Here is a 112905-nt window from a genome sequence, read left to right as displayed (position 1 = left end):
GTATTAGATTAATTTTTCCATATGAATTTTATTGGAGATCTTTAGTCCACTTTTGTAAGCTATGGGCTATATTAGATTTTTATAAAAATATGGGTTTTCACTTTTTAATCCTTTTTTTTAAAAAAATCTGAATTTTAGTCGTTATTTTAAAAAGTTATTAACTTTTACTAATTATCCTTTCAAATCTTCCTTATAATGATATATTGCATACATTTTTTGGTAGAGGGGGGTGGGAGGTGTGTAGGGGAGAAAAAAAATTTGCGATGGGTAAAATTCCGCTCACCTCTCCATTGGTTACGCGCATGAACTATTCTATTGTTATTTAACTTTTAGATATCGATATCATTATATTATTTCCCTTTTTTATATAAATTTCTTCAATCTATTGTTTGAGAGCCTTTCGTCAATTTTATTAATATCTATAAATGATTTCTGGCGTTCAAGGAATTTTAATTCGATTTTGTCGTCTTTCTGTGTCATTAATATAATTTAATTTGTAATCACGATCAATCTAGCTTATTTTACCTTTCCCTCTTGTTTCTGGAGTATGTTCTTCTTTTTAAAACATAAGCTAGTTCACATTTTTCCCCATTCAGAGTTTAATATTTTTAAGTAGCCATTTTTATAAGAACTAATTTCTTTAATTCCACTTTAGGAGTAGTGAGATGACCTCTGGTTTTAATTTTAAGTGATACTGGCAAACACAATGAGTTTCTTTGGAGAATACTTTTTTTGTGATCATTTATCGGTCGTGTTTTTTGGAATCGTAATTTTATCCTACTTTTATTTTTAAGAATTGCATACGTATTCAGCTCCATGCAAATTAATTTTTTTGCCAATTTTTGGATAGTTCAAAAATTTTAATCAAAATATATATTATAATTCTTTTATAGAGTTAAATATAATGAAAACGAATTGTTTTGTTTTAATCAGTGGCTACTCTACATAAGACGAGAGTGCGGGGGGGGGGAATAGGGGCCATTTGTAATTAAATTCGAAATCCTTCATTCACATATAATATTTTAGTAAGATTTGAATTTATACACGCCTGTGTCATTTTTAGATAATGACTAGTAACAAAAAGTTGAATCACCAAGCTATTATTTATGTGCTATTTTTAGCCTAAATTATGATACCTGAAATAGTTTTAATTAGGATGTTTTTGGGATTTTATAAACAGTGGCTTATTTAAATATTTTTAGTATATTGGTTGGACGAATATCTCGGCCGAAGTAGAAACTTTATTTTATGGGTTAGGGGTAGATAAAGGGGGGGGGGTTTGCCTCCAACGAATTTTTGGTCATGTAGACTTCTACTAATTCCATCAAAATTTTATTTTTAATAAAAGAAGATAAACATGAATTATTTTTTTAATCTCGGCCCGATTTTAGTAACACCTACTCAATTCTTTAATCATAAAACCCGCGGCCCGATCCTGATCTCATTACAAATTGCAAAGACTAGTGTAAACTCTTGATCTAGGAAGTAAACTAACTATTAATCATTTATATTTCGTGACCATAGCTATAAGTAGAAGAAAGAAATATTGAAATTTGTACAGTTCTAAAACGCTTTATTCGTTTTTTTAAAAATAATATTTTTTTGAAGAAATCGTAGGTCACACTGCAAAACCTCTTAGGTGATAAATTTTTTAAAATATGTTTTTTTGCAGAAATGTGCTTATTCATAGTTCTTCTATCGCCTTTCAAAAAATTGAACATTATTAGAAACCCAAAAATGTCTATATTTTAACAAATTTTATTTCATGAAAAAAGATTATGAGGCATTTACATAAAATGTATGAAGTTATATAATAATTATTAGAAACATGTTTTTTTATAAAATTATTAATGAATAAATAGAAATTTAAAAAAAATACTGTTTAATCATTGTTTATACTATTATAGAATTATCAAAATACTTAAATATTATTAATAAAGATATGTTGGGTCAGTCCTCCTTTTTTTTGTCTAACAACCTACAATATCTTCTTCCACGGACCGATGGCAAGCTTAATTTTTTTTGTGAAATTAAGGGCCACAATTTTCCAATTTTCTTTTCAAGTTCCTCTAAAGATCCAAAATGTAGCCTTTTTATAAACGAAAATCTTAAATTTGAAGTTGAAGTTGATAATCCAGTAATTTAGATCAGGGATGCTAGGGGGTGCCATTAAGTAGATTTTATAAATTGTGAGCAATTCGATGACAAAAATTCCTGTGTATAAAGCGCTATGCGAAGGAGCGTTATCTTGCATTAATTTTATATTTAATCGGCTAATAAGGCCTGACACTGTGGGAAAAGTTTTTTCGGGTGTTTGATATAAACATCAGAATTAGTCTTTATTCTTTAAGGATTAAAAAAACATAATTTTATGAGTATAAGAACTTCTTTTGATAATATTTTCAACTTACAGAATTATCATTTTTGTTAGGTGTTAATAAAAACTTGTTTGATAACCTAAATATTATAATTTATAATTATAAAAAAATTTGTTAAAAATCAACACATAAGAACCTATCTAGCCCGTTTTTGAAAAAAAATTGAAGGTCGAGTTATTTTATTACCAAAAGCATTTTATTTATCTCACTTTTCTATAAACTCGATATATTTTTTATAAGATTTGCTAATACATAGTTCCATATATTCTTTAATAAAATACGAATATTAAAAAACAGTGACACTTAGTGGTAGATATCAAACTCTATTTTTTTTTGATAAACATAGTATAAAAGATTGTTCAAAATTTCTCATTCAGATTTAAAATTAATATTCGTGTTATTTGTGACAGCATAACTATAGTTATAAAGAAATTAAGAAAAGTTGACCAATGATTTCAATTTTAGAAATCGATAAAGGGAAGAAATTTAAGCTGTTAAATTATTGTCAATTAATCAAATAAAATATTAAAATATATGACAAATGAAAGAAAACGATGCTCCTGAGATGACACTATCGAAAAAACTTTTCACGTCCCTAAGATGGAAGAGCTAGCTATATATTTCCTCTTTATATCAGTTTAAAATCGGTTATACTATTAAAATTATAATTATCATGTCCAATATAATTATTTATTTGTTAAAAACTTTAATTTGCAAGTACATCTACATATTAAATATAATTACAATACATTAATATTAACTTAGTAGTATACACATATTTATAATCTTTACATAGAAAAGGTAATTTGGAAGACAGTTTGAAACTACTATTATACCTATATTATAACCAATTTAAAAAAATCTTCTTACATCTATTAAAAAAATAATTTCTACTCTTCTCCATAATAATATGCGTATTGTTGTTGATCTTCTCCGGGTGGCATAGATGGTGGAATGGCCATTTTATGGGTATCTTTTTGATGCATATTAGTACTTGTGAGAGCTAGAAACTTCTCAATCGCTTCCGATTTTTTAGAATGAGTTGTAACGGGAACGATAGGTATAGGCGAGGCATTAATATTTTCGAGTTTATTTGGATATTTATTTAATAGCGGATCGTGGACAGAATTATGCTCTTCTTGCTTATTTTATTTACAAAAAAAAATGTTTTAGAATAATCGACGGATATTTATTTATATATTGGTTTTATATATATATGCTTTTAATTTTTAGGCATTTATACACGATTTGCATATAGAAACAAATACTTAATCAATTGAACAAAAGCGTGCTTAGCAATTTATTTTAACTGAGTGCATCCAAAACAATTTTTAATTTAGAAACACACTTATTTGACCCCTTTTCACGTACTTAAATTATAAGAACTTAATTTCACTCACTTGTTAATCATCAAATTCAAAATTTTATATATCAAGGATTCAAATTTGAATATTCCCAACATACTTTTTCCATTTCTATCTTCCAAAATATAAGTCTTAAATCTCCAAAAGATATTAGTTTTTAAAAAATCTCTTAGCCTTATATTTAAAAATTTTAAAAGATTGTGTCACTAACTTCTATCATTTAGGTTTGTTAAGAAGTTAATTCTTAATTTGTTTAGGGCTGCTCAAAAATAAACGTTTCTTTCTATATAAAATATTTTAGGTTTGTGATTCTATTTAAATTTAAACCTGCTGAATCTGATTTTATCCTTACTTAGCGAAACCATTCTACCAAATAAATTATATTGTAATCTAGGTATATCACAAAAACTGTGCATGGTTACGAAGAATCAACGGAATTATTTACGATTTTCACATATATATATTATATAAATGTACAGTAGATAAAAAAAAGATCAATAGATTAGATAGTAGAATGTAATGAAAATATTAACCTAAATAGTATATATATATATAGGCCGGGATGCATCCATTTCTAGTATTATACATATTTGTATTGGGATATAGAATCCATGGCCAATAAAACAGATTTCTAAACTTTAAATATCTAACTTAACCTGAAATGTATTTCAGTATGTATGGAGTACCAACATTGCGAATTTCAAATTATTTTGCCGTGAAATTTAAAAAAACTCTTTTAGAATTTTAAATATAAATTAAAAAATATACAAACCTTTATGGCGAAAATTATCTGAGATTGTATGTACTCTACACATTTGGCAAAATCAGAATTTTTAAATTTTTAAATAGTAAATGATTCGAAATTAAGAGTTTCCAAATCTCAATGGACTCTATATCGTATATATTATGTAATAACGGTTATGATCTACTGGAATTGGATATAAAATATATCTATAGGTGCGGATCCAGGAATAGAAAGTGGTTTAAAAAATAAAATCCATTTTAACAAAAACGTATACTCAATTTTTATGTTTATTTTAAAAAAAAATGATATAAAAAGGTTTCAAAACTATAAATATTTTAAAGTGAAATATGCAAAAGTGGTATGTAATATGAACATGCCAAAGATTAAAATAATATAGAAAATAATTATGGGGGATTCTCTTGGCATGTATTAATGTCGACGAATACTTATTAAGGAAAAGCTTTCCACCTTTGCAGTATCATTGTGCTTCTTAAACAGCTCTTCAATCTTATTAGTTTGAAAATATTTTTCAGCCTCAACCCTTTCTCTATACATCTGATTTTTTAACTTTGTGTCTTCTGAAAATCTCCCACTAACCTGCGAAAGAACATCATCAAGTGCAATTGAAATTAAAAATATTCTTCTGCGTTATCAGCAAGATAACTATGCAACAGTTTTTCTAATTAAAAAAGGCTAAGTATAACATTTATTGGAAAGATTTTTAAAAATATTATATTGAAGCAACAATCTGTAATTCTAGGTCTCGTTTCTTTAGCCCCAACCATTTCTGCAATAAGTTTTACCTTTTGATTAGGATCTTTTTTAAAATTATCAATTTCCTCATACAATTATTTAAGTATATAAATAGAATAATATAATTTTATTTAATACTAACGCGATAATATTTTCAAATCGTTGAAGCGTATACAGAATGCCATTCGCCTTTGTTCCCGATTCTGAATATCAATTACAATCCTTTCCAAGGAGATAATAGTGAGATTCTTCATCATATAAATATGGATATGATATCGAATCACAATTTTATCAATTAATTGTATCGAGTTCTCAAATTTTCAAAGCGTTCTATACAACTTATCTTACATAGATCTTTGATTTTTTGTCATTTGTAGGATTTAATTAGTATTCTGCTTTTTAAAAATTATTTAAATTTCCAATTGCCCTTTTCTAATATTTTGTTTCTAAGCGGTTATCTTTTCCAGTTCATCTAATAAATTTAATTATTACCTAAAATTATTTAAATTTTTTTACAAATCTTTATTAATTTTTGTTCTAAGATATTGTGTTTATTTTGATATCCTGGAATAAAATGGAAAACATTTAAAATGTAAATAAGTATTTTAGATAAATTAAAAAAATTATAAAAAGTATAGTTGGTCAAACAAAAGGATAGATAGATATTAAATAATAATTCCAAATATCGCAGTTTTAAAAACTGCTTTCTCAAGGAGTAAGTTACAACCCCTGAGTCCCTCCCCTGGATCCGCGCATTTCTATTCTCTAAAATTTATGTTTTGCTAGACTATAACGATGTACTACTGGTATATATTCTTTCATTTTAATCCTTATACTCAATGGATGATAATAATTTTTAAAACACAATATATTAATATTTTATACCATGGATGCGAACCCGGCAAAATTTTTACCCGGGTTCGGGTTCGGTTTAAAGTTAAAAAAAATAGGTTGGTTCTGTTCGGGTTCGGTTCAGGGAAATATTTTTGAACCCGGGTTTGGTTCCGGGTTCAGCTCGGGTTTAAGAAATTTTTAAATTAATAAAAAAAAATATTCTATATTTAAATCATAATTAAAAAACTAGACATAAATTTGGTATAAAAAATAATTTTTTATTTTATTTATAGGCAAATATAGTTAAAAATACAAAGCAAAGTCATGTATAGATTCAAAAAATTTTATTTAGACATATTTCTTTAAATTAAAATATCCAATATAATAATTTTTACATTGACTTGTTCATTTTCATTTCTAATTAATAATCTTTGAGAATAAGTTAAAAATTAAAAATAAATGGCGTAAATGAATTTAATTGTTTAAAATTTATTTACAATCCAATAGGAATCTTTGAGAATAAATTTTAAAAATTTAAATATGGAGTAAATGAATTAAGTTGTTTAAAATTTATTAACACTTCTTAAATGGAAATTTGAAAATATTATAAAATGTCAAGGAAATTATTAATATTTGTATTTACAATTATACAAATATCTTATATTAATTTATTTAAACAATACATTGAACCCGGGTTCAAATAAAATTCTCGGGTTCGGGGGGTTACCCGAGTTTTCTTCTTCGGGTTCGGTTTGAACCCCTGTTTTATACCTTTTTTGGTGGAAATATATGTGTATCACAATTTATTTATTATTAAGTGAGCTGATGTTGTTAGTATATATTAGATACCATCGAAGGTGGGGGGGGGAGGGGGGGTAGCATAAAAATCATAGGCGATTGAGGTTAAAAATAATTATCAAATATTTTTACTTAATTAATTAATTTTCTTTTACATTATATAATATTGAATAACTCCAAAATAAGGCATTGGGTATAAAATAGAAATAGGATTTAGAAAATAGAAATAAATTTACTAAAATTATATTTAAAAAATTGATCAGGTCAAGTGAATGTCTTAATGCTCTAACCTCGGTTCCCTTTCTAAATTGCTAAAACAAAAATTGTTAAAATTAGGAAACTCGTTTATACCTCCTAGAAAATTTTAAAAGTTGTATTAAAAATAATTATATTAAGTGCCAGGGAAAAATATCATTAAGATTCCCCAATTTGAAATGTTGAACACATTTCCACATTTATAGCGATTTTTTAAGAACTCCAAATATAATTGTTTAATCCCCTATCATCTTATTATTCTCAATATTGCTTTAAAAAAATCTATAAGAGATATAAGCGAGATACCCAATTCTTAGAGGTTTTTGTTGGATTTAGTACTTATTCCCTAGGTTATAGTTTATTATATATTTTGGAAAAATAATAATTTTGCACACGAAAACTATAAAACCAGGGATCAAACCAAACCTGAACCGAACCGCTAAAATGCCTCTGAACCGGTTCGAGCCTCATGATTTTATGTGTAAGTTATTACTTGCAAAAATTTTAAATATATTAGAATTGTTTCAAAGATTATCATCAATCACATTTGATTGATAAGTGTCAGTCATAATTTTTATAAACTAGTATATTGCCATTTTACTGCATTTTTTAAATATTTTAAGCTTATAAATTATAATGCCTAGAGAAAATTAAATCCAATACATAAATTATTTACATATACTATTATAAATGACACATCAAATAATATTACTAATTGTCAAATAAATATGAAAGGCCATCATAAATCTTGAGCGTCACCTAAAAAGAAACTATCATCTAGAATTCTATAAAATTAACAAAATGTCACAACAAAAGCCTAATAAAATAAAAAGTTTATCTCACTAAGCCAACAGACGATAGAAGAAGCATTAAAAGATCAAACAGTATCAGTAAAACTAAATAAAATAAATAATAATCGATGCTAGTACTGAGTTGCCCACTTTTAATGGCAGACCATTCAAATTAATCGATGATAACGGTTTTAAAAAAATTCTTGATCCTATATTAGAAGACGGTAATACTAAAATTAATTCTCAAATATTTAATCAAATATTGTAGAATAAGTCTTAAGTATTTGGCAAAATATAATCAAAGAAATTAATGGTAAGTTATTATCTCTAAAAATTGAATGTCGTCTAGACAGGTCCATTATTGGGATTAATCTTCAGTATATTCAAAAAGCAAAAATTGTTTTAAGAACACTAGCAATTAAAGAAACTTTTGAACGACCCACTACAGAAAATTTACAAATACTTTTAATTAAATGATTATGAAATCAAAACATCTCAAATATGCACAATAACAACTGACAATGGGGCAAATCTTATTAAGATAATAAAATTATTCTTTGAGGATAGTGATGAAGACAATCAAATGCCTGAAAATGATGAAGAAGAACAAATACAAAATATAGATTTGAACACAAATGTACCTGATGTTAACAATCAATCTTAATGATTCTCAATATAATATTATAAATATAAGATGTGCTTCTCATACCTTACAACTTGTAATCATGCATTAAAAAATTGCTCAGTTTCTAATATAATTATTAATGCTCGTGCTGCGTGCAAGAAGCTAAGGACAAAATAGATATCAATCATAAAAAATTTAACTTAGAAAGATCTATATTGGCTTATCATAGATTGTTATCAACCTATGACATGCAAGAGAGATTGAATGAATTAAAAGATATGTGTGAGGAATTATCAGTATCATACATGAACTTTATTTTACAGCTTTGGAATGGGAAGCAATTATAAGGTTGATAAATAAAGCCAATTATAGTAGCTACCAAGAACTTACAACTTGGGCAGATAACCTTAGGGGATTTTTATGGCATATGTCTAAAAGTTAAATTAGACATTTATATTTTACTTAACCCTTTGCTGGTTCAATAATAACTATGAATTTTAGAGAGAAACAACTTTTAAACAACAATGCCTTTTGTCATGCCTATATTTATATTTAAGCTATGTTTTAAAAATATATTATATCTTATATAAATTTAATTGATAATTTTATTTACCTTAATTTATAATTTTATTTTACTTTATATATTTTTATATCTATTCATAAAATAATAAGATTTTTTTAATGATATTATATAGATATCAACCAACTGCTTCTGACTAAGAAAAACCAAGTCTAGAGAGCATATTATTAAAATATGGCATAACATTGAATTAAACTATTTTATAAGAGTGGAGCATTCTAGTGAAGGTGAATCAATGCCGGTTAATGTATCTTCATCTAAAAAAGGATTTAGTAGAAAATCTTCTTTAAAAAAAGATGGTAACAAACAAAATCTGTTAAAAAAATCGGAGAATATTAGAAATATTTTAGTTAATTTTTCTAAAGAACCTAGGTTAAATAAAACTATGAATATTTTAAACTATTGGAGAAATCAGAGTAATCGATGCCCAGAATTATGTAAATTGTTTCATACTGGCAGTGCCAGCTACTCAAATTAGTGTGGAAAGATGTTTTTCAACAATTAAATTTATACCATCTCTTTATAGATGCAATTTGAGTGAGACGAATCTTGAAAATATATTAATTGTGAGGCCTAATAAAAAAATTTTAAGTAAATAAAGTTAAATATTGTTCATATTAAAATTAATCATTGATATTTATTTGAATTATTTATAATTTAAATATTATTTTATAATATGCAATTAATAAAAATGAAGGTTTTATGTATGTGTTTTTTATTTTATGATGAAATAAAAAAAAATATACCTCCCTATACATAATTCGAATGTAGATTTGAATATAAAAATGTTTAAGCCGGTTTTTAGAGGTTCGAGCCGAACCGATATTTTAATTTTTTACAAACCGAACCTGAATCTTGAACCGTTATTTTTATCCGAACCTGAACTGAACCGATATTTGTTTCGGTTTGGATCCCTGTAAAAAACTATCCTATTATATTTGATAAATAAAATTAAAATACATAAAGCTACTACTATTATTGTTAATTAGGACATAATAAGATTATCTATATATAAAAATTAAAGTTCTTCCAATATGGTAAAAAGAAAAAATAGCTTAAAGCATATATCATGATATAAGAAGATATTTCATGGGATTTTTTTTTAACCATTTTACATAGTTTTTAAGAACTTTTTAATATTAAAATATTTTGATATTTTTCTTGCGTTTAAAATGGATTCATTAAATTAACATTAATATTCTTTTACTGTTTATGATAATAATAAAAATTTACTAAAGTAATAATTTAATAATGAATTAGATTATTTTATGGAGGAAAATGATGGACTATGGTACCAATTAAATCAAAGTTACACAAATAATTTTAATTGATGAATTACAGACCTCATGGTTTAAAATCTTTTAATTTATATAATCCATATATTAATATCTCGTTCTTTATAAATAATGCTCATTTTTGCTCTTATACCTAATAAAAAATTTTTTCATTACAAAATATTTCATAATCAGCTTATATTAAAAATAAGGGTGTTATCTAGAAGCAATTAAATTATGAGAAACATTTTTAAACTACCGCATTAAAAACGCATTGTTAGGAAGATGCCTTAAAATTTTGATTGTATCTCTAACATTGACCCCAATTAGGAGAGACTAGGATAAAACGATCGATATTTTGCATTTTTACCATATTAAAACAAAAGTAAAACAGAATAAATTATAGTTTATTATATAGCCCAATTCTTTAACTACAAAAGTAAAAAAAATGAAGCTCTCTAGCTATAATACTTTAGGAGTTATAAAAAATTCTGTGAAATCAGCGATTTATGCAATTGAACCCCGTGTCCAGTGTAAAATGACTAAGCACTTGGTAGTGGTTAAAATAAAATTGAACATAACTTTATTGTTTTATTGAATAAAATATTAGAAATTTTGACATATATTTATTACTTTTTTGTAAACTAATATATAATAAATTACAATAAGGGAATATAAAAAAATTATCAAAAATATCATTCAGCCCGATTAAGATTTTAGCCAAAATAATATTATGTAAGTCTATATTTTTCTCATAGATGGCAGAAAGGTTTGGACCACTATTTGCCAAATCTCGAGGCCTACATAATATTATTTTGGCTAAAATTTTAATCGGGTCGTTTTAAAGAATCGTCCCAAATCGGGCGCTCTAACAACACTAGTGTCCATTTTAGGAACTTCGTATTTTTTAAATATTCTTTATTTTAGCGATTATTTTTTAAATTTTAATTTCATATATTACGCAGACTATTATAATGTTGCATTTTTCAAAAATATTTTTATATTGTTTAAAGAGTAAATATTTGAAAATTTGTTTTTTTGCAGCTTTAATCAGATGGAACATTTTCACCGTTTTACCCATAGCTGTTTTACCCAATATTTATCAAATAACTCATTATTGCATGACTTCTAACTAAGCTAAAAACTTTCAAAAATTAGAATTTAAGCAACCTATGTACAACATTATAAATCATTAGAATTATAATTTGTTAAAAGAAAAAAAAATACTAATTAGGTGATTTTAAAAATTTATGTATTAAAAAGAGGTTTTTGGAAATATATATCAAACCAAAGCAAACATTTGTCAAAAAAAATAGGTAAGAAATTATATATAAAAATACATCTTTATTTACAACAAATTTAATGTCTTTATACTCAAGGGCTAAAATTATTCACATCCTATCAATCGCTTTACTCTGGTCTCCCTTATTTGGAATAAATAGTATTAGAATGAAATTGATTGATTTCAATGTTAAAATATAAAATATATCCAAACTTAAAAATAAACCTGTCTCTCTACTGTACAGATAATGTTAGAATGTATATAGCTTCTTTTTTTAAATTTAGACTCACCCTGCATTTTAAAAAAATAATTATACTATAGCGTAAATATAATATTGATAAAATAACTGGAATATGAATATTTATTAATGATTGGTATCTTGAGTATAATAGAGGACTTCTAAATAATTTCTTTTGGAGAAAGATTAAAAATTAATGAGATATTTTATTGAATTCATGCACACACAAATTATACACCATAAATGTCTGTATGATATAATCATGCTTATTTTACTTATAGCCCACTTATTATTTATTCTACTTAGTTTTTAAAGCACTAATAGATTTTAAATTAATTCCTATATGTAACTGTTAAATCAGTGTTTTAGTATTTTTGTGAAACATGCAACATTTGTTGCTTATAAAAAATTAACCAATATAATTTTAGCACATTCTGAAAAATAAATGATTAGAAAATATTGATGAAAACTAATTAATTTAGTCATTTTTAAACTCAGGTAATCATTTTGAAAATATTTTTATTCAAAAACGAGCCATAAAGATTAACAACGTTCTCTTATTAAATTTATACTTTCTTCAAATTCCGCACAAAATTATATATATAATAATATTTTTTCCGGTCATGGGTTATACTTTATTTGAATATTTACTGATATTGTATAAAGATCTGCTCATATTAATTTTTTAGGTTTCAAATATATGTTCGATATATTTATTTAAAAAAATAATGTAAAAATATTCCATAATAGAATTTTACTTTGGTTAACGAGTCCCTGGGGTCTAATTTGTTGGTTCATAGGACTGTTTTGTTGTTGATCTAGGATTGCATAATCGTAACCCTTTCTCATCCAACTATTTTCATATGCATCAGGGGCAATTTTTAGATCTTCTGGCATATCATCAATTATATCCATTATCAGTTCTTCTCTACTCTTAACTTTAGCCTGCATCGATGCTTCGGTGCTTATTTAATAAATGGGAAAAATATGATATGTAATATAAATATATAAAGAAAATATGCTGAAAAAGAACGATAAAAGATTAAGCTACTTTTAAAATTATATTCATTATAATTGTATTATAAAAATTAATAACTAATTTGAAAAGATATAAAAAGAAAAAGGATAGCTAGAAATTAGTCTAGTCATGATTTTTAGTCTATATTATGTTATATATGATGTGAGTGTGACCTTTTATATATTGAAGAATAAAATGAAATTGAATATCAAAAAATTTTTATCATTAAAAAACATATATCATCTAAAGTTATGTATGTTATGTAATAGTTTTAGATTTTTTTTTTTTGGGGGGGGGGGAGGGGATATAAAGAATCATATGTTTAGGTATTATTGACCAAGGAGGTGTGAGGCAAAATAATAGCATTGTAAATTTAATACATCGGTAATTAGCGATATATTAATATAAAGTTTAGATAGAATGATTACTAGTTTCGACATCGACATAGTGTTTATCCCCTCTCCCCCCATACATAAACGAATTTTAAGAATATAAATTTGGCATTTTCTATAAAGTAGAACTTAAATTATAATTTACTGTATATTAATATTAAATTATATAAATATGTGTCTAATTTTTAAAAATTGATACAAGATATATTTATTTATATCTCTTTTTATCATGAAACCTATCATATTTTCTCGAAATCCCAAGGCTGGAAACTTTTTTCTCCCAGACCCTAATTGGCAGATATTGGCCCGCTTCTTCTAGCAGCCTAAGGCATCATTGGTGGCTTATAACTATAGTTATCATGATAACATTATATTTATTTAAATGAAATTCAATAACTTTTTATCATTTTATAATACATAAGTATTGCATAAAATAATTTTTTTCACTCTTATAATATCCAATGTTTTAATAAGTATTTATTTATATATTTATTGTTAAATATAATTTTGTGGGTAAATCTAAAATTAACTGTAATCGATATCTGCAGGTAAGCATGCAGGATATTATGAAGGATTATTTAACATGCATACAAACTATATAGAGGATCTTTATAAAAATATTAATTTTTTAATATAACTCAAGCAGAAAAACACTAATATGACAACTAATGTCTATGGTAGAAAAATATTTTAAAATTAATTTTAAGATAAATTCTTATGAATTATACATTAAAGTGCCTTAAGAAGAATTATTTTAAAAATATTATATATTTCTAGAATAATGTAACTTCTACATAATAAAGATCTTTATAATATTCATGTTGCTCAAATGATAGTTTATCGATTTTTTAAATATTATATTAGAACTTCTCTAGTAAAAACTCCCAAATAAAGTTTTTTTTATAAAATAATATTTATATAATGTCATTATTTCTGGTTTTAGAATAATAAATCATATATAATGTAATGTTACTCAGATTTAATACCATATTAAAAATTAATAATATTTATAATGGACCAAGATTTTTAAATTTTCTTTTGATTTTTATAATTCATATAACTTTTTGGTTTACAAATAAATGAGTGGTTGGAAGAAAAACTCTTTCTCTCCTCACCATGGAATACATGATTAGGTAAAATTGTGTTTTATAATATTTTTGTATTGATATCAAAGCGAAAGTATACTTTTTTAATTTGTAAAACCCTTTCTTAGATTTTATAATTCTAAACAATACAATAGCCACATTTCTTATAATAAAATTTTCACATAAAAATATCTGTAATAAATTATAAATTTGGGACTTAATTGTCCTGCTGGCCAAAAAGACACCGGACAAAAAGGAGTCAAACAAAAATACCCTCCGACAAAAATAACCCAATTTTAATAAATTTTTAAAATTCGAGAGGGGATTATTTTTAAAAAATTTAACAATTTATTCTACACAGCTCTAAGTAACTGTTGGATTTTATCGAATTTAGTAGGTTTGGTGTCTAATAAAATTAAGTATTTATCACAATCTCCTTTTATGCTTAGATTACCATAGCCCATCAGGCCTTGCCATCAATGCATAGCAATACATTTAGCCAACATCTAAGCATTTCCTCAGTACTCCTATGTGCATGGTTTTTTAGAAAAATGTATGCAAAAATGCACAGCGCACTTTATCATTAGTTTATTTTTATTGAAAAATAAACATATGTGCAAAGAAATTGATAATTTTTTTAATTTAAAAAAGGAACTCTTACCACAGAAGCTATAATTTGTATGAGATATACGTTTGAACTTTACCATTTTTGAATGTAAAGGTGCACGTGATATTTTTATTACGTTACTTAACAATCGCTCAACCTTAGTTTAACGTAAAAATCATCTATTGTAATCTTTTCCCATTTCACCGTAACTAATCCATCTTATTTTGGTATCGCATTTTCCAAAGATGTCACAACTCTATTTGACTTCTTTTTTATGCAATTGCTACTAAACATTTAAAGTAAAGGGGCAGGCATAGACATTGAGTCTCTTATTTCAAAATACCACAAAAAGTTGATTTTTTTACCATGTATGATGTTTTTTATATATTTCGTTTATTTCTTTTTGTTATTATATATAATCATTTTAATGCTTCTATATTTTTCGTTCATCTTATCTTGATACCAATTTTAGAATTACTTTTATTTTGCAAATAACTTTTATTCATACTGTTTACCAAACAGATTGAAGTATTAATGTATTATATTTAAGCATTAAATATTGGCATAAGCTATAGGGCTTTAAAAAGTTTGATAAGTTTAGGCTTAGGACTGCGTCTTAATATGAGATAGATTCATATTAAATTTTTGAAAATATAATTCGATTTAAAATATTTCGATCTATTGAATAAACTAAAAGAACAAATTATATCGATTATAGAACCATAAGATTCAAAAATATAATCATGGAAAAAGAATCCTTAATATATTTCGACGTAATTATTCTTTGAATCGCAATTTCGGTATTTAGATTCAGCCTAAGGCGTGCCGTTATTTTTATTTCGCTCCTAACTGGTTTTTATCTATTGATTTTAAAAACTAATTGATAAATTAGTATGTACTAATCAGGCATTACATATTGGATATTTGGTTTGACTTACCTTATTGATTGATTAATTAAGTCTAATTAGGCATTACATATTGACACACTTAGATATAAAGTGATTATATCATTTCGTCTTAGGAGGACAGGCAATTTATTCTATTTTGTCAATTTATTCTATTTTATCAATTTATTCTATTTTGTCAATAATGTGTTTATCTTTAAACTATCTAACAAAAGGGTTGAAGCACTAAAATGTACAAGATACGTACTGATGATTTCTATAAATTTCAATGTTAATGTTTACAGAAGTTTGCCGGACATCATGCTCTTATAATTTGACTTTATTTTGTCTTAAATTGATTGAAAAACTAATATGGAAGGTACTAAATATTAACTCGAACTATATATTTGTTCTCCATTCTGCCATAATGCGTAATTTCCTTTATGCTCTGGCATAATTTCCTTTTAAAAATTAAAAATACGTATTTTTAATGTTTAGAGGAATGTATATATCTCTAATTTTTAGAGTAAAAAATTTTAATCTTGGATCGAAATATTAAAACTTGTTTTTTCACCCCGTGGGGGGGGGGCCCTATTCTATTTCAACATCTTTTTCAGTTAGTTGGGGCAACAGGGCTAAAATTTTTGGCAATTTATTTCATATCTAACCAATATTTTTTTTCCCCTTTAAACCACCTACAAAACAGATTAAAGCTATAAAATGAAATCTAATTATGCATATAAACTACAGAATTATTATTATTGCAATAATTATTTGCTTTATATTGGATATATACTAGTTAAGGCATACATTTACACTAATAAAGCACATAATATGGTATATATAAAATTATTGCCTCATATTGTTCAGCCAACGTTAACGGAGATGATACAAAGATATTATGTTTTAAAAAAACAAAATTAAAAATATAGTATTCAGCCTAAGACCAGGGAAATAGGATTTTGCCAAAAATATATATAATCGTCCCCTCTCCCCGATAAATCCTGGCTACACCACTGCAAAAAGATAAGATAGGTATAAAAAAAAATTAAATAGGTTATATTTAAACCTTAGTATATTATTTGGGTTAACGTTTTTGCCAGATTTCTGGACGTTGGGACTCAAATTTTTAGATCCACTAGGAAATAATTTCGCGGCTAAATTTTGCATTTCCCTTTTCCTTTTGAGTATGCAAAAGATGGTTATGATACTGGATATAATGAGGCCCAAGAAAAATAGACCTAATGAGAGATTGAGTATGACTTGATTGACATCTTGATTAGCTTGGATAAGAGCCGCTGTTTTGTTAAAATTATCATTGAATTCATTTCCGTTTAAATAAAAATTGATAGTTGTATGAGTTGACTCATTTAAAGCTTTATGGGGAAATGCCATATATCAAACCGGGGTTGGTCAAATGGGTTTGAGACATTAATAATACTATTTAAGGTTCTAAGCGAATTCATTCATAAGAGAGATGTGGATTATGTTAAAATCAAATAATAGTCGATATGAGTTCAAAATATAGCTTCTCTATACTATAAACTGTCTCGAATATTTTAATACAAGTTAAGTGGAATGGATAGAGAAATAACATTCATATGAGGACAATTTATTTTGACATAAGTTATTAGAGGAAAAAACGAATGAAAATAATAAAAATTAATTAAAACATTAATTTATATAAAAAAAATATAACGAAATAAATTTAATATCAATTTAAATTAAAAATAGAAAGTAAAATGAGTTCTATTATATATATATATATATATATATAATTTTATAAATCATTTATTTTATCGAAGTCATAAAATAATCTAGAAAAATCAAATAAAATATAATCAACTTATATCTTCTCCCTTTATGATGTTTATTCACCTCTAGTGTTTTAATTTCTAATTCTAGAAATCTTATGAATTAAATAAACATTTATCTTGGTTGTAAAATTTTCCTGCTTAGAGTTATATTTAATATTTTATAAGAATTGGATTGTTGAGTAATAAATGATAATATATTTTGATTTTATGTGGATTTTGTATTCACTAGTCATGACAGGGAATACTTCTCAATTTTTTAACATTTTTTAATATTAATTCATATTCCTCGTTATTTTTATTAATTTCCTCTTATTCATCCATTACTCTTAAGAATAATACACCCCCCCCCCTCCCATTTACCCAAAGCAGTCTGTTGAAAATAATAATTAACTGATAACCCAGTTATGCCGTTTTTAATATGAACACCAGATTGAATTAATCCATTTTTAATTATATGTTTTGCATTGGCAAAGGTTATATCCACTTTTTTTAAAAAAATTCTATTCAATTCAAAATATCCAATTTTCCTTCAATACACAATTCCTTCAGCATAGATATTTATGCTATTAAAAAATTAAGATAACATAAATAAATGCACATTGTTATACCAGTTCCACTCACATTACTTAGTGTAAAAGGAGGCTCTCTTTTTCCTCTCATAAAGTAATTAAATCTCCTCCAAGGTCTATGAATATTTTAAAATAAATATAAACTAATATATATTATATGTTACAACTTACAAGAGGTTATACATTCCCTTTATTATATATATTAAAAATGATTTAAATATTCATGGCAAAATGGTAAATCTATAGGATAGTTATTCTTCACATAGGGAAGAAATAAAATGCCTGGGTTTTTTTTCAATATCAAATCATTTACTGTGAGAATTTTTTTAAAATTTGAAAATGTGATACAAGAACAGAATAGTATTCCAGTGTGTAGATCTATTCTATAAATTTGAGACAATTTATAAAAGATATACAATAATTGCCTGATTTCCAGTATTACGGGTCTATACTACAAATATAAATAAATTTTTAACTTAGTTAAAAAAATTTATTTTCATATTGAGTTATAAATTATGATATAACATTATTTGTAGTCATTTAATACAAATCAGTCTATATTTATACTATGATTGGAATGTAATAAATTAGTTTAAAAATTTGTGGTGAGTGATCAGAACGCAAATTTAATTAGGCATGTCAAATATATTTTCTATTTGAGAATCTAAATAAAACAATTGCTTTTTTATAACCTTAAAATGCCACTACAAATTTTATTTTAAAGCCGATTAAATATTGAAGATTATACGTTTTGCTCTACATATAGAGATTATAATAAATAGAGATTTTTGATTTTCAAAATTAATATTTTTAAAATTGATAATAAAAAACTATCTTCCTTGTGTTCAAATTCCCTAATCCGTTTCTTTCATGAACCTGAATCCGATTCGAGTTAAAATAAACAAATTCAATTTAAACCATAAGAGCCGGTAGGAATATTCGAAAGAAGGGCAAAAAATATCTTAATCTGGTAAAATACAGGACACCAATTTATTAGATTTTTATTACTTTCGTTTTCTTGAATGCTTTTTTTGGACATTTTTTATGTGCTGTTTTGCATATTTTCTCATTTTGCTTGATTTTATTTTTTCCTCATGCGTGATTTTTGAATATCTTGCGTAATCTAGCATACTTTGCATAATTTTTGCATGATATTTGCATATTTTTCCTAATGTATGCATATTGTCATTTTTGCCTGTTTTTTTTGTATAGATTCCATCTAATTTTGTGTTTTCTGTAGTAATGCAACATTTTACATGTTTTTATGTCATTTTTTGCGTTATTTTGCATGTTCTTTGCATATTTTACGGGTTTTCTATAATTTTATTTTCACTTTTGCACCCTTTTGTGTAATTTTGCATTGCGTGCTTTATGCATATTGTCATTTTTTCGTGTTTTTTCTATAATTTTTTAAATTTTATTTTATTTTCTTTGCCTTCCACTTCGTCTATGAACTAAACTCTGTGTTGAATCTGAATGTAACAAACTTAAAAAAGAGTTAAACCATATACACAAAAAGTATACTTGTCAGATAAATGGGTTCTATGCCATTTTTGAAAATGAATAAATTATAATTTTAAGAATTGTAAAATAAAAATATTGATCGTGATGAATTGTTGAGATAATTGTAGTAGGAAGGCTTACTTTTATGCATGATTGATATTAAAGGGTAATCTTAAAGGGGTCTAAGCATCATAGCTTTAGTGGGTTTATTAGAACCTTCCTTTGCAAAATTAAATAAGTTAGATATCTTAATTTTATATAGGGTTTTGGAATATTAATGTACAACTGAGGCCACTAAATATTGGCATATCCAAAATTTTCACCTCACAGTTTTAGATTTTGGCAATATGCAAAAATCGTTCATATTTTACTTATAACCACCGGTTAACAGCTTACATTTTGTTTGAAGGAAGCACAAATTAGGCACTAAATATTTTAGATAATTACCGCATTAATTTTTAAATTTTGCAGACTCTGTGCAGACTTTTTTTCTTTTTAAAACTCTAAATAGCTGTACTGAAACGTTCCCCACATTTGACTATAATACGAATCTTTCCTCTCAAGTCTATGGACTAATCTATTTAGATCACTATTTGTGCACCCTTGGATTAACTCTTGAACCGGTAACCACGTCACCTTTCCCATCACATCCTCCACCCTAATGTGTCTCTCAATTGTCAAAGTCTGCCCTTTATTCTTACCTGTGACTTCTCCTTATCCTCTTCCCCAGATTAAACTATTCATCCATATTAATAGTATCACCAATGCCTCAAAAATGTTCTACTGTACCTCCCTGTACTTTACAAATTCTAAGCTTTTCATTTCCACATTATAAAAAATTGACTAACAGTTTTAATATAAAAATTTTAACTATTTGTAATGTTAAAAGATAGGATATAATTAGTATTGTGATGTGAATAACCCTACGAAACATATAGACATTCATCCCTGTCAAATTATGTTCTGCAATTCAAATCTAATTTACTCTCCTAAATTCTATTAAGCTCATACTCGTTTTTCACCATGGTTACCAGCTTTTTTTAACCTTCACCTGTACGCAATAGTTTTCTACTCTGGTATTCCTCCTTCTTTTAATAAATTACACTCGTACGAAACAGTTTTCCACTCTGGTTTTCCTCCTTTTTAATAACTTTCACAGGTCACCCTTATGCAACGATTTACTAGCCATTTTTTTAATATAAAATTATCTAGGTGTGAATAATGCCAAATTAAATTGAAAATCTATTGTTAAAACTCAAATTGTAAATTTAACCAAACATTTTTTATAGTTTAATATTTTATATACAAAAATATAGTTGAATAATTATAAACTATTTATGCAAGCTTTTATTAATAAAACAGTATCAAGTTTTTATCACCAAGGCATGCGTTTAATTACAATCTAATACTAAAAAGTAGTTATCTGCATCGGGCCTAATTTTTCAAGCCCGGCCCGGCCCGAAATTTTTTTTAAAAAAGTTTTGCCGGCCCGGCCCGAACCTGAAATTTTTTTAAAAAGTTTTGCCGGCCCGGCTTGAATTTTATTTTAAAAAAATTTACCGGCCAGGCCCGAATTTATTTAAATATTGAAATTAATTTTTATAATTACTTAAAATAAAAGACATATGTTATATAGCGTTTAATTTCAATAAATTAAATCAAAAATTTTTATATTACATAAAAAATTCAATATAAAATTGATAAATTTAGATATATTTAATAAAATTTTCAAAATCCGACCCGACCCGGCCCGAAATTTTTTAAAAAATATTAGGCCCGGCCGGAACCCGATTATTTTAAATAAAATGGCCCAACTAACTTTGCAGATCTCTACTAAAAAGTCTTTCAACTGATGTAATGGACAGGAAGGTAATGTAGAGTTATATTTTTATGAATAACAAATTTTTTTAGAATAATTATTCAAAGTTTGATAAGGTTAAAATTTATATCCTATCCTTTCTCGGATCTTGAAAAAATATAATTTGAACTATTTCAATTTTTTCCACGATCACTATCTTATTGCAACCATGAGATTTCATAGACTTATTACTGTTTCAATTCTTGTTTTTTCCTTTAATTTTCTGGCAGTTGAAATCCAATCTAGTTTGAAAAGTTTGCTGATGTGTTGATTGTTTCATCTTTGTCAGAATCATTTATGTTAATAATCTAAAAATTTATAATATATTAAACTATTTACCAGAGGCGTATCCAAATTTTTTCTCCGTAAATTTGATTGGAGATCTTTAGGTCTACTTATTATAGGCCTTGGCTATATTCGATTTTTATAAAATAATTTTGGGTTTACACTTTTTTTTTATTAAAATGCTACTATTCTAAAAATTTTGAATTTATCGTCGTTATTTTAAAAAGTTATTAACTTTCACTAATTTTTCTTTCAAATTTTTCCTTATAATGATATATTGTATAAATTTGGGGGAAAGGGTATTGTGTAGGGGTAAAATATTTATTAGCTTAAAATTATATTTACGAAAACAGGTAAACTTGCGATGGGAGGGGGGGGGGATTGGTGACCTGCTATTTACCATGTTTTCTCCATTCATTGTGTAAAATAAAACTTATCTTGAAGAGAAATAAACTGTGACAAATAATTAATAAATTTAATGCAAGAAAATTAAATTATAATAAATTCAATATTTAATATAATAAAAAATGTATAAAATTCTTTCCATTGTATTAATTAAATATATCTAGATGCCGTTAAAAAATATATCTAGATACAGGCACTTATACATAATTCTATACATATATAGAATACTATCTATATATTTTAATAACTCTGATATGGAGACCCAAATTAGGCACAAAATATTTATGCAGACTAGATAGTTAGCGCATTAGTTTTTTAAAATTGGCAAAATACCAAAACCTTTTTATTTTGCATAAAATTTACTTATGGTTAATTCCGCCAGTATTCAGTGAACAAAATACGAAAGCCCATATTAAGTCTAAAATCTTCGCAGAGGTTTCAGAATTTGTGTCTCAAGTTATTCCACCAATTTTTCATATTTATATAACTCACTAATGGTAAATTTCTCCGGTATCCGGGTTGAGTAAGTCATATAGGCACAAGTTTTCGAATATATTATTTTTATTTTATATATGGCCAGATGTCAAAACTTTCTATATTTACAACTCATAAACGGTTCTTTCCGTTAATATTCCGTAGGCACAATTAGGAATTAAATATTGGTATTAATTAATTAGCGCCTCAAGTCATTTCGCCAATTCACGAACCTATTGGTAAAACATAAATCTAAGTAAATTTTATTTTTAATACAAAATGAATCATTCTTAATTATTTAATTGTTTATTAGACTTAATGGAAATATTTGAAATTTTATAATTTATATTATTATTACACAAAATAATTTTATAACCATTTTTTTAAAGGCATTCGATTCATTAATCTAAACTAAATAACTATTTTTCGTGCATATAAAATTATAACTGGTTTGAAATCGAAACTATTAAAAAATATAATATACTTTTATGTTTTAAAATAAATGTTTATTAGAACTTGTGCTTTACGTTTAAATAAATTACAAAAATATGAAGATGTTTCTAACAGCTGCATAATTATAATCATTTTAACAATAGATCTGGTAAGGATAAAAAAATTTAAAGTTATGAATAACCCCAAATTTGACTATTATTAGATAATTTAGTAAAAAAAATGCTGCAGTAGCGAATATATCTACGATTTCATTTCAATAGGGTTGGGAGTCCAAAAAACACATGATATACCTTTAATATATTTATCTCAAATTTAAATACCTATTAAGTTGGGGAGGGGCAATTTTAAAGTTAGAAATAGTCAATTTAAATTCAGAAATTTTTTTAGATATTTAAATACCCCACTTTACTTCTAAATACCTTTATGCAATAAGGATTGGAATCCACTTGAAGTGAATTTCGGATGGAATTTATTTCCATTTTGTACACATTGTTTTAAAATTAATTTAACTTTTTGTATTATTTTCTTTAAAAATTAATTTAACTTTTTGCATTATTTGCTTTTAAAAAATTATTCTAAATAATTTTTAACAGAAATTTTTATATTTTATTATAACAAAATATTTTTATATATTAAAAATATATGATCATAGTTAAAAATTATTTTCATTACATCATTACCAATATTTTATTTTTATATTATTATTTTTATTTAAAAAATCCTACCTAACATTGAAAAATATAATTTCAATTTTTTAATAAAAAAAATCAAACAGTAAATTCTATACAACTTTATCATGATATTTTTAATTATAATACATAGCATAAAATATGTGATCATCTATTTTTGTATTCAAGCAAATTATTCCTAAATGAAATTATGGTAAGGTTTTTATTTAGCAAAATTTTTTTTTAAAAAAATCTTTTTTCCAAAAGTGTAATTTTATTTATACAAAATGGCAAAATCGATAAGTAAGTTGGGACAATAAAAAAAATAAAAGTGATTTTACATATAATTTTAATGTTATTTTTTATTGATTTTGTTTATTATTGCCTTAAAATTGTAAAATAATTACATCGCGTTAATAGGATTTAATGGCATGCATCATACTTTAAAAGGAACTTAGCCTGACCCATAGTAAGATTTTATTTTAAAATACTCTTTTATTTCTATATTTCTTAATTTCTTGAAATTACAAAAATATATTCTTTTAATTAACTTTCCAAAAATATCTTACGACTCCCTCCCCTCCCCCACACATACTCTTCGCACTATGCCTCTAATCCAGGAAGATAATTGCATTATCTTTAATATTATCCCTTAAAAGTTGTGACAAAATATATCTATTTGGAAAATGAAAATTATATAGTTTATTATCAATATAAGGTATAATAATTTAAATTTTCATTATAATAAATTTTAATATATTTAAAAATGTTTGAAAAATATATAATAATACTATTAAAAAAAAGAACGGAGATGGTGTGACGCAGGGAAACAAAAATGAAAAAGGGATGTAAGCGTTGTCTATGATAGCTCTTTGGCTAGAAGGCTACCATTGAAACTGATATAATTAGCTTTGTGAATCGCTATGGATAATTGTTGACGAAGAAAAAAACCCTCTCGTGGTTCTTCTGAGAGTTTGCTGATTTGTGATCCTAAGTTTTTGAAAAATGCTAAGGCGAGTTTGCCGAAGGTGCCAAGAGTGGTTGATATGATTGGGATGAAGCAATGATCGTTTATTATTTCTGTGTATTTAGAAATTTTAAGTTGTTCCTTCTGGTCAAGGATGTTGATGGCGTGGTTGGATGGGGCCAAGGGGTCTATACAGGAATAGTCCCATACCAAAAGTTGGCCTCTCCTCCATGGGATTTGAGAGATCCCATCAGGACGTTTACCGTCAGATCTAAAAAGACCCTGTGGTTCTAACGTGGAAGGAATTTGGGCGGATTTCAGAGCATGTTGGATGATTGTATTACATTGCTTGTGTCTGATGAATCGCCCATTGCAGGAGCGACAATGTAAACTATGTCTACCCTTCGAGTCAACTGGCGAGTTGCACCCTGAGCAGATGTGGGGGTGAGTGATGGAACAATTTAGACGAATGTCGATGGCATGGGTAAATTCATTGTTGGATAGTTGAAGCTGAAGATTGGTAGATGAGATGGCCTCAAGAAACTCATGTCCCGTACCATTGAGCAAGGAAGAGAATAGGGTGCGGTCGGTAGATTGCATGCTAGATAAGAGAGTTTCAACGCAGCGAGCAACCACTGGTGCATCCCAGTCTTTCTGTTTATGGGTTTTGGGGGGATGAGAATCAGCATTGTTCCTTGTTTTCCAAATATCCATAGCAACGATTAAGGAAAGGTCTTCTTTAGAATTATGGGCGGTGGTTATTGGCTTTGTCAAGAGACTACTCGATATGAAAGTAGTTGTTACAAAGTCAAGTGGAGATCTGATGCCGAGACCACCAAATTTGGTTGGAAGAGTTGCTTGGGCCCAAGCGGTTTCGTTGAATCTGATATTTACTATTTTTTCGGTTAAGTCCTTTATTCCTTTTTCGTAAGTTTGGAGAGGAATAGGATATTTAAAAATTGGTGTTGACCGAAGTGCGTAAAGAATCCTTGGTATAAAAAAAAATTTTTTTAGCAAAAAAAAGGACTTGTGTGATGGAAGAAGTGTAAAGATGTCCTCCAGTTTAAGGAGTATGTCAAGTGTGGAATGAAGAAAGGTGCTTATTGCCCCGTGTCCTCCAACAGGCGATCCTAGATGTGTTAATTCAACGCTTGATGTGAATTTGAAATCGTGAGTGTTGGGAGCATTAGAATTTAAAAGTGAGAATTCAGATTTGCTCTGGTTAAGCGAAAGTCCAATGGCTGTGCCCATTTCTTTAATTATGGTGACTGCTTTGACAATTTCACTACTGGGACCACTCAAGATTCCATCATCAATATACCAAGCGTGGAGCGATAGAGTACATGAAGAGTTTATTGATTTTATCATGTCATTGATTCTAAGACTAAAGAGAAGGGATCCGAGAGGGTCACCTTGTTGGATACCCTCGACAGAAAGTATCTTTTCTTTGTTGAATTGTAAGATTGTTGGTGATTGGTAGCAAGAGAAAAGAAATTTGGTATAAGCGGGGAAATGGAAGCAAGTTGAATGTAGGAACGTGTTGCGCGAAAGAGTGTTGTAGGCGTTAGAGAAGTCAATTTTTACTAGGGATTCGTTTTTTGGGTTATTTTCAAGGTGAATTCTTGTTAAGTGCACAGCAGCTTCACACCCACCAGGTATCCCTACACCAAAATAATTATAAAAATAAACTCAATATAAATAACCAAATTAAGTGTATAATATAAATAATACAAGAAAAAGGTAATTAAAACTTTTTTAAAAAATCATACTTAATTAAATCGAAAATATTAATTTATACTTTATATGATTTTTTTCAATTTATTTATTTTTTTTAACATAAATTTCTATAATTTTTTTAAAAATCGGAGACCGGGGTTATATCGCAGGTGTGGTAATAAGGCAAACGTCTATGACTTATTTATCTTTAGGGGAAATTGTATCGAATTTAATAAAAAGATTATTTTTATACATACTATCTTCTTTATGTTCATTTAGTAATGGAAACTTTGCATTCAAAAGGTATTGACGACACCAATTCTTTTATTTGTTATTTTTTGTTTTGAGGCAAAAGTATATTTTTGAATTTGTAATTTATAGGATATATTTCCCAATATCTAAGCTACCGATTAAACTTGGTAGGGGGTTTGTAGTTTATCTAGAATAATTGCTATAACATTTTAAGTCAACTCACTAGGGCTATAAAGTAGAGGGTGAAATGGCAATCATTTCTAAGAGTAACTATTTTACAAATTATTTGAAGTTGGTTTTCTGCCCGTGAATCTATTCACTAAAATATTTTTACGGATTATATTTATAATGATCGTTCTAAAGAGTAAATAATTTTAAATGACTTATCCAAAACAATTTTGTAAAGCTCAACAGCTATTAACTCTATAGCCGACTCATTATCTATTCATTATAGAACGCACTTCTACCACTGAAGGGGGGTGGGTATGAGTATGGCGCAATATATAGATTGAAATATAATAAGAGTGGAAGTGAGAGAAGGAAATAAGGGTGGATTGAGTAGGAGGTAAGGTTTAAACTGATGTTGATAGTTTCGATTTCCTATTTTCCCTAAAAGTTAAAGGAGGTAGGCAAAAACCAAAAGTGGGGAGGGCGAGTGTGAGGGGGGGGGGGGGGTGGTGGTTGATTTTTAGGAATGTATGTCATTTAGAAAGTACTGAGATTCGATATAATACACGAATTGTGCTGAATATAACAATAAAAATAGAAAATTTTCCATTTGTATGTTAAATTTTATATTTGCAATCAAACCCTTGCTAATAATAAAAAGCATGATTTAAATTAATCCTAGATACCACCCCCAGTATCAAGGGTAGAAACGGATTTTTAAAAATTTTTTATAACCTTATTGGAGGATATCCAACAAAACACTGCTATATAACACCTGTCTCGCCTATTATTAATAACAGTAAATCAATAATTTAAAGCCTCTAGTAAGTAACATCAAAAAAAATTATTTTATATATAGACCTTTATTTTTTTGTGGATCTATCTTCCATTGTTGGAGCAAGATGCCCAGAGTACGGGATCGGTTCTAAAAAATATTTCAATCAAATTTTCTTTAAAGTGTATCCTTTCTATAAAATATATATTGACTATTTCACATAGCCTATAATTTGAGGATTCAGAATATGTTTTATTTATCTAGATTAGTTTAATATTATTAATTTGATTGAGGTTTGAACAAAAAGTAAATCAACCTTTCCCGGTCTTCCTTACATCTTAGTGCTTCAGCCCGTTTGGTACATTACTGGCAAAATAAAAAAATTGTTAAGATAAGCATAATGCTAGAACGAAAATTATAGATCCACTGAATATCTGGGTGCACCAATTTGTAATACTTGATTATTACTTACGAATTCATCCATCAGATTCGTCAAAAACCAGTTATAAAGTGATATAAAAACTATATCGGCACATCTTAGGCTGATTAATAAATATTAGATTTACATTATAATTTTAAAACTAATTACGTCTAATAAAAGTCGAACCAAACCAAACCAAACCTATATTTGATATTTATTAATGAATCTGAACCGAACCGAATTTTTTACCGAACCTTTTTAAAACACTATAAACTTTTATAAATCGGTTGCTATTATAGGTTTTTATTTCATGAATATTGAAAAAAATCATTTTAAAAATTACATAATTTTTTTAATTCATGCCATCCTATCTATCTCTTTAATATTTTTAATCTTAGGCATAATTCTTTTTAACTATTATGTGTTATAATATATTATGTAATTTGTTTTTTTTAAAACTCTTTTCAGATTATGTTAGGCAAATGTTATCTAATTAAATATTTATTTGTTTTGAAAATTTTTACTACTTATTTATTTTAAATGATCGTGTATATGGATACTTCGATTTCTCTTTGCAGACTCCAAGTGTGAAATTTATAGGGCAAAAAAGCATTTTTTTTTATTATTTTTTTAAGCAAAATTTTAAAAAAAAATATTTAAATGTTTAAAATATGCCTGATTTTATTTGCACAATAAGTTTTATTCTCGATGAAAAATAACGTTCATGCTTTCGATTTTTGTGCAATATGTAATATTTTATATGCACTATTAATATGATTTTATATATGAAATATTTATTATTTTATTGCGCTATTGCGATAAATATGTTTTTAAATGTTCAATGAGTAAGATTATATGCAGCATATTTGAGATAAAATGTATGATTATTATGTCATAATAGTATTTTTTTCTTTTTCTTATAAAAATGTAATAGCTACATTTAGTGTTTACTGTTTAGCCCATCTTAGACAAGTATCCAAAAATATAAGAAATTAAAAACCATATAAAATGAAAAAAAGCTATTAAAGGTGAGCCTCAAAATAAGGGGCATGGGGGCTATGCTACCATAAATGAGGCCACTAAGGCATGAGGCCACAGAATAGTCAGCTACCTCCTGTCCACTATATATTATGTTATATTACTGTTAATTTATAATGATTATAGTAATTGTTTTTTTAAAAAATACGCATAAAAGGAAATGAGGAATCTTATTATTATATTTTGCAAATTTTCTAATTCGTAGAATGTCTAAATCTTGTTCCTCTATATCAAATATTATTGTCATAAGAAAATACAGGATTAGAAAATATTTTACACAAACTTGGTCTATAATTGAAGCACTTTTGATGGTATAATGATATATAATTCGCATCCTTCCATTAGTTCAGTCAAAATAGTTTCGACCCCGATGATACTTTTGAATCCATATTGTAAATGGAAGAAAATAACAAAAGTCAATTTATGTCACAACAAAAAGAGCTATTAATAGGTGCCATTATAAATTCTTTTAACTGCATCAAACGGAATAAAAACACCGATATTTCTGCATATTGGGTAGGAAGAAGGTTAAAGCGACCAGAAATCTATATCAATAATCTATGTCTGTCTCATCTATATAGGTTTCGGTCGAAAGGATTGAAATATATTCTGTCCTCACATAGAACAAGATTGGATAAGGATATGATATTAATTATCCGATACACTGAATTTTATTTTTCCTTCATTTAAAACATTTTTCAATTTTATAATTCCACCTTCTTTATTGATATTTAAATTGTTAAAATCTCATTATATTTTGAATCGAGTTTTATTTTGAAAAATTTGATATGAATCTGAATCTCACTTTAAGCCGTCCTAAGCAAGAAGTTTACCTTACTTTTGAAATCACTAATTCAAAAGCTCAGGTCCATATGTAATACCTAACTAGTAAATACACTTTAGTTCAATCAACCCATTTGGTAAACAGTATAAATGAAAAAAAGTTATTGGCAAAATAAGGATATTTATAGGGCGAAAATATAGCATTAACAATTTTTAAAAAAGATATTAAAAAAAATTAGTTATCATTATAAAAAATCAACGTTTTTATCTAATTTTTTAAAATATGAAACTCAGTGTACTTTTAAAATTTACTAGCGATCGCATAAAATGTAATCAAATAGACATGTAGCATCATTGGAAAATGTGATACCATGGATTTTTTACGGTGTAATAGAAAACGATTAGATATTTTTTTACCCTCACATGCGCTAAGGTTGATCAACTGTTTATTAAAATAATACTATAAGTTTTACACTTGGAAATATAAAAGGTCAATCCGATTCCATCGAATTACAGTTTATTTAAAACGTCTTATTTAAACATTTTTTATACCAAATTTTATTTATGTAAAAATCTAATTAGAAAATTGATAAAATTATTATAAAAACACGAAACTTTACTTAATCATATTTTCCTTGAGGAAAGGGGGAGCTTCAATTCCAACCCTTCTGCCCCCCCCTCTTAATATAGTCAGCTTAACCAATCAAGCAAGATTCAAGGTATAAGCTTCATTCGAATTTATATTTTCAATTATTTTTATTTTTGATTAGCATAATATATTTTTATAAAAATAATATTTAATTAGTTTTTATTTTACTATACATTTTTGCTTTTATAAAATGTAACAAAATTATATATAAAATCTGGTTTATAAAAAAATTAGCCATTATCTTCAAGGCTATCAATATAATATTCTATAATAAATGAATCTTTATATTTTACCTATTTCATAATAATATCAAATATAATTTTAGAAATTTCGTCTAAAATTATTATGTTAGTTAATTTATCTTTTTTAATAAAAGTTGCTTATTTTTTAAATTTGCTATTTCGATGATTCCATGTCAGCCCAGTAAAAATTTTATCGCGAAAACCTTATCACAAATGTTTATTATAGCGAATTGAAATACCCTTAGAACCAATTTGGATAAATTATTATTGAATGTGTAGTTTTTCTCTTAATAAATGCAATAGCAATATAATCATTGTTTCACAGTAATGTTCTCACGTTATTATTGCAAATACATCCGCGGTAAAAAATTCTGCATAAAAGATTCGCGATAAGAGTTCCACTATAATGGGTTCGCGATAAAAATTTCTCTAAAATGTATTTGCTCCAAAATGTTTGCGGAAATAGATTCACGCAAATGGGTTTGTGATATCGTTATCACTGTAACAGTTTATATGATGGGGCAGACAAGTTAACATAAATGCATACCACAATTAAAAAAATTTTATTTGATTTATTTTATATATCATTATTTTTAAAATGTCATGTTATAATATTGTGGGAAAAATATTATTATGAATTAATATTATATAATTTTTGAAAAAAAATCTTAATTGAATTTCTATCTACTGGAAAGAAATAAATCTCTAAGGTATTCAATATACAAGTTATTCATTAGATATGTATAATGTTTTAAATAAAATATATATCATTAAAATATAATAAGAAAAGTAGTAAAAAATTATGAAATTTAATAATTTATTCAAAAACGTGTCCAAAATTGAAATGAATATAATATCATTTATATTCTTATGTAATTTTATATATAACATTTCTTGTATAGAACGTATAATTGACTTAAGCATTTCCATCCTCCGTCGGTTATAATTTTATTATAGATATATTATATTGATTTCTTTTTACAATATTATAATATAATGTTGGAAAGGGGGGGGGGGGTATGAACGAATAAAGAGAATGTATATTAAAATGCGATATTTAATACTTAAATTAAAATATAATATATATAATTTTTGTATAATTAAAATTCGGATCTCATTGTAAAAATGATAAAATTTCTTACATATTTTTTCCTATTTGTTAAATACTTTTTGATAAACAACAAATAAAAAAATACACAATACAAGTTATTTATAATACGGCCTTGCTTAATATATTATCAAGGAATTCTCAAATGGTCCCCGTATGAACTAAATGTTTGTTTGGTTGAACTGCATCCTATTTTTCCTTTCAAATACGTTAAAACCATCAAAAGCATTCCAAAGTAAGTTTTACAAATTTATTTTATAATTGAAGGGATTATTTTAATGAATATCCGTTGAATCCTAAGGTTGATGTTGATGGAATTCTCAAATATCTAAGATATATAATAAATAATAAGGTCATGATAGAGGGGTTTTTATTAAATATATTAAAAAAAGGATTCGAATATTCAAATAATAATTTATATATCAATAAAATTGCACATTTAGACATGAATTTTTTTAATGAAAATAGAAAGGATTTATTCATTTTCATAATATTTAATAACGTAAATTGACATTTTTTTAAGTATTCAATTTAACTGAGACTGATGCGAAGCGGAACAGGGGCTCACCAGAACACTTTATTTAATTTGAAAAATCAAAGTTTATAGAATAAAATTCATATGAATGTGTGACAAAAATATTTGTCTCTATATCAGACACTAAATATTTTATGTAATAATATGTGTTTTTACCCTAAATTTCAGCGAAAATTTCTAGATTTATCAAAATTAACCGAAGATGCTTAAATTTATTATCAAATGGAAGCTTAAACTATCCTCCATTAGATGATATATTAAATGTATAAATATAAATTGTATACACATAAAAATATTATATTTTCAACATTAATGACAAAAATTGGAAAGTTAGGTGTGAGGACACGTTGGAACAGGGCATCTTACGACACTTACACGGCAATCATTTATATTTTTCTGTTATTTGTTTTTCAAATTCTTTGTTCAAAGTTTACTTGGTATATAAAATTATATTAGAAAAGTCGACCAAAGTTGCTGATGACAATTTGAATAATTAGATCTTTACAAATAAAATGTACCAGAGGGAAACTAAATTCACTGGTCTTTTAAAAATCCTAAATTTACCTAAGCTTTAAAAATCATAAAATAACAAACTGGGTTCGTCATTTTTAAGATGAGATTCATAAATAAGTAGCTTAGAATTATAATAGGTATAGGTAATATTTATACAAAATACTATAGTAAAATATCTAAATTAAGTTATTTATGTAATATTTATACCTTTTTAAAATTATTTCAATTTTAAACCTAAGAAACAAAATTTGGCAGCACCTAGAATAGTCTCATTTTTGGCATCTGCCCGCCCGTTCCCCACTGGCCTATAATAGATAAATATAAATTTTATACAAATCTATTCTATTAATAATTTTCAAAATATTTTGTTCAATTATCTAGATAAAAATGAATGATTTTGCAATCAATTTTTATATACGTAGAAAATTCCTTATAAAAGATTTTTATATAAAAATAATTGGAATTTTGGGCAAAATTTGATCAAAAATTCTATTTTGAGTTAAAACGGTTTTTGGGTATTTATCTCAAACAAAAAATCCAAATTTTAAATGAAAATTATTTCTATTTTTTAAGTGGAATTCTTCAGTCCTCACTGAAGCCAAAAAGATTTTAGGGTCTGACCTTACAACTTGTGTAAAATACTTTTACAGGCTGGGGCTGTAAAATGTAGAATGCATTTTTTTAAACTTAGAATTAAGAAAATTTGTGTCTTTTCCCTTCATAAAAAATTAATGGGGCACGACCTGAAATATTTAAATCTATAGGCCGGGTTGGGCCTAGTCAGCTTCTAGTTCTCCCAACTACAAACCTTGCGGCCTTTTTTAATAGACGCTTGTATATTTTTGGCGATTTTTAAATTTGAAAAATCTGATTTCACCAGAAATGCATTCCAGCATGTCTAGACTACCTACCATATAAATTCCAAACAATTTTCGCCATAAACATTTGTGCCTTATTCAATTTATATTTTAAAATGGGTATAAATTAAAATATTATAACAGTACTAGACAAAATTGTCTAGAATTTACAGTGTGAGTAATCTATGCACTTTGGAATGCATTTCCGGTCAAATCATATTTTTCAGATTTAAAAATTACTGCTTAAATGATTTTGAATTAAGAGAATCCAAATCCTAATGAATTCCATAACCTAATGCGACATATATAATTATTTTTTTCAATTTTCAAAATATAATATAAACACAAAATTGATTTATAATTATATTTTTAAAAAATGAATTCAATTTTTTTTTTCATTTATATTAGATTGCGACAAACATTTCTTAAGCTCTGATGCCAAAAGAGGTAATTTTTCTACTCCAGGATATCCAAATAACTATCCGAATAATATCCAGTGCCTTTATTGGTTCGTGGCTGGGAAAAGTGAAAAAGTTAGGATTTCCTTCAAAGATTTTTCATATGGAGGCAACATGCCTGAGTTATATTTTACATATATATATATACTATTATTTACATATAATTCTAATAAAAATAAATATATATATTAGTGTTGTTAAACGGCTCGTTTTGAGCCAATTTTTAAAAACGGCTAACTCAATATTTTATCCAGAAAAATTTTACGCAAGCCTGAAGATTTTGTTCATAGAAGGAACAAAAGTCTAGACCTATATTATCGAAATCTCGAGGCTTAGGCAATATTTTTCTGGCTAAAATAGTGAGTTAGCCGTTTTTAAATCGGCTCAAATGAGTGGTTTAACAACACTAATATATATATTTTCTAACTCAATATTTAATTTAAAATGTATAATTACATGCAATATTCAATTTTTTATTTTATCAATCTAACTTTATACATATACGTAATTAATATTTTCTAATTAAAATTTTTTGATCAGGACAGGCTCGGGCCTGAAAATAAATAAATTCAGTCTAAACTCAGGCTGAAAAAAATGAATTTTCAGAGCTCTGAACCATATGATGTATTTATGATCGTGTTTCTGTAAAATTGAGGAATTTAAATTTGAGTTAGAACCGTATAAAGTGAAGTTAAAAATTTATATCGACTATATAATCCTGATTTATTTTTATTTTTCATTTATATTTAATTAATCTTTGTAATTTATTTGTAAATTATCTTATATTTTATTTTCCTAGTATTCTAGATTTTTGCTAAACTTCATTGCAATAATACATCAGAATTAGATATAATAAGAATAATAGCTAAGTCGAAGCCAAAATTTGTCAATTCTAATTTTATATCCAATTATGTATTAATTATGGAAAAGTTTTACTCAATGTTATTTTAAGATCATCAAAAATATGAATATATCATTAGATGTCTCCACGGATATATAGATGTCTATTTACAACTTGAAAACACGGATGCAGAGCTAATAGATCAATATTTAGATAGGAGATTATGTGGAATGGAACTTCCTTCAGATAAAATATCCCTACATAACATCATTGTTTTAGGCCTTTACTCAGATACTCATGCAACCGAAAAAGGATTTCTAGCGCATTACGAATTTATCGATGCAAGTATACTAAATTATTTGAGAGTACAAGTGTCTTTCTACTATAATAAGATAACATTTTTGGGTTCTATTAAACGTATTAACTCTGTTAAGAATGAAACTATAAATTAGGCATATTGTCCCCATGCTAGTTATATGATTTGTACTCCATTTTTCAATATAGTTTGGTCTAGGAATTTTTTATATAGTTTGGTCTAGGATTTTTTTTAAAAAAGGTTTAGTATATGATTATATATATTTTTAATATGTTTAAACTATAACATTATTTTATTTTTTTTAAAAATTTTCGTTAATTTTATATAAAACAAAATTAGCTAAATATCATATAGGTAAGATAGGTGAAGATAATTTTTGTGGTTATACTATAAATGGATCAATGTTGCCTAGTGGAACCATATTTTCCCCGACTTATCCTTCAGTGTTAACCCCCAACCTAAATTGTTATTGGAAATTTTTGGGTTTGCCTGGACAAAGGATAAAACTCAATTTTTCTGTTATCAATATTGAACATGGCGGCGATCAGTAAGAGCAAATTATTTTTAATGTTCATAATAAAAGACATTGAACATTATATTATTTACATAGTAATGTAGATAAAATATGGCATAAGGCAATTAAATTATTTAGGGTTTTTAAATTTTTTATAAATTTTTATGTGTCCTAGCTCGTTTTAATTTTTGTTCATAATTTTGAATTAAGAATTTAATTCAGAAAAACAGCTGCTTATACTACTTTTTATTTTTTTTAAATATAAATTAATAAGATTATGATACCTTTAAAATACGCTTATAGTGTGTACAAATTGAGCGTTTCAAAAGCTGCGTTGAACGCAAATGATGCATTTCAAGTATCGTGAAAATCAGTCAAATTACCTTTGGGCATTAGAAACCATTTTAAAATACGCAAACTAGTTTGCTTTTTTAAATACTTTATTATTCGTTCATTTTGCACGTGGTTCTTTAAAACCTTGGTTTTTTCGCAAAATATCGGTCAACATCTATTATCCAGGTAATAATAAGGGAGGGGGGGGGGTACATCCATTCCTAGTTGTTTGATTATATATAAATTAAATTTAATATTATATAAAATGTATTTAAAAATATTTTTCAAAATAGAATATTTAGAAATTAATAAAAAGGCAGACGATCTATAGTATAATTACAAAAACTAATTCTTTTTCATGACTTAGTAAAAATTTTGAATTGGCGATACTAATAAAAAAAAGGCAACCTCAATTTAAACAAGGGATATGCAATGCACGATTTTTTTAAAATAAAGTACGACAAAACGCAAACGCTCAATTTTTGCGCACTATATTAAAGGTGTATCAATTCTTATTTTTTAAATCTGAAAGTCACATTCTATACATAAATTATTTAGAATTCTAAAAAAAAAAAAGATAGAGAAGATAAGACGTTCCCTTATGGTTTTTTTATATTTAACTGTAATAAATTATCATTTTAATTTCTATTATACTTCTTCTTTTTCTATAAAACTCTAATTTTCATTTCTGAACTAATTTAAAATATCGAATAAAAAAATTTTTTAATGCAATAATGACACTTTTTTTAGTTGTCCGTATGATTCGTTAGAGATTTATGATGGGCACACAATCAATGCTTTATTGATTGCGACTTTGTGCGGAGAAATGAAAGATAAAGTCGTATTTTCGTCCTCTAAAAATGTATTGATAAAATTTGTGACCAAAGAATCTCAACGCTTCAATAAAACCGGATTTACCGCACATTTCCATTTTGACGACACTATCGTGAATTTAGGTGCGTTAAATAATAGGAAGTTTTATATTTTTCATATAAAGTATAAATTATTGCAACATTTTCCCACCTTTCTCTATACTATTACCAATCTATATTGGTTTTAATATAAATTCACAAAAAGTTAATAATCTTTTTGTACATTTATATAAAATTTTTAAATAATGCTTCTATTTCTAGTTTCCCAGCTGCAGGTAACTTTATCTATTTTTATTCTTCCTATATTTTTGAGCATGTACACTGTTTTTAACTCATTCATTTCTAATCCACACAATTTGAATCTTATTACAACTGCTTTACCCTACATTTTTTGTATCTTCGCGCTGTAACTGTGAATGCAGGGTTATTCCTATTTTAATCGTGCTTTTATATCAAAAATAAGTTATTCATTATTCGATATTCCATACTATTCGTTTCGTATTTTTTGAATAAAATTATTCATCGATTAATAAACAGCTTTTTCATTGTTCAATCGATTAATTCAAAATTATTCTAAAAATATTCGTATTATTCGTTTCAAAATTATCAGAAAGTATTCGTATTATTCGAAATTATTCGTAAGTGAGTTTTCAACATGTTCCTGGTGACACTTTTTATTTTGATACTTTATTTCATTCAGAAATCATTTTTTTTAAAATTTATTTTTCACTTTTGATTAAAAAATTTTAATTTTCGAATCGTATAGTGTTTTATTTTCATACGAATACGAATAATCGTATTTTTTTGAGGTCTACTGCTCTTTATCACAGTATTTTGACAAACTATTCCGTCTCACGCATTGAGTATCGCAACTGAGGAGAGGGAACACAACCCATACTCTCCCCTCCCCCTTTGCAAAATTTTTTCAATTTTCTTATTACATACAAAATATAAGTAAAGCGATAATTTGATGGTGTTTTTTTTAAATATTTTTAATCATTAATTGAGCGCGTTTTTTAAATTAAAAAATCTGTGCCGCAAATGCATTTCAATATGTGCAACCTACCCCCCCCCCTCGCCATAAAGTATCATTAGCAAATGATATAGCCCACTTTTAAAAGTTATTTCGTTCTATTATCCTGCAACCCCCCGGAAAATATACTCAATACCTTATTTCTTTCACTCTGCTTTTAACAAAAATATGTATGTTAGAATATAAATAAATCATAAAATATAAAATTTTATATGCAAATAAGGATTTTTCAATATAAGAAATCATAAGTAAATTAGATATTTTAAATATATGGAAATAAAATGGTTTTAAAATCATAAAAAGATGTTTACAATAAACTAAAAAATATTTCTCCTTAGGATATAGAACAAATCAAGTGGCACATCGCTGAGAAAGGGCAAGAGCATGCTCAGGCACCTAAGCAGGAAAATGTTTTTTTGAGCAAACCTAAGGCCTTATTTATAGTAAACGCGTTATGTGCAGGCGTTGCGTTATTTAAATCTATTGAAAACACTCTTATTCTTCGTAGCGTTAATAATTTTTGAAACATACGATGCAATATATGTTTTTCAAATTTTATCATAGCGTTATCATCATTAACGCTCCATAAAAAAATTATACTAATTTATTACTTGATTTTGCAAATAACGCACCGCTTGAACATAACGCGTTTACTACAAATGAGACCTAAAAAAAAATATAAACTTTTTAATATAGGCCTAAATATAATTAACCCAGCGACGTCAGATTTAAAGGAATTTTTAAAATCAGATATTTTGAAGCCATCGCAGATTATAACAATTTAATTTAAATATATTTTATGTTATACTTCATTTTTTGCTATAATTTTATTTTATTTTTTTATTTCTTTTGTAGATTTTATATCTAACCCCGGTTATCACATCATAGGAACAGGTTATAATTTTATTTATGGATAGTATAATCAAGCAAAATCGATTATAATATTTTTAAAAAATTATTTTTAATAAATAATTCATCATCCAGAATGCGATCAACGAATTTTAAGTTTGGGCGAAACCAATGGAACTATGTTCTCACCAATGTTCCCACAATCTTACAAAAGAAACCTCGATTGCTTCTATTACCTAAAAGTATCCGTGTATTATTTAATTTTACCTATATCGTATCTTAGGTATATATAGGGTTTTATAAATTTGATTTTGGTCCAAATTGGATTAGGGCCCACAAAATACCACCAAAAATTTATTGAAAATTTATTTTTGGATGTAATAAAATATATTTCCATTCTAATGTTAAACAGATGGTATGGTTTTTTTTAATAGCTCTCCTATAAAATTGATCAAAGTGAAATTAGAAACCTACAAATCATTAGTTAAAATTAAAAGTTACATATTTTAAATAAACGAATATGAATTTTTTTAATCAAAGTATTATATAACTTATAAAAAATAATAACTCATCCTAGCTCAACTGTATTAGTCACGATGGTATTTTAGTTTAATTTTTTAACGTCCTATTAAAATACCAATTATCATGAATATTTATTTCAAAAAAGTAATATTTTAAAAAAAGTACTATTTTTTTAATTTGGGAGGAAAAATGTATAATTCACAAATTTATTTAATAGAAATTATTTACTTATCTAGAAATGTATAAATTTGATGACATTAATTCGCGAAAAATTTTGTAGATAATTTGGTTAAGCTAGGACGGGGTATAAAACAAATTAAAAGTTTATATGATTTATGACAAAATAAATTATTAGGGCCTCAAAGACAGAAGGAATTTGGAAAAAGTTCTCCTCTTTTTCCAAATATTTGACATACCCAATAATTCAACCAGGTAACTATATCATAACTATCTTATATCTTAATTGTATATAATATGTACCCACATACATCTATTTATGATTTTATATATTTGATATAAACTAAGATGTTCAGATGCCTATTTAGGAGTTTATTACAAACATAGGGATGGAGAATTAATTGACTCAAACCCCGATGCCAAATATTGTAATCTACAGCCGCCTAATATAATATCCTCCAGTGGCCATTTACTCTTATTAAAATTTCACAGTGGAAATTCGATTGGCAATGGGTTCAAAATTTGGTATGACTTTGACACAGGTGTCATTAATATATTTTTCACATTATGCTTTTTTAAAAAAAAAAATAATTGAATTTTATGTTTTGTCAAAACTTGTAAAAGATGGGCAAAAATTATATATATTTTATTATTTGAAATCAGGGATCCGGAGTGAACCAAGAAACTGGGAAGAACCATCATAATTACTAGAATCGGAAAATAATCTTTATACCTAATTACGACTGTCCCAAAACATTAAAAAATTTACTTAGAAAACTTTCAAAACTTTATCGAAAAATACTCAAATAAACCTTATTTTAAGAGAAAAATAAAAATATGGCCAGAACATATATTTGCAAAATTTTCAAAACTTTATCATTATGTAGCACTCTTTGTATTTCCAAACAGTGGATGCAACCTAAAATGAGCTAGCCTAACCTTTATAATTTAAAATCGATGAAAAAGATATTTACTTTTTTCTCAGGAATAACTTTAGTTATAAATTTTTCCAATATCATAATCAATTAGTAACCTTTAGAATTCCCTGAATCATATCACAAGCCTAACCATAAACTTCATATTTTTTTTTACATTTAAAACCTATACTTACTATAGTATTGCTAGTGTTTTTAAACGGTTCGATTTTTGATGCGCAAGCCTGGAAATTTCACTCATAGATGGGAGAGTTGGTTGGGAATCTATTAACGGAATCTCGAGGCTTGCATAATATTATTTTTGCTAAAATCTTAATTCAAAATCTATTAAATCGGGTCGTTCAACAACACTACTGTTATTCTTAAACATATATTCACATTTATAAAAAAACCTTATAATATTTATAAATATAAACCCAGCTTTGAACCAATAATATTAAAAAATAATAATTGTACACGATAAATTACATTTTACATCAAACCAAAATAATGATTCATTTTTATTTTAATTATTAGATTTTGGAATCCCGGGAACACCTCATCCAGAAAAATCCAAATGCGATTTCACTTTCATGAGTTCTAGTCAAAAAAGTGGATCATTTAACTCCCCTAGACATCCTGCTAACTACCCACTTAAATCATCGTGCTTATACATATTTAAAGGTTTGCCCGGAGAAAATATTAAACTTACTTTCGAACATTTCAAATTACCTCAAAAGAATTCCAATAATTCCGACAATATGGGAGATGAAGAAAGGTGCTTTTTGTGATCTTTTCAATGACATGCTTACATCCAGCCTAAAATATTCTATATTTTGGTTTTCATTGAGCACGATTTAAATAAAAATAGAAGGGGTAAAAGTAACACTCCAGATGATCTGCTGGGATCGATAACGCAAAATACATTAAATAAGGGATTTTTACTATTTTTAGATATAACAGAAAAAAGGATGAGATTAAGTTAGATTAAGAAAAAGATCACTTTTTAAATTTATAAAATACTTTAAATTTATAAATAGATGTGCCTTGGATTATGTCAAAATATACAATGTATGGTCAGATGAGAGAGAAGATTTATTGGGAATTTTTTGCGGGGAAAAATCTCCGTTTCCCATCGAATCTGAAAATGATGTCTCAATAATCAAAGTCGAATTCCATTCTGGATCAAATGTTTTGTGCCAAAAAATATTTTGTTGTAAAATAAAAAATAATATGCTCAAAAATAGATTTATAAATTAAGAAGCATCTTTAGGCCACTCTGCAAAACCTAGTAAGAACATTTTTGAAATTGTTTAGTGAGACAAGAAAAATTATTTTAATAATTATTATTATGAGAGTTTGGAATCGGAGCCAAAGGCTAAAGCCCTCCTTTAAAATTTATTTTGGAACCAATTTTTAATCCTTTATTAAAAAATATATATATATTTAGGAAACGGCAGAAGGGTTTTTATGCCAATATTCTTTCGTTTCTCTTCTCGACAATAAAAAACAAGATTGTAATCACAATTTTACTGCACCAGCAATTAGTGGTATAGTCAAAACCCCTAATTACCCTTACAAATATCAAGTTAGTCTTACGTGCGATTGGTTCATATGGGTAAAACCTCAGAATCGAGTCTTATTAACCCTTATTAATTTTATTTTGGAGGGTAAATTAGAAACTGGTTGTTCTGATGCGGCCTTATTGATATGGACCAATTTCTCTGCCCCACCTAAATATCTATGTGGGCCGAAACCATTTCCTAATCAAAGCGATTATCTTTCGATTAATAACACTATTCGATTAAGGTATAATAAAGATAGATGTTATAATGAAAATAAATTTAAATAATAATTTCGTTTCATAATGGTTTAAAACACATATTCAATTTAATTATTTCACTGTAAATTTTTAGTCTATTTGAATTTTTGAATAATAATAGTGAATAATATTCATAGGCGTATCAGGATTTTGCTATGGGGGGGGGGGGGGGGAGGTTATTAGGTAAGGTTTTTGCTCATAAGTTTTATTGGAGATCTTTAGGTTCACTTATTCTCAGCGTTTGTTTAAATGAGATTTTTATAAAAATAATTTTTATTAAAATGTTTTTTTTTCTAAAAATTTTGAATTATAGTCATTATTAACTTTTACTAATATTTCTTTCAAATTTTTTCTTATAGTGATATATTGTATATATTTTCTGGGGAAAGGGAGGGGAATGTATAGGGAAGAAATTTTTATTAGCTTAAAATAATATTTACGAGAACAGGCAAATTTGTGATGGGATGGATTTCCCCCCTCCCCTTTGGTTACGAACCTGACAATGTTATATTAGTAGATAAAATAATATAATGTACTTATTGATACTCTTTTTAATTTATTTTAGTAAACTTTATTAAACAAAAATAATTCCAATTATGCATTATATTTATGTAGTGTTGCTTGGTAGAGGCAAATTAGCTCTCACAATCAAAAATATATTTAAATTCAATAAGATAACTTTAAGCTATTTTTTGTGGCTTTTTGTGATTGTTATAGGAGAGAAATGCTCATAAATATTTACCGCTTAAGCTCTTTTTTAATGATTATTTTTTAAAAAAAGATTTATATCTTCAAAGAGAGCGACAGGTTCCAAAGGTTTTCGAGTTTCTTGGACGGAAGTTATGTCAAGTAAACTAACAATTTAATTAATTGCAAATGAAATTTTTATTGATTTATATATAAATATCAGAGTTTTAAAAAAGCTTTTTAAGCAAAAATCTTTGAAGATTTATTTTTGGATTTCATCTTGATAGATTTTTTGTGCATGAAAATTACGAAAGATTTACTTATAAAAGTTTCTTTCTTTCTTTTCTAAAAAAATATTTAGGCATTATTAGCTAAAATATGATCAAATATCTATCCTCTTCAAAAACAATTTTCAAAATATTTGCTCAAAAATTTTTCAAGATTTTCAAACACTGTTAAATACGAATAAAGACATTACATTGGTAAATTTTATATTAGTGGTTGGTCTCTAGAGGAATAGTAAGTGACAAAAACTGGTTCAGCTCAAGTACCTCATAGTTTAGAATACACCTAAATATTTCTATTTGAGTATAGTGTTTTTTTAATTTTAAATACTTTATCACTTAAAAGGATAAAAAAATATACTGTTGCCAATAAATGAAATTCTATCCGTCTAAATAATTTTGTAGCATATCATTTGTAAAGGGAAAGAAAGATAAATTGTTCATAAATGTATATTTATATAATAGATCCGATCTGCCAAAAGGGGTATCTTTGTCAAAAGTCAAATTTTTGTATCGACTCGAGTTTACGTTGCAATCATATATCTAATTGTGGCTCCGAAGACGATAGTGATGAAAAATATTGTAATATAAGGATTAATTTATACTTCCATTTGCTACAAGTCTTTATTTTTTTTATTTAAGCTAATTTTTGTTGGATATGTCGTACTCTTTAGGTTTTAGAGAATTCAAGACATTTAATCAATTTTTATAAAATTTAAATCATTTATAACGCACATTTTTCAAATTTTGGAGACTTGATTATACTGGGATTGTACTCCAGCATTTGTATAGAACCTAAATTACAGAAAACTATACAATAAAATTTTGGGGTTAATATATAAAATACATTGGAAATGTCGTTTTAAATTTCAATTAATTCAAAATTTTACTGCGAAATTGTCTGAAATTAATAGAATATGTATTATACAAATTCTAGAATGGATTACAACTCAGGCAACATTAGTTTTTCCATAATTTAATACTTCATTTATATGTTAATTCATTTTCTCTAAATGCTACTTCAAAAATAGTAACCCGTGCCTATTACTTGGTATATTTCAAATATTTGTTACTTTATAATGCCTTTTTACTTTCTTCTACCTTCCTTTACAGCACTATTAAATATTAATTCATTCTGTCAAATTCAAATAAATGTCAATATTCTTAACAATTTTAAGCATAGTTATTTTTATCGAATTTTTCGATATGTGTAATTTGATGTAGAATTATGTCATTTATTATAGTCATTACTTCATTTTTTCATAACAATTTGCTATATAATAATTAAAGGTTCCGCTAAGAAAGGCCAAGCTACAAAATCGCATGTTGGAAAGAATTTATTGTTATTGTGTTTTTTATCGTCGTTAATCGCTGTATATTCATTTAATAAATAATTTAAATTAAATAATGTCGCTATTTTCCTAAATGTTGCATGCACTGTAGTATAATTAAATAATGATAGGAAATTAAGATTTAATTTGTAATCATATTATTAGAAGTAATAGCCATCACCCAGATATTTATTTGCGAAAAAGGGGTGGGATTATAACTAGGGTTTCTAAATTTTAAAACCAAATTGGCATCTCTTGTGTTTAGGTATGTTTAAAATTTCAATTTTTTTAAAACTTATAAATCCTAAACACAAAATGATAAATGCAACATATTATGGAATCATATTTTATCATTATCGAGAGTTTATATTGAAATCATTAAAAATTTAATTTGTCAATAAATAATAAATTAAAGATAATACAGAGGGTTTTCTTTTCAAAACCCTATTCAATAAATGTAAAATTTTACATGAAGACTGAAATTTAAATTTCATAAAATCCTATAAAAATATTTAAATTAAATATTTATACAACTCAATTATTGCATCTAAGTTTTAATTAAGGCATTCTCTAAAAGATTATCATTTATATAATTTAATGTCGAAATAGATATCAATATTAACTTGGGGATAAAATTATCTTGAAATTTGATACATTTATTACATTTGTATTAATTTTGATTTTAAGAAAAAATATTTAATCTTAAAATCACAAAATATTAAATGAATACTAAGTTAATAATATGAATAATATTTTGTTATTTGACGCGAACTGGAATTAAACAAAGAAAAACGAAAATTTCTTATTAATAAACTCTTATAAATATTAAAAATTGAGCATAAAAAAATTTCACATTTTTCAGAACATTCTCGTAATCACTGTTCCTATTCTGTTAGCGTTCCATTATTTTTCCCAAGTTCCGTTCAATGTCCAGGGTTATGCTTAAAACAAATTTATAATAGGAAAAAATGACTGTTTTATTCTTCCAAATTTTAATCGTATTATAGTTAAATAAACTTTTATTATTACTTATGCTTAGATTTAGTGATGGATAAGCTTTTTAATCCTAAATTTATTTATAGATATACTGTTTGTTATATAAGCATAATTATCTAATTTATTAAAATTTATGTTTACATTATTTGAATAAAATCGATTCATTAGTTAACGAATACAAATATTAAATTAATATTTGAAATGTTATTATATGATTTTGAATCTAATTTCTTATTATTTTGTTTTATTTGTCCAATAAAATCTAAATAAAAATAACATAAACATAACAGGGAAATAAAACTTTCAATATTCTATGCTTTAACAATATTTTTACCTCCCCCCCCCCAAGAGAATTCTGGAATTACCGGATGCTTTCTAATCTCGAACATAATACAAGCGATTTTCACTTATCCAGGCCATAACTATTAATTTTTCTTAGGGGACATTGGTGGGGATGGTAGGGCCTAAAATATTTACATATTTTGATCAGAAATTGCATATTTCGATTGGATTCAACCAGAAATATTTCGATAACTTTCCTTTTATTTTTTGATTAATAAGCAGATTAGATAACAAAATATAAATAATTAGTAAATGAAAATCGGGAAAATGAATCATAATTTATGTAATTAAACATAATTTGTATTATTAATGATAATTTATGTAATATTAAGGTAAATTTATGTAAAATATATTTTTTTATTTATGAAAATAATAAAAAACACAAAATTTTCAATATTTCGCTGGGGGCCACAAATTTGTATGACATTTCCTCAAAGCCTCCCCCCCCCCCCGTAGTTAAGGCCCGGATTATTACAAATTTGAGTGACATGATATTTAGCATTATGGAATACAACAATATGGTTTCGTAATAATTATATAATATATAACTAACACTATACTAATTTTATGACTTACATACATTGTTTCCAGGTATATTCAAACGTAAGGCCAATACTATTTTTATCCTGGTGTCCGGTCCTCTTCTTTTAATTATAATTATATGTATCATCGTTTCCATGACTTTAAAGAGGAATAAATCTCGTCAAAATATTATGGAATAAAAAAAATCAAATTCTTTTTTAAAATAAAGAGGTTATAATTATAAACGGATTCGATTCCATTGATATATTGCGAAAAATAAATAATTATAGAGATAATAAATAAATATATACTAAATAAATAATATTATATAATTACAATAAAATTACAAATCTACCATGTCTATATTATATCGTCGCTTGATTATTATAAGGTTTCAATAAGATTTTTATCAATTTTACAGGAGAACTATTTCAAAAAATACTATGTCATTTAACACTAAAACAACAATATTTTATTAACAATTTTTTTAAATTGGTGGATTTTTTTAATATAAAGAAGTGGAGTGGACCGCAAATGCTAAGGTTTTGATTCTAACTTTGAGCCCAACAATAATCGAAAAATGATATATTATATTATAAAATTTTAACTATTCAATTCACTCATAATTTTATATAGAAATCTCCAGAAATATTAAATACACTTGATTATTTTTAAATTATCTATATCAAGATTTTGATATCTAAAAGTCATATCTTCGTTGTTATTTCAATTCACAACCTGCTACTGACCAGATCCATTTCCGAAAAATTATCAGCTTCATGTAGACCAATTTAAAGCTTTATTTATTTCTACTAGCTACCCCACCGATTAGTTTTTATCAGCCTGGATTGGGCCTTTGATCTTTACTTATCATTAGTTATGTTTTGTCGTTTTTTTAAAGTAAGACGAGGTAATCAACGATTTCTGAATTGTTTGAATAGCCTGTAAAATGAAGTTTAAAATTGAAAATATTTTAATTTAAATATCGGTTTAACTCTTTTTTTTAAAAAAAATTAAAATGTGTCCTTTACCATTGGATACTTTCAGTTCGATCTTGATGAATTTAAATTGCTTTTACATTAAATAAAATAACGCTTATGAAAAGGTACTTTAGAAAAACGTATTTTTATGTAGTAATAGTTTTATTTAGTTTTAGATTGACTATGTGAAACAACTCAGTTTTTATTTTTATTTTTTTTAGAATTGGAGCTTATTAGAAACTGAAAAATCTTTTTTTGCAAAAATAATAAAATTAACCCTTAATTTTAAATAATACAAAAATGAGTATTTTATAGGAGATATACGATAAAATTATAAGATTTACCAAATGATTCGGAAATTTTATAATCACGTTGGCATTTCAGAAATCGTTGCAAAATTTTGTATTAAGAACAGTATCAAAAAAAAAATATTATCCATAATAAATTTTGGGATTTATTTAGCTCCTACCTTTGAGAGATTTGGATTTATAATAATTGGATCTATCAAAGGAAATGTATTTAATGGCGGCAATAGTTCTCATTCAGTCCTAAAAAACCAATTTGCTTACCTTGATTTTAGTTATCTCAAGAAATTCTTTACATAATAGAAAATATTTTAGGGGGATAGGGAGTTTTCAAATTTAATTTTAGGCTATAAATTAACATATCGTCACCTCTCACCTAACATTCTCAAAAGAATAATGTGTACTAATAATATATATGATTTCCAAAATATATTAATTATTTATATAATAATATTTTTAACTCTAAAAATTTTCAAAAGGAAATTAGATCAAAAGATCAGTACAATAATGTCGCATTAAAGAATGCTTTAAACTAAATGTTAGAATATTACTAGCAATCGATAGGTAAAATTTTCCTATCGTTTATATATAATAGTATATCTAAAAATATACATTTAAAAATCATTCATTTTATGTTAATACAATATATAATCTAATTTTTTATTACATATTTCAATCAGTGAGATTTAAAATTAGGTTGCTTCTAAAACCTGTTTGAAAAACACCAAAAGTTTTAAACTTTAATAAACTTTTAAAATTTTAATGAAATCATATGTCAAATTTATGAAAAAAATTTTTAAATATGTTTTGTACATATTTTTATATTTTTAAAAAAGTTTATATTAAAGGTTTCAAAATTTGTAAATAAAAAAATCGTGCTTTGGATGCAACTTTAAAAATAAAATTCGAAGTAGAGTAATATTATATACATCGCTTAACATAAAAACGTAAAAATAACTATCTTGCCTTATAATTCTTGTATCAATTATTCACTTTCATATTTATTCCATTATCTCTCCGTTATTCAACCAAAATGCAAAGGGATGGGAACAACACAATGTAATAATAATATTTTTTTAAAATGGGAACTCATAAGTATAATTGGGTATTCGGCCTAGCATGGCCGATTTTTTTGGCTAAGTTTAATTCTAAGCTAATTTTTTTTGGCTAAAGCTAAGTCTAAGCGGATTTTTTTCTGTGAGCCGATTTTTTTTTGACTAAGACTAAGTCTGAGCCATTTTTTTGGCTAAGCCTGTGCCATTTTTTTGGCTAAGCCGGTGCCGATTTATTCTGGCTAAGGTTGAGCTTAAGCTGATTTAAAATGCCCTGCTTTACTGTAAATTTCAAAATAATTTAATTCAGAAGGGTGACAATTGTCATATTCATCATTTTAAAACTTTTCCAATGTTTTTAATGAAATTGGTAAAAATTAATATTTTAAATCTGTTTTAGTGGAAATCCAATAATAATGTAATTCAGAAGGGTGGCAATTGTCATATTCGAGATTTTAAAATTTTATTAGCCAAAATTAATCGGCTCAAAATTAGCCTTAGCCAAAAAAAATCGGTTATTACCCAACTATACTCATAAGTATGGTATTTTATATTCAATTTTCATATATCGCTTAATATATTTATATCATAACGTTTTATTTTTTATAATACGTATTAATGAATTTAATGATATATGGTGGATAGCAGTTGTACTTTTGTTTTTTTTATATGAAGGGTAAGAAATATTTCTCTTTTCGTCATTTGGCGATTCTTCCAGTATTTTCTAATATTTCGGATATGTGTCTTGTGGAATCTGTTTTTCCAGTATATATTTTTGGAAGTTCTCTATTAAATATAGGTAAAGATATATAACAAATTATAAATATATTTTGATAAAAATTATATTAAAGGTATCTTTTAAAGCTGTTGGAATGAAATCAAACAGTTTCTAAAATTAAACCATCTCAAACTAAGAGATTTATCATCCAAGTATAAGACATTGTAATTATAAATGATAAAAAGTACTCAATACAATATATTTATATCCTTCAACCGTAGATACTAAAAACCATTTCGACTTTAAAATATTTAGAGAAATCTTAATATTGGAATAATTATTTCCCAAAATAACTATTTAATTTTAATCCATTATATTTAATAATAAGCTCCATTTTTAAAATTTATAGCAAGGCGATTTAATTAGGCAAACACAGTTAATCTAGCCCGTAACGTATGATTAGACAAATCGAGAAACTTCGACCTCTAAACTTCTAATCTAGTATGCAAGGGCGTCATTAGCTTTTACAATCTCAGGTGGTTCAAAATAATTTTTAAAAATTATTATTAAATTATCTTCTATTTTTTTAGCTATGATATCATTCAAAATTACCTTTATTTTTTTCCCTTTCTTTAGTGGTATAAAAAAATTCAAAATTTTGAGGGGGTTCTTCAAATTTTTAGGGGGCTCGAGCCCATGCGACTTCCTCCCAGTGACGCTACTAATAGTATTGATAAAAAACGCAATTTGAATGGCCTTTTAAAAACAAAATAGTATTATGTAAGCTTGGAGATTTTGCTCATAGATGGCAGAAAAGTTTGTGTGGTATTGATTATATAATTAAATGATTTTACATATATATTTTAATATTGATATAATCAAAATATATATGTATGTTCATAATGTAATATATTATTAAATATATATATGTTCATAATGTAATATATTATTAAATACTATATTCGTTAATTAATATATAATCATTATCCAATTTTTATTGTATATCCGTTATTTGTTTGTTATGAATAAATGATTATATGTAATATGAATATTTTTATTTAATATAGTTTGGTATAGTGTTGTTAAAAAGCTCGATTTGGGTCGATTTTTAAAAATGATCTATTAGGATTTTAGAAAAAATAATGTTAAGCAAGCCTCGAGAATTGGCAAATAGATCTAAACCATTCTGCTATCTATTAGCAAAATACTCAGGGTTGCATAAATTTTAGCTAAAATTTTAATTCTGGCCATTTTTAAAAATCGGCCCAAATTGGGATTTAAACAACATTAGTTTAGGCTTCTATTTGCCAAATCTGAGACAAGTCGGTTTTTAACAATACTGCGCCAAACTACTAAATTAATTTCATTAAAATTTTTAGAAAGGCACTTTTTAACCCTAATTTTTAATAAACGCCTACAATTGATACTTTGTTCTAACTTTATTTGATCATCAAGAATTAAGATCTTAAGATTTCTTATTTTGAACAGTTATTGAACCCCTTTTAAAACATAGATAGATTATTTATTATTATATTTTAACAATGAATAAACAAATGACTGAATTGTAATTTATCTTAAAGTATATAATAGTTGTGAACTCTAAAGCATTAGCCTAGGTTTTTATTTAGGAAAAAATTACAAAAACATATGTTAACTTTATAATAAATGCACACATGCATTTTATTTTATAAATGACTCAAAGAAATTTTAAAATTATACATCAAAGCTTGACAATTAATATTGATTTTAGGAATAATGTAATATACGGGACAACAGAACTTGAAATAATTCCTCTTTCTAAAGGCTCTTTTAAATATTTTTATTTGAATTGTAGACAATGTGAAATATTAGAAATATACTTAAATAAAGAAGAATTATTAGATTTTGATTATTGTGACCCTCTTTTAGACGCTTTAAATGCATCAAAGAATATTGACGATAAAGAAAGTAGTAAACAAGTTGTGAGTGATGAAGATATTAGAAATTTAAATAAATTTTGTGATATATATGGATCAAAAATTTTACCATCAACAGACTCCCAATATAATAGAGGTGAACTTTTTATTAAATTGCCTGAAAATTTTATATCTCTAACAAACCATTTGTATCTCAAAACTGAAAATGCATCTGATATGAATAAAACTAATAATAATAAAATGATAGATGACAATATTTGTGAACAAAAACAACAAAATATAAACATTTTAATTAAGTTTTCAATAAAGAATCCTAAAGGTGGGATTGCCTTTCATAAATTAAACTTTCCCTGTGACCATTTTGATTCAATTTACAATTCTAATACTGAATTATTAAATTTTTTAAATTGCAACTATAATTATATATATACTATTGGGGGATATGATTTATATAATCAATCATCTCGATTGTGGATACCTTGTATTGATTCTTTTTCAGAAGTATGTACATGGGATATAAAAGTTGTAATAGAAGAACATGAAATAGTTGATTTGCATAATAATTCTATGTCATGTTGTCCAAAACATAATCTACCAATGACAATCATAGCCTGTGGAGATTTGATAAATGTTAAAAAGGAATTAAAAGATAATGAAAAGATATTAAATAAGAATCAAGAATATTTTGTTCACAGTACATTTTCAAAAACATTTCACTATGTTTTGAATGTTCCCACAGCTGCACCCTTTATAGGATTTATTGGTGGTCATTTTGAAATGGATGTTGATCCTCATATGCATGAATTAACTAATTTTTGTCTTCCTACTTTAAAATCACCCTCTATGGTATATACTAATAGTCAGGTAATTTTTTTTAGAAATGTAATGTCTTTTTGTATTATTTATACACTTTAAGTATTGCTTAAATTAAAAATATTTAATTATAAGATTATTAAAATCAAAATTTAGAGATACTCTTTTTTTCTATAAACCTTAAGATTAAGTAGAGATTAACTCAAACTGGTCCATCAAGAATTTTTTTTAAGGGGTTGGTACTAATTTTTAGGCCCAATTCGGCCCAATAAACATTTTTCACAGGTTGTGGTCTATTTTATTTTAGCCAAGCCTAGCCAGTAATGAATTCTTATAGAAAAATCATATATTGGCATTATTCAAGGTTTAAAAAATTCAGGATCAGCCTCAAGATATTTTTTCCTTATTTTCCAGCCCAAAGAATATTTTGCTAGTTGCTGAGTTTAAAATATTTTTGGTCCATTCCCATCTTGAAGATCTATGATATGAGGGCCAGGCAAGATTGACTTGGACAGAATTTTTTTTGAAAAATAAACTAAGGTTGGTAAGATATAGATCGAATTTTTTTAAAAGTTAGGTGGATGAACCTGAGTCTAGTTAAGAATTTTTTGTTTATAACCTAAAATTCAAACTTTTTTTAATGTTAAAATGAGTACTCTTACATATTTTATGTACTAAGAATTTTTTTATATGCCTTTAATCAATGATTTTTTTAAATCAAGATATCCAGCAAACCTTATTATTCTAATTATATACTACATTTAAAAAAGATTCTTCTTACTATTTTAAAGTTGAGAGGTTCAGGTCAGGTGCACCAAAAATTTGTTTGATATAAAACTACTGTAAAATAATATATTGTTTTAATATTGAAATTATAGGTTCACACTATATTTGAATTTTATGAAGAACTCTTGAGCTCTCGTTTCCCTTTCTCCTGTTACAAGCAAATTTTTGTGGACGAATTTACTGGGTTTAACAATTCTGATGGATTCGCTTCGTTTGCTACTTTCTCCATTATTGACGCGAGATTGTTATACAACCCTCTAGTTCTTTTTTTAAATTAATTATATGGTAGCCTATTATGGTATTATGTGAGAAAGTTAACATTTTTTTTGGTGAATTTTATTTAGATCACCATTAATTTGTAAAAAAAAATTAGATACAATTTGTTTTAAAATAAAAGTGAATGTTTATTCTTGTCTTTCGCCTATCTTTATTATTATTTAAGTGAGCAAATTAGTGAATAAGGTTTCCAAAATCTAATTTATATATCATATTATATAATTTTTTAAAAGATTATTGATCAGGTTTGGATAACTAGACGTTGTTTAGCTCTAGCAATAGCTCTGCAATTTTTTGGTCGATTTTTAACGAGCTGGTTAGTGACAGAATATTGGCTTTTGCTAGGAATATCTGGTTATATAACCGATTTGTACATTCAAAAAGTGTTCGGTATGGAAACAGAAAAAATATATATCTGCATTTTTTTTTAACTTTTAAAGACAAAGCGGACCAAAGGTTAGAATCATTATAATTACTAGTACAAACTTAGTTTTGTATAATAACTAGTAATGATTTAATAATATAACAAACGATTATTTAATAAAAAAGATTGTATTTATGGGTTTTAAAAGGTTAAGGTTATATAAATATTTTTACGGTTTTTGTCAATTTTTTACAATATTTCTTTTTTTAGATCTAAATTTGATTTAATTATATTTATCACAATGATTTTATCCTTTTATTATGATTATTTAGTAAATTATAAGGTCTCTTGAAATAAAATTATAATAATATTTATAAATATTAATGCACTGTGTCTATCACAAATAAGGCTACAACGAATACCGCTATTTCGTTCACAAATCCATGGAGACTTTATACAAATACGAAACCTCAAAGTCACCCGTTCTATTAGATGCCTCAAAAATTATCGAAAAGATTCGCGGGTTCGATGATTCGACAAACACTAAAAGAAAACATAAGCATCATAATAAGGAAAGTAAAAACTACAACAACCAAAAAGAAGCTTTTTGGTTCGAACAGAACAAAAAATTTACCCAACAACCTTTTCCTCCATACTTCAATCTTTACCCATCTTTCTCGTCGTCTCGTTACATTAAGATGTTAGAAATAAAGGCTAGGCTCTTTGTTCGCATGATACAATATCGAATTGGAAAAAATATGCTTATTCAAGTGAATATTAAATACTCTTGTTTTACAAATATATAAATAATGTGATTACTTTATATTAGTGACTTGTTAAACAAACATTCATTTACGCCATTTATTTTTTTAATTTATTTAGAATCACGAAGACTATTAAATAAATATTGATAATGATAAAAAATTATGATTTATTTGTTAAAGTCTCTTCAGAATTAAATGGGCTAACCTTGTAAAATGCTTTTCGCATATAAAATTCATTCTTTCTCCCCCAAGATATAAGATGACTGAACAACTTTTAGAAGATAATTTGCTTATATATGATGAATATTTAATAAATTACTTAAATTTTATTAATTAGGTGTTTAACAAGCTTCTTACATTGGCTACTAACGCTTCTACCACAAAACCAAATAAAGATCATTTAGACGCTTGGAATAATATGCTCTTATCTGTATCCAGTTTTTTGAAATTCATTTATACTGTTACGGGTACATATATATTTTTTAAAAAATTGTTAAAGTGCCAAATATAATTTTTAAAATTAAATGAAAGCCTATAAATTTTCAATAACTTTTTATTCTTGATTTGTTAACAATCATATTAAATATTTTATTAGGCAAAGACCTGCAATCTTTTTTCGATCTCTGGGTCTATCAAGCTGGTCTTGTTAACATATATGGATCATACAGTTTCAGCCGCAAAAAGAGCATTTTAGAGTTGGACCTACGTCAAGAAATAAATAAAAAAGGTTAATCCATTTTTTTAAAAATGCCCATTTGAGTTTTTTTATAAGTTCTAGTTAATTAAAGTGGAATGATAAATTACCAATATTATGGGTTTAATTTAAATAATCATTGTTATTATTCAAATTATGTATGGCTGGATATGAATATTTTTAAAAGCAATTGACCTTGTTACTACTAGGTGCGTGGTTAGTCGGTATGATTTTTTTTTGGCCGGGAATATGTTTTCTGCTAAAAATTTATAATCTTGTATATTCCTACATTCATTGACTTTCGGAAGAGAGTAAACCCCGTCATTGACGACGGAGATGAAGAATTATTTTGAGAATATATAATAATTACAGTAATAAAACAATTATTTATGATGATAAGGATGGAAATAAATTAATAATAATTATAGAAATAGGGATAATAATGACCGAAATAATTATAGTTACCGGGGTAATTACAAATTATGATATGGAAAAATGCGCACTCCAAAATCATTTCCAGCTTCTAATACTATATGCTTAAGATTCGGTATAAAAAAATGCAAAGCTCGTGGAAGCGAAACAATGTTATACACATTGGAGGTGTATAAGTGAAATTTTAGATGAATTAGTAAGTATCGGGAGAAAGCCCTAAGACCTCCAAATGTAAAATTTTATTACCCCCCCCCCTTCCGATTGTTTGTGATTTAAAATATTTTTTTATGTAATATATAAATACATAAGCCCATTTTTGTTACGTGGGGCCATTGCAAGTCAGGGTACAAGAGATGGATGGCAATTTCTTACACACTGTCAACATTGAAAATGGTAACCGCAAATACGATATTCCCTGTCAATCTAAAACAAAAACGTAATAACATTTCATTATTGCATTTTTCTAATATATTCTTCCTTATAATATTTTGCGTTGATTCTTTTTTGTAAAGGCAAATTATTTTATACATATTTTTAAACCAATAAAAATGCACCTTAGAATTTTAGATTACAAGTTAAATTAATTTCATGTTTATATTCTTTAAAGTAATAATAAAAATTAATTAATATGTGGGAAATTTTCATAACTTATGTTAATTAAGCCCCATATCAGAAAACCATTCTCAATAATTGGCCACATGTGCATTTTTTTATTTTTTATATTAAAAAATTGAAAATAAGATTTTAACAATAGAGCGAGAAGCTAACTTTTTTTTCGATGAGAACCATAAACCATATTGGAATAAAAATGATACATTTCTTGCTTAAGGCTTATTTATAATCACTAACCATTTAATTGGAGATCTATTGTCAGGTTGGCGGGATATCTTTAATTTTTAATTGTGGTATTTTAAGAAGATTTATTTTAATAAAGAAAGAAAAATGATCTTATTTAAAAAATTATTATATTGATCGGCAATTAATTTACTAGCAATTTTGGCGCACCCATATCTAAGCCTAGTCACCATTTTGATATGATTAAATTTTGTACCCTTTATGCGCAATATAAAAAAAACTAAGCTATCGCAACAAAAAGAAGAAAGTACCTCTGTGCAACGGTGATGAGGCGGATATTGATTTAACTATGGCCTTTGAAACGGAATGCCCTGTTTTGTGGGTAACCCTGGATCCGGATTTATTAATTTTGGGTTTGTTTTTTCCTTCCTATTTTAGAAAACTAATTAAATTTTAAAAAATGAACATCAACTTTACTTGTACACAGTAATATATAATTTGGGTATGTATAATTCGTGATAATTAGAGAAGCATGATACCATCTTTTTACCGATAATACCGATAACATTTTTTTAAAATGAAATATAATCCAAAAAAAATCGAGTTTATCTGTGGGGAAAAACATATTATTTTTCCCAGTCTCCATTTGCCACAAAAATATTTTGATTTTTAATTTAATCTATAAAAAAATGCCTTTCAATTTTAAATGAAGCTTTTGTAGTTGTAATTTTTTTTCCTTTCTTGTATGTTTATTCTTTAGTAATAAAGTTAATTCCGTAACATATAAAAGTAAAATAGAAATAGGTAAAGAGTCAACAAAGCTTCTTTATTATTAATATTGGTTTTGTGATGGTTACTATTTCAAAGTAACGTTGTTAAAAACGGCTAACCCATTATTTTAGCCAAAAAGTATTACTCAAGCTCGGTTGCTCATAGATAGTAGAAAGGAACAGCTAAACGAAATCTTGAGGCTTGCATAATATTATTTTGACGAAAATCTTATTTATGATCAATTTTTAATTTTTTTTATAAGAGTTAATTATTATTTTGGGTATCGGTTATAAATGAAAGTATCAGGCAACGGTGCAACCCTAATGATAATTAATAGATTTAGATAATAATTAATAATAGAAAAAGAAAGAATACAAACACCAAATTTAAAATTATAGTAAAGACTTTTTTTTATTTTTTAGAAAGTAGTGTAAGAGTGACTTCTTAAATCTAACATTATCTATATCATATTGCTTTTATAAGGTTCGACCCAGGATAAAGGAATAAATCAACCTGATTATCAATACCAAATGATGCTCAAGTACGAACGGGACGTGGTCTCACAATGCAGGGCTATTAAAGCCCTTTCTGGTTATAGTGCCCCTATAGAGTCTATATACGGATCGTATAGAGGACAATTTTATAATTGTATGGAAAGAAATATATCATTGATGTTTTAATAATAGTCTATTCATTATTTATAGATAAGCAAGTCCTAAAGGATCAATTTTTGATTTAAAAATCAAAAAATAAACAAACATGATCCATGTCTATAAATGGGTACCTCTGCAAATTTTCTCATATTGCTTATTATTTTATGATAGGTGAAAAGGCAGTGCTGTATACCTTTTTTAGAAAAAATGTAACCTCTCCCGCTACCACTTTTGCAAATTAATCATTAATTAACAACTTTTTAAAAAAAACGTATTGTAATAAATAATTACAATTTTAATATATTGTATTGATAACTATATTTTTCAATCATAATATTGTATTTTTGTAGCCTTTTATACATTATATTTGAAAAAAAAACAATTAACATTTCCTATTGTATTTCTTTGTGAAAGTAACGAATGACCTTTCTTTTTTCGGTTAGTAACATAAAGCAACGACTTTACATTTAGAAGTAACGTTTGCAGCACTGAAAAAAAGCAAATTAGATATCAACAATAGTTTTGATGCAATTTCTTTATTCCAAAAAATATTTTTTTTTATTAGTATACAAACCATAACTTATTATCATATTATATCATTACACTTAAACCCAATATTCCATTTTTTTTTAATATATTAAAAAAAAACAGATTTATTGAACGAAGCATTCCTTACTTCACACCCAGGAGAACGACTATCTGCTACTATTCAAACCCGCAATCTATTGAACGAGATTATAGAGGATACTACTGTTTTCATCTTAAATAATCCTTCCAACATAGCAAACACTCAAACATCTACCCATCATCATTCCATCCTGATGCATCACCATAATTCACAACTTTCTCAAAGCAATCCTAATAGCAGTAATATATCTAACCTGTTGAATTCTCTAGGCTCCACCATCCATCACAAAGAAGCCAAATATAACAAACACTTTTACAGGGTCAGAGTAGACGCTGCCTTTGGTTTAGCTAAAGTTAGAACATTTTTTCGAAATTGATTTCTTGGATTTATGTATTATGACAAAAAAAGAGTGTCAAAACAGATCGAATAATTGTATTAACTTAATTATATAAAATTAGATCGAATTTGTTCATTAATATCTAACTGATAGTTTCGATTTTACTTGGGTAGATTTCACTCTTAATATAAGTAGAAATTGGATCAGTATGTAAATTAAGAATAAGTACATCTCAAGGTAACAAAATACAGTCATTAAAAATAATGAGTTACCTTGCAGAAAAAATAATAATAATACATACATATTGCACGTTTAATCATCCTCTTAAAATTAGATCGCCAATAATATGACAGATACCTGGGCCGGTCCTTCATCTATATTGAACATATTTTACAAACTCTTTTGCAACCTCAAAAATCCCACATTGATGCTCAAAAAGAACGATTTCTCAGATTTTCAATCTTATTTTTTACTTTGCGCTATGCCATTGGCTATAAGCTTGCTGAAGATGGGTGGTTTGAGGCAAACTACACCCCCCGAAATATTGGATTTTATCCTTCATTTGCTCAAATTTAATGATAATTTGAAAAACCAGGTGTAATATTTAGTATTTACATATTTTTCTTAATCTAGCTTTTATACCCATCATTAAAATTCTCTCCAATATCTAATTAAATATTTTTTGTGATTAGTTTTCGGATAGTATATTTCGAGCAAATCTTATAGTTGCATTGGCAAATACTATATCTCCCTCAGCCACTATGTTCGAACCTTCGATTCCATCTAAATTTGCAAGTTCCTATTTATTTAATATACGCATATAATTTTTTTTTAGCTTCTCTATCACAATGTTCTAACACCACTCAGTCAAAATTAAGTTATGATCAAAATTCTATCCATAGGACTCTTTTTCACCAATTTACTTCTTTTTTATATATAGCCCTCCAAAAAGTAATTTTAACTGTAAGCAAATATAGTTAACATTAATCAAATTATATGGTGTTTATAAAAAATCAGTCGAATGGCAGTTAGAACCCTATAATTGTATAAATATCTTTTCAGGTGTCTTACCCTCACAGCAACTCCCGGTTGAGACCTCTTTACCACCTAAATCCGTAGTAACATCTCCCGACATCCTCAAAATCTTGACGGAAATAGTCTGCCAAATCAACCTCGAAAAGCTTCCTCACAATGCCTCTTACCGTTATTCGGTGACTCAAGCGTGTCTCTTAGCCCTGAGGCACATACAAAAAATGGGTCATATACCCATTTACACACTTAAAACTTTGTTTAAAAACTATACCACCCCTGGAAATTTTTTAGATGTCAGATTAGCAGCCTTTCAATGCCTTTTGGAAGTTGTTAAAGGTTTTTTATATTTATTTTATATAAAAAAAATGGCTCGTATATCTTTCATTCTTCCCATTATTTTTGGATACTGAACTTGGAAAAACAAAAAGTGTCGTTTTGATTTTGAATGAATATTTGGTTTTGAGTAATTCAAAAATATTCTCCATTTAATAACGATTTCCAGGTTTGCCCGGATTAAACAGTTTTCTTTCCGATTTGACTTCTTCGTTTTTTCGGTCCTCGGCATTACAATTTGTGGGATTCATTTTTCTCATATCCTCAATTATCATCTTATTCGATTGGGCCTTCCTCGAGGCCTTGATCCTCTTATTTCCAACCATGCATATTTCTTTACCCAGTCATTTCGTTTTTCGCTCCAAATGCCCTAACCATCTTTGTCTATTTCATTTCATTACCACTCCAGCCTCTTCCATTCCCATCCTTGTGAGCCACTTTCATTGCCCGTGTTTTACCGCCATAAAATTTACAACTTCTCACCTAGCGAACGTACTTTTCCCTTCAACTTCAGAGTCGTTGTTATTTGCTAGAATAAACGGCATCTCTCTGAACTTCTTCCACGCATATTTAACCCTTACAACAAAAACAGTATCAACACCTCCATCTGCATTTAGGATGTCACCCAGATAAAACATCTTCCCCCCTTTACTAGGGTTGATCCAATTGCCAATATTAAAATCACCATTTTCTACTTTTTCATTATTATGCACCCATTTCACGCATATTCTATCAATAAAAGTTATGCTTACTCTCAACAGGCTTGAACTCTTCCTTTTTTTGCGATAATTCCACCGGTGTATGCTTAAACAATTTCCACAGCCCATCATTAGATATTACTCTGAGACATATTCGAACACCTACTGACAAAACCTGGAGTTTTTTGTGAAAGTATTGGAATAATTGTTGTTGAATTAAAAAAAATTTAACTTAGTTTTTACCGATATTTCTATTAAATATAAATTTAAAATATTTATAGAAAACGATTTTCCCATGTTTTAGTCTCATCCACCTCATTTTATCATTTTTTTGAAAAATTATTTGACTTTGGACGCACCCTGAAAGTTTTTAAATTGTTCAATATTCGTCCAAATTAATAATTGTATGAGCTAATCAAATAATAAAGGATATTCAAATATGAGTAATTCAAATTGATAGTTGTGATTATTCGAATAAATAAAATATTGATTCGTAAAATTGGAGCACTAATATTGCATGTTATATGAGAAAAATATTTTATAATCATCTATAGGAATATTATATAAAATAATACCACCAGGTGAAACTATTGCTGCCTAACAGATTTGATAATATATAACCTATCAACGAGAAAACTAGCTTATATAAGAACAATATTTTTTTTATGGAATATTTATTCATTCTTGCAAATTTTATCTAATCAAATCCATTAAAATAAGATGTTTCTTAATGATACTTGATTTTCAATAACCTAGTTTCTACTTTCTACATATAATTATTTTATTCATTTGTATACAATCAGATAACGCTTTGAAAGAAGAAATCGATTGGATTTTTTCCCCTGAATTTATGGAAAGTCAGAAGGAGAGTACCTATCTAAAACACAAAATATTTAAAATGTTGATTGATTCCCCTCAAATTCTTAGTTTTAGGGCTCAAGATCTTGACTTTATAAATAAACTTTGGGCATTAATTTCTGGACAAACGTTATTTTCCTTTGATTATAGACTGAGATGCGATGCTATAGAATTGTATTTTTCATTGTTTGGAAAAGATGTACCTCTACCATTGAGACCATTGGTAGTTATATTTGATCACTTCCGATATATTATTTATAATATTAAAATTATTAATTGCTTAAGGTTTATTGGAAATAAGATATTCAAATCATATAAAATAGCAGCTCGCGTGCAGGTGCAGTTCATTATTTTTAATTTTACAAAAAAATAATCAAAAAAGGATGATCTTAAGTCTGCAACTTTATCTTTCAAAAAATTTCAAACTGGTGAGAATGTTCAAATAATACCTACAGAAACTCTAAATCTCATAAACAATCCTAAACCATTATCCTCTCTATTGGAACCAAATGATGATTTTTTAAATCCTTCCACCGTTATAAATGATTTTACCGGAAACAATTTAAGCAATCCAAAAAATATCAAACTCGATATTCCTTCCGATATGGAACTTGATGAGGAAAATCCTGTACCGAAAATTGATTTGACTCAACCTATTAATTTTCAAGATCAATTCAAGCGCCATTTGATTACTGAAGATGTAATATGATTATTTTATAGATGTTTTTAATTTTCTTTTTTAAATTAGTGCCTATCTACTCAAAGTTCCAAAGAACTAAATGAAACAAGTAATATATTGATATAATATAAAATTAGTAAATATTATTGCACTCTCTATTAACCCGAGAACTCGTAATTAGTTATTTCTACGATTTTAAAATTGGGAAATTAAAACAGAGATTCATGATATACTTTTAAATTTATGGCCGAAATCAAGGAAATTTAAAAGTGGAATATTTAAACAAGAGATATTGTTATTATACATAATTTTGAACCTCCCAAATTAATTTTCCCCTAATTTAAAAGAATCAGATAAATCAGCGATTGATGAAATGTCCAGCTCACACAAAAAAGACAAAAAGAAAAAACATAAACATCACCATAAAAAGCATCGCAAGCATCATAAGGAGCATTCCAAGAAACCCCATAGAGATAGATCGCTATCATAAAATTATATGAATTAGTTTATAAAAAAATATGTATTCCATTAAATGTTATTTATTTTTTTTGAAATAAATAAATTTAATATTGCTCATTTCGTATTTAAAAATAATTATAACCCTTTTTAAATTTAATTTGGACGTTTGATTCTTGCAGTTATTTGGAATACCTGACTCTAATTCGAATAGGACACCAAATAACTTAAGTTTTAATCCTTTTTACAAAATGGACTAACCTATCTTTAAATCAAAACATTATATTAAGTCTACAATATTTGTTCCCTATAAATAGACACTTCCTTTAAGTTAAATATAAATAATATTAAAAATGATATAAAAATATTGTCTACAAAATCATTTAATATAAATAATGCATATTGTTTTTAAATCATCGTTTTGCGGTTATTAAAAGTAATCGTTTGTTTTTCTCTTTGATAAAGAATATATCCTACAATCTACAAATAATTAGGGCGAGAGGAAATTTCAGGTCCACCATCATATTGCTTTATCAAAAATTTCCACAGATTTTCACCCACATTGCATAAGGGCATATCTATATTTTGATATAAAATAAGGATATTTGTTGTCGAATTGAGAGCATATTATTTAATAATTTAGACAAAAATAATATTAATATGGGAGAAAAGTAGTATTATCTATGGTACTTTTGTTTGATGATAGCTTATCATTCTTGAATTTTAAGATAGTTCTATTATCGATTGGACCTGGTGGATCTTAAAATAATAAATAGATTTCTAATAAAATTAAAAGCAAGTGTTAATATCCCAGTGAGTAGTGGGGTTAATAAGACCGTTTCAGATAGCTCTACAAAACGAAAAAGATCGATTGTTTTGACTGACAAAATAAGAAGATTCCATTTGATAGTCGACCTTTTTTGAAATTTTTAATATTGTGGAGCGGTCTAATCCAGTCTCGGTAACCTTCACATTTGTAATATTATATTTCTGTCGGGATAAATATTATTTCCATTAAATATATTAAAATACCAGATTCCTGTCCTTTAATAAAATTTTCCCATTCCTTGAACCATGTTAGATTTATCAGAAATGAATTGTTATCGCGATAGGCATCTGTATACTGTAGTCTCATATACTTTAAATAAGATGAAAGAGTATATCGTTTTTATTATATTTTTATAATAATAAATAATCCATAACGTTTCTGTCCAATATTTTTAGTTAATAAAAGAAAAATATCAAATCCATTAAAAAAAATTATGCAGTAGATAACAAGATAATATTCGTTCTCAAAATTCAGAAAAATAAATTTTTCAAACGAAGATAATTCTGAATTAGATAATTATCCTATGATTTTTTAGTTAGAAAAACAAATATTAGAAAATTTCGAAAGATAATAATTAAAAGCATTTACCTGCGCCAATTTCTTACTCAATATCCGAGTAAAAAAAGAAAAAATTTCGAAAGATAATATTTGGAAGCATTTACCTGGGTCAACTTCTTCAATATCTGAGTATATGATGAATTGATATCAGCATCCGATTATTTATCGATGAACTCGTCGCTCACATATAAATGAACAGAAAGAAGCCAGAAATCCAATACAATATGAATTTCAAAACAATCTTAGATCGTTTTTTTTATAAAAACTGCTCAGACAGTGGATTATAAAATATTTATAATTTGATTATTGAACGAAAAGGATCTAATTTCCAAAATAGGAAATTTATTTATTAACTACTCCCATGTAAAGCAAGATGCAAATTTATTCGCTATTACATAACAATGTATGAAAAATTTAAATTTAAATTATTAGCTATTTTAATAATTTTTTCCATCAATTGTTTTTTTTATTTAAGAAGTAAATATAACTAAAATAACGTATTATAAAAAAGAAAAAGCATAAAGCGATTTTTTTGAATGCAAAATTACGATAAATATAAATTTATAATTAAGGAGAGAAAAAGAATAAAAATTAGGAAAGATGTCTTACAAAAGAAAATAAATTATATGGAGAAATGGAAGATTATTAGATGGAAGAAATAAAACTTTGTGGTTAAGAGCGAATATATTCAATATTTTTCTAATGCCAAGGTGATGACATCATAATTCATTCATTTATATGTGTATCAATTATCAATATAAATCAGTTGGTAACAAGCCATGTCCCCCCATGTAAATAATATATATTAAATTTTATGAAAACTTTAAAAAATATCAGTTTAATTTAATTTATATGGCGGTGCCGATCACATATTTTTCAATGATCCGATATTTATTTTTTACACTCCCGTTTGAACCAAATATAATTAAAAAATCGAATTATGCATTTAATTTAATTTTAATTATTTCAACAATTAAGACTATAATTTTTAAAAAAATAATATTATATTAGATAAAAAAATATATATTTAATATATAAAATATTCGTTTTTTTAAATAAATATGAGAGCCTCTAGATTTTTTGGCAATAGGCTTTTAGATGTGGACTATCTATATCTCCAGCCTTACTGAAGACAGACATAGATGTAACACTTGTTGGAGGGCCACCAATAATTCACATGCAAGTTTTGACAAAGTTAGATACTTTTCAGCATTAATTCTCCAATAGTCAAGTGTATCCAAATGTGATATAATATCAATATTAATGTTATTATAGTTATCTAAATAAACACAGACATAAACTTAGCATTTTTAAAATAATGGGTTTCATACAAACTCAACCATTTGTTGGGTTTGAAATAATCAGATACCTCCCAAACAAATAAGTCAATCATAACCCAACCAAATACTAATAAAATATGTTATTATACCGTCTAGATATAAACATTCCTTACGAGTATGGCAGGTCATCTACAATACTATAGAATTCAATTATTTTATTTGTTACTAGATTCTATTTGATTTTCAATTCAAATAAATAAAATGTGAATTTTCATTGTTATAAAAATAAATAAATTATTTAGAATTTTTTTTATAAAAATAAATAAAATTTTTTTTGTAATGTAAAATAAACTATAAATATATATAACATAAAATAACAAAAAAAGTAAAAAGATTGTATCGGTTTTTTACGAGTACCGGTCCGATCCTATATTTTTTTGAAAACGCGATATATCGGCGCCGATCCCATATTTAATATCGGCATTTTTATTCTAGTTTATAAAACATTAAATTAAATAATCAAACTTAAAAATTAATATTATATTTTTTAATTATAAATATATACCCAGAATCAGAATGTATTAAAATGATTATAAATGAGCAAATATTAAATCTTGGAAGAGCTCGTGCAGTCAAATATTCTTAACATTTTGTTTAAAATTGGAAAGTCAAAAAGAGTAAATCTTTAACATGAAATTATTTTTAAAATAAAAGCTGATCCGATTTCATGTGATTATTAATTTTTAAAACTAACTATTTCTTTGATTAAAATATAAAAAAATTATGTTTTGTAGCTTAAAGAAAATTTCATTTAGTCTTAAATTATAATTTTAAGTATCATAATCATACGCAAGAATAAAAAGTTTTTTAGAATGTAAAAATATTGAATGCGAATTACAACATAAGCACTTAAAATACATTTTTAGTCAATTCAATATGTCTTAATAACGTTTAATTAATAATTCTATAGGAAAATATGTTTATTTAAAATTAATTTTATTTGATAAAAAATTTAATTTAAATCAAAAAAATCATGATTAATATAATCGATTTTTATTTTAAAAAATCATATTTGCTGTTATTTAATCCTACTCTTGCTTTTAAAAGTATATTATTTTTAACCAAATGATTATTTTTAAACAAAGTGATTATAAAGTATTTTTCAGAGTTTTAAAAAAAATTTAAATTTTTGAGCATAAATTTTTGAAAAAGAGATATTTTTGATCAAATTTTACCTAAAATTGCCAAAATCTTTTTAAAATATTTTGAAGATTTTTTTTTTAATCTCTGATATTCATTATTAGTGTATAATAATCAAAAAAGTTGAACTTGAAGTGTTGCTACCTCATTATAAAAGTTAAGTTCTTCTTTTCTTTTTTCCGATATCAACCTTTCTTCTTCCTCACAGATGCCACAATCTTGCAAGGCGTTTAGAGGCATCTCCCCTCCAAAGCTTTTTAATCATTTTTTTAAAATTATTATTTGAAAATAGAAGGCTTTGATGACAATAGAAAGAAAAAAAATATACTTTAGGATTTATTTAAAATGAATCAAAGGAAGTCTAGCTTCTCATCCCTTTTGAAATTGCTATTACAAAAAAAGGTAGATATATAGTCGAATAAATAAGGTGAAAATAGAAATTTTCCGTGTAGATGAGAATTTTTTTCAATAGAGATAAACCTATTTTTTTAATATAGGGTCTAGATTAGTGTTGATAAAAGGTTCAACTTGAGCCTTTTAAAAACGGCTAACTCAATATTTTATCCAGAAAAATATTATGGCCTGAAGATTTTTTTCATAGATGACATTAAGGTGTGAGCATCTATTAGCAAAATATCAAGGCTTAGGATCGGCTCAAATCTATTGTTTAACAACACTAGTCTAGGCCTCCAAATAATTGAATAATAAAATTAAATATTTATTTTTATCTGAACAAGAACCTTAACCGATATTCGTTACGGTTGGGATCCCTGATCATAGAGAAAATTTTAAAAACTTTTATTGTTGGTTAAGGTTTAAAATTATAGATTATCAAAAAATATTTCTAGTGGATTAAATTAACCAAAAATAGATAATTTAATTTGACATATTATATAGCTATTCTGAGAGTTTTTAACAATATTGTCTTATATTTTGTTATTTATATATAACGATAGAATAAATACATATATATTATCTACTATATAATAGGTTGAGTCATTTTTTTCTAAAACAATAAATACAAATTATTATTTTAAAATATAATATGTTGTGTTTGGGAACTTGTAGTACCACTTCCGCTTTTATAGAATTACCGTTTTTGTGGAAAAAAAAATTAATTATTTTTAAAAAAATACTTTTTATAGAGGTACATCCAGGTATCTATACCAATATCCTGACACATATCTTCAACCATATCAAATCTATTAGGTTTCACGGCTTTAGTATAAAAATAATTTGTGAAACACTATGAAAATATTTGTGAATAAATAATTAACCATTCTGTTAGAATATTTGTCAAGTCATTGACATTTAATTAACATATAATAAAAAAAACTATACCAATGTTGTACAATAATATAAGATTTCAATTCAATCCTAAATAAAGTGAACCAAAACTTCCTAAATAATCTTAGTGATCAAAATTCAATTATTAAAAAAATTTAATTATAAAATGCAGAACAAGTTTTTCCATTTTTCTTTTATATATCAGGGATCGGCAGCCCAGGTTAAAATTAGATTCAGGGATGTGTCCAAAAAAAAAACAACCCAGGCGGTGTAGAAAAGGGGTAGGGGGGGGGCGGGGAATTTTAAATAAAAATAATTTTATACATTCGTTACGGGACTGGAAAAAGCACCCAGATCTAGATATATTTTATATAATAAACAGATTAAAATAAGTTTATTCTTACATCTATGTAAACACACAAAGTCACTCTGGTCTATAGGGCCTGGCTCTGCAGTAAAATTGAATCTATTTAACCATTGTTTGGATATGTAAAAAGGGAGATGATTTTTGAGCTATATTAAAATAATTTTAAAGGAAATTTAGAATAAAAATCAGAGACCTGCAGGCCCGGCCCTAAACCTGGGCCGGGCCGTATCTTAAATTTTTTAAATATATCCGGGCCGGGCCAGGCCTAAAAAAAATTTTTTTAAACATATCCGGGCCGGGCCTAAAAAATTTTTTTTAAATATATCCGGGCCGGGCCTAAGATTTTTAAACCCGGGCCGGGCCTTAATTGTTACATTATGAGTTAATGGTTATAAGATTATATTATATTATAGTTATGATTAATATAATATTGGGTGATGGTTAACACTACCTAACAACCCACAGATCGATCTAATTATTAATTTCCTGCAAATTTATTTAAAGTATTAATATATTTTTTTTATAATTCATATCTAAATTTTTACAACATATTTTACCAAAACAATCAAATAAAGGAATATCTTAAATAAGCCCCAATATTCAAGTATTATTAATATATTTTTTTATAATTCATATCTAAATTTTTAAAATATATTTTACCAAAACAATCAAATAAAGGAATATCACTTCTTAAAGTTTGTAATACCCTTCAAAGCGAAAAGGAGAAATAAAATTGATTTTACTTAATATAAAGCATTTTTTAATTGAAAAATTAGTATCATTTTATTTCTCTTTTTCTCTGTCCCAAATTCAAGCAATTACGTATGTAGTCAGGGACAGATCGCAAAATGACGGAAAACTATATAAAAGATTATATTAAATTACAAGAGGTTCAGGAAGTAAATGAAATACCATCGACCAGTCAAATTACGACTGTTGTTAAACAAACTGAATCGTTTTATGACAAATGGGGCGATGGTAATTCTAATAATATGTCAATACCCGATGATGAATATTATAATTACATAAATAATAGATAAAACATTTAAGGTGGATAATTTGTTAGAGTGGTGGGCGGCTCATCAAAGCGAATTTCCAATTTTAGCAAAATTGGCAATTCCTGCTTTAAGTGCAAGCTGTGAGCGGAATTTTTCCACTACTGGGAGAATTCTTGAAGAAAGAAGAAGTAATCTTCAACCTGAAAAGGTAGATATGCTTCTCTTTCTTCATGATAATTTGTGAATTTTTAATATCTTTCTTGAGTATAGGGTTTCGTCAATCATGCTGGTTTTTTACTTTGCAAACTGTCAAATATTTATTGCATTTATTATATTTACCTTGAGTCATGAAAGTTTTTAATCCAACATTTTTCATTATTTTTTTTTACAATATTATATAATACAATTATCTTCTTTTGTTAAAAATTTATATTATAAAATAAATTATATTAATATTGTGCAATTAGGTTATATTTTCAAAATACTATTTATTATACATGCATTTTTTTAAATAGCGATTTATTTTTATTTTATAAATTAAATAGTAAATTAAATACAATATATTATATTCTCAAAATATTTTCCATTTTTATAAATTAAATATTAGTTTTATTTTTTTTAAATGTAATATAAAATATAGTATATGACAAATATTAGTTTTATTTTTATAAATGCAATATAAAATATAGTATATGCTCAAAATATCCATTTTTATAAATAACAGTTTTATAATTTTTATAAATTCAATATAATATTCTCAAAATATTAGCTTTTTACATGTATTTTTTAAATAATAAGCGATAATACTCGCTGAAAAATATGGTAAAATACCTCATAGGTGAATTTTTGTATATACCAGGTAGAATATAATTTTAAAAAATTCCGAGCTGGGCCTGAAATTTTTTTTTAAAAAAATATCCTGGCCGGGCCTTAAATTTTTAAATCCGGGCCGGACCGTAAAAAATTTTTTTAAAAAATATCCGGGCTGGGCCAGGCCGTAAAAAATTTTTTTTTAAATATCCGGGGCGGGCCAGGCCTAAAAAATTTAAAACCGGGCCGGGCCATGCAAATGGTACCTCTGCAGGTATCTGATAAAAATTAAAGAAATAATAACGTTTTATTAATGCATAGGTATTTTACTTCAGGATCGTATTCTTGTTGTAAACGTGAGGCATCCATCCTTTTCAGCGATATAGCGTCTTGATTTTTGCTTTTTATATAAAACCAAATGTTGTTTAATAAAAGAGTTGTGTATTTATTATAGCAAAGAAGGTCAAATGTCTGTCCTGGGCAGAATGTACTCCTTGAAAAAGGATCGTGAACTTAAAAATGAGAAGGGCACTTAATATTTTCTAGTAGATTAATCATATTTTAATTTTATATAACAAAGTTAACTTTTTATAAAAGTGAGATAAGAATGAATATATTTTTAAAAAAAATATTTTTACCCATAAAATAGAACGTAAGGCTCGACCTTCTCGACTTGAAATTCCTTGATTTTGGTAACAGAGTCGTCATCAAACTCGTACCAATGGCCGTCATAGTGGTTCAAAGCACATGTTGTATAGTGCCCGCCCGCTAGCGACGTGCCTCGATGCGATATCACGGCTACGAGGTCGTAAGTTTGAATCTCGTCTCGGCATGCTTTTTTTGCATTATATATGTTTTGCATATAAAATTTATATTTTTACAGTTAAAATATATTATATCAAGTATTAAAAACAGCAACCTCGCTTAGTAATTATAATTCATTGTAATAGGATAAATTCCGATAGCAACATAAATGCTATATAAATATTTTTGTTTGATCCGTTAGCTATTTAAAGTATTAATAATAAAATTAAAAATAACGCTTTATAAACAATCTACTTAAAAGCTTATCAAATTTTTGTAGTATTTTGTGAATCGCATGTGGATAAAAGAATAAATTTGCATTAAAAAATATAAAAAATCTCTTAACGTGAATTCGCGCTAATTGTGAAAGGAAGGTTAAGGATGGGGAGAGTTTAAATCTAATAAAATATTGACCATTGTTACAGCATCAGGTCGGTAAATAATACCATAATGACCTGAGCCTAGCCTAATGTGCGTTTTATGTGAAGTTGCAGATAAGGTGAAGCGAATTTGAACATTTCGAATTAATATTTTGGCTTATCTCATTCATTAAATATAACAACCCCACTAGCTCATGGCCGCCCATATGTGGATACCTTTTATTTTAACCAAATTTAAATTTTTTTAGCAAGGGTTATTTAGCAACCAAGTGTAATAAATGGTCTAAATTTACATTGTAAGAAAATATATGAATTTCCTTCTTTATGTAATTTTATAAAAATGAGCCCCCCCCATTTCAAGAGTCTAATGATACTATTGATTAAACTTGGAATATTGACTTTTCTGCCAATTTCACAGAAAAATTATACTTTTCAGGGAGCAAAACAGAAATCCATTTAATATTGAATGCTTGCTTACAATAGCTCAGAGATTACTTCTCTTAAAGAATATATATATGCTAAAAAAACTTCTATATGTCGATATTATTTTTACCAGACCCCCGATAAGTTGTTTCAAAATATATGAAAGAACAAAAATTTATGCCGACTGAATTTCTTATAAAATCTATAACTTCTAGAGTACAATAATATTCAGTAAATAAATATTGAAAGCCAAGAAGAAATCAAATACAAATTATCTGACAAAGTTAACAAGTAAACATTTAAGGGAAAATATAAATTATGATTTATTTTGAATAATTTGAAATATGAATCCCATATTCTTAGCAAAAACGGCATCTGCATATGGTTTCTAAATTTTTGGAAAGAAAATAGGATCGAATTTCCAAATCTTTCCAAGCCAAAAAAAAATTGTGTTCCACTAACTACTGCACCTAGTGAAATGGTTTTCTTTATAACTGGGTTGACATAAATTATTCAATGAGATCATCTATGTATTAATATTATTCTACTTTATATTTTAATCGTCTTTTATTTATAATTTTATATCATCTGTTTGTATATTGTTTTGCGGCTATAAATCAAATATTTAACTTATCACTAAATATAAAAGTTAATTTATTTCCTGTTGAAATAATATTCAAATGTTTTTTATATCCAATTAACTTTTATCGAAAGAGATATATATACTAATAAATTTGTGAAAAAAATTATTACCACCACTTAAATAAATATCTTAAATTCTTGTCTAACTCGATCTTTAAAATACCTACAATCTGTCTGGGGAAATTTCTAATTAGCTTTTATTTCTATAATAGCATTTTGGTTTGATTAACATTTCTTAAAAAAAATTATGATTTAAAGATTATAAAAAATTTATAATCAATGCGCCGATTAACAAAGCCAATCAAGATAGCGGCTAAAATGCGGATTGTCATGATCATCAATTTTATTTTTACCATGCCGGCCACTGATAGTTTTATCAAAGCCTCGATCTAAATAAATTATTGCAAGTCAAATTGATAATGTTGATAATTAAAATTTAATGTTTGATTTTTAATACTTTGATCTTTAATGATTTTATTTCTAAGTAAAAAGTTAAATTATTTTAACAAAAAAATCTATATAGGATCGTTCGGTTGAAATTAGGCCCGGTACTGGTGGAAAATCTGGATTCCATACATCCCTAGTATTTTGTATAGTTTACATTTATCAAGGTAAGGTCCCATGTCCAAATCTTGCAAAGGGAAATCGATTTTGGTTGAAACTTTGGATGAATAAGAAAAATCGTGTCTGAATCGTTTGAGGTGAATGCAGAGCACTTCTGGCAACTTTATAATCTTTGAATCCTTTATACCATTTCTTAGTCTAATATAAATAAGAGAGGGAGGTGGAGTGAATCAAACATTTTTAAAGTATAATTGATTGAATTGGCGAAAATAATTGTAGCCTCAAATAAGTGTCTTTATATTTAGCGGATTAATCGAAGACTTTTTAATGATTAAATAGCATATTAAAGAGAGATCAACCAATAACTGGTCAATACCCAACAATAATAATTAATATTAACGTTCTTAATTTATTTTTAAGCTCCTACATTAAGCCATGAATTTTTAAAAAAATCAAATACAAATTTCTAAAATGATAAGAAAGAAAGGGCTGTTAATTCTTCCCCCCTATTTCTTTTTATTTTTACAACTAATTGTAAATTATAGATAAATAAATAAAATGATCATATTTATGAATTATTTTTTGGTATCGGTGGTATTAGTGGATCCCATGTTTCGGTAATATTGCATCTCTGATATTAAACGAGTCCAATAAATCCTATTTTATATTCTTAAATTTTGCGAATTTAGTAAGATACTATTATTCTATAGGGCATATATCTTAATATATATATAAATTAGTATAGTATAATTATAGAGTTTAAATAAAGTTGCTAAATAAAAATATAGTAAATATAGCTGATGAAAAATATTAGTTATTAAAATAATGATATAAACATATCACTTTTTGCAATTGTCACAACTGTACATGTTATCTCCGTTCAATTCGTCACAGGCAAAAAAAGTGGACAAGCAATTTTGCAATGTGATTGGAACGCCTATGGGTAAAAATCTAGGTACAGTTTAAATATTTAAATAAAATTAATTGCATTCATATATTTTTAACATTTCCAATTTATATTATTTTTTGGCCAATGATTATTTAGAACCTATTTAAACTTAGACCTTCTATGAACTAAACCAGATCTGCTTTTTAGAAATAATGTGCTTGTCGCTACCATTTTTTAAATGTAGCTTTTATACAACCTTTGTTACTCTATAAACAAATAATTCTTTATTCCTTTTTTTAATGACAGCAAAATTTATATCAAATTTTGAAGACTCTATTTTATAATTAGGACATTCTATCTATCCATCGAAGCCAATAAAAAAAAGTTGATGAATTAGGCCAAAAAATGAGAGACCATTTATGTTACATTTTGCAGTATCGTTTACATCAGGTTTAACTAGTGAGAATCACAGAACAAAACAGAGTTTAAAATGAGTTTTTAAACTATATTTCGCCTACATGTTAGTGATATTATCAAGCTTTAGACTCCATTCATATTGGAACATAAATCGCATACGTAAACGAGAAAAATACAAAATATGTTATTTAATATGATGCATTGTTAGCAAGATTTTGCTAAGCTATGCAATTTTGGATCCGATTATTTTTCGCTGCGTAAAAAATAAAGTACAACTCGACTTGTATTTTTCACTACGATGTCTGCCAAAAATCCGAAAGTAATATATATATTTTAGAATTTAGTAAATATTTAGTTGGGATTTCGATAAGAATCGTTTCACATTGCGATGGGCACTATGAATGCAGCCTTAGCCGCGCATATTCCCTAGAATTATATTGAAATATCTTTCATTCTTTGGCTTAATTCAATAGTTTTATCTTCTTTCTCGATTTATATAATATAGATATGCTGAATGTCCTGAATAAATATTTGCCTAGCTAAATGTTGATAAAAGTTTATAACACTCGGTGAAAGTTATGCGTTGATGTGATTCAACCAATTCAATACAAAGATGCATTATCAAGAAAGATATAAATTATGGGTTGTTAATCAACATTCTTGCAAAAAAAATATTTGAAACTATAAATTTATCTGCTGTGCTATAAAGTAACAATTCATCTAATAAGCAAACAGTTGCAGTTTCCAAATTATGATATGATTTTATTGGTCAAGTCAATAGCAATTATTTAAAACTTTTTAAAAAAATAACGGGAAAATGAAATTGTCCAAAATAAAACTAATTACTAATCTGCTTGCATCTTCTATCAGTATAACAGCGGTATATCCTCTAGAAGAGCAGATTTGTAAGGGAACCAATAATTTTTTAATACAATAATGGGAGCAACCACAATACCCATGAAAGCTCGATTTGATCAAATTAAAAACTAGGGGTGTACCGATATCACTTTTTAGAGGCCAATCCAATATTCTCGATATTAAATTGATATCGGCCGATTACCGATCCGATATCATATCTAATTTTGTATTCTGTAAAGATACCAATGGTTTTAATTTGTAATATACTTTTTATTAGTATAACATCTATAATTTAATTATACCGTAACTTATGTCATTTAAATATATTATAATGATCAGTTATAGTTTATATTCAATTCTATTGCGATTCAAAAAGTATATAAAATATTTTTATTGTTAAATCACTTTTATATAATAAGTAACAACATAAATCTATATACATATAATAAGTAATAAACAAATATATTATGAAATTTGAATAAATATTTAAAATAATATTTAACATTAATATATCAAAGATTTCTTTTTAGAAATACCAAAATTTCCAATTTATCAGAAATCAGCCTGCGGCAATGGTAACTGTCAATATCACCAACTTCACTAAAAACAGATTCTGAAGAAATTATCGCACAATTTTATAAACAGAATGCGCAAAAAATTAACTATATGGCAGAATGTTTATTATTAATTATTATTATTAAAAAAAATATGGATTTCGATTTTATTTATAAAAATAAATGATTTTAGATATAACTTTTTTTTAAAATTTATAACATTTTATTTTTGTTAAAGACGCCATTTTATATAGAATCGGATCGGCAAATATTATAATATTGGCCGATAATTGATATTTTAAAATAGGTGAAATATCGGCCCGATCCGGTAAAAAATATCGGTACATTCCTATTAAGAACCATAGTTTACATTTCGATTCCTTATAATGCTTTCGTTTTTCGAAAGATAGATTGACTTTACACCAGAAACTTTTAAAGATTTGACAATTATATAGACGAAAAATGATTAAACCAGACAGCGGTCAAGCATATCAATGGCTTTGCGAATTCCGCCAACTATATAAGTAAGCGTTGAATGGAGTTTTTAGAAGTTAGTATTAATAATGAGCCATTTTAGGTCAACTAAATCGGAAATCGAGTAATATGTTAAATAGGAAATTGTCAAAGATTTTGCAAATAAAAAAAGCAAGGAAGATTAACTTTTTCGAATTATTGAATTTTAGCAAATAATGTACATCTTTTTTGGAGTTTGTATGAGACGGTAATTAAATAAGGAAGATAAAAAATAATTAATTATTTTATATCGCAAATATTTATTTATTTTAAAAAAAATTGTATTTTCTTTGCTTTATGCAGTGTATAAAATTTCTGAAACATTAGAATATTTGTTTACCAACACTATTAAAAAAATTTAGCTAACTATGTAGATTTGGATTAAAATAATATATAAATAACAACAAGTATTTTGATAAGTTTAAAAAAAGGACCTCATAACCCAACCGTAAATCCACGTGGCAATATTAGTTAGGGAAGTCGGAGGAATGGAAGTTAATTTATTGCTTATATCCTGGCATCGAATAGCACCTAGCAATTTATTACCGGCTAATGATATATTATCCTCATTGTTGGAGATTAAGGAAAGACTCCTTTGATTGTTTCCCATTTCTGGGGGCATATCTTTATCAATAGTGGTGTTATCTAAGGGATTTTTTTTAATTATAAAAATATTTCTTTAATTATTAGCTTATTTATAATTTCGGTAATTAGTACAACAAAATCATTCTTGTAATTAGGATTGAATTTAGTTCCGACAAATTACAAAATGCACGCTTAAATCAAACAATTGATTTTAGCTCATTTAGCGTCACTGAAATCGCATTTTATATATGATAAGTGTATTTTTTTAATAAGCAACTATAATCAGTCTAATTATTAAAAAAATATATATGTTCTTTTTTATATGGATCTGACATTATTTGTTTATCCCAAAAATTAGTATTAGAAAATCGATTAAATTTAGATAAATAATGCTGCTTTTTATATTTACTCTAATTTTTAAAATAATGTTACAAAGTTCAAAAAGCTTTACCAGAAATGTAATAAATTAAGATTTTTTAAAAAAATTTTTTTATACCAATAGAATATGTACTGACATATCTTTGTGTTATTGTCTGGGGTGAATCAAATCGATTTTTATAGTTGATTGGCAAATTTGTGACTTGATTTAGGGAGGGAATGGGTAAAGATAAATCTTGGAATATTTCAACAGTCTTGGAGATCTTAATCATATATGAAAACATGTAATTTAAATTCAATACTAATAAAATTAATTATTCTAAGAGAAGTAATTGGAACGGTAATATTCATTTTAGTCATGATTGAAGAATTGTTTTATTACTAAACTGCATTCTATTATATTCAGGGTCAGGAACAGTATCATATATCTAAGATATAAATGAAAAGTACTTATATTTGTAATGTATAAATAAGGTTACGCCATTCCGGCGCTAACACATGTCAATTTGGCGCACCCACAATTCGATACGGTTATTTAAGCACAGAGACAATATAATGTAGACAATTGGGAGCGCAGCTACGTTGGCATGGGGGGGGAAGGGGGGGGGGGTTCAACTCCCCCCGAAAAATAAAAAAAAAATTGAAATTTGACAATCCAATCGCACAAATATTGATGCATCTACGATTGAAAATTTTTATTCCCCTTATTGATATATTTTTATTTTAATTAAAGCAAAGATTTATTAGTCATAATTTTATTTTAAAAAGCTTTTATTTTCTTAGTTGCGTCTAAACTGTTGATTATACTTGAAACACGAGAGGATATTAAATAAATCTCAGAGTATTAGGCTGATGATTTAGTAGGTTGATAATATAAGTTACTTTGTCATGTTGAATTTTGGTATAAAAATCTTGACAGAATAGAATACTCTGAGACCAAAAAATGCTCTGTAGACCCTATCCATGTGCAATTGCACTTTAGATCCTCTCTCTAATATCAAAACATTATTAATTATTTTAGTTAACTTATCAATAAGTACCTGCACTAATGAAAGGTCTTTTTCAATTTTAAATAGGTTAAAAGCCTATTTAAGATATACAACCGGTGAACATGGATTAGCCCTATTAAATATTTATAAGGAGATTATTCTAGATAAAAATTTGATTACAGATGAATTAGCAAAATCTCAGAGAAAAGTAGACCATATTTATAATCAAATTTTTTCTTAAAATAAATTCTTAGTTATAACATTTATATAATTTTTATAATAACTCTTAAAATTTATGCAATTAACACTATTTTTAATCAAAGTACTGTGTATTATTTATATTTATATAATATCGTCATATTTTTTTAAATACCATTATTTGCATAAGAATTACTTATATTTTATTTAATTGTTAAATTACATTTTTTAGAGTCTTTATAAAATAAAATTTTTAATATTATAGTCTGTTCTGTATAAAATATGTACATTTTGAAACTTATTTTAAATAATAAAAATAATGATTAAATATAGGAATGTTATTAATGCTAAAGTATTTATATAAAATAAATAAAATCTATAATGAAATACTCTTTAAAATTTTGTTATATTCAAATATTTAAAATAAGTTTAACATTGCCTAAGATATAAGCAATTGAGTTCATAAAAAAAATTTACCACCCTCCCCCCCTATGTGAAAATCCTAGCTACGCCACTGTGGGAGTGAGATAATTTAGCGTAATCAATTCGACGCAGCGAAAATTGGGCATTACTCAATTATGCGGATAACAAATTGGAGCAGCGATAATTTAAAAATAAAATAACACTAGTAGGCAAAATAATATGCCACTTGAATGCCAAGACAAATTGTCTAGCAAATATTATTGGTATTAAATCTATTGATTTGTACCATTCGAAACTGAGCGCCCAATGCATAATTTATCTCGCAAAAATTGAACATGTAAAAATAAAGCAAATCGGTAATTTTCATTAATAATACTAAATTTATATATAAACTCATCTCCATGGTAGGTCCAATTTTTTTTTATTTACTAAAATAATTTTCAGTATTTAAAAGAATATTATACCAAGCCTGTCTTAATAAATTTTCAATAATATTCAAAAAACCCAGAATAATTTCAGATGCTTATTTTATTGACATTCGTTTTTCCATTTAACATCCCATGAAATTTGATATATATGTATTCCACAAACTAAAAGATAATATATAAATTCAAAAAAATAATTTATGATATAGTGGTTCAAAAGACTATGGTTTTACAAGCCCAACTAGCAATAATTTTATTGAGATTAATAATAACACCATAAAAATTTGTATAACTTTCTCAAATTATAATAGATGGTTCAAACTTTGTTATGCAAAGTAAAATTATATATATTATTTTTTTTAAATTAATATAAATTATAATCTTGTCCTGCAAAAATTTCACATCAAAATTTTATTTTTTCTAATGAAATTTATATTTGTTTATATGTCGTAAGAGTTTAGCAAATCTGGATTTTTAGTAGGATTGGTATGATTAAATCAAATTGATTAAAATAAATTTTCTTTTTTGCTTGTATATTAAATAATTGTTTGTTTTTTTTCATATGAAAACATTTTAATTTATCACTTTTACTATATTTGAATATAAGTTTTAATTAATGACCAATTTAAAAAAAAATGATTTAATGTAAATCTAGGAATTTTTATTTGTGTTTAATAAACTCCAATAGAAATCATTTTAATATTGTTAAAATTTGAGGAATTATAAAAATCTCTAGTATCATTTTGTTCTCTTTAATTAATATGGATTTAGTATAATATTTTGTTGATAATAAGATTAATTCTGACACCGTTTATAATTATTAAATCTAGCTTTAAAAAATAAAATACTAATTTAATTGTTAACATTAAAATTTAATTATAAATTATAAACTCAGAGTGTATCAAATTATATTATAAATAGGCAAATATTAATATTAAAATTTTTTAACACATAATAAAATAAGAATGTTGAACAGATAGGTATAACAATTCAGTTCTATTCCAGTTCTTAGCTTAAAAGTTTGAAGATTTGCTCCATTTCGGTATTTTTAAGCAAATTTATATTGATTCATTACAGTTTATAAATTTATATCGATTCTATTCGGTTCAATTTTTATAGGTTTTAGATTTTTTAATCGTTATATATAATATTTTGTTGAAACCTTATAATCTCATTAAAATATATTAACCTTTAAAAATATAAACGAAAGAAAATTAAATAAATTAGTTGAATTTCTTTATCTTAATATACATGGAAAAGAAATAATAAATTAACTAATATAACATATAACATCATAACATATAAATTTGTACTATTTATTTTTTAAATATTTTAAATTATATAAATATAATTTAAGAAACCGTTATGAACCGGTTTAAACAGGTTTGATAGTATCACTTAATTTTACGCTAAATTGCCATATGCTCAATTGTTTCTAAGCAAAATAATCTCTATACCTAATTGACTTTACTAAATCGTTGTGGGCCAAATTTTCAAAATTAATGTACGTTTGGATACCACTTTAAAAAATCTGCCCAACCCTGATACTATAATAAATTCATTAATAACTCTTAATTAAAAAAATGTATCTATTAAAACCGTATGACAGGTTAGACACTCCACAGTACTCATTATTTTGCCGTCAAATATGTCAGAAATAATGCTTTTATTGATAAAATTTTTTCTGAAGTTGTTTGAATATGTGATTTTAGATGAATTCCCTTTAATATAAAATAAAAATTATATAATATAAATTTATTTAAATCTAAAATGTTCTATATATTTATTATGAAATAATAAAACCTGGAGAAATATGAACATGCTGATTTGAGAGGTTTGCTCTATCGATTTTAGGCTTTATAAATGGTGAGCTAGATAGTGACTGAGTTTCTTTTGTTACTTTTCCAGATGTAAAGGTCATTGAGGGAGCTATTTAAATAGGAAAGGATATTAGTTAAATAGAAATTTATTTTAAATTAATTTACAGGGATTTAATAAATCAGTGGAATTTGTTGAGGTCTGTGAGTTGGAAGACATAAGATCCATGTTATTTAATTGTTTGTTAAAATTATTTTGAGCATTTTCATCAAAATTTAAATTTTGAGAAATCAAATTTGATCTATGAAGCAATTTCCCAGAATTATAGGTTTCAATTTTTATATGAGGATTAATATCTTCATCTGTTCTTCCTTGTATAATACTAAGTTTATTATTCTTATTAATCATTCTTTTCCTGTTATATTTCCTTTGAGTATTCAACGTGTTTAACATCCTTGAATGTTTATTGGTTTTGTTTTTAGTCTTAGCATTTGTAATAAAATTATAATTTGAATAATTCTTAAATTTATTTTTAATTTTTCCTTTTTGATTTGATATTTTTGTAAAATCCAAACTGTTTTGTTCAGATTTATTGGTCATTAACTCTTTACACTAAAAAAATATTATTTAAATGTAATAATTAATACAAAACTATTATATTGGGATAATTTGTCACAGAAGTACAATTTGAAGTGGATTCTGGCATTAAGATATCCACTATAATTTTATATATTTAAAAAAATATTGATATAAAAAGTTACCATCATCTATAGACAATGAATTAATAGTTGTCTTATCTAAATCACCATTAAATAGAATGTTATCCAATTCTAAATAATTTAAGGAATCTGACATTTTATGAATATCTGACGTTTTGCTTAGTTTTCGCAATGTAGAATCTTCTGTGCCATCACTAACATGTCCAGAATCACATGTCTCATAATCAAAAGATGAAGATTGGCTACTTGTATCATCAATAATTGATTTTAAAAAATAATTTTGAGATTGTAATTTTTTATTTAAAACATGATTTGGTATATTAAAGAATTTTTTATAGTGTTGATTTGGCATGGTAGCTATATTCAAAATTTAATATATGCAAATAATCCTAACTTACGAATATCATAAAAATTATTAGGCTTAATGGCAGGCACTTTCTCTTTTAGTTCATTGTGTAATAAATCCATAAAGCAGCGTAAAAATTCCTGAGCATCACATTGATTATACCCTCTAAACTGAGGATAATGCATCCTCATAATTTTCAATATATTTTGTGGTGTCAAATAAGTTGGATTCCTTTATATACAAAAATAATTCCAAATTTTAGTAATATATAACCTATCATTGTCCCATATCTCACAAATCAAATTATAATAACTTAAAGAAAGATCGTTTTTTTTGCATGTTTTAACCTGATTAATAAAATTTAGAAAATAATTGGCCAAAGCCTGGCAATTTGCTAATGCTTGGAGCGCTGCATTCATATAACATGTATTTCCAAGATTGGGCAGTCCAATTACCCCTATCACTTTTATATAATATTATTAATTGATTCTAATATACCTGGAACTTTTGAATCTTTATTTTCAATATACCACATTTTAATTCATATATTCTAAAATAATTTTTTCATAATATGCGAATTTAAAGTGACGAAGTAACTTCTGGCATATATAAAAAAGAATGAATTGTAATTTAATTATAGTTCTAAATTTGCAAATACATGAAACTTAAAAATAAATATTGATTTTTAAACTATCGAAAGAACGACACAAAACTTTATAACCTCTATGGCTTTATTCACCAGATTAATTCAATAAAAAATGTCGAAGTATATTCCTTTCCAGAACTGTAAAATTTTGGAAATATCTAACCTGTAGAAATGATAAATATTTAGCCAATATATACTGGATATTCATATATTTAAACTATATATTGGTATAGGAATACTATTAATTTTGTTAAAAAGACATTTGGTTCGACTTTTCAAAAAGGACGGACTAAGATTTTAGCTAAAATAATATTATGTAAGCATCGAGATTTGGCAAATAGATCTCCATGCATTTCTGCCAGCTATGGCAAAATATTTAGGCTTACATAATGTTATTTTGGTTATAATCTTGATCTGGCCATTTTTTAAATCGACAAAATCGGGGTTTTTAACACCACTATTAACGACGACAGTCATCAAACAGGTTCCGAAAATAATTATTGCCGTATTGGTTGATCAACCCCTATCAGTTTGGCAATAAATTTGTTAAAATTATTTATTTTCATTAGGTATTAAAATACCAAACTGAAATTGCGAAAATTGTCATAAATTTTGTTAAAATAATATACATTATTTCTGAATAAAAAATAAATATAATGGGTTTTATTTAGCAATTTTGCTAAGAAAAAATTTGTAGAGGGGGGGGGGGGGTGTGTAAAATGACTCCAGTTTTTAGTACACCAAAATTTTAACAGAATCTTGTTTAAAAATATGCTAAATTGTTTTTTCTAACAAGAACAACCCAAAACCCAGTGGTAAGAAGTTAAATCTAGGACCAACCCACAGATTAAATTTTTATAGAGAATTAGGCGATATGTCTCAATATCTAAAATCATTTTAAAATATTTAATGTTATTTATAAAATTTCGACAATAATTTTGATTTTTTTAAAATAAATTTTAATCTATTTACTACAAAATATAATACAAAACATTCCCGATATTTTAAAAACTTTTCCTTTTTTTAAATTCAATTAGTAATTTCAATCAAGTGAAAAAAAATATATAAATAATTTGATTATTAAGAAATTTTGTACTCAGTGTGAGAAAATATTAGATAGATGTGTTTCAAAGAAATGGGGCGGGGGGGGGGGGGGGTTATAATATAATATAATATGGCCAATGCAATTTGAACATTCGTTACTAAATTGATTGGTATGTACAAAAATGTAATTTATACAATATTTTATATTTGATTCAAACATTATAATAAATTAATATATTTTTCTTTCCATTGCATTATCAGAGATCCCCCACCCACCTTTGAAGGTGTTTTTATTATCTTTCCATTTTCATCCCTTCCCTTCCTTTAGCTTCACTTCCATTCTCATCTCACCCTTCCTTCCCCTAGCCTCCTTTTCCCTTCTCATCCCTTCCTCTTTCCTTCCCCTCATATCTACTTCCATCCCTTTTACTCCCCTTATCTCCCTATTCCTCCTTTCTCTTATCTTCACCTTTATTTCCCTCATTTTTTTTCTCCTCCTTTCCTTTCGCCCTCTTTCCTTTTTTTCCCCTTATCATTTCCTCTTTTCCAGCTTTTTCCATGCCCTTCAGAATCCTTCCCTTCCATTGAAAAAAATAGAAAAGAAAACTAAATTAAACGATAGGGGTAAAAACATGCATCAAATTTCTTTTGAAGGTGGTAGGAGGTTGGCATTTAAAAGTGGTATGCTAGAGGTAGTGTTAATTTACTGGGTGGGGTGGTTATTTATTAAATTTTAGATGAAATAGGGTAAAATGTATTGCTTTAAAAATTAATGCTTTTATTATGGACTTTTATAACACAAGAGTATTGCAAAACTTCTACCAAATCTATACAGTGCACACTATCTGAATTTATTTTTTAAATAAAACTACAAAAAGGTAATTTTGGATAATATTAGCTAAAAAAGGTAATTTTAGATAATGTTAACTAAAAAAAAGTTATTTTTAAAATAATTTTAAAAATTTTTTTACATCTTTATTGTATAGGTAGGGGTTTTTAATTGAATTCCTGTTCTAAAAAATTATTCCTTTAACGTTAACTTTTGACAGTTGGTAATAGAGCATTAATAATTTAAGTTATTCATTTTAAAGTTTATGAGGAGAGTATCATAATAATGATAACTAGTAGATAGCCCGTCAAAAATGACGGGGAATGAGAATTTTTTTCGTTCTTCGATAGATGTTACGCTTATTTAAAAACAATATCCAATTTTTATTCTTTTACCTCCTCCCCTTCAGGTCAAGTCCAACCCTTTAAGACTAAGAGTGATATTTTGTGAGTCAAAATATATTTAAATTATTTACTTGAGACCCATATCAAATTATTTTATTAAAATATTACTGATTACCTATGGCTAATATTTAATATTAAAAAATTCCAAGCCAAGTCCAAGCCCACAATAATTTTGAAAAAATTTCTCAGGTCCAAGAACATAAATTTTGGTAGTTCAGAACTAAAATAAAATTTTTAAAAAATATTAATGCATTTAAAAATATTAATGCATTTCGTGGATTTTCAATCAGACCCGACCCAGGTCTGCAAAAATTTTTTTCTATATATTAAAAAATTATCAAGCTTCCAAGACCTTAATAATTTTTAAAATATTTCTCAAGCCCAGCCCAAAATAGTTTTGAAAATTTTTTATCAACCCTAGTCCAACCCATAATAATTTTAAATATCTTGAATTTCCGAAATTATTTATCAAAGAATTTGATAAGGGCCATATCTTTTTGTTAAGAAACAACAAATGCTATTTATTTAAATTAAAAATATACAACTCAATATTAATAAAATAATTTCATTTATTTATATATTTTTTAAAAAATGATGAGGAATAATTATTATAGGGGTATATCCGTTTAAATTTTGAGCAAATCCTTTTTAAGACATTTTAATTTTTGATGAAAAAGCGACAAATATGCCAGTCGTTTGGAATCTGATGAAGAAATAATTCACGCATTATTTTATCTCCTTTAGGGTTGCAGGTAAAAGTAATGAATAATGAGGGCTTACCAAAGCAGTGTAAAATAGTCATCGCGCCCTGATAAAGCTGATGCATATGCCTTGGGCCATGGGTAAAAGAAGACAAAATGATTTTTCTGCCAAGAGTGTCAGTATTAGTATCCTTCTCTAAAATAGCATCATGAATGCTTTGATAGAGTTCTGTGTGTAATTTGGATTGATTATTACGTATAGAATTTAATCGAAGCATTTTCTGTTTGGCATAACTGTCCAAAACATATTGGTGCAAAAGACATTTGGATCTTAGAATAATATTCTCATCATCAAGGGCAGAAAAAGGGTTTCCGTTCTAAATAGCTAAGATAAAAATAGCTAAAAATAAAAAAAATGTGGGAATCCTGCTTATATATCTTAGAAAATTTTTAAAGTAAATTTAATATTATTATTAATAGATGCTAAGGAAGTAAATTCTTGTATTTAAATTTGTTTTTTAAACGCTAAAAATGAGGAAGATAAGTAATCATTTTGAATATAAGTTTTTACTTCCTAACAACTATTAATATTATTTTCAATATTACCTTTAAAATATTTAGAAGATACATGCGAGATTTACAATTTTTAAGGGCAAGGGAAAAGGGAGAAGGGAAGGAAAAAGGAAAGATAAAAAGGAAAGATAAAAAGGAAAGATAAAAAGGAGAGTAAATGAGAAGAGAAATGAGAAGCGAAATGAAAAAGCGAAAGGAAAAGGGAAAGAAATATGTAAAGGAAAAGATGAAGGTAAAAGGAAAAGTAAAAAATGTAAAGGGACAGAAAAAATGAAAGGGAAAGGAAAAGTGAAGAAAGGGGAAGGTAATAAGAGTAATTATAAGGGAAAGGGGGGGGGGGAGAAGGGAAAGTAAAAGAGAAGAAATGGGAAGGTAAAAAGAGAAATTAAAAGAGAAAGGAAGGAAAAGATAAAGAAAAAGGAATGTAGAAAAACAATTAAAAAGGGAAGAGGGAAAATGGAAAGAAGGGGAAAGGGAAAAAAGGAAAGTAAAATGGTCATCAAAGGGAAAAGAGAAGGGAAGGGAATTGAGAAGAAAGAGGAAGTTAATAAGATAAATTTAAATGGAAAGAAAGAAAAAAGGAAAGAAGGGAAAGGAAAAGAGAAGAAAGGGGAAGGAAATTAAAAGAGAGGAAGGATAAGAGAAAGAAAAAGGAATAAGGAAAGGAAATTAAAAAGGAAAGAGGGAAAAGGGGAAAGGAAAAAAATAAAAATAAAAATGGCAATGAAAGGGAAAGGAATAGAGAAAAACAGAAAGAGGAATATAATAGGAGAAATTAAAAGGGAAAGGAAGGAGAAAAAAAAGAAGGGAAAGGAAAGGAGAAGAAAAGGGAAAGGAAGGTAATAAAAGAGAAGGGAATAAAAAGGAGATGAAAAAGGGTAATGAAAGGAAAAGAGGAAGAATATGAGAAATCAAAAGGCTAAGAGAAATGATTATGGAAAGGAAATTAAAAAAGGAAGAGGGGAAAGGGTAAGAAAATAGGAAAGGAAGAGAAAGGGAGAGAAAGGAAAATAAAAATGGTAATGAAAGGGAAAGAGAAGAAGGAGGAAGAATAAGAGAAATTAAAAGATAAAGGAAGGAAAAGAGAAAGAAGGGAAAGGGAAAGGAAAAGAGAAGAAAAGGTAATAAGAGAAATTAAAAGGGAAAGGAAGGAAAAGAGAAAGGAAAAGTGAAATAATGTATGTAAAAGAAATTAAAAAGTTAGAGGAGAAAGGAAAAGAAAAGGGAAAAAAAAAATAAAAGGAAAAGAAAAATGGTAATGAAAAGAAAAAGGCAAAGAAAGATGGAAAGGAATGGAAAGAAAGAGTGAAAAGCGAAAGGAGAAGGAAAAGAAAAAAAGGTAAGGAAAAGAAAAAGAAAAATGGTAAGGAAAAGAAAAATGGTAAGGAAAAGAAAAATGGTAAGGAAAAGAAAAATGGTAAGGAAAAGATAAAGGGGAAAGGAAAGAAATATGTAAAGAAAAAGAGAAAAGGGGAAATAAAAAGAGGTAAAGGGAAAGAAAAAGGAAAAAAGGAAGAGAAAGAGAAGAAAGTGGAAGATAATAAGAGAGTTATTAAAAGGGAAAGGATGGTAAATGCGAAGAAAAAGGAAGGAAAATAGAAAGAAAAAGGAATATGGAAAGTAAATTAATAAGGAAGGATGATTAACCTGCCATCTCTTTCTTTGTTTGGCAATGACTGATTAATCAAAAATATTAATAATGCAATGAACCTGCAGAGGAGCCAATATTAGGTTCAACTCTCTAGCAATAATGGGAATATCATCAGATATTGGTAAAGCTAAAACAGATGTAATCTGATATGTAAGAAAGTATAAGTATAAGGTTCAACTCTCCAGCAATTGCTGGAATATCATCAGATATTGGTAAAGCTAAAACAGACGTAATAAATGTAAGAAAGTATAAATAAAACTTGTTTAGAAAATTATAAAAATAAATAAACATATATGGATTTTTAGATTATGTGAAATATTCGGCAATGTGATGTAGTGGTAGGCAGGGTAATTTTTTTCAGCAATGTGCACATTTCCGGGTTAAATCAGGCAATGTGTTATTTTTGAATATTATATTATTAATAATTTTTTCGTTATTATTAATAATTTTTTAAGATTAATATTATATTTTAATTTGTTATATTTTTGTCTTTAAATATATTTTAATTTGTTATATTGTTTTTTTAAATATATATTTTTAAAAAGATAATATATTTATTTTTTATATAAATTTTTTCAATATATTTTTTTGATTGATATTTTTTAATATATATTTTTTTTTTGATATATATTATATTTTAATATATATTTTTTTTTCAATATATTTTTTTGATTGATATTTTTTTTAATATATATACTTTTTTTTTTTTAATATATATTTTTTTTTAATATTTTTTTTTTGATATATAATTTTTTTAATATATATTTTTTTTTTGATATATATTGTATTTTAATATATATATTTTTTAATATATATTTTTTTTTAATATATATTTTTTTTTTGATATATATTATATTTTAATATATTTTTTTTTTAATATAAATTTTTTTTAATATATATATTTTTTTAATATATATTTTTTTTTGATATATATTTTTTTTAATATATATTTTTTTTAATATATATTTTTTTTAATATATATATTTTTTTAATATATATATTTTTTTTAATATAAATTTTTTTTAATATATATTTTTTTTTAATATATATTTTTTTTAATATATATTTCTTTTTTGATATATATTATATTTTAATATATATATTTTTTTTCAATATATATTGATTGATATTTTTTTTAATATATATTTTTTTTAATATATATTTTTTTTAATATAAATTTTTTTTAATATATATTTTTTTTTAATATATATTTTTTTTTTGATATATATTTTTTTTAATATATATATTTTTTTTGATATATATTATATTTTAATATATATTTTTTTTTCAATATATTTTTTTGATTGATATTTTTTTTAATATATATTTTTTTTTTGATTTATATATTTTTTTAATATATATATTTTTTTCAATATATTATTTTGATTGATATTTTTTTTTAATATATATTTTTTTTCTTGATATATCTTTTGATCGCTAATTTTTTTTATTTTTTGTGTTATATGATTTTTTTAATAACTTTTTTTGATTGATATTTTTTTTTAATATATAATTTTAAAATGATTTTTATATATTTATATTTTACGTAATTTCATCATATCTTTTTGATAATTAATTTTTTAGGTAAAAGTGACAAATGTCATAATCATTATTTTTAAACTTTTTTGAGTTTTTTTAAAGTAAATAGTTACTAATACGTTTTGTAAACATGTTAAATTAAAATTTCAGTTAGGATGTACTATGGAAAAGTGACAATTGTCATAATCGTTATTTTTAAACATTTTTGAGTTTTTTAAAGTAAATAGGTAAAAATATGTTTTGTAAACATGTTAAATTAATATTTCGATGAAAGTGTATTATAGAAAAGTGAAAATTGTCATAATCGTTATTTTTGAACATTTTTGAGTTTTTTTAAGGCAAATAGGTAAAAATATGTTTTGTAAACATGTTAAATTAAAATTTCAATATAGGTGTACTATAGAAAAGTGACAATGGTCATAATCGTTATTTTTGAACTTTTTTAAAGTAAATAGGTAAAAATATGTTTTGTAAACATGTTAAATTAAAATTTCAATATATGAGTACTATAGAAAAGCGACAATTGTCATAATCATTATTTTTGAACTTTTTTTAAATTAAATATGTAAATAATATGTTTTGTAAACATGTTTAATTAAAATTTCAGCGAAAGTGTACTATAGAAAAGTGACAATTGTCATAATCGTTATTTTTAAACTTTTTTGAGTTTTTTTATAGTAAATAGGTAAAAATATGTTTTGTAAACGTTAAATTAAAATTTCAGTTTAGATATGTTTTATATCTTTCAGTCACTAACAGTAATATCAACAATAAAATTCCTAAATTCGCTTTTATTTATATATTCAAAATTAATGATTTCCTGCAAATCGTCAATTCCTTGATTTCATTAAACTCGAGATTTTATTTATAATACATCACTTCAAATGATAATAAATTCCACTATTATGATTAAACTTTAATCTTCATAGCATCCGGACATGTTTTTTTAACACAATTTATAATAGTAGGCCGATATAAGATTAAAATAATTGTAAGATTAATTTATTTTTTTTCTAAAATGTTAACTACTAAATATATTTAAATATAGAATCCTGCATCGGTTATTTGTATATCAACATTTTTGACTTATTTATTTCAATTCTGTGAGTAAATGACAAGTTAGAGCTAATATTAAAATTTAAATCTATCAAAGTATTAAATAGCTTTTCGAAAATGAATATATTTACTAAATAAATTTTAGCATTTTCAAAGTTAGCCCTCATATTTATATTTATTTTAAACAATTACTAAGATTATACACCAAACATTATAAGTTTATCTAATCGAGAAATGAAGGCCTTTGGATAATTTTTTTTACTATATTTTATTGAATAATGCTAGGCTCTCTCTTTGAAGGATTTGGCCAATTTATGTTTTAAATTTTCTTCGGGTTTATAATCTTTTTTTTAAATATTTCTCACAAATTTTATAAGGACATTATTTTTATATTTTTGTGACATCATATACGCACTTTTAGTTATTTGATAGGGGTAAATTCTTTATTATTATAAATAAAATTTACCAAATCAGACACATTTGGTAAAATGGGTGGGAATTTTTTATTCCCCCCCCCTATCATATTTATATGCTTCTTAATATTATTAAAATATATTTTTACGCTATATTATTAACGGAAATCTGGTAGCAAGCCTTCCCTATAAGATCTTGTAAGATTTTGTATCTTCACAATAGAAAAAACAATATTTACAACTCATTTTTTTTATTATCAATATAATTCAATATAAATTTAAAATTTTTATTTTGACATTTATTATTTAATAGCATGACAATGTGAGTTGCAGGACACATTAGATGCCTTGCATTTGCATCTATTTGTCATACAATTTTGTTTGTAATGACAAACTACAAATATATTGGCTGACGTTGATTCTTTTGCCACATCATCGATGGCACCTAAAAAATAAAAATATTATAAACATTTTTTCATAAAAATATTTTAAAAAAATGTTTTTATAATAATCGCCCCGGATACATTTACATTTTTTATATAAATAAGTTATAATTTATCAATTTAGAAAGAATGATAACTTAATTGACGGAAATTGTATTTAAACATTGGTCCGATTGGATAACCTATAGGATAATATTCATGAAATTTTATATATTTTTCTAAATACCGTCATTACCTAATTCATTCGAGTAAACCACATGTTTACGCGCGCTTTCTATAAAATAAGATTTATTATTTTGCAAAATATTGAATATAGAAACCGGATATTTGGCAAAATGAATAAGAGAACCCTTTAGTTGATCCTTATTAATTAAGGAATTTTTTTCTTGATCACCTAAATTATCCATAAATTAGACAAATTATTTTGCTACATAAGGTATTATGAAAACCTGAAGCATTGTATAAACATTCTTGAAATGATTTAGAATTATTTTCAAATTCCCCTGTAAAATGTTATATATCAATTAATGTATCTTTAACAAATAATATATACCAAGATCGGAAGACAAGCAATATTCTTGCTGAGAGTTGGGATTATTCAAATTCAGCTGTAAAATATTTTATATTAATTAATGTATCTTAATCAAATAATATATACCAAGATCGGGAGACAGGTATTCTTGATTAAGTAAAGTATTAACTGTAAAATATAATAAGTTAACTAATGCATCTTAAAAATATATACCAGGATCCTGTGATAGATAATCTTCTCTGATAGAATTGTTTTCAAAATCATCTGAATAAAAAAAATGAGTTGTAAATGTTGTTTTTTTCTATTGTGAAGATACAAAATCTTACAAGATCTTATAGGGAAGGCTTGCTACCAGATTTCCGTTAATAATATAGCGTAAAAATATATTTTAATAATATTAAGAAGCATATAAATATAATAGGGGGGGGGGGAGAATAAAAAATTCCCACCCATTTTACCAAATGTGTCTGATTTGGTAAATTTTATTTAAAATAATAAAGAATTTACTCGCATCAAATAACTAAAAGTGCGTATATGATGTCACAAAAATATAAAAAAATGAATAAAAATAATGACCTTATAAAATTTGTGAGAAATATTTTAAAAAAAGATTATAAACCGGATGAAAATTTAAAACATAAATTGGCCAAAGGCCTTCAAAGAGAGAGCCTAGGATTACAATAAAATATAGTAAAAAAATTATCCAAAGGCCTTCATTTCTCGAAAAAAACTTAGATAAACTTATAATGTTTGGTGTATAATTTTAGTAATTGTTTAAAATAAATATAAATATGAGGGCTAACTTTGAAAATGCTAAAATTTATTTCGTAAATATATTCATTTTCGAAAAGCTAATTAATACTTTGATAGATTTAAATTTCAATATTAGCTCTAACTTGTAATTTCAGATCGTTCATTAAAGTGAATAAATATTTAAAATGTATTTACTCACAGAATTGAAATAAATAAGTCAAAGATATTATAGTTAGTTGATATATAGATAACCGATGCAGGATTCTATATTTAATTATAATTCGTAGTTAACATTTTAGGAAAAAAAAATTAATCTTACAATTATTTTAATCTTATACCGGCCTACTATTATAAATTGTGTTAAAAAAATATTTCCGGATGCTATGAAGATTAAAGTTTAATCATAATAGTGGAATTTATTATCATTTGAAGTGATGTATTATTAATAAAATCTCGAGTTTAATAAAATCAAGGAATTGACGATTTGCAGGAAAATAACTAATCATTAATTTTGAATATATAAATAAAAGCGAATTTAGGAATTTTATTGTTGATATTACTGTTAGTGACTTAAAAATATAAAACATATCTAAACTGAAATTTTAATTTAATGTTTACAAAACATATTTTTACCTATATACTTTAAAAAAAACTCAAAAAAGTTCAAAAATAACGATTATGACAATTGTCACTTTTCTATACTACACTTTCACTGAAATATTAATTTAACATATTTACAAAACATATTTTTATTTGCTTTAAAAAAACCAAAAAAGTTCAAATAACGATTATGACATTTGTCATAATTACCTAGAAAATTATCTATCATAAGTTATATAATATATAAAATTACGTAAAATAAAAATATATAAAAATCATTTTAAAAATATATATATAAAAAAATATTAATCAAAAAAATATTTTTAAAAAAATTATTAAAAAAAATATATTAAAAAATATCAATCAAAAAAATATATTTAAAAAATTTATTAAAAAAATCATATAACACAAAAAATAAAAAAAATTAGCGATCAAAAGAAATATCAAATATAAATTTTAAAAAATATATATATTTAAAAAAAATATCAATCAAAAAAATATATGTAAAAAAATTTATTAAAAAAAATCATATAACCCAAAAATAAAAAATATAAAAAAAAATATCAATCAAAAATATATATTTAAAAAAATTTATTAAATAAACATATAACACAAAAAATAAAAAAAATTAGCGATCAAAAGATATATTAAGAAAAATATATATACATTAAAAAATATATATATATTAAAAAAAATTTTGGTACAAAATCTATTTATTACAGTAAACTTTTTATATAAATTATATTATAAACAATTAAATTAATTAAGGTAATATAAAAATATAAAGAATGTATTAATTTAAAAAAAATATTAAAAAAAAACATTTAAAAAAAAATAAATAAATATAGTATTGGAGGATATGTTTGTGACGGTGTTAAAAAAGAAAAAAAAATTATTGAGGTTAGGAAGGATAATCTTGTGGGAAGAGACTGCCTATGAAGCTAATATAATTGGCCTTGTGTATTGCGATGGCGAGTTTTTGTCTTAAGAAGAAGCCCTCGCGGGGTTCACCGGTTAGTTGACGAATGTGGCCGAGTTCCTTGAAAAAGGATAAGGCATATTTCCCAAAAGTAGTTAGGGTAGTGGAAATAATGGGGATGAAAATATATTCTTGAGAGATTTCGGAATATTTTGCTATTTTGAGTGTCTCCTTTTTCTCGAGTATATTGACTGTTTGATCTGATGGAGCAAGTGGATCAATGCAAGAGTAGTCCCAGACCAGGAATTGACCGCGCTTCCAAGGAATTTGCGAAATACCGTCAGGCCGTTTCCTTTCAGATTTGAAAAGACCGGATGGTTCAAGAGTGGAGGGGATCAGATCTAAGAGCTCTAAGAATGATCGAATTGCATAGATTATGTCTTACACCTTTACATGAGCGACAATGAAGACCATGTCTTCCATTGCCCAAAACTGCGGAGCGCAACCTGAACATATGTGGGGTTGGGTAATAAGGCAATTTAATCGGATACCGATTGCGTGTGTGAGCTCGTTTTTATTTAGTTGTAATTGCAGATTAATAGACGGAATGGCCTCGAGAAACTCATGGCCTGAACCATTAAGCAAAGAAGAGAATAAGGGACGGTCAGATAATTGCATTCTGGAAAGGTGTGATTCAACGCAGAGTGCAATAATAGGCCTATCCCAGTCCTTCTGCTTATTAGATTCAGGAAGAGGGTGATCCGCAGAAATTCGTGTCCTCCATTCGATGATTGCATCATTAAAAGAAGAGTCGGGTTTTAAAGAATTGGGATTTATTATGTTTTTAGTTAGTAGGCAACTGGATATAAAGGCCGTTAAGGCGAGATCGGATGGAGATCTGAGGCCCAGACCTCCCATCTTTGTGGGTAAAGAAGCTTGTGTCCAAGCAATTTCATTGAATTTAAGATTTAGAATGTTTTCAATTTTTAATTCCATTATCATAAACTCCAAGTGGAATGGGGAATTTAAATATGGCGGTTGAGCGAAGTGCGTAAAGAATACGGGGAATATTGAAAAAATTTTTCACCAGGAAAAAGGCTTTATGAGAAGGAAGAAGGGAAAATAAATCTGCCAGCTCTAATAAAGTATCCAAAGTGGACTGAAGAAAGAAAGAAATAGCAGAGTTACCACCAACAGGGGCTACCAGATGATAGAAGCCTTCAAGAGTCGTTAGTTTGAATTTGTTAGTATTAGGTTCGATTGTACTGATAGGGATAAATTCTGATTTCTCTGGATTAATGGAGAGTCCTATAACTGATCCGGCCTCCTTGATGATGTTCACGGCTTTATTGACTTCAACATTGGATCCTCCAAGGATACCATCATCAATGTACCAGGAATGCAAGGATAATGAGCAGACAGAATTAATGGATTTAATGATGTCATTAATACCTAAACAAAAGAATAGGGAACCTAGGGGGTCTCCCTGCTGAATGCCCTCGACGGAAGGGATTTTAAAGGTATCAAACAGAAGAGTGGAGGGCTGTTGATAACGTGAGTAAAAAAACTTAGTGTAACTGGGAAAATGATTACTTGAGGAACTCAAAAAGGAGTTCCGGGAGAGTGTGTTGTAAGCATTAGAGAAATCAATTTTTATCAAGGATTCATTAGAAGGTAAATTTTCAAGATATAATCTGGACAAATGTACAACAGCTTCACAGCCACAGGGGATTCCGACACCAAGTTGGAAGGGACTTAGGAGACGTGAAGCATCATGCTTAATTCGAGATGATATCATCTTGGCTACTAATTGACGAAAGGTAGAACCAATGGCAATGGGTCTGATATCATTATTAGGTTTTTGAAGTGCAATTAGCCTGGCACCAAAGAGAGGTGAAACGAAATTTGGAACCTCACCGTTTAAAATTTTGTTGCAGAAGTTTGTTAATTTGGGGAGAACGGTTGTTTGTGAGCATGTAGAGGGGGAAGTGATGTCCTGGAGAAAAATGGGGCGTATGCCATCGAGCCCATGAGCGGAATCGCGATGAAAGGAGAGAATGGCTTTCCTCACTTCTTCAGAAGTAAAAAGAGAAGCCCGAGTGAGGTGGAGGAGAAATAGGGATGATGTTGGCTAAGGGGTGTTTTTGACATAACTTTAAATAGGAGGACATGGATGGCTCAGCTAAAGAGTGATGTGTGGACACCAATCTGAGTGCTCCTTTAATATTGAGGTTGTCAATTTTCTTGCAGATCAAATTGGCCTTCAACTCTATTGGTGAGAATCTTCTTTTGTTTAAGACTGACTGTGAGATTTTGTTTTCATGAAGATGGGGGTTCTTCATCGAAGCAGCATCCTTGATTTGCTGAGTGAGGGATTTAGGTGAATTTTTGTCAGGCACTCTGAAAGTATTATATCCAAAATTTAGGAATTTTAGCCATTCTTGCTCATTACTAAAGTTTTGCAAAAGAGAGGATAGGCAGTCAGCAAAAGATTTAGCAACAGACAATCTAGCACCTTTGGGGATCCTTGAAATAATATTTGGTTTGGGATGATCAGAAAAAAATAACTGAGAAGCTGGAATTTGGATTGTGGTGAAGTGGAACAGAATTTTCTGGGGGGATAATCAAAGTATTGGTAAGGGAAAAAGGAACGTGGCCTGAGTGTGAGCATCTGAGTGAAGGAGGACCATGGACTTGTAAGCTTCCATTTTTCCTTATAAGTACTGATTTTTGACGAGAGGGACAGATTTGTGATGATGACATACAGGGGATGGTAAATTAAGTATTCATGTAGTAGAAAAAATTAATTTGACTCATACAATAACTATAGGCCAGCAACAATTTTGAATAATGAGGTTATTATTGATTATTTTGAATAAATTCATTAATAATGATAAGAATTCAGGAGAACTTTTTGGAGTAGTAAAAATTATAAATGCATTGAAAATTATATACATTTTTAAATAAGAAAAATCAAATACTAAATTCTTGAAAGAATAAATTAAAATTGGAAAAATTGAAATATAAATACTTTTTGAGTAATTGGTTATTTTTTAAAATTATGTAGGTATGTGTTGATCTTATATAAATTTAAAGAATTAATCTTAAATTTGAATAGTTAATCTTATATTATAAATTGATGTGTTTGATATAATTTAACTATTCACAAAAAACGTGATATTATATATTTTTCAATTAACTTTTTTTATATATACTATGTTTTTAGACATAATAAGATAATAAAATATTTTAAAAAATAATTAATTTGAATAGCTTATTTCATGGTGCCCCGGTTACGGTGGTACGTTTTTCGTTTTTCTTTCTCTTTAAAAAAATAAAATAAAGTAAAATAATAAAAGTTTAAAAAAAAAATTAAAAAAATATCCTTACCTTGAATTCTTTTGTAAAAATAAAAGGTAAAGGAATTACTTATCAAATTCGTCTTTCGATATTGGAGATGATAAAAGGACAAATAAAATTTTTTTTGACTTTTCTTTTCGATAGTCAAAATTTTATCCAAATTTACAAAATTATAAAAGGTAAAAAAAAAAATAAAATAAAATATATATATATAAATAAAAGAGTAATATGATAAAAAATAGTTTATCATCAAAATCTTTCAATTTCTACGTTAGGATGTTTTGTTTCAAAGCTTTTAACATACCGCACTGCATAATTATTGATAAGATGTTGAGGGAAATGGGAGGATGCAGTAGATTCTCTTATGTCCGAAATAACAGGACGAATGAAATTCACTTTTACTTTAAAACCCTCCGAGAGATGATTAATACTTATATGTCTCTTAATGGAAAGCCTTACGTTTTTGATGAAAATAAATTCATTTTTATATTTTGTGCAATTACGGAATATTATAAATTAAATGTTAAATCTTAAATATCTTTGCAAACATTATACGCTTTATATATTTGACATACTACATTTATAGGGTATAGAAAATTTTCGCTATGTTACATTATTAAATAAAAATTTACGCGATGCTTAACAGACATAAAAAATTTTTTTTATTTTCCTTCATAACTTAAAGTTGTGACGAGTCAAGTCTAGATATTTATAGATAATTCAAATTAAAACTTAGTGGACTATATCCTCTTTACGAATTTGAATTAAAATTTTTATAGATAAACTATTGAAACTTAGTGGACCACATTCTCTTGATTAAAATTAAAATTTTTTTTAGACAACTTAAATTTGATTTTAATGGACTACAATGTTTTGCTTTTACGATTTTAAAAATTGAAAGTTTACTTTACTTAAATAAAATTTTATCATGGACGAAAAATTAACTCTTACACACACTCAATATGTTCCTAAATTTCCCAAGTTATCAGGAAAATTATCTGAGACTTATCTTAACTTAATTGAAACATGCTTTGAGGGACATATCGAGTCAGACTCATCTAAAGTTAGGACACTACTATGTAGCTTACCAATTGAGATTGTAGACCAAGTTACGTCGATATGTTCTAAAGCACAGTTAAAAGACTTTAATATTGTTTTGGTAAATTGAAACTGTTAATTCCAAGTGAGGACATTAATGTAAATATAAAGAACTTTAACTTAGCTGTACAAGGTGCCGAGGAGTCCTTCCATACTTTTTATTTTAGGATTTCAAAACTTCATAAAAGATGCGATTTTGATAACGATACGAGAATGATTGAGAAATTAATAACTTGTTCTTTAAATGATAATATCAGAAGGAAGTTAAATAAACATAAGCACGAAGGCTTAGATAAGATGATGAAATTAAGAGTTGAGTTAGATGGCAGCAATATTAAGCTGGAGATTAGCGATACAAATTATATAGATAAAAACGAAATTATAAAAAATGATTCTAAAACTTTTAATAGTAGGGAGAATCTTAATAATTTTAGGCCAAGTGATATAAATAGCAGAAACTACCAAAACAGTAATTTCCGAAATAACGAGAGTCACTCTAGAAATTTTAGTAATAATCAATTTTCAAACAACTACAATTCAAGCAATTTTGGTAGGAACAACGCTCGGCTAAATTATAACTACAATTCAAACAATCACGGTAAGAACACCACTCGGCAAGATTACAATAACAATTCAAACAATTATGGTAGAGGTACTTGGCAAAACAACAACAATTCAAACTATTACGGAAGAAACTCCATGTGGCACAATAACAATAATGCAAACAATTATGATAAAAACAATGCCTGGCAAAACAACAACAATTCAAACTATTACGGAAGAAACTCCATGTGGCACAATAACAATAATGCAAACAATTATGATAGAAACAATGCCTGGCAAAACAACAACAATTCAAACTAAAACGAAAGAAACTTCAGGTGGCACGATAATTGCAATTCAAACAATTATGATAGAAATAATGCTTGGCATATAATAGAGATGGTGGAAACAATACATGGAAAAACTATAATCTAAGAAAACAAATACAATATCATGATCAGAGCCAAAATAATAGCAACAATTGTAATATGAATATTGAAGAGATTGTGGAAAATAAAAATGATGTTACACAAAATAATAATGATAGTGATTTTAATATCAACAATTTAACCGAGCATAAACTTAATGACAATGCATTTATGACTTCCTTAAAAATAAACGATGTTACCGTTACAATGCAAGTCGACACTGGATCTAAATTCACAATTATACCTCATGATATGGCTAAACAAATAGGTATTAAAGATCTTAAAAAGTCCACTCTACAACTCAGAGCTTATGTTGGAAACTTAATTCAAATTATTGGCGTCACTCAAGTTAAAGTAACCTACGAAGGTATCACCAAACACTTGCAATCCGTGGTCGTTAAATCTAATAAAAATGCGTTATTGGGACGTATGTGGATTAATGCCTTTAGTAATATTTTGAACAAATTTATAGCAAACATTGATACCAACTATGAAGATGAAATAAAGAAATTAATAAAAGATTGCGAATCTAAACTGACTAAAAAACCGATCAACAAAGGGAATGTCAAGATATAACTACGTAATGACGCCAAACCGAAAATCATACCACCTAGACGGTTACCTTATTCAGGATAGGAGATGGAGTCATTGAGCCGGTAACAGATGTCCGATGGGCAAGTCCGATAACCGCTGTCTACAAGGATAATGGGAGCGTTAGGGTTGCGCCGACTTCAAAGACACTGTCAACCCAGCCCTTGAGGACTTCAGATACCCACTTCCAAGACTAAATGATCTTATCGCTAAGTTCAAGGAAGGGAAGAAGTTCACCAAGATAGATTTCAAGGATAGTTCCTACAAATTCCCATCGACGAAACCTGCAGAGACATATTAACTATATTTACACACAGGGGGTACTACCGGTTTACCAGACTTCCTTTTGGGTTAAAGACTTCATCTGCGATTTTTCAACAAATTATGGATCAAATTTTCGGTGACATGAAAGATGTCATATTTTATATTGATGATCTACTAATTACGGGAAGTAGTGACGAAGTTCATTTCAACAACTTAAAGAAGGTTTTTGAAAGAATACTATCTCATGGTTTAGTGCCTAATTTTGCAAAAAGCTTATTTTTCAAAAAAAGTCTAAGGTTCTTAGGACACGACATCGACGCCAAGGGGATCCACGCCAACCATGACAAGATCGAGGCGAATGCCGGAACCAAAATCAGCCGCGGAACTGTCAACGTTTCTAGGTATGGCCGGGTACTACAGAAAATTTTTGAACAACTTCGCTGAAATAGCTGATCCTTTATACAAGATTGTTAACAAAGAAAAATGGGAGTGGAATTTGGAACACTCCAAAAGTTTTGATGATCTAAAGACATTGATTAGTCTTCCTCCAGCTTTGACGTACTTTAATCCTGAACTACCTATCGGAATTGCGACTGATGCATCTAAAAGAGGTTTAGGAGCTGTTTTGTTTCACACTGAAAAAGATGGCAAAGAAAAACCGATAGCTTTTGCATCAAGAACTTTAGCAAAATCCGAAACAAACTATACCAATATTGAGCGTGAAGCTCTGGCCATTATGTTTGCTATCAAGAGATTTCAAGAATACTTGATAGGGACTAAGTTTACTATTGTAACGGATCACAAGCCGCTAATCCATATTTTCACCAAAGGGTTCAAAGATAATAGCACCATCAGGGGCGGACTGGCGACGCTACGGCCTCGTGGGCATTTTTTTATAGCGGCCTCATTTATATGGGGGCTTCGCCCCCTTCCCTTATATGGCTTCTTCGATTTACATGATTTTTATTACTACTTATTTTTGAAAATAAGTTCAAAAGATTTACATTTTTAGTAAAAAAAAGAATAGTATTTATAATTTATTTTTAAAAAATGCACATCTAAAATCATATTCACTACCAATATAAAATAATATTCATTGCACATATATATTTTTTTATATTAGATTTATAACGATATTGCACTATAAAATCAAATCATACATCTGTTAAATATAAAAATACATACTTAATATATCAAATCTATTGATTTTACACATATAATTATTGCAGTTATACAATATTACAGCGTATAAAATTGCTGCACTTATAAAATCAGGCACCGATCATATTGTAAATAGATATTAATAAAATTCAAATAAAAGAATTAAGGAAATATATAATTTTTACGTTAATAAATCTCTCATTAATTTTGAACCTTTACGCAAATATGCAGGAATATCTTCTAGTTCAATCTGCGCCAATGGTTCTCATTCAACTGACATCATTAAAAACGCTTCTAATTTTTCTTGGTCAATATTAGATCTCAGCTTATTTTTGTAATTTTTAATTTACTAAATGTTTTCTCGCAATTAATTTGCGTAAATGACAAAGTTAAAATGTATTCATATGCCAATAAATTAGTGTCACTTGTATGCATATTGCATCTTTTAAAAATTTCATACGCGCATATTCAATGTTACACTTATTATCACACTCTGAGTTATTATGATATTGTAATATTCCTTCTTCTTCATTTGACTCCTCACTTGTTCATACGATCATCTTCCATTTCATTTATTCTGCTACCATATCTTTGAATATACTGGCAAATGAACATTATTTGTTACGTAATTTAACACGCAATATATATATCTTTACTATTTATTTCATCAAGATAGAAATCCTGAAATCATACTTCTCAACCTCATAGGATTTTCCACACATTTTAAGAGGAAATTAAAAATTATTCTATCTGCTGAATATCCTCAGCCAGGGATGCGAACCCGACAAAATTTTTGCCCGGGTTCGGTTCGGGGTATAAAAAAAAGGTGGGTTCGGTTCGGGTTCGGTTCAGGGAAATATTTTTGAACCCGGGTTTGGTTCGGGTTCAAGAATTTTTGAGTTGATAAAAAAAATTCTATATTTAAATTATAATAAAAAACTAGACATAAATTTGATATAAAAAATAAATTTTTTATTTTATTTATAGGCAAATATAGTTAAAAATACAAAGCATATAGTCATGTATCAATTTTAAAAATTTTATTTAGACGTATTAGCATAATATCTTCCAAGAGTTGTTCACTCATCCTCGATCTATATGGTGAATGAATGAATTTCAAATGTGAAAAAGATCTTTCAACGCTAACCTATGTTAAATGTATTTATATGTGAAAATATGATAAATTAACTTGGGTTGCAGGAACAGCAAATAAGATTTTAGATAAAATATATAAATCAGGGTGTTCCAGCTTAGCAGACTCCCAAAAATGCAAAATATTTTCCTTCTTATCTAATCTTTTATAATCGCTAAATCCAGTAATTATTATTCCAATACTTTTCTCAGCAATCGTTGGCCCTCTTTTAAGTATTTTCTCCTGCCTTTCTTTAAGTTGTATCAATTTCTCTAAATCATCTTCTTGTTCAATAACTTCATCGGAACTAATATCATCAGATAAAATCGGCGTTGTTAAGCTTTTAATTCGTCTCCATAAATTGACAAGATGCCTTTTCGCACAAATCTTATCATCATCACTAAGTAATACCTGTAATATTTAAGGATTTATATTGTTTATATTTAAATATTCCATAAAATAACAATTTTAATATAAATCTAAAATAATTAATTTACTAAGCTTTTAATTAACCTTGTATCTTGGGTCCAGGTATATGGCAGCTAAGAGAATTTCGTTCTTTATAAACCTTTCTTCTCTGTTTTTAAGACAAGAATATAGTAATTGAGCAAAATGGTTTGGATTTTTTTCCAGTTCGATGGAGCATCTTAACCATGCTGCATAAAAATCTGTCAGTGTTAACTGTTCAGATTGGAATTGTTTGGTTGCGATTTTTAGCGGTTTTAAAATTTCAACAATCGTTATTATCTCTTTCCAATCTTCAGTCAATAAATAATCAGATTGCTTTGAAAAAAATCTTCGATATTGGGTTTTAGTAAAATCAGCCTTTCTAACATATCATGGGTTGAATGCCATCTGTGGCAATCTAACACAGGCTTAGGGAGTTTCATATTTTTTAATAACTTTTGGTAAGTGGGATGTCTTAATTTTAAATTTAGGCTCCTAGCTTTTGCAATGGTTTCCACAATAGGTGATAATTTTATAGCATCTTGAAGTGCCAGCTGAAGTGTGTGAGCTGCACACCGTACACTATAAATCGGATAGGATATAACAGTTGATAAAAAAGTATTTTGTATATCATCAATATCATATTTATATACATTTACATCCATATTTTCCTCATCTGCTGATTCACTCCTTATATCATAATCAGTTTCAGGTTGCAGGAGCTTTATAGCTCTTAAAAAATTACAACCTTTATCAGAAGTAATTGTGTATATTTGTTCAATATTAATTTTAAATTTTAGTAAAGTTTTTAATATATTCTCTTTTATATATTCTATTGTACATCTCTCTTTCAGCTCTACAATTCCAAGAGTCCTCAAATTTATAATGGACTTTGATATAAATTGAATATTTACACCAAGAATTGACCTATCTAGTCGTTGAACTGTATCAACTTTTAAACTTATTAATTTTCCTTCTACCTCTCTCGATATTTTGTCTCTAATTGATTGGGCTGTTTTATTAATAGTTCTGGATAAATTTTCTTTGTTTATAACTAAATTGAGCCCAGATAGGAGTGGATTTATAATTCTTTGAAATCCCGAATCTTCAATAATTGATAAAGCCATTTACAGTAACAAGTTCTAGTATAGAACTCATCAAATCTTTAGATGATATATTTATACTTATATGCTTTTTTGGAAAAAAGGTTTCTATATTAATTTTAGGTTTTTTTGTCAATAACAATTCCTGATATTTGGTTTTTTCATTTAAATAATTTAAATATTCATTGTTGTGATTTCTTTCCAGGTGTCTTTCTAAATTTGACAAGATTACCAGACATTTTTACTTTGCAATAAGAACATATTGATTTTTTTTCTATTGTATTAAGGGTAAAATGCTTATCAAATATAACATTATCTTTAATCTTAAATCTATAAAAAGAGAACAATTTTTTTAAATAGCAATGATTTCAGAATTAAAAAAGAGATATTTATAAATTTAATTTCATTTATAATATGCACTTCATTAATATCTTGTAAAAATTAATCTGAACCAAAAATAAATGATTAGCACATATAAATTTTAAAATCATTTTAATAAGTTCACAAAAACTGCCCTACATTTAACAATTTTTAAGTTAGATGTTTAGAATTTTTTAAATTAACAATATAATAATTTTTACTTTGATTTGTTAACCATTTTCTTCTAATTAATAATCTTTAAGAATAATAAGATAAAAATTTAAAAATAAATGGCGTAAATTAATTCAATTGTTTAAAATATACACTGAACCCGCTTGAACCCGGGTTCAAATAAAATTCTTGGGTTCGGTTCGGGGTTTTGAAAATTTTATAAATGGGGTTCAGGTTCGGTTCGGGTTCAGAGTTTTTTTCTAAAAACCCGGGTTCACTTCTCCGGGTTCGGGTTCGGTTCGAATCCCTGTCCTCAGCAATATAAGATTTGCAATCTAAATTTTAAATAGTTAAACATTTTAAAAGGGGGTATATCATTAAATTATTTTTCTGGCATCCCCTTCCTTTAGAGCCTGGCATAATTTCCTTCTTTTTTCTTTTTTTTCTCTTTAGCTTTCACCTTTTCTGGTGGTAAGCTCCTTCAACATCTCTCTCCACTTTATGTTATTCATACAATCTCTTATATCTAATTTATACTTCTTTATATTGGCTCTAACTTTATGGCCCCATTGAAGTTTTGGCCTTCCTCTTTTACGTTTGCTCATCACTTTCAAGCTCTCAACCTTATTTCCTATGTAGTTCATAGGCCTTCTCATTGTGTGCCCATACCACTTAAGTCTGTTTACCATTAACTTAGTCTACCTTTAAACTACTTAGTATTCTTGTACTGCGCACTTTATCCTTTCTTGTTACCCCAGCAATCATCCTCAGCATTCTCATCTCCATAGTTTGTAGACTTCTCTCGTCTGATTCCTTGGTTGGCCATGTTTCCGAACTATATAGAATAGTTGGTTGTATTATGGAACTGTAAATTGTTCCCTTTAATTTATGTGGGATTCTTTTGTCAAATAGCACTTTTAACCACCCATGATTAATTTTACTCTTTATCTCTTTTTGCCGTTTGTTTGTATAGTGGAGCCCAAATATTTGCAGCTTTCAATTGCCGATATCTGCCATTCATTTATATCAATACTCTCTGTTTCATCTCCTCCTATCACCATATATTCCGTCATTTCTCTATTTACTTTTATTCCGTGCTTTTTTAGAATATTTATCTAATTCACTAATCTTTCTTTCATTTCATCCTTGGATTCGGCAAGTATCACAATATCATCTGCAAATATCATATTCCACGGGACTGTTTGAGGTATAGATTGTGCTAATACATCTATTACTTAATGAAGAGAAGTGGGCTGAGAGCCGATCCTTGATGAATTCCTTCGGCTATTGTGAAGCCTGCTGAAGTACCAGTTGTGCTACGGACCATTGTTGTATGGCCCATATACATATCCTGTATTATTCTTATATATTTTTCGGGAACCTTTTCTGGCGTAGCGCCCACCAGATAAATTTTCCGGGATTCTATCGAAGGCCTTTTCTAGATCGAGAAATTTTTTGCAGCGTTCTCAACTTATTTTGGCCAGATGAATTATTCTGTTTCACCTAAGCATCCATCCTTTAATCTGATTCACCGACCTGGATTTTATTTGATTTCAATGAATTAAGAACAAGAAATGTTGGCTATATTATTTCTACAATAAATCAATGTATAAAAATGTAATATAATGAATTAATCAAAACTTAGCTTTCACTCTACTCAAACGGAAGCGTTTTTACTTCATTTAAAAAAAAGCAAAGAAAAAAACGAGGTAATGATGTATAGCGTCAAGCGACGTTACTGGTATTTTGTGCATTAAATTATAGTAAACGACATGACAATTGTCAAGGAATGTGATATTCAAATCATAGAGATATTAAAAATAAATAAATGATAATAGTAAATAATGTGAACATAATAATATATTTTTTTTCTAATCGGCCTCTTTTTTGATATTTTCCTCTGATCGGCCTCAAAAATCGACATTTAACGCGGCCTCGTGGGCAAAATGCCCACCTGGTCTTATGGCCAGTCCGCCCCTGAGCACCATGTCATTAAGGTTACAGAAGTGGAGTATAATTTTGGGGGGTTACGACTTTAACATCAGATATAAAGCTGGTAAATACAATGTTGTTCCCAATTGCTTCTCAAGACTACCACAAGTAATTGATGATGACGTTATTGATGATATCGCGATTATAAATGACTTTGGCGATATACCTCTTAGTTTTGACCGAATACGTGATGAAACGTCCAAAGATTTTGAATTATCTCAAGTTATGAGTGACATAAGAAATAATGTGCCTATCCAAAATAAAATTTATGAAAATATTGAATACGAACTAAGTATCATTAAAGATTGTCTGTACAAATGCGACAAAATAATAATTCCGTCAAATCTGAGAAAGAACATACTGAAGGCGTTACATGAAGGTCATTTGGGAGCAGGTAAAATTAAATCCTTAGCCATAGATCGTATGTGGTGGTCTGGTATGGTCAACGACATTGACTTGGAAGTCAAAAGTTGCGATGATTGTAATAGTTATCATGACAATCCAAAGAAAATACAAAATCCATGGGTAGCAGCAACTAAATTATTTGAAAGGATACACATAGATTATGCGGGTCCATTTTTTACAAAGAATTGGTTGATAATCGTTGATGCTTACAGTAAATTTCCGGTTATAGTTCCGGTAAAGAGTATTACGACTGAATTCACGTTAAAGGAAATTTATAAAACTATTTCACTATTTGGTATACCTGAAACCATTGTTACAGATAATGATACCAATTTCACGAGCAAAGATTTTGAAAAATTTTGCAGCAATTATGGTATAAAACATGTACTAACGTCGGCCTACCATCAGCAATCTAATGGACAAGCTGAACGTATGGTGAGAACATTTAAAGCTCACATGAAAAGAAACATAAAGATTGACTTAGAAACTTCGCTGGACAGATTTTTGTTCAACTATAGAAACACGCCGAATGACACTACGGGAGTTACACCGTCCAAGAGAATGTTTAACCGCGACATTAGAATAAAGTGAGATTTATTAAAACCTTTGGAGGATAAAGTTGATGAAGTCAACATATGTTACCACGAAATCGAACTTTTAATAGAGGAGACTATGTTTGGTATAAGAAACAGGGTGATGATACGTGGTGCAAAGGCAGCATCAAGCTTAAAGAGAGTAACACCATGTTTCAAGTTTATACTGATAAAGGGATAGTAAGTAGGCATCTTGATCACTTAAGGAAAAGAGAATGTTACAACAGTTTAAAATATTATGAAATTGACCCTAAGAATTCCTCTAAGGGGGGGAAGTGTGGACACGAAGAATGAGATTAAGATACCAATTACTAGACCAATAAGAATTAAAAATAAACCTGATTACTTAAAAGATTACGTGCTTAAAATTTAAAAATAAAAAAAATATAAAACGCTAAAAATATATAACGCTAAAAATATAAAACGCTAAAAATATAAAACGCATAAAACGCTAAAAGTATAAAACGCTATGATTAACCTAACACCTAAAAAAATAATATAATAATCGTTATGATTTATAATTCCTTATTCTGGATTAAAATTTTATTATCATTCCTTATTACATATTTTTCCGAAATTCAAAATTTTATTCATGCATATTATTCATATATTTGATTTGATCAACTATTCCAAATTACATATTCCGATTTATTCCAAATTCCAATATTCGACTGGATTAATTATGAAACATGATAATAACAATTTTGAGAAATGTGAACAACATACGATAAGGATATCAAGCCTACAAAAAACGTACAAACTCATGCAACTCTAATAAACGATTTTATCAAACCTACGTGATAGAATCAAGCCTACGAGAACATTTGAGACTTATGCGCTAACAAGCTCTCGATGACTGCTGAGAAGAAGCTTCGGTCTTTGTAGAAGAGGGGGAATGTTGATCATATATAAATTTAAAGAATTAATCTTAAATTTGAATAGTTAATCTTATATTATAAATTGATGTGTTTGATATAATTTAACTATTCACAAAAAAACGTGATATTATATATTTTTCAATTAACTTTTTTTATATATATATACTATGTTTTTAGACATAATAAGATAATAAAATATTTTAAAAAATAATTAATTTGAATAGCTTATTTCAGTATGATAATGAATGAATGATTCATGTTGTTAATATAATTGTTTAGATTTCATATATAGCTATAGGAAGGATCCTAAAAATACTAGATTACAATCTTATAAACAGCTGATTGTGAATAAAAAGCTAAAAGCTTGGTAATTGCTAGTTTGGGAGAGAAAGATCCAAGGACATTATTGCAGCATGGTATGAATATGATCAAGGACTGATGGTTGTTTAGATACTATATTACTATTTTATTTATAACCTTATAAAAAGCTGATTGTGAATTCAAAACTGACTTGGTGCATGAGAATATATATTTAAAAAAAATATTAATCAAAAAAATATATTGAAACAAATTAAAATATATTTTAAAAAAAAATATAAAATAAATTTATAATAATAAATTATTATTAAACAATAATAAATCTCAAATAAATAATAAATTTATTAACTTGTAAAATAGAATACATTGCCTGATTTGATTTAACCCGGCAATGTGCACATTGCCTGAATATTTCGGCAATGTATACGTTGCCGAAATAACAAAATTACCCTGCCTACCATTACCTCACATTGCCGAATATTTCACATTGCCGATAACATATATATATTATATTTTACTAACTTATTGTTGGTAGTAGTGTTAAATGGCTCGTTTTGAGCCGATTTTTAAAAACGGCTAACTCAATATTTCGTCCAGAAAAATATTACGCAAGCTTCAAGATTTTGCTCATAGAAGGAACAAAGTCTAGGCATATATTATCGAAATCTCGAGACTTAGGCAATATTTTTCTGGCTAAAATATTGAGTTAGCCGTTTTAAAAAATCGACTCAAAATGAGCCGTTTAACAACACTAGTTGGTAGAATTTTAGACTTCGTGATTTTTGGAATATTTATTTTGCTCAGTAAAAGCCATCTCTTTCTTTGTTTGGCAATGATAGATTAACCAAAATTTGTTCAGCTATTAGAGGTTAAGATAGGACCTGTTTTCTAAAATAAAAACAAAATAAAAATATAAAAAATAATAATGCACTGAACCTGCATAGGAGTCAATATTAGGATCAACTCTCTAGGAATTGTGGGATTATCTTCAGATATTGGTAAAGCTAAAACAGATGTAATCTAAAACGTAATTTTATCGTTTTTTAAAAAAATTATTTACTTTATAAAAAAATAATATATACTTTTTTAGTTTTTAAAAAAAAAAAATTTACGTTTAAAAAAATAAATAAATACGTACCGATGACATGACGTCACGATGACGTATTGAGGACATCGGAAAATTATAATATACTAGTAGAAAGCCCGTCAAAAATGACGGGGAATGAGATTTTTATTCATTTTTTACGATAGATGTCGTGCCAGGTTCAAGCTCACAATATTAGGAAGCATCCAAGATTTTATAATTTTAAAAAAGTTTATCAAGCCCAGCTCAACCCTTAATAATTTGTAAAAGATATTCCGAAGTCAGGTGCAAGCTAATATTAATTTTGAGGTTCCAAGCCCAGTCCTACCCATTATAATTTTGAAAATTTTTTCCCACCTCGGAGATAGTTAAATTTTTAATATCATGACATGAACGGGAAATATCTGATTTACCAATTAGTCTAATATGGAAAAAAAAACATGTAAATTCCGTATTAAGGGAAACTGGGAAGGTCTGGGCAAGGGCAACCACTTATTAGATAATCATGACAAATAAAATAAAAATAACCGACTCTTATATTATATCTAAAAAATAAATTGTTGTTTATTATATAGGGTTATTGTTATTTTTCAGATAAATTTAATGTATGTCTTGCATTTCCGAAATTATTTGTCAAAGAATTTGATAAGGGATATATATATTTTTATGTTAAGTAAAAAAAAATGCTATCTATTTAAATTACAAAAATGCTATTAAACACTAATGAAACTTATATGCAAATTATTTATATATTTTTTAAGATATTTTTTTTTATTGACATATAAATTTAGGATAATTTTTTTAAAAAATAATGAGGATTAATTATTATGTATTTGATAAAATTAAGAGCAAATCCTTGTTGACATTTTAATTTTGATGAGCGACAAAATGAATCTGGGTGGTCGTATCGAGGGAAATAATTAATGTATAATTTATATCATTTAGGGTTGTAGATGAAAGTAATGACGGATTAACAAAGCAGTGTACAACGTCCTGGTAAAGATGATATGCCTATGCCTTGGTATACTGGTAAAAGAAGAACGCAAAACGATATTTCTCAATGTCAGCATTGGTATCCCCCTCTAAAATAAAATCATGAACGACAATGTTAACTCAACAATAAAACGGTCATAAGTATTGTTATAAAGGCCACGACAGAACAATACTGCATACTTTTCCATTAATAAAGTTGATGAAATTGGCCGTACTGTACATTCAAGTTTGAACATTCCTCTAAATATTCATGAAAGTTTCTCAGATAATCGGATAATATTAACTCCTAGTGAAGTGAATGTTAGTATGGAATTAAATAAAACAAAATAAATCTCCAGAGGAGTTCATTTCAAGCGTAGTTCTTTATTATTTTGGCTACCAGTAACTCTAGAACGGGTAAGGCGTTTGTTTAATCGTCATTATTTTCTTTGCTTATCTTTAATAATAGATTCATCATGTTTTGTAGCAATGTGAGGGATTAGGGTTAGCCTAGACAAATAAAGAAATCAGGCAAAAATATAAATAAACTATTGTTGAAATTAACAAACATTAAAATAATGTAAACCAGTAGATGGGTCGATATTAGATGCATATTTCTAAAAGTTGGAGGGCTATCATCAAAAAATTTTTTTAGGGGACTTATCAAGCCTATTATGATATTCTAAAGGTTTATTTTGCATTTGTTCATTATTCATGGCTGATATATCAATATTTGAACAATTATAAAGAGGAAATAGGATGGGGATAGTTTTCTATAAAGAGACCAATTGGCAAACTTAAAAAAAATGGGATCCTTGTGAATAGGTATAGAATAATTTAAATAATCTATAAATACTGTAATATGTATTTTTTTTGGAATAAATATAAAATCCTAAAAATAGAAAACTCCATTTAGTATTTTTTATTGAAAGAATAAATAGGAGTATTGTTAAAAAAGGTAGGATCCTTAAGAATAAATATATAATTTAATTGAATAAAAATAAATATTGTAATATATATAGATTTTTTGGAATAGATAAAAATCCTATATAAAATTATTTATAATAAAAATAATGTACTATGTATATTTTTTTGAGCATTATACAAAATATTTAGCAGGGATAATAGAGCAATGGTGGATCCGACAAATTGGTAAGCTTTTAAAAAAGTAGGATCCTTAAAAATTGTATTAATTTAGTTAAATATTAAAAATGTACTTTGTATATTTTTCAGTTAGTTAAACAAAATATTCATCAGAGAGGGCATATTGTGTGGCCCGGCAAAATGGATAGCTTAAAAATACGTAGGATGCTTAAAATAATATAAATTTATTTAAATTATAAAAAAATAATCGATTTTTTGGAATAGATATAAAGTCATATATCAAATTATTTATAATAAAAACAATGTACTATGTATATTTTTTTGTGCGTTATATAAAATAATCAGCAGGGATAATAGAGCAATGGTGGATCCGACAAAATGGTAAGCTTTTAAAAAAGTAGGATCCTTAAAAATTGTTATATTAATTTAGTT

The 112905-nt window shown here is 26.6% G+C and overlaps 5 protein-coding genes across 12 annotated transcripts; 3 read left to right on the top strand and 2 right to left on the bottom strand.

Moving 5' to 3' along the window:
- Nucleotides 1-3220: 3220 nt before the first annotated feature.
- On the bottom strand, nucleotides 3221-17298 carry LOC135924150 (uncharacterized). Its single transcript, XM_065459200.1, has 3 exons — nucleotides 16973-17298; nucleotides 12676-12881; nucleotides 3221-3516 (listed from the first exon to the last, which is right to left on the bottom strand). The coding sequence occupies exons 1-3, from the start codon at nucleotides 17296-17298 to the stop codon at nucleotides 3269-3271; spliced, it is 780 nt and encodes a 259-aa protein (XP_065315272.1). The 3' UTR covers nucleotides 3221-3268.
- Nucleotides 14330-46995, top strand: LOC135923196 (tolloid-like protein 2). 5 transcript variants are annotated; one of them, XM_065457813.1, is made up of 17 exons: nucleotides 24001-24041; nucleotides 24090-24149; nucleotides 32190-32289; nucleotides 34368-34539; nucleotides 35398-35603; nucleotides 35914-36121; nucleotides 37172-37377; nucleotides 39182-39220; nucleotides 39311-39417; nucleotides 40053-40129; nucleotides 40223-40416; nucleotides 41326-41566; nucleotides 41829-41979; nucleotides 42239-42597; nucleotides 43392-43459; nucleotides 44047-44163; nucleotides 46842-46995. In XM_065457813.1, exons 3-17 carry the CDS (start codon nucleotides 32220-32222, stop codon nucleotides 46970-46972), a joined length of 2346 nt encoding a protein of 781 aa, XP_065313885.1. In that variant the 5' UTR covers nucleotides 24001-24041; nucleotides 24090-24149; nucleotides 32190-32219; the 3' UTR covers nucleotides 46973-46995. The 5 variants fall into 5 exon arrangements, with proteins under 5 accessions (XP_065313884.1, XP_065313888.1, XP_065313885.1 ...); XM_065457812.1 differs by lacking the exons at nucleotides 24001-24041; nucleotides 24090-24149 and adding an exon at nucleotides 14330-14460; XM_065457816.1 differs by lacking the exons at nucleotides 24001-24041; nucleotides 24090-24149; nucleotides 46842-46995 and adding exons at nucleotides 14330-14460; nucleotides 44872-45207.
- A 5265-nt stretch (nucleotides 46996-52260) lies between these two features.
- Nucleotides 52261-63208, top strand: LOC135923347 (transcription initiation factor TFIID subunit 2-like). 2 transcript variants are annotated; one of them, XM_065458040.1, is made up of 18 exons: nucleotides 52261-52607; nucleotides 53435-53602; nucleotides 53852-54008; nucleotides 54391-54752; nucleotides 55084-55213; nucleotides 55342-55473; nucleotides 56182-56308; nucleotides 56953-57080; nucleotides 57922-58086; nucleotides 58743-58943; nucleotides 58989-59071; nucleotides 59391-59651; nucleotides 59749-59851; nucleotides 60119-60424; nucleotides 61923-62200; nucleotides 62360-62677; nucleotides 62726-62765; nucleotides 63004-63208. In XM_065458040.1, exons 1-18 carry the CDS (start codon nucleotides 52311-52313, stop codon nucleotides 63144-63146), a joined length of 3399 nt encoding a protein of 1132 aa, XP_065314112.1. In that variant the 5' UTR covers nucleotides 52261-52310; the 3' UTR covers nucleotides 63147-63208. The 2 variants fall into 2 exon arrangements, with proteins under 2 accessions (XP_065314112.1, XP_065314111.1); XM_065458039.1 differs by having other exon boundaries at nucleotides 52262-52607; nucleotides 58743-59071.
- A 60-nt stretch (nucleotides 63209-63268) lies between these two features.
- On the bottom strand, nucleotides 63269-83036 carry LOC135925458 (ubiquitin carboxyl-terminal hydrolase 33-like). 3 transcript variants are annotated; one of them, XM_065460789.1, is made up of 20 exons: nucleotides 82865-83032; nucleotides 82640-82823; nucleotides 82419-82597; nucleotides 82063-82377; nucleotides 81954-82018; nucleotides 81469-81913; nucleotides 81287-81412; nucleotides 81083-81204; nucleotides 77567-77711; nucleotides 76920-77130; nucleotides 74098-74205; nucleotides 73292-73452; nucleotides 71080-71275; nucleotides 70772-70841; nucleotides 68671-68779; nucleotides 68116-68197; nucleotides 67124-67232; nucleotides 64145-64250; nucleotides 63803-63871; nucleotides 63269-63690 (listed from the first exon to the last, which is right to left on the bottom strand). In XM_065460789.1, the coding sequence occupies exons 1-20, from the start codon at nucleotides 82899-82901 to the stop codon at nucleotides 63593-63595; spliced, it is 2937 nt and encodes a 978-aa protein (XP_065316861.1). In that variant the 5' UTR covers nucleotides 82902-83032; the 3' UTR covers nucleotides 63269-63592. The 3 variants fall into 3 exon arrangements, 2 of the variants coding, with proteins under 2 accessions (XP_065316861.1, XP_065316862.1); XM_065460790.1 differs by lacking the exon at nucleotides 82865-83032 and having other exon boundaries at nucleotides 82714-82822; XR_010571638.1 differs by lacking the exons at nucleotides 63269-63690; nucleotides 63803-63871; nucleotides 64145-64250; nucleotides 68671-68779 and having other exon boundaries at nucleotides 67174-67232; nucleotides 82865-83036.
- A 15721-nt stretch (nucleotides 83037-98757) lies between these two features.
- Nucleotides 98758-99791, top strand: LOC135924149 (probable ATP-dependent RNA helicase ddx42). Its single transcript, XM_065459199.1, has 2 exons — nucleotides 98758-98988; nucleotides 99039-99791. The coding sequence occupies exons 1-2, from the start codon at nucleotides 98758-98760 to the stop codon at nucleotides 99789-99791; spliced, it is 984 nt and encodes a 327-aa protein (XP_065315271.1).
- The last annotated feature ends 13114 nt before the right edge of the window (nucleotides 99792-112905 follow it).

Source organism: Gordionus sp. m RMFG-2023, chromosome 2, assembly GCF_954871325.1.
Source record: "Gordionus sp. m RMFG-2023 chromosome 2, tfGorSpeb1-WG-v2, whole genome shotgun sequence".
NCBI lineage: Eukaryota > Metazoa > Nematomorpha > Gordioida > Chordodea > Parachordodidae > Gordionus > Gordionus sp. m RMFG-2023.
The sequence above is the reverse complement of the archived record's forward strand: the minus strand, read 5'-3'. Positions and strand labels throughout refer to the sequence as shown.

Excerpts from the sequence above, each read along its gene's own strand:
- LOC135924150 (XM_065459200.1), bottom strand. The coding sequence starts at position 17,298 with ATGGCATTTCCCCATAAAGCTTTAAATGAGTCAACTCATACAACTATC. Across the intron at positions 12,882-16,972 it reads AACCCAAATAATATACTAAG|CACCGAAGCATCGATGCAGG; the intron begins GTTTAAATATAA and ends TTATTAAATAAG. Across the intron at positions 3,517-12,675 it reads CCAGGGACTCGTTAACCAAA|AAGAGCATAATTCTGTCCAC; the intron begins GTAAAATTCTAT and ends AAAATAAGCAAG.
- LOC135923196 (XM_065457812.1), top strand. The coding sequence starts at position 32,220 with ATGTTTGTTTGGTTGAACTGCATCCTATTTTTCCTTTCAAATACGTTA. Across the intron at positions 37,378-39,181 it reads CGACACTATCGTGAATTTAG|ATTTTATATCTAACCCCGGT; the intron begins GTGCGTTAAATA and ends TTTCTTTTGTAG. Across the intron at positions 44,164-46,841 it reads CGATAGTGATGAAAAATATT|GTATATTCAAACGTAAGGCC; the intron begins GTAATATAAGGA and ends CATTGTTTCCAG.
- LOC135923347 (XM_065458039.1), top strand. The coding sequence starts at position 52,311 with ATGTCATGTTGTCCAAAACATAATCTACCAATGACAATCATAGCCTGT. Across the intron at positions 60,425-61,922 it reads CCTTTTGGAAGTTGTTAAAG|ATAACGCTTTGAAAGAAGAA; the intron begins GTTTTTTATATT and ends GTATACAATCAG. Across the intron at positions 62,766-63,003 it reads CAAAGAACTAAATGAAACAA|AATCAGATAAATCAGCGATT; the intron begins GTAATATATTGA and ends CTAATTTAAAAG.
- LOC135925458 (XM_065460789.1), bottom strand. The coding sequence starts at position 82,901 with ATGTGGTATATTGAAAATAAAGATTCAAAAGTTCCAG. Across the intron at positions 82,598-82,639 it reads GAGATATGGGACAATGATAG|GAATCCAACTTATTTGACAC; the intron begins GTTATATATTAC and ends TTGTATATAAAG. Across the intron at positions 73,453-74,097 it reads AGTTGTGACAATTGCAAAAA|ACTAAGAAATGGTATAAAGG; the intron begins GTGATATGTTTA and ends TATTTATATTAG.
- LOC135924149 (XM_065459199.1), top strand. The coding sequence starts at position 98,758 with ATGGACGAAAAATTAACTCTTACACACACTCAATATGTTCCTAAATTT. Across the intron at positions 98,989-99,038 it reads AAGACTTTAATATTGTTTTG|AACTTTAACTTAGCTGTACA; the intron begins GTAAATTGAAAC and ends GTAAATATAAAG.